Here is a 109,771-nt window from a genome sequence, read left to right as displayed (position 1 = left end):
AGATGCTATTTAACATCCACCCTCCTCTTGTTCCTTGGCATAGCCCCCCGAGGACGCGGCACACACCTGGCACACGGCAGGCATGGGCCATGGGCCTGCTGCCCTGGCACATCCTGTTGCCTTGGCCATCCATGAAAATCCCTAAACCAGAAGCTCAGGCTTCATCTGAGTTCCACGTGGTCAGGTTGGAAACCCCGGATAGGAAGTCTGGTCTCCAGGTGCTGGCCTTGCTGCTCACTTCTGAGTGACCACAGCCTCTCTGTCTTTGGGCCTCAGTTTCCCTATCTGAGAAGTTCCTGTCCTGCCCTGGTCACAGAAACATCTTTCGGATGGCTGGCTGAAACCTAGTTGTGGGTGTGGGTGGTCCCTGCAGCCTGGGCAGGGATGGTGGCCTGGCAGCTGTGAGACCCCAGAGCTCCCGGGGCACTCAGGGCTGAGGAGGTTCTGGGGCCGAGGGGGGTACTTCTTCTGTGGGCAATCGTTTTTGTTCAGACAGCGCCAGGCACAAGGCATATGGTGGAGACTTGGGGATATTTCTCAGGCCTGAACTTAGCCACCAAAGCCTGTTAGAATGAATCTTCAGGAAACATTCAGGAATCCTTTCTGTGTCATTCCCCAACAAGAGAGTCCTGTGGCTCAGTTCTTGCTTCTTCTCCAGCTGAGGGACTTAACCATTCCTACCTCCCCAGCTCCAAGGAAGAAGCACTGAAGCACTCTGAACTTCCCACGCCTGTCCACCATGGCCTCTCTGCTCCCCTCAGCTGCTGCCCCAGCCGGGGCACCTCTCTTCGCCCTGGCCCTCTGCCTGTGACCTCCACTTCAAACAACCCTAACTTCAGGCCTCCAAAGCCTTCCCTGCTTCCCCTGTCTGGGTTAGGGCTGCCCCAGCCTCCTGTATGTCCGAGTCACAGAACTGATCACAGTGGCACAGCCATGCTGCTTGGTGTCTCTCTCCTCCAGGCCCTGGGGACTTGAGAGAGCTGGGGAATGGCTTCTCCAAGGCTGGGCCTGGCACACAGAAGGGGTCCACACAGGCTTGCTGAGTGGATGGAAGACCCCAGGGCAGCTCAAGGTTGGCAGGCTGTGGCATAGGCACTGGTCACAGCAGCAGCCTGTGGATGGCTGGCTGAAACCCAGTGATGGCTGGGTGGCTTCCCACTGGCTCCGCAGCCACCCGAGGACTGCCACATGCAGTCATTTCTAGGGCTGGGGCCGCTCTGTGGGGCAGCTGCTCTCACAGTGTGTTCCACCCTCTGTGCCACAGGCATGCTTGCTCGGGGGCCATCCTTCTAAGGCTCCAGGCATGGAGTCAGGTGGGACTTATGCCAGCCAATCCCTCCTGGGCACATTCCCCCACATAGACGGCCTTTCCCTCATGTCCCCAAGGGCCACAGGGCTCAATCCTTCCATCTCAGTGTGGGCTAACTTTGCCCTTTCCAGGGGTCATCAGTCACAGGTAACAGGAGGCAAGGTGTCAAGGACTTTCATGTTTAAGTTCCTGAGCAGAAAGCTGCCTGCCCTGCCCGCTGGTAGCCTATAATGACCAAACTCCTGGTGCGGTGGCTCACGCCAGTAATTCCAGCACTTTGGGAAGGTGAGGTGGAGAGATCACGAGGTCAGGAGATTGAGACCATCCTGGCCAACATGGTGAAACCCTGTTTCTACTAAAAATACAAAAATTAGCTGGGCATGGTGGCATGCACCTGTAGTCAAAGCTACTTGGGAGGCTGAGGCAGGAGAATCGCTTGAACCTGGGAGGCGGAGGTTACAGTGAGCCGAGATCATGCCACTGCGCTCCAGCCTGGTGACAGAGTGAGACTTGGTCTTAAAAAAGATAAAAAAAGACCAAACCCTCAAGGGATGATCTGCGATGGAAAAGGTCAGCCTGGGGTGGGGGTAGAGGTGATGGGAGAAAAGCAGGCCCAGTTGGAAGGGATGGAGACTCCAGGCAGGCAGCCCATGTGGTGACAGCCCCGTCTGGCAGGCTGCCCCCTTGGCCCCTTGGAACGGACTTACAATAGGGTCAGTGTCCTGGAAGGGGCAGGCAGAGGTGACCAGAAAGATTTAAGTGCAGACAATTGGCAAAGGGCAGGCTCAGGACAGACCTCCAAGCCTGGGGTTAGGGACCCCAGAGGAGAGACTAGAAAAGAGGCTTGGGGGATGATAGATGGGGGAGGAACCATGAACCAGTTACTTCACTTCTCAGGCTCAATTTTTCTCATCTGTAAAATGGGGATAAGAGTAGCTTCCGGCTGGGGGTGGTAGCTCATGCCTATAATCCTAGCACTTTGGGAAGCCCAGGGGGTTGGATCACTTGAGGCCAGGAGTTCAAAAACTAGCCTGGCCAACATAGCAAAACCCCGTCTCTACAAAAAATAAAGAGTAGCTTCTTCATAGAATTGTTCTGAGAATAGAATGAGTTAATATAAATACAATGCCTGGCTGGGCGTGGTGACACACCTGTAATCCCAGTACTTTGGGAGGCCGAGGCGGGCAGATCACTTGAGGTCAGGAGTTCAAGATCAGCCTGGCCAACATGAAATCCTGTCTCTAGGAAAAGTACAAAAATTAGCCAGCCATGGTGATGCGCGCCTGTAATCCCAGCTACTCGGGAGGCTGAGGCAGGAGAATCGCTTGAACCCAGAAGGTGGAGGTTGCAGTGAGCCGAGATCGAGCCACTGCACCCCAGCCTGGGTGACAGAGCAAAACTCTGTCTCAGAAAAACAAACAGACAAACAAACAAAAACAACGCCTGACGCATATGTGCTGTGCCGATTACTATTAATGACTGTGTGTGTTTTTGCACCTGTTACTATGATGCAAACAACGGTCATGTATTGAGCAGTGAGGATGTGCTGGGTGCTTGTCATGCAGTACCTCATTTCCTTTTTTTTTGAGATGGAGTCTCGCTCTGTCACCCAGGCTGGAGTGCAGTGGCGCAATCTCAGCTCACTGCAACCTCCACCTCCAGGGTTCAAGCAATTCTCCTGCCTCAGCCTCCTGAGTAGCTGGGACTACAGGCACCTGCCACCACGCCCAGCTAATTTTTGTATTTTTAGTGGAGACGAGGCTTCACCATGCTGGCCAGGCTGGTCTCCATCTCTTGACCTCATGATCTGCCTGCCTTGGCCTCCCAAAGTGCTGGGATTACAGGCGTGAGCCACCGCGCCCGGCCCTCAATACCTCATTTAATCTCATTACGCTCTAGAAATAAATAAATACTCGTATTCCGGTTTGCAGAGAAGGCCTAGAAGGATCAGGTCAGTGGCCCTGGGTCACACAGCTAGGCAGGGGCAGAGGGATGGGGACTTGGAAATGGGTGTCTGACCCCGGAGCGCACAGTAGGACCTCTACCCAGGGGCTCCTTTCTCTGTAGGGCAGTGGGATCTTGGCCTGGTGAGGCTGGTGAGCAGGGAGCCTGCTGTGAGGGAGCCCCCAGATAGCCACCATCGGGGCTGGATGTGTCTGTGAGGGTGGTTGGGAGGAGGGGCCCCACCCCCAGGCCCTGGGATAGGGGCCCTGCCTGAATCCTCCTTCTACCATCTCATTTCCAACAGGGACTCTTTTAAGAGCAATGGCCAGCTTGCTAGCGGACTTCAAAGATAGTATTTGATGAGTTTTAGCAGCTTCAGCAAAACTCTAATTTGAATTTCAGGCACTGGTGTGTGATTTCCTCGGTGACAGCTCCGAGGGATGCTTGGGCTCGGCTGTCATCCAGTGGGGCTTCTTGCTGGCTGCTGTGGTGCCTGCCTTCCCATCAAGGAGAGGCGGGAGGAGGCCGGGACGAGCGCGCCTGCCTTCCCAGGGAGGAGAGGCGGGAGGCCGAGAGGAGCCAGAGGAGTGGGGCACCACTGACACTGACGCTGGGGAGAAGAGGCACAAACAAGTGACAGGGAGAGAGGGGTGTGGAAGGAGGGAGCACGGGAGCAGACGCAGAGGGACAGAGAGAGAGGGAGAGGGAGAGACAGAGAAAGGAGGAGAGAAGCAGGTGAGAGAGAGAGGGAGATAGATTGGGGAGAGAGAAGAGATGAGGAGTGGGAAGAGAGAGAAGGAGAGAGAGGGAGAGAGACTGACCAGTCAAGCTAGACTGAGGGAGAGGGCAAGAGACCCAGACAGACAGAGGGAGCTGCAAAGAGCCAGAGGGCAGAGGCAGGGACTCAGGGAAGGCTGTGGGGAGCACGAGAAGGACCAGGAGGGGAGGGAGGCAGAGAGGCAGCTGAAGACAGCAGAAGCACCTACTCAGTGCCAGCCCCATGGGCACAGGGCCTGGGGTCCTAGCAGGAACCAGACAGGCAAGATCCAATGGGCCATGAGGGGGCCTGGGCTGAGGGCAACCAGTGGGAGAAGAAAGATCTGCCTTCCAGCCCCCGCCCCCTGCACAGGCCCCTCCTACTTCAGCTGTTGCAGAGTCTTCCCGCCACCCAGAGTCCCACGCCCTGACCCCAGCATCAGGCAGTTTGCAGGCAGGAGCTCTAATGCCCAAAACCAAGGCTGTATGTGGGAAGGGAGTTTATTTCCCACGTAGCCCTCCCGCGCCGCTCTGCACACACACAAACACACACACATGCACACACACACACAGAGCTGGGAAAGAGGGAGGAAAGGGAGCAACTGAATGAACGAGGGATCTAGGAACAAGAAAAAGAGTCACTTCTTTTTCTGAGCCTCAATTTCCTCCTTGGTAAAAATCAGGATCTGAATATTGAACATATTTTTTATTTTCTCTTCTCCTCCTCCTCCTCCTCCCCCAAAATTGGATTTTTTTTTTTTTTTGAAACAGGGTCTTGCTCTGTTGCCCAGGCTGGAGTACAGTGGTGAATTCACAGCTCACTGTAGCCTCGAACTCCTGGGCCCAAGTGATCCTACCAACTCAGCCTCCTGAGTGGCTAGGACCACAAGCGTGAAGCACCGTGCTCAGCCTCAAATGTTACACATTTCACAGGACTCTTGGGAGGGTAAAATGAGATGACTCATGCAATGACTTAGCCCAGCACCTGGCTCAAGGGATTACGAGCTTAAGGGACACCCCCCAAAAATGGAGCTCCAGTTCTGAGGTCTATTTTCCCCATGCTGTTGCCTTTCCTGGGGGAAGAGGAAGGCAGTGCCCTTCTCCCCTTCTGTCGCCTCCTCCCACGCTGGGCAGGGTGAGAAGCCTTCTGGAGGATGTGAGCACCTTCAAGGCCAAGTGGGACCCCTCACCCTCAGAGCCCAGCTCTTGGTGTCACAGGCTCTGTAACTGCCATCCAGGCTGGCCCTCAGTCAGGTGGGTAGGGACTGGGAGAATAATGGCAGCCACAGCCCCAGGGCCAGAACAAGACAGGAATTCTACAACAGCATTCTCCAGTATGGTAGCCATCAGCCACATGTGGCCACTAAATGCTTGAAATGTAGGTCGTCTAGATAAAACATATGATTGAAATTAATTTTACCTGCTTCCTTTTAGCCTTTTAATATGGCTATTAGATGATTTAAAATGACACACCTCACTCACCATCTATTTCTAGTGGATGGCACTGTCCGTATTCTGGAATGTGTGAGCTAGAAGAGTCCTTCCAGGCCAGAGACTCTGAGCCTTCCCTGCACAGGCCGGGAGACCAAGGCCCAGGAGGGAGAGGGAAAGGAGTGCTCAGAAGGCGCGAGTCTGTCTCGGGGACAGAGCCGGGAAGAACATGGATGGTCTCCTCTGGAGTTAACCGGGCTTACAAGTTCATTAGGACGAGATGAGAAGGCATAATTTCTGAGAGTTCAAACAACTGCCAAGTGGATTAGGAGCTTGAAAAGCCTCCTGCCAGGGCCGTCAGAGGAGCCTGACCTCGGGCCCGAGGCCTCACCAAGGATGGGGCCAGAGAATTAATGATGCCGCAGCTGCTGAAGAGTGTGTTCATTTTGAAAGCTGCAAAGGGTGAAAAAAAGGCGAAGCTGAACTGTGGACGATTATGAAGTCTGCAGAGCTCTTACATGGCTTAATAGGAGGCAGAGGAAAGTGCTGAAAATATGACCTGCTCCACGCCTAAGCCCCGGGGGACCCAGCGGAAAGCTGTGTGAAGAATGAAGCCACCGACTTGAGCAGAAGCTGGCTGGGCAACTTCGGGACAGTCTGTGAGACTCGCCGGGTGCAGCACCGTCATTGTGGCCCAGAGTCTAAGGGTGTGAGCTTTGGAATCAGATGAACCTGAGCACCAGGCTCTGCCTCTTCTCAGTGACCCCGGGCCAGGCACTTAACTTCCCTGGGGCTCCATGTCCTTGTCCAAAAAATGTGCAGAACTCCCGGCTCGTGAGTGGCTAGGGCGGCCGAGAGGATGCCGGACTGTGCTTAGCCAGCGCCAGGCACATGCCCAGTGCTCATTTGTGTGGCAGACACGTACTAGGCACTGCACCAGCCTAGGCACTGGGAACCCAACCGTGAACAAAACGGGCCAGGTTCCTGCCCCTGTGGAGCTCTCAGAGACAGACCGATGAGTAAAGAAATCTGTAAAATTTTCTTTTTTTCTTGGTTTTTTTTTTTTTCTTTTTCTTTTTTTGAGATGGAGTCTTGCTCCGTTCCCTAGACTGGGGTGCAGTGCTGTGATCTTGGCTCAATGCAACTTCCGATTCTTGGGTTCAAGTGATTCTCTTGTCTCAGCCTCCCAGGTAGCTGGGATTATAGGCACATGCCATCATATCCAGCTAATTTTTGGATTTTTAGTAGAGATGGGGTTTCACCATGTTGGCCAGGCTGGTCTCGAACTCCTGGCTTAAAGTGATCTGCCTGCCTCAGCCTCCCAAAGTGCTGGGATTACAGGCATGAGCCACCGCACCTGGCCTATAAAACTTTTGATCCTGCTAAGTGTTCTGTAAAAATCTAAGACGGTGAGCGTATGGGAGTGGCATGGGACTGTTCGGGCGGTGTGGACAGTGGGCTCTGTCCAGAGTGTTGGAGAAGGTCACATTTGAGAACCCCAGTGTCAGTGAAGGTCTCTAAAGGCCACGGATCTCAGATTCATTCCGCCCCGTGAGTGCTCTGATGTCTGAGCATCCCAGCTCCACCTTCTGATACCTGTATGACCTGGGGCAAGTAACTCTCCAAGACTCCATCTCTTCACCTGTTGAATGGAAACAGCACTTGCCTTGGCTGGTCTGGACTCCCTGTGAGGGCAGCCGGGAGGGGAGTCCACACCCAGATGCCACCTCCAACCTGGCCTGTGCTGCTAAGGCAGACACAGATGACCGCAGTAGAGCCTAAGTTCAAGGATCAGGAAAAGGATGGGGTACAAGAGAAGCACACAGGAGGACTTCCTGGAGGAGGTGATATGGGAGACATGGCTCAAAGTGTCAGCAGGTGTTGGCCAAGAAGAGGCCAGAAAAGGGCCCCTCTGGCCCAGGGGCAGCACACACAGAGGTTCAGTGAGGGAAGGGCCGCGCTTCCTTCTTGCCCCTGAAATGGGCCCAGGCAGAGCTGGTGGGAGGATGGAGGTTACTCAGTCTGCTGACCTGAGAGTGAAGTCTGAGGCGGGGGAGAGCAAGTGATGAGGCTGGAGAGGTCGGATCTCGGAGGGCGCCCTCTGGCTAAGCCACCAGGGTTTCATCTCAGGTGCTGTGGGGGTGGGGGCAGGCCACGGTGTGGCCAGATCTGTGTCCTAAACAGATCCTGCTGACAGCTGAAGGCCTGCGAAGACAGCTCTAGGGCCCCGTGGGCCTTCCCTTTCCTGGCACAGGGTCTCTAGGGCCCCCAGCTGCCACTGAGCCCATCTCAGCACATGTTCTGCTCGTAAACGGCCCCCCGGAAGAGTGAGGCATCGTGGCTCTGGGGTGGACAGCTCAGGGCCACCCACAAGACTTCTGAGCAGGGGCCTGTAGGGCCAGCGTCCACTTTCCCTGAACCACCCCGCCTCTCCCTGCTCACCCTATCTGTGCCATTGGGATATGATCCTGGCTCCCTCTTACGACAGGTATGACCTTGGGCAAGTGACTGACTTCTTCATGCCTCAGTCTCCTCACCTGCAAAATGGGGCAGAAGCCCCTCATCGCAGGTGTGTGTGTGATCTCACAGATCTCCAGGCTGTGGCTGATGGAGTCTGTGGGCCTTTCCTGCCAGACCCCCCTGTGAAGTGGGTGGGGGAAGGGATTTCAGAGGTAGGGAGTCGAGATGGAGGGAGCCGGCCTCTCCTGGGATGCCCCTGAAACAGGACTCTGTTTCTTTTTCTTTTCTTTTCTTTTTTTTTTTTTTTTTTGAGACAAAGTTTCATTCTGTTGCCCAGGCTGGAGTGCAGTGGTGTGATCTTGGCTCACTACAACCCCCACCTCCCGGGTTTAAGCGATTCTCCTGCCTCAACCTCCCAAGTAGCTGGGACTACAGGTGTGCACCACCATGACTGGCTAATTTTTGTATTTTTAGTAGAGATGGGGTTTCAACATATTGGTTAGGCTGGTCTCAAACTCCTGACCTCATGATCTGCCCACCTCCGCCTCCCAAAGTGCTGAGATTACAGGCATGAGCCACTGCATCTGGCCCAAGGGATCCATTCTTTTGGCACCTGGTCTAGAATTCTTTCCATTCTATCAGGTTGCCATTAAGATAAATCTCTCAGGTTGAGGGACAAGGCTGTAATGGGGGGACTCCAGGCATCTTCCAGGCACTGGTGAGAAGGTATTCTGAGCTGAACTTCTAGGCCTCCCTTCAACCCCTCTGTGCCCATCCTGCCCAAGGGCATCAGTCTACGGAGGCATCTGTGGACCAGGTCTAGACGGGAGCCAGCGTCAGTGGGCTGCCTTTCCCCGAGCTATCTAAATTCACCCGTTGCAACCTTGCTTGGCCCAGTCTTGGGAGCCTCCCTGATGTGAAGCCCCTCCCCTGCTGCACTACCCCCCTACCCTGGCCCTGGCATGGCTCTTGCCATCGGGTATAATGACTGTTTTATTGCCTGTCACTCACTAGATTGTGAGCTTCTTAACAGCAGTGTCTCTGAGTTTGGTCACCTCTGTCCCTAGTACCAGGACTGTGGCCAAATGAGTGTGGCTCCCAGCCCTGACCCTCCCCTCCTTCCCTTCACCTGGCCCCAGGGATCCTTTTAGGACATTTTCTCCCCTAAACATTTTTATTTAGTTTTTGAGACAGAGTCTCACTCTCTTGCCCAGGCTGGAATGCAGTGGCACCGGTCTCTGCTCACTGCAACCTATACCTCCTGGGTTCAAGCAATTCTCCTGCCTCAGCCTCTCAAGCAGCTGAGATTACAGGCATATGACACCACGCCCAGCTAATATTTGTATTTCTAGTAGAGATGGGGTTTCACCATGTTTCCCAGGCTGGTCTCAAACTCCTGACCTCATAATCCACCTGCCTTGGCCTTCCAAAGTGCTGGGATTACAGGCGTGAACCATTGTGCCCCGTGTCCCTGCAGCATTTTATTTAATACTACAGACATACAACATACCTATGTGTGTACCTACTTTATAAATCAAAAGGGCAAGATTCTTCTTCCCCCAGTTGCCAGCCCCCTTGACCGCAGTCACTTACTGGTGAGTCCCATGCACCGAAAAGCTCACTTGCTAGGTTGACTCAGTTGCTTCCACACAGTTCATCACCTCTCGGTGGAGCATGAAGACAGCAAAACTGCTGTCAGGGCACGTTTGCTGGTCAGGTGGGTGTTCTGGGACCAGGAAGCCAGACCCATCCCTCAGCTCTGCCCAGGCTGTGGGTGCCCAGCCCACAGGAAGGCGGGATGGGCAAGTTGAGCTTATGGGAGGGCCAAGTTGGTGGGGCACTTACGGACTGTCTGGTCCAGAGATGTTTTACCAATGGAGAGACTGGGGCCAAGGGAGGAATGAGGGGCAGAAGCCGGAGGAGGGTAGAGAATTTGTAACCAGACTGTGCACCTGTGGAGAGAAGAGGCCACGCCTTACTCATTCCAGTATCCTGGAACTGTGCCAGACACAGGTGAGACGTGCAGGGCTCGCTGGATAAATGGATGGACGGATGGATGAAGACTGTGACACGTGCCCCGTGAGCTCTGCCTGTCTTCCCTGCTTCTTGAGGTTGCCCCCAGCACAGCACCTGGCAATTTCATGCTTCCACTTTCAGACCAAAAATCTTGGGAATCATCCTCAAACCTCTTTTTTCCCAAATCCCACATCTAGTCCATCAGCAAACCCGGTGGCCCCACTGATCACTCCTCACCGCCACCCTTGTCCACACACCATTTTCCTTGCTTGCTAACAAACGAGCCACTCAGAAATATTTTCTGGCTGTGGATTCATTTTCATTTTTATGAAACTCTGCTGCAATGATATTGCAATGGCCCCTTAAGTTAGCTCCCAGCACCGCCCCCCCCCTACTCCTCACCTTATATTTATTCTCTGCACAGCAGCTGCAGCACCTCTGCTCAAAATACTTCACTGGCCATAGCCTTAGAATGACCTAGAAGGGGCTGGGTGCAATGGCTCATGCCTGTATTCCAGCACTTTGGGAGGCCAAGGTGGGTGGATCACGAGGGCAGGAGTTCGAGACCAGCCTGACCAACATGGTGAAACCCCATCACTACTAAAAATACAAAAATTAGCTGGGCATGGTGGTGTGTGCCTGTAATCACAGCTACTCAGGAGGCTGAGGCAGGGGAACCACTTGAACCTGGGAGGTGGAGGTTGCAGTGGGATGAGATTGCACCACTGTCCTCCAGCCTGGGTGACAGAGCGAGACTCCATCTCAAAGAAAGAAAAAAAAAAGACCTAGAAGTTCCTGCATAATCTGGGCCTTGCCCATGTTCTCACTTTGTCTCTTGCACCCTCCCCCATGCCCACTGCACTGCAGCCACCCTGGCCCCCCAGGAATCCTCAAGCAGGCTGTGCACGTTCCTGCCTCCAGGCCTTTGCACTGGCTGTCCCTCTCCCAGGAACATCCTCCCCTAAGACATTCACTCAGAGCCAGCAGGTCTTTGCTCAAGTCATTTAATCATCGAGGCCTTTCCTGGCCACCCTAGAATTGCAACATTGCCTGGTACTTTCTGTCTGCCCCCAATTTAATTTTTCTCCCTGGGGCTCCCCATTATCTAGCAGACCATATACTTATTCACTGTTTCCTCCACAAAACTGTGAGCTCCGTGAGAGCAGGGACTGCAGTCTGTTCTGTTCACTGTGGGGTCTCCACGTCTACAACACTGTCTAGCCACCATAAGGGAATGAATGAATTCTAGGAGTTTAGGAGCCGGGTGAGGCAGGGGACTCTGCCTGTCTCAGGGAGTCTCAGGCATGGCGGTAGCATTCTTTGCCTCTTCATTTGCTCTTTTTGCTGAGTCACTAGTTACAGGGCCTGTGGAGGGTTAAGACATGAACACAGGCTGGTTGCAGTGGCACAGGCCAGGAGCCGTGGCTCACATCTGTAATCCCAGCACTTTGGGAGACCAAGGTGGGAGGATCACTTGAGCTCAGGAGTTCGAGACCAGCCTGGGCAACATAGTGTGATCCCGTCTCTACAAAAAATAATTAAAAAAAAATTAATCGAGAGTGGTGGCTCCACCTCTGGTCCTAGCTACACGAGAAGCTATGGCGTGAGCGTCACTCGAGTCTGGGAGATCGGGGCTGCAGTGAGCCAGAATGGTGCCATTGCACTCCAGCTTGGGCGACAGACAGAGACCCTGTTTCAAAAAAAATAAAAAAAAGACATGAACACAGACAAATACTGTATGATTCTACTTCTGAGATATACCTAGACCAAATTCCTAGAGACAGGGAGTAGAATGGTGACTGTTGTGGTAGGGTGGCGGTTGGGGTGGTGCAGGGAGAGGAGAACAGGAAATGACTGATAACAGATACGAGGCTTCTTTTGGGGAAAAAGAGAATGTCTGATGGAGACAGAGCTTCTGTATGAAATGATGAGAAAGTTCTGGAGGCAAGTGGTAATGGCGCTTGCACCAATGAGAATGGACTTAATGCTACCAAACTTGACACTTAAAAATGGTTAAAAAAGTAGATTTTATGTTACGTATATTATCAAAAAAAGTAATGAAAGGACATGACACACATGACCACATGCTCCATACTGTGGGTTGTACAAAGTACAGGAGGAGTCCGGGGAAGACGCTCCTGGCTGGGGAACATCATAGAGGGCACTTTCTGCAGTGGGAGACATTTGGGCTGGGCTTGAAGGATGGGAGAAAGCTGGGTGGGAAAGGCTGGCAGAGGGTGAGGGTTGGTGGATGGGGAGGTGGATGGCCCCAGAGTGTGTGTGCTTGGCTTGGGGTTTTCAGTTCCATGTGGGGAAACTCGAAGCTCTGTGACCCCTGCCCCCTGGCAGTCTAGGTCTGAGCCCTGAGGAATGTCTGTGAGAAAGGTTCTGACCAGAAGATGGGGGATGACCCTTGGTATCCAGGGGATCCTGTCCCCAGGGCTTCCAAGTGGACAGATGAGGAAGCCCTCCCCAAACCTGGGATTCTGTTCTTGATCAGCCAGCCCACTAGGCTAACCTGAGAGACTTGGACCCCAGCAACCCCAGACCTCAAGCCCTGTTTCTCCCAGTTGGCGCCAAGGTCACAGCCTTCCCGAGGTCAGCAGTGGGCTCCCAGCAGACTCACTTCTCTCTGTTGTTTCATGGACAGCAGAGGCCAGAGCATGAGGTGCAGCCTCCTCCTGCAACAGCTGCCCCAGGAAGCTAATAATGGCTACTGAGCCCACTCTGGCTGGCATCACACAAGGGCATTCATGGGTATTACATTCTACCCCTGTAAGGCAACCAAGTATTACCCTCCCCATTCTACAGATGAGGAAAATAAGACTCAGAGAGTTTAAGTAACATGCTCAACAGTCCTGGGCAGCAACAGTGTTGACACTTGGCTATCTGACTCCATATCCCTGACTGTCAGCCTGGGGGCTATCCTGGACTCTAGACTTGCTTCAGACCAGGGCTGGCAGGGATGGCTGAGCCACTGTCCTCATGCCCTGTTCCTCTCCTGAGCTACGCCCTCCTCTCAGCTCTGGGAAACCTCCCTCTTCCCAGATTAAGTGCTTGCATTACCTGTCCCTACCAGATCATCCCAGCTGTGCCAGTGGCTGGCACAGCCCCCAATGCCCACACCCACTAAGGTAAGGCGGCAATGCTGCTCTGCAGTGAAAGCTGCCACTGGAGGCTCTTTGGTGCTGTTCTCAGCACCGGTGCCACCATCTTGGCCCAAACAGGACATGTTTCTCCTCCCAGCTGAGGACAGAGACTTCTTCCAACATCTCTTCCTTCTTCCTTGAGATGGGGCAATGGGGTATTGCTGGGTCTTATGCACACAGCACAAACGTGTATCAAGGCCTTCACTGAGCATGTGCCCCAGGGCAGCTCCCTGCTGGGCTCTTCGTGTGCCAGATCTTGCTCAGCGCTCCCACTCCTTGGGAATGCCATCCTTATAGATGAGGAGCCCAAGGCTCAGAGGTAAGTCGCACACAGTGAAAGTGGCAGTTGGAGGCAGGCTCTTGGAGGTTATGGAATCCACTTGCAGGGGTGGGGCTGAAAAGACTCCACCAAAGTCACACACCTCATGAGTAACAACGAACTGAGTCTTCCCATGATGTGTATCGTAACTGTGCTGGCGCTAACACATTGTCTTAGTTCCAAGATGAAATGAAAATCATATTTAAGCTTATGGTATGCTTTGAAAAAATGTTTACTTGAGGCAAGTGCTTTCTATAATAGTTGTGAGAAAGCTGCAAATACTCAGGTGAGGCTGCCCCCCAGGAGTGGTGGGCCTGGCCCTCTGCCCACTCTCTGGGAGCAGTGACTGCACCCAGACAGCACGCTCCGGACAATGCTGTCTTCTCAAAGACGGGGCCAGGGAAGTGTGCAGTGGGGAGTGGGAGAGCTTCCTGGCTGCCTCTGAGGCGCTAATTTCGCTTTAGCTCTGGTTTGGAGCTGCTAAGAAACAGTAGCAAAAATAGAGTATTTTGTGTTTATGCCAATGTGACCCTTCCAGCAAAAGCTGGTGACGTTGGACAAGTTTCTCCATCTCTTTGAGCCTCTGTTGACTCCGTGAAATGGGATCAGAGTAGCGTCATTGTAGATTCAGTATCAGGCTGAGTCCTGATGGAGGTAGAGTCCCTGGCACCCAGCCTGGGGGTGACAGGTGTCAACATAACAGCATCAACACTGACAAGGATGAGGATGCAGGAGGGCACAGTGGTGACGTGGCTGTCTGAGCACACGGGCAGGGAGCAAGGGGCAGCCTTCATGAGTGAAACGCAGCACTCCAAACTCTGCAGCCAATGCCCACCACTTGTGCACCTCTCCCTCCCGACACTGGGCCCCGGTGGAAATGCCATAGGCTTTGCAATCTCACAGACCTGGACTTGGGTCTGGGCTCAGCCAGTCCCTGTGTGATCCTCAACCCCTGAGCCTTCATCTAGTTCTATATCATCAATAACGGCAGCCACAAAGCTACCTATGACTATTTAAATTACAATTATGGCTCCTCAGTTGCACTAGCCACATGTCAATGCTCAACAGTCACACATGACCAGTGGCTCCCACACTGGACAGTGCAGAATAGACCACTGTCACCATCACGGAGAGTCCTACTGGACAGTGCTGAGCTGGTGACTATGGGTGTGGCGCCTGCACTGGAAAGGAGGTACACAGGCTCTGGCCCAGGGCAGAGGTCAGCAAACAGCAGCTCTCCCCCAGCCCTGCCGCTAGGATTTGGGCTGTGCCCGGGTCTCCTCAGAGGCACTTCTTGCCAAGTGGATGTAATGCTGGGTCCAGCTGTTCTCACTGCAGTTCTGCCACTGACTCACCACGTGACAGAACAAAGAACTATCCTGAAACCTCAGTTTCCTCATTCACAGAATAATCACCCATGGCCCTCCAGCCTCAGAGCACTGCAGCCAGAATCAAGCACGCACAGGACTGAAAATGCCGGGAAATGCAGGGAAGTGGGACAGGCAGCACAGCAAGGTGGAGAAAAGCCTACATTTGGCGTCAAAAACCTGGACTCCACTTCCGCTCCTCACTAGCAGAGCAACCTTGCGCCTAAGGCTGAGGTCTTGTGCTGTCTGAATCCCTTTACTGTAAAAGCAGGTAACAATAAAGATACCTACTCTAAACTTTCATGTGACTGTAAGGATCAAAAGAAATAATGTATATGAAAGTATCTAAAAATAGCAGACTGTGATTCCAGAAGAAGGCATTGCGGGACTACCATTATCCATGCAAAAAGGAGGGCGGGCCAGGTGGGTCACGCATTTGCCGCCGCCTCTCTCTCTGCGCTCCACCTGCCCCGCAGCCCTGCGCCTACCAGGTGAGGCCTCTGCTTCTCCAAGTCAACTGATGGCTACTTGGGACAGAAATGGGAACATGATGTGGGTAAGACAACCCACTCTGCAGCCAAAAAAAAGAATGGGATCATGTCGTTTGCAGGGACATGGATGGAGCTGGAGGCCATTATCCTTAGCATAGTAACACAGGAACAGAAAACCAAATAAATACCACATGTTCTCACTTGTTCGTGGAAGCTAAATGAGGAGGGTACGTGGACACATGGGGGAACAACACACACTGGGGCCTTTCAGAGAGAGAGGACCAGGAAGAGTAACTCGTATGTACTAGGCTTCATAACTGGGCGATGAAATAATCTGTACAGCCAACTCCTGTGACATGAGTTTACCTATGTAAGAAACCTACACGTGTATCCCTGAACTTAATAACAAAAAAGCCTGTTCTGCTGATACCAAACAAGACTCCGATTCCATTGAGGCCACATGTCCCAAGCCACTGGGGAGTGTGAGATCCAGGAAACCCATTGCATTGATGATGCACCCCTGGCCTGGAGGGGATTGTTTCAGGCCGGCTCCACAGTGCGGGCAGCAGGAGGAGTGCGGGCCTGGGGCGTCCGCGGAGCCTGGCCCTACTCCCAATTCTGCTGCTCACCTGCTTATACAAGATGTGTCTCCCGAGTGCCACGACCCCTGGCTGTCTGCATCTCAAGGAAGACCCCCAAGTGAGCTGTCAAGTGTCGAATGAGGACTGGGGAAACTGAAGAGCATGGAGGTCCAAAAGAGTGACAGGATCCAGGCCACTGATCCCACGCAAGGCAAAGGACAGGACCCTTTGCTCCTGGACACATTCTGGCTGATATAAGCAGAGTTTTAGGCCTGCCTGGCTGTCTCAGGCAGATGGACAGGGGGTTGGGAAAGGAGAGAGAGCAGGTGGGGAGTCCTCAGAGCTAGGCCAGCAGTGCAGGTGTGACAGCAAGGCTGCTTAAAGCATGGGAAGTGGGGATAAGCCATATATTCTGGCTGATTAGGTATTAAATGAGAAATGCTTACAAACAGCAAGGTATTTAAGAGCAGACTCTGAAGTCAGACAGCTGGGTTCAGATCCCAGCTACGCTGCCCTCTACATAGCAGCTTTCCCTCTCTGGTGATGGTTTCCTCGTCTGTAATACAGGGATAATAACAGCACCTACATCATGGAGTTGGTGCTAGAATTCTAAGAAATAAGAATTGCTGGGCCAGGCGTGGTGGCTCAGGCCTGCAATCCCAGCACTTTGGGAGGCTGAGGTGAGTGGATCACCTTAAGTCAGGAGTTCAAGACAGGCCTGGCCACCACGGTGAAACACTGTTTCTACTAAAAATACAAAAATTAGCTTACCACAGGTGTGGTAGTGCACATCTGTAATCCCAGCTACTCAGGAGGCTGAGGCAGAAGAATGGCTTGAACCCAGGAAGTGGAGGTTGCAGTGAGCTAAGATTGTGTCACTACACTCAAGGCTGAGCAACAGAGACTCTTGTCTCAAAAAAAAAAAAAAGAATTACAAAGAGCTCTTCATCCAGTAACTAATGTGTGGTAAGCATGTAATAACACCAATCATTGATTAGGAGACTATTTCTTTTTCTTTCTTTTTTTTTTTTTGAGATGGTATCTCATTCTGTCTTGCCCAGGCTGGAGTACAATGGCACAACCTTGGCTCACTGCAGCCTCCACCTCCCGGGTTCAAGCGATTCTCCCGTCTCAGCCTCTCTAATAGCTGGGACTACAGCCATGCGCCACCACGTCCCACGAATTTTACATTTTTAGCAGAGACAGGGTTGGCCAGGCTGGTTTTGTCCTGACCTCAGATGATCCACCCACCTCAGCCTCCCAAAGTGCTGGAATTACAGGTGTGAGCCACCGTGCCTGGCCAATTTCTAAAAAGTATTAATCCTCCCCTTCCTTCCCCTACCCATAAAACAGACCAACCAAAAACCCCACAGAATCTGTAGGTGCCAGGACCTTTAGGTCTTGAGTCTGGACTGGCTTGCGTGTTTTCAGTACCTGTTTCTCATATACAATCCCTACCTGGCTGATGAGGTTGTAAGTCCTGTAGGATTAAGCCAGGCACCATTTTAGCCTGCAAACAGGACCTTATGGACTCCCAGAACTTCAGGTCTAACCCACCTGTGCAGTCAGACACCTGATGTGCCAGGCTAACTGCTGGATACACATGTGTGCCTGTATGCGTGTAAGAGAGAGAGACAAGGATAATGCACAGTCCTTGCCCTTGAAGGGGTCGCAGTTTAGCGAGGGAGGATCTTAAGTCAGCCTGTGACAATCTAATAATCCCATGCTCCCAAACCCACATGCACTCACTTGACATCTCGCTCACCCCCACACACTCGTACGTGCACGCACAGCTCTCGTCTCCTCAGCTCCAGCCCTGTCTTTCTAGAAATGCTGGCTTGGTGTGGACCCCGCATGGAGCACAGAGGTTTCAACCTTAAACAAAATGAAAGGCTGTTTGGTCCTGCGCCAGCCCACGGGCCCCCTTCCCCACCCCCTGACCATTTTTATCAGACCCTCCTGATGGTAGGGCTGTGAAATCCCCCCTGGAGGGGACCGTGGGTCCCTGGACTGACCTTGTCCTGATGTGTTTGATCAGCTGTTTCTGGCCTGCGCTGGGGGATGCAGGGCTAGAAGAACCGGCAGGAGTGGTATTTGATCAGAGCAGCTGGGAGTGGTGGGGCCGGCTGGCTGCTTGTAGCCTTCTGCTAATCTCTTCTCAGAGGACAAAGAGAAGAGGATGTTCTAAGGGGTAACTTGGGGTACAGCCTCACTGACAGGAGTAAGATGTGGAAGTGGGGTTCTCCCTGAGCTGAGAAATGAGGGCAAGCAAGAGGGGTACTGCTTGGTTCTGGCAGAGCCTCTGTGTGCTCAACACAGCACCCCTGACCCTCAGAGAAACCAAGGCAGTCAATAGGATGTGGTCCCTGTCCTCAAGCTTATGAGAATCTCAAATGAGATGAAGCTGTGTGAGGATTAAGGCACAAACTACACAACTGCACACCTAAGGTTTCAACTGTGTAATAGATGGATCTGGGAAATCACAGAATGCAGATTTAGGGAGCGACAGGGAAAGCTGGGGAAGTTCTTTCTCTACAATGGAGCTCAGGATTCTAGCAGCACACACAACCCCGCCAAGTGCTGGCTCTCTCTGCCTCACAAGGTTGCAGACATGAGGTGGATGGAGAGTAGACAGAATAATAGTGTATTCCACGACTGGCTAGAAACAGCTCATACAGAACATGTGGCGCAGAGTCGCAGAATAGGAAGCAGCTCCTCTACCCCTCAAAAGAGCAAGCCCAAGGTCAGCGTCCCCGTCTCCAGCAGTCGGTAACATCTGCCAAGCACCCGCTGAGTGCTGCCCGGTCTGAGTATGCCAAGGAGATAGAAATGTCTCCGTGGGCATGGGACCTAGACCTCCCCTGGGTGAAAGGCCAAAAGATGGCACAGATGCATGAAAAGCCAAGAACACGAACGTGGTTTTTACACCCACGTTCTTATGACCTCTTCACCTCTGAACGAAGAGTAAAGACCCTGGTCTGGGATGCATCTGCACGGTGCCACAAGCCCCTTTTCCTTTTTTTCACTCCAAACACATCCTGAGCATAAGCCCATGGACAGCAGAATAAAGTGAACACTAGAGGCAGAGACGCTGAAAGTCACTGTGGATTTTTCCATTTCCTTTGCTCTCACTGGATGTGTCCCCACCCAACACTCCCAGGTCTCTGCTTTACTCAGATGTGACCCCTCTGCTGTGTTACCAAAAAGCTGAGCCCCAGTTCCAACTTGGGGAGATCCTGCTTCCCTCTTATCACTGTTCACTCTGGCCTGGGACGGGCTCTCTGGGTTTATTTTAGTGCAGCCCCCGAATGCCTTCTCTTACCCTGGCTTTGGAGACCCCTGCACTGGGCTCCAGGCCCTGTATCGAGGATACATTAGGTACCTCCCTTCCAGCTCTCCTCTGCCTCTCTTCCTCCAGGCCTTCTAAAATATTATAAACACAAACAGCCATTATCAGTCTATACTCACCAGGTATTTTACAAATGTTAACTTTCTCCTCAAAGTCACTGTCAGGGAAAACTCCTCCAAGGTCATCTGTCTAGTAAGACGTGGAGCTGGGAAGCTCCCAAGCCCATGTCCTTCCCACTGTGCTGCTGAGCTCCTTCCAGCCGGCAACCCTGGCCCAGGGATCACCGAGGGAACCCCTCGGTCATGTCCTACCTCTGCGTAATCCCACCTGACCTGCAGCAGCATTTCACCACTGCATACCTTCAACTTCATGGCTGGGGGCCAAGTGTATGTCACAATTACCCACTGCAGCTGACTGGAGCACTCTCGGGACTACTGCCCAAAATACGACGCGGGCAGCTCCAGCCTTGCTCTTAGCACTTAGTCAGGGGAGCGTTCCTTCCTAAAGATACTTGTGGGCTCTGAACAAGGATGTCTGTGCTTCCCCAGGACTGTCCCAGGAGGAGTGAGCACAGACCCCCACCCCACCCCACTCCTGGCTCTCCGCAGCGTCAGGGCTGCGGGATCTGATGCACCTCCCCTGGTCTTCAACACTGGATGCTTCCTGCAGAAATCATGTGCATCCCAGCCGGGTCTCCTGCTCTTGTTTCCTTGTTGGCTGCCAGCAATGTGACATCTTCAGCCGTTTACCAAGAAAGGTTGAGTTTATTTTACAGCTATCTGCTCAGCACTTTGTACTCTGGGGGGGGGGGGAGTTGAGATTCAAGAGATAAATGAAAAGTGGTGGGTGTTATAAGGATCGCCTAAGGATTCAGAGAGGAAGAAGAGAGACTACCCAAAGACACAGGAATGAACATTCTCTTTAGTGCCGGAGAAGGCAGGGAATAACTGACTTGTATGCCAAAAACTTTTATTAATAAAAGCTAAAATTTTCTACAGTAAATACACTAAATCCAGACTTTTAATTCATACTACAATTCTGTAGGGCAAGCACAATCGTTTCCCACATTTTATAATAAAGTTAAGAGCCAGGAGGAGGGAGCTCAGAGAGAAGCAGCATCTCACACAGTGTTGTACAGTTAGACAGCGGGACGGTGCGACGTACCAGGCCGGACACCAAAGCCTGTGCTCTGAAACCTTGCCCCACACTGGCTCCCTGGGAAGGAGGTTTAGGAAATGAGGCTTCACGTGAAGGGAGAGCTTTCTTCCTCCCAGGCCATGTTAATAGGGCCTGAAGGTAAACAAATGGCCCCTAGGACACCAAACCTATTGAGTCTGTCCCCGTCTGACACTGGCCCAGAAGCAAAGAGAAAGCAGGTCTGTAACATCACAGTCCATTTGAGATGCATGTGGCCTAATTTTTTCCAAAGTACATATTTTATTTATAGAGATTAGTGCAAGTTGAACATGAATATGGTTTGTAATCCAATTTACACAGCATCACATAGGGGCTGGCTGTGCTGACCATGGGTGGAAGCAGGGCTGACTGGCTTTGGTAAAGGAAATGACAAACGTTCCCCCAATTTGGAAGCAATCTTAATTAACCAGGGAGTGATTTTTTTCCTTCAACAGTGTAGTCCCCAAAGTACAGACAGCTTCTTTCTTCCTTATAGGCCGAGTCGTAGGAGTAACAAGTTTCTAAATTTTGGCTGTGCTTCTGAGCTTTTGGTCTAAATCCCACCAGCCCCAAAGTTTCCGTGACAAGACAAGGATCAACTTGCCTCTGACACTCCCTTCAGCCCCAGATGGTTCTCTCACTCCCATGTTCTTCCTACCTCCTGAGGATCGCTGGGATACAAGCAGGACAGGGCTGGGGTGTGAACTCGCCCTCGGGGAGGACTCATTACAGCATCCCTGTGTTTTCTCCATCACCGTCCAACTGTCTAGGCCCAATTTAATACCAGGCTGCTTGCCTCTCCGGAACTGCCTGCCCACTCATGTATGGTTAGCAATTCCCTCCCTCCCTCGGTCCATGTGTGGCGTCCAGGCAGGTGAGGTTTGAAGGCACACCCCCCCACCCCATTAGCCTGTCTTCAGCTGGTGGTAACCATGTCCCCAGCCCTCGGGTGAGAGAGGAACTCTCAGGGCCCTCTCTCACCATTCTCTTTACTTTCTGGGAGTCCCTGCAAATAAAGAGCAGGGACCTGTCTCCCCATTCACTGTCTGTCTGACTGGATTTCATTTCATCCCCCAGCCCCGATTATCAGAGCTCTCGCCTGAGGGATGAAGCTGACATGCTTCCCGTGGTCGGTGGGAAGTCAGAAAGCTTCCTCAGCGGAGACCTGGATCGTCAGGGAAACCTGGTATTCACACTGCAGAGCCTGCTGCTCACTGTGCTCCGTTTCCCAAACACAAAGCTCCTGAGACAGAAGAGACACACTACATAAAGTAAATGAGTAAAGATCCCTGTCCCTGCCCCTCTGGTTCCAGGATCTGCTCATGCGTGTGGACAGTAGGGGGTCTCATCTTCCTGCAGGAATCCCTACTCTTGAATCACCTATTTGCTGTCTCACTTACCTGTGATGGGCAAGTCCTGTTCCATAACGGACCCCAGTATTCCACAGAATCACACTCTGGCCTGGAATCTGACTGCCTTTCCCTCCTTACCAGCCGGGCCATCAGCTCTGGGAGCAGAGGTCTGGGGACCCACCAAGCAAATCCATGTGTTCCAAGAAGCCCAGAGACTCCCTCATACCACCCCGAAGGCCCCAGAGTTCAGCCCAGAGGCCACAAGAGCAGCACCCCATAGGGATGAGGCAAATATAACACCGGAACCCCATGGAAGCAAGTGATGTGGACTCAGGAGCCCACACAAACACTGTCCTCTGCAACAGCAACCCAGGTCTCCAGGGTAGAAGCAGGAAAAAAGGGTAAAATGGCCAAGCAGAGTTGGAAAGTTTTCCTACAATTAGATCCACGCCTGGGCTTCTCTAGAGAGCAAGACTACACAATCAATCAGCCAGCGCAGAGCCCGCTCAGAGCAGACAATAAACTCGGGAGGGGCCTTCCCCTCTTCTTGACGAGAACCAGCACTGGGTTTGTGCCTTCTGCCAAGTGTGCCATGGCCCAGAGGGCGTCCGATGGGCCCTGGCAGCCGGTCCGACTTCTCTGTTCACTCTCAGCACAGTAAGCTGCAAATCTGGTGATTCCGAAGAAAACAAATGTCTTGTCACAATCTGGGTCCCCAGCAGAAACCTGGCCAGGTGCAGTGGCTCATGTCTATAATCCCAGCATTCTGGGAGGCCCAGGAGGGAGAATTGCTTGAGCTCAGGAGTTTGAAACCAACCTGGGCAACATGGCGAGACTCTATCTCTACCAAAAAAAAAAAAAAAAGATACAAAAATTAGCCAGCGGTGGTGGTCACGCCTGTGGTCCCAGCTACTCGGGAAGCTGTGGCAGGAGGATCGCTTAAGCCCACAGAGGTGGCACTAAGCCAAGATCATGCCACTGTATTCCATTCTGGGAGACAGAGCAAGACCCTGTCTCCCCAACAAAAAGAACCCTGAGAAAGGGTTTCTCAGTGCTGGAAAGGACCTGACACTTGAATTCAAAACTTACAGCCCTCTTTATGCTGAAGTCTTTTTTTTTTTTTTTTAAATCACTTTTCCCTATAAGCCCTCAGCAATTATTTCTTGTTTTCTTGTGGAAGAAATTTTAGTGACATTCACCGCAGCTCCTAAGCCCCATCCCATAGCTTGTGAGGGGTTACATTCTCATCCACTGGGCTTGGCACTGATGCCCTGTAAGCATGTGCCACTCTACTACCATCTTTCAGTGGGTTTTCTCTGGTGCCAAGGAGAGATCCAGTGCGATTTTGCCACTTGCAGAACAAGAGCTCTCCTGATCTGACAGTTCCCAGGTCTGAAAAGACTTAAGCCAGGGACAGCCTTGGTAGAAGCAATGAGCCCTTCGCGAGATGAAGTCTTAAAGGTTTGAGCACCATCTTCTGGTCAGTTTTTGGCTTCTGAGGCCAACTCGCCTTCGAAACTTCATTTATTTCAGAATGGCAGAGCCCTAATTGACAAGATCAAGTGATCTGCACATCAAAATGTGGACAGGACCAGAGACAGGTGTAGTTGGCTGGGGTGAGCTGTCCCAGGCTGGCTGGAGCTGGTGCTCACCGTGGAAACCATCGGGCCTGCCTGCATAAAGCCGGCAGATGCCAGCCAGTGAGAGTGCTGGTCAGTAAGGCTCTGCCTTCTGCGCTTCAAGCATCGTGAGACCTGACCACATGGGAGCAACACAAGCTTCCATGGTGACCAAACACTGAGCCCTGCCTCTGTACATGGCAGTGAGAGATGTGCCTGGTAGGAAGCGGTGGCCCAATCTCTGCCAGTGTGGGATCCAAACCGGCACTCCCCTCCATAGGGGGTCAAGCCACACAAGGTGGCAGAGAGCCCTGACTGGTGTGTAAACACCACACCAGCGAACTCCAACCTTTTGGCATGGAAGAAAAAGAAGATAAATGCTAGTCATTCTCTCCAAACGGCAGGAACCTGCATCTATCTAATTGCACTTCATAATGGATTCCACAAACCATTAATTATCAGATTATATTTTAGGAACGGAAGATAAAAAAAGCTTTGTGAAATTGAGACTGCAAAGGATCACTGACCTGCAGTAAGTGTGGCGGCCTGGGTGAGGTCAGGCAGCAGGCCACTCCCAAGGCCGGGAGCGGGTAGGAGCAGAGCCATGGGCAGTCGCGACTGCTCCTCCACACGCAGACAGGACTGCCTGCCTGACGCTGGTCATGGTCTGCATCACATGACCCAGAAGGAGCGAGGCTGCCAGGTCAGGCAGAGGTTTCAGCCATTGATTAAAGGAAGGGGATCAGGATGACAAGGAAGAGCTGTGGGAACCAGCCTTCAGGAAAGAAATACCAAGAATATCCTGGAGAGGCAGAGACTGTCTAGCGGCCGGATGCCTCACATTAAACACTCCAGCAGAAACTCCACAGCTTTGTTTTGGGAAGGACTGATAACTGACAAGGGGTTAGCAGGCATGGAAATGAGGACTACCTGTCCTACAGCCATCAGGAGGGTGCTGGGTGTGGCCACTGGGGCCGGAGGACCCCAGCAGAGGGTAGGATGACAGGACTGAGGAAGGGGTCAAGTGTGCTCACGGCTGAGGTCCCTGAACAGCCCGTTGGTGCCCCTCTCACTTTAAACGGCCAGAGACACTGGCAAAACGTGCAACCCTGTGTGGGCCGAGTCCCATATCTAACCGCCATTCTGCTCACTGATAGCTGCTGGCACATCACACCTCCTGGGGTACCTGATCACCAGCTCCCATCCCACTGGTCTTTCAGATTCTGCTTCAGAAAGAAGCCACATGTCACTCGGGGATGGACAGTGTCACAGAGGCTGCAGCAGCAGGCCTGTGGGGAAGGAGGCCTGTCTGCTACAGAGGGTGGTGCTGTTGGTGTTGAGGGCTCAGAGGCTGTTGATTCTATGGAAACAATGAAGCTTCTGTCTGTTTTCCAGGTGAGACCTGTTGGTTGGTGCTAAGATGCTCACCACTCATGACCACCAGGGATGGAGGGCAAAAAAGGGCAAACCGTGGGGCCTCCTCTCTGCTGCCAATGCAGGAAGGCTCTGCGGATGATCAGCCGCTCATTTGGCCTCACCACAGATCAGCGTCACGGTGCCATCCAGCAAATCCTCCACAGTCACCGCCACGAGCTCAGAGCTGGCCTGAGATGCCTGAGAATCTGGCAACGTCACAAACACCTGCGAGCCAGCAAGCTGGGTCTCCTCCAAAGTGATCACCTGCTCTGTCGGGGCCACCGGCTCTGGGGCTTGGATCACCTGAAAGGGAAAGACCATGAGGCTGCTCTGGGCAGTGTTCGCAGTGGGCTCCCTGATTTACATGGTTTTCATCTCGTGCTGTAATGATGATGTTTAGGTTTTCACCTGAGGAGAACAATTACGTGTGCCTAATGGGAAGAGGCAAGTCTAACCCACCGGCGATGCAAAAGAGAAGGCCGCAAACAATTTAAATAACTGTGCACTAAATTGCTATAATTTCGCTCAGTACACCAGCTCGGGGTGCCCAAACCCTATGATTACACACCAGTGAATACCGGCTCTGTTTCTCGCACTGGGTTTTCCTGTCTTGGGATGACACTGCAGAGGCGAGTGCCATGTGAGAGGAATGCTACTGAAGTCAGCTGGTCTCATGCCTGAAACATGGAAGTGGGACTGATGCACCACAGGCCAGGGCAGCCTCTCTGGAGCTCTCTAAGGCTGACAGCCTTCCCAGGAGGCCACACAGTGACAGAGCTTAGGAGGAAGAAGAGTGGATGAACTGTGACTCCACTCGTTCATTCAGCTCACCAGCCTGGCAGGGCAAGTGCCCCCTTCTCTCCTCCTCAGGCCACATACATCCCTTCTGAATCCATGTCATCTGTTGGAGATGGCCTTTCCAGCTCAGGGAGAACTAGGCTGTGGTTAGGCATACCCAGTTCCTACCTAAGTCTCCAAGTTGGTGTTTCTGACCCGTAGACCCCAGAAGAGCTAGTCTTTGATGTTTTTAAAGCAGAGGCTACAGCCACCTTGCTCTTGAGAATGAGCCGAGAGCAGGCACAAGTGAGGAAGCCAAGCTCAGCTACTTCTCTGGGCCACAGGAGAGAAGAGATCAACTGTGGTGTTCAATCAGCAATGGTCTAGGATAGTAGGTTTCAGACTGTTTCTCTTGCCAGGAGCGGTGGCTCACGCCTGTAATCCCAGCACTTTGGGAGGCCGAGGCGGGCAGATCACCTGAGGTCGGAAGTTCAAGACCAGCCTGACCAGCATGGAGAAATCCCGTCTCTACTAAAAATACAAAATTAGCTGGGCATGGTGGCACATGCCTGTAATCCCAGCTACTAGGGAGGCTGAGGCAGGAGAACTGCCTGAACCCTGGAGGCAGAGGTTGTGATGAGCCAAGATTGTGCCATTGCACTCCAGACTGGGCAACAAGAGCAAAACTCCGTCTCAAAAAAAAAAACAAAAAACAAAAAACAAAAAACTGCTTTTCTTTCCTTTTCTTTTAGAAATGGACCCTCCACCCCCACCTTTTCCCCAGAGGACATATTTCCAAGAACCATAATACATAAAAAAGATAAAGCAGAAACCTCTTGGTTGATATGACAGCAGAGTGTTGGCAGTAGTCCTGTCTACCTGACTTCCCCCCTGTTCCCCAGAGGCCTAGAAGAACTTGGTTTGTAAATAAATGACTGATCTATGGAACTGTGCAGCGAGACAGTCTAACAGACCAAACAACAGTTTATGGTTCTCCCACCCACCCACAAATTACTGATGATGGATGGACGATGGACCTGAGTTTATTTTCCTTTTCTGCCCACCCTCTCTGGAGAAGATGGGAAGAAGAGTAAGAGAGGATCAGGGAAGCAAAGAGCCCTGAAACATCAAGAAGAGGTGGGATTTTTTACCCAGGTAACGGTGAGAGGTCCAGGTGTGTGCAAATGTGTACTGTGTCCAGCCTGGGGAGCACTCCAAGTGCTTCAACTGCCCACAAAGAAGAGAAAGAGCTCTTCTTTCTCCAAGGCTTCCCGCAACTCTGACCACACCCCGCCGTGTTTCTCAGAAGGCAGGGGAAGTATGCACTGGGAGGAGGAACCAAGCTGTTCCTCTTATGGAAATTCTTGTTCCAGGCTCCCTCTACCTAAGGGCCACTTCGCATGTGGCCACCAGAAGACTAGAATTTTCTGTTCTGTTTTGTAAGAGGTCCAGAGAGAATCTCTACAAGATCCCCAAAGAGTATCGCTGGGTGCCACCTCTGGAGAAGCCTTAGGAAGCCCGTGTTAGCATTCTGTGTAGCTGACAGCCCTGGAATCACCTGCACCATCTGTGAGACTGCTGCCTGGGTTTCGGTGCTCATCACCTTTGGGTGCTCAGATTCCAGGTGACTGTCGAGCTGGGGCTGGGAGGTGAAGAGTTCCCCACAGAGCTCACAGGGGAAGGTGCTCTCTGACTGCTTGAAGTGCTCTGTGGTGACATGATGCTGCAGTGCTCCAGGAAAACGGAAAGTAGCTGCACAGTACAAGCACCGGAATGGCTGGGACCCTGGAGGAGAGGGAGACAGAAGGGGCGGGCTGTGGGTAAAATGACAGAAGTGAGGGCAGGAAGACAAGAGAGGAAGGAGCAATGAGGATCGAGGCTGAGGCAGATCCAGGTTTTGTGGGACCCTAAGGTTGTTCAATTTGGGGTGCCTTAAGGAAAATAATACAAAATGAAAGAGACAGAACTAGGTACAGAGTCCTGGAAGGGTCCCATGCAAGTGCGGGGCCCTGAGACGACAGTTTCATTAGTATTAGATTCAGGCTAAATCGGTCTCTGCAGAAGCACGTTATTCATTCAGCTACAGATAATGATGCTGACGATACTGTATTTCATCAATTCTGAGAAACACATTTTAACATCTCTGAAATAGGATCGATGGCACCCTAGGACTGCTGTGGGGGCAGTCAGGTGCAATTGTCAACACACACAAGAACATCAAAAGCGGCAGCATCAAGACTTGCAGGATGAGTGTCCACAGCTCAGAAGAAACTCTCTAAGACAGGAATGGTGCAGGTTTTTAACGCGTGGACACCAAATGGTTTAGAAGGGAGGAGGTCAGTGATGAAAGGTTAGCTGTATTCCCAAAAGTAGACTAGTTTCACATAAGGCTCTAGAGACCAGAACCAAAGGCCTTGAATCTTCTACTCTGTTCCATTGTCAATGTTCTTGATGGCAGAGTAAACACTGGATGGAAAACGTGCTTGCTGACAATCAGGACTGAACGTCACTCTGAGACACTGGATTTTTCCCTTAATCAATTAATTTTTTTGTTTTCCATGTCACTTACAGTAGAGTGACATGATAAAAATCTGTCAAATTAAGTCCAAAATAGCACTTAGAATAATGTACAAATTCTAAGTGATAAGAAAGCACACTTTAACTGGCAGTAGTTTTTCTTTCTTAATAGTTCATTAAAAATGGTACATCTTGGCCAGCGCGGTGGCTCACGCCTGTAATCCCAGCACTTTGGGAGGCCAAGGTGAGTGGATCACCTGAGGTCGGGAGTTCGAGACCAGCCTGACCAACACGGAGAAATCCCATCTCTACTAAAAATACATTAGCCAGGTGTGGTGGTGCATGCTTGTAATCCCAGCTACTCAGGAGGCTGAGGCAGGAGAACTGCTTGAACCTGGGAGGTGGAGGTTGTAGTGAGCCAAGATCAACGTCACTGCACTCTAGCCTGGGCAACAAGAGCGCAACTCCATCTCAAAAAGAAAGGGTACATCTTATTTAGTTGGACGTGGGGGCAGGTGCCTGTAATCTCAGCTACTTGGGAGGCTGAGGCAGGGAGAATTGCTTGAACCCAGGAGACGGAGGTTGCAGTGAGCCGAGATTGCACCACTGCACTCCAGGCTGGATGACAGAGTAATACTCTGTCTCAAAAAAAAAAAAAAAAAAAAGTAAAAAATAAAACTAGCACATCTTATAACAAATTGTATTTATTTTTAACTGGCACTTTAGATTGGATGACACATAGTGGTAACAATGACAATCACAGTTACTGCTTAAGGAATGCCAAGGACTTCAGTTTTCACACTACTCCATGAGGCAGGCGCTACCACTGTTCCCATTTTACAGATGAAGAAACGGAGGCACAAGTTTGTTAAGCGATTTAGCCTGGGTTGCAAAGCTGCTGGTGGTGGAGAGGAGACTCAGGCCCTGACCATCTAGCCTAGAAGCATGCAGGCAGCGGTACTGACCTGAATGCTGGCACTTGACGTGCACCTGCAGCAAGGCTGGCGTGGGGAAGAGCTCCTTACACTGGTCACATTCATGGAACTTCATGTCTGTGAAGTGCAGAAGGAAAGAAGTGGTGGGAAAGAACAGATGGTTGGCTCTCCGAGGCTGAAGAGTAACAGGGCTGGGGTTGGGGCAATGGCCAATACTTAGCAAGCATCTACCCCGTGCCAGGAATCTTATAACCTGTGGTATATTTGCACAATCTAGTGTTAAAGAGCATGAGATCTGGATCCAGACTGCCTGGATGCCTAGAGGATTATTGTGAGAATGAAATGAGAAAATATAAACGAGGTGCTTAGCATGATGTCTTGCACATAGGAAACACTCTGTAACTGACAGCTACTATGATTATCACCATATTTACCTGCAAAGTAGGTTTTCATAACTGCCATTTTGGAGAGAAGGAAACAGGCTCAGAAAGGAGAAGTCACTTGCCAAGGTCATGCAGCTGATAAGTGCTGGAATCAGGATTTCCACTCAGGCCTGCCTACCACAAGGCTGACACCTTTCTCAGGTGCCGTGATAAGTTCTCACTCACTCAGGGGTGGTGGGAGCTTATACTGCTCTACGCTTCCAGGTTTGAGAACCACTGCCACTCAAGCTGCTGCTACTGATGGACTAGAGTGGCAGCCTTCAGGTGTGCTGGGGCAGAACAAAGGTAATTACCACTGCACACCACACTAGCCTATTAGAAGTCGGGGTTTCTAGTGAAACCCAGGAGGCTGCACTATCAAGCCCCTTCTACTCTCACCGGCAGTATCCAAACTTCACCTGCATGCTCTGCTTTGATGTGCTTCTTGTGCTCTATGGTGTTGGGGAAGGTTTTGTCACAGGAGCTGCACTGGAGTGATGAGAACTTGGAAGATCGGTGGTTCTGAGCAGCAAACACGTCAGGGTGGTGGGTCCGATTGTGGTACCACAAGCCAGACAATTGCTGCAAGGAATTTGGCAAGTGTTAGGTCTTAGAAAGTTCCAGCAAGCTGCAGAGCTCAAGAGCCTCTCATGAGAGGGAGAAATACATTTTTGGGTAAGCTTATGTTTCTAGTATCACACACTCTTACCTATCACACAGGGTGCTGATGTGAGGAGAGGCTGGTGTTTCTGAGAACAAGGCAACTACGTATTCATTGAGAGGCCACTACAGGGCAGGGCTCCAGGGAGTCCTTCATACACTCATTCCTTACAACAAGCCTATGAGGGAGGCATTAGGGTCTTCCTAGTGAGTGGAAGCGGAGGCACAGAGGGTCTGAATGACGAATCATAGCATCAGTAGATAGCAGGACCAGGATTCAGGCCCGGGCCTTCCAACTCTAACACCTGTGTGCTTCACCACCAAGTGGCACCTCACAGCTTTGCAGGGAGCTGAGGTGCAGCAGGGTAAGCTGCTGGAGAAGTGCATGCAGCCCTGGCCCCCATTTTCCCTACAATTCCATGCCATCCTAGAGCTCAAGCCCAGGTCTCCATTCTGGAATGCTAATGTTACAACATGAGCCTTGGCACAAAGTTAGCTCTCAGTTTTTGCTGAGCTAAAATGAACAGTTATGCTTCTTTGTCTGTTCCCAAATCTTATAGATACCAAAAGGACCATTCTTTTCTCTATAGTTTGAAAGCTTCTGATAGATATAGTTTCTTTTTAGTTCTATGTGGGGCTTCAATTTAATTATATACAAAATCCTAAGGTAAAAAGGCTGAGCCCTTCCCTGGGAGTTAAACACTAACTGTGCCAAACAAGGTAATTCCAGGTAGTGTTCCACTCCCCATTGCCACTCACGCCCACTGACACGTGGGAGCAGTGGGTTCCATGGAAGGTGAGCGTCCAAGGGGGAAAGCAGCCTATTCAGGACAAGTCTGCTGTCTAAGAGAAGCAGCATATGAAATCTCTGCTCCAATAATGAGCTCCCCCACTGCAGTACTCTGACCAGATCTCCTTAGAGAATCTGAACCATAAGCTACATCCTTCATGAGAATCAGCCAATTGTCACATCCTGGATACAAGATACGATCTGCAAGCCACCAAGCCAGGAATCGGGAAGATCAAATGGAGAGTGGGCCAGGGATTAGGGAAGAGCTCCCAGTGGCACTGGAGGTCACCTGGTAGGCCTTGTTGCAGATCCCGCAGCTGAAGGGCTTCCCTCCAACGTGGGTCACCATGTGGCGCTCCAGCATGGAAGGGGCGCTAAAGATCTTCCCACATGTGGGGCAGGGGTGGTACTCTTTGGAGTGCACCTCATGGATGTGCTTCCGGTGATCCTGAAGAGTGGGGAAACTCATCCGGCACTTCTTGCAGTCATATGGATCTTCTATGTCTGGTTTCACGGGACATCCATGAGAGGACGAAGTGGAGAGGAAAAGAAAACACCAGAGGCAGCCATGAGTGAACACTGGTTGCTGTGCACAGCAACAGATGTGAAGACTCTGTTTAGATAACAGGCAGGGCCATAGACTCCAGGGATCAGAAATCAGTGTGGCAGTCACCTGCTACCCCTTCCTTCATCCCAGGAGGTGGTATTCCTCCGGGGTTTCGAGACTCACCACTTCTGCAGCAGCGTCTACTTCACCTCCATTCCTCATTTTACATCTTACAAGTTAAATTACACTTTACCACCTTCCAGGGAGTTTCACCCTGGCTCGTCCTGTTTGCAGTGGGCATTCTGGAGTTTTCTAATTCTCTGTAGAGACTCCCAGCACACTCCCCAGAGCATCACTGATTCCTCTGTCATCAACAGCACAAGTGGAGGGATGTTTCCTTTCTCCCAACTTCAGATTCAACAATAAAAACATTAGCATAATCAAGCAGGTTCTAAGTGCTTTATGTAAATTCACTCAATTCTTCCAGTAACTCTGAGTAGGTTCTATTATCATCCCTATTTTACAGATGAAGAAAATCAAGGTTTAGAGTGGTGAGGCGGTATTTTGCCCATAGGCACAATTAAGAAACAGCTGAACTGAGAAACAATCCCATCTCTCACTCTCAAATCCATGCTCCGAGAGCTACATGCTTCACTGGATATGCCAACTCTTCAGTGAGACCCCCAAAACAAAAACTAGAAGTGATGAAGAATACGTTTGCCATCCTATGGCAGAAAACTTTGGTCTTTTTCTTAAAGCAACAGAAATCAAAATGTTTTAATAAAATCCTTTGCTCACAAGCCAATCTTTTATGTGCATTGATTCAGATTAATTCAGGAATTCTGACATGCAGCAGCACTCGGTATCACTAACTAGTTTCCCTGTGGACATGAGCTCTTGAAGTCTCAGTTTTACACCGTCTTCTACAACACTTCGATGCAGCTTTCCATAAGCAACGGTGTGGTTCTATGAAACAGGCAAGAAATGGGAGCGAGAAGGACCTGGATGTGAGGCCAGCCATGGATGATACAGTTTAGGGTATGACAAAGGATTCTGAGTCCTCGCCCTTCCGAAAGTTAATGATGCCTTCCCCTTTCCTGATGCCCATATAATGTCACTGGGAAAGGAAGACTAAAGCAGAATGTCATTAAAGAGGTCAAGAGGACATCAAAATTGTGGCACCAGATCCAAGCAAAATCTCTCATCTGGAAGCCTACTGTAACTGGATTTTTGGACAGCCTTGTAAACTCCTTGGAGGGCAAAGGGCCACACTTTATATTGCCCCTGCATCACCCAGTGTCTAGCCACATGCTGGGCACATAGGATCTCTGGCAAAGTCCTTGCTTGCTGGCTGACGACAGACTTGGATGTGTTTACATAAAGCGCACTTGTGAGACACTGTATCTGCCAACAGCTAGAAACTGGTGTGTGGGAAGAGTGCTGGGGAGGGAAAAAGAGTATGTGAGATGCATGGCATGCAAAAAAGACAAGCTTTGATGGTGACAAATGGCATCTGAGAGGGTTGTTCTTGTCACAAATAATAATAATATCTGGCATTACTGAGCATTTTCTATGTGTCAGGCGTGGCGTGTCATGCTTTACATGTGATCTCATTTAATTCTAATTATAGTCCAAGGTGGTGGCATTATTATTTTCTCTAGTTTACAGAAGGGGCATAAGAGGCTTAGAATGGTAAATAAATTTGCTTAAGGCCTCAATGAAAGGAAGTGTCAGGGTCAAGATTCAAGTCCGAGCCTGTGTGATTCCAGACTCCAAGCTCTTAACTCCCCTGCTGTGCTGTGCTGTGCTGATTACACTCCTGCTGCAACAACAGAGGCTGAAGAAAATGTGATGTGGCCAGCCAAATGCCACACTGGTGATTTCCCAATGGTGTGATGAGGAATCACAGAACTTCTTTGTCCTTCCTTCCTGTGTGTGTGTGTGTGTCCGCCCATGCACCCATGCATGCTAAATAAAAGTGTGTCTTTGTCTGTGTCAGTTCTTGTAGAAGGGGAGAAAGACAGGGCAGACCCCACTAACTGTGTGAAATACAATGGCATTCGGAGGAGAACGCTGGGCAGGAGGTTTTTAAGGGAACATGGCCAAGGACCACTTATGATGGTAGACATGAACTCAGAAAGTGTCTGGACTGTTCCTATGGGAAAGGGCAGATGGAAGATGGAAAAATGGAAATATTCCAGTGCTCTATGAGCCAATCAGTTATAGAGGTTTTCTCCTTCAAACAGAATTTGCCTCCCTTGGACAAATGGTGCCAGGTAGGCTAAAAAGGAAGACGGGGAAACAGCCTGGCCAGAGAGAAATAATTGTCATGTGAGATACCTTAAAATGAGATTCTTCCTGAAACAGGAATGAGGGATTCTGGGTTATGCAGGGGAACTGGTAAGGGGAAGGCACCGAATGGAGCTTGGGGCTGATGAATTGACCCCTCTACTGCAATTATGACACACTGAGGGCTTGAGATCCACAATCTCAGTACATACTGTGAAAGGTATGCAGATGGATGGAGAGTCCATTGGCTTGCCGGAAGCCCTTGCCACAGTCCCTGCAGACATAGGGCTTGTCCCCAGTGTGGGTCCTCACATGGCGGGACAGCTCAATGGACTGGGCAAACACAGCATCACAGTACTGGCACGCATACATTTTCCCTGCAAATACATACGAGCTTATTAGAGTCAGCACTAAACATTTATGGCATTGCTACAAACAAAATCTAGTTCTACAGCACGTATCAGGGAAATATCATCTGGTAGATGACATTAAAACATCAGGCAGTCTGCAATACACTGGGTGAGATCTGAGCCGCCTCGTCACATGGCACCTCACAAACACAGCCGATCACACAGAAGGTGTGACTGTAGTTGGACAAAGGAATAAGGACAGAGTTCTCACTGCACAAGACAACCCATCTGTTCATCCGCCACCACAAGTATGGAACCAGATACATCCCTGTGCCCAGAAATACGTGCGTTTGGATCCCTTTGCAACATATACAGTGGATTTGCAACTGCACACAAAGGTGAGCAACGTGCATTCAGAGAAGAATGAAAGCCTCCTTCCAGTCGCTTGCTCTAAAGTTATTATGTATCCCTTGGTTTCTCTATTTTCATATGCACACAATGAGGATATAATGACCAGACTGCCAAAGATTATTAGGAAATGTGGAGAACTGGCATTTGCAGAAAATGCTAGACTAATTGAACCACCAAGCTCCCTTATAGGCCAAGAGAGAAAGCAGGGTAATCAGTGAGGCGAGGCTCCAGAACCCCAGATCCCAGGGTCTACCACAACTAGAGCAAGCAACCTCATTTTCAGTGTTTATGTATTGGGCAGCAAAATAAGATTTTGTTATTTAAATGGAGAGGTGAAATTATTGAGGAGTCTGAGGCTTCGTCCTTGACGTTCTCAATCCTCAGTTTCTAGATGATCTTGTCTCAGTTCCTTATACACCATCTGTACTGGACGGCTCCTGTAGTAAGCTCCAGCTCCCAGCTTTCCCCATAACTCCATATGTCCACCTCCCCACTGCTCTGCTCACCACCTGAGGTCTAGTAGGTATCTACAATGTATCATACCCAAATCAGAGCTCCCAATGCTCTAACCCCACCACCCACACATGCTCTGACTCCCCCATCTCAGTAAATGGCAGCATCATTCACTCAGTTGCTCATGGCAAAGCCCCAAAGCCTTTAGTTCCTTTCTTTCCCTCATCCCACATCCAATCCACCATGAGTCCTGTCACCTCCATTTCCAAAGATATATCCTAAAACGTGAACGTTCTTTACACCCCCACTAACACAACTCTAGTTGAAAACAATATCACCTCTGTGCTACATGGCTCTAACAGCCTTCCGTTTCCCTCTTGCCCTACGGTAGCTTATTATCTGGAGTGGCCAGAATTAACTTTTGAACATATAAGTTAGATCCTACCATTCTCTGCTCAAGACCCTCCCATGGCTTCATGTGGTAGGCAGGATGGCATCCCCTGAAGATGTCCATTTCCTAATTCCTGAAACCTGTGTATATGTTACCATACATGGCGAAAGGACTTTGTGAATGTGACCGAATTAAGGATCTTGTGATGGGGGGTTGTCCTGGATTATCCAGATGGGCCCAATGTAATCACAAGGGTCCTCATAAGAGGGAGGAAGAGGCTGGGCATGGTGGCTCATGCCTGTAATCCCAGCACTTTGGGAGGCTGAGGTGGGTGGATCATGAGGTCATGAGTTCAAGACCAGCCTGGCTAAGATGGTGAAACCCTGTCTTTACCAAAAATACAAAAATTAGCCAGGTGTGGTGGCAGGAGCCTGTAATCCCAGCTACTCAGTTCTCTGAGGCAGAGAACTGCTTGAACCCGGGAGGCGGAGGTTGCAGTGAGCCAAGATTGCACCACTGCAGCACTCCAGCCTGGGCAACAGAGTGAGACTCCATCTCAAACAAAAAAGGGAGGAACAAGAGTCAGAAAAGGAGGCATGGCAATGGAAGCAGAGGTTGGGTTGATGTGGCCAAGAGCTAGGGAATGTGGGCAACCTCTAGGGGCTGGAAAGGCAAAGAATGGGATCTCCCCTAAAGCTGCCAGAAGGAAGGAGTCTGCCGAAAGCTTGAATTTAGCCTCAGGAGACCCATTTTGGATCGCTAACCTCATATATTTGGGTTGTTTTAGGCCACTATGTGTGGTAATTTGTTACAGCAGCAGGATAAACTAACACACTTCACATAAAAAACAGAAGTCCTCGCCTTGGCTTCTAAGACCCTCCAACGTCCAGCCTTTGCTAGCATCTCTGGCCTTATCTCCTAACGCTCTTCCTCGTTGACTCTGCTTTAGTCCCTTCCAGTTTTCTGCAGTCTCTCATGCAGGTAAAGCTTGTTTTTACTGGGGAGGGGGCCTCTGCACTTGGGATGCTCTCCTTCTAGGTCTTCCAGTGGCTCCATCTCTCACTTTGTTTAGGTTTCTCTGCAAATGTTATCTCACAGAGGCCTTCTCTGATGATACAAAAAGTGCCCCCCCAAGCTCTGTCCCCTCACTGTGTACCCTGCTTTATGCTTCTTCATAGCAATGTGCTATCTAAATTTATACTACTTTTATATTTGTTTACTGTCAGTTTTACCTAGTGGAAGATGTAAGCCCCATGAGAGGGTACGTATATTTACAATACCTCACGCCTGAAACCGTGCTTATGGAATTGATTCGCTCAGCAAATACTAACTGAGGGCCTCCTATTGCCAAGTACTAGCCTGAGTCCCACGGATGCAGCAGTGGGAAAAGAAAGACTAACAGCTTGACCCTCACAACGCTGCATTCTAACAGGGAACACTAAGTATAAATGAAGCAACTTACTAAAGTAGATACTGCATCATATAAGAAGCACTATGGGAGAAAAATACTGCATGGAAGCCAGGGGTCGGGTATTGAGACCTTACAGAGGGTGATCAGGAAGGAACTCAGAGAGAAGGTAAGTGTAAGGACTCAAAGGAGGTGAGGAAGTGAAGCATGAGGTGTCTGAAGGGAAGCATCCCCAGCAAAGGGAAGGGTAAGAATAAAGGTCCTGGGGCAGGTGCCTGCAGGCCTGAGGTGTGGCCAGAAAGCTAAAATGGGCAGGCCTAAGAGATGAAGTCAGAGAGGACCCAGGAAACTTAATCACAGAAGGAGGGTCTGGGAGGCTATCTTAAGGACACTGGATCTCACAACTGAGTTTGGAGCAGAGAAGTGACCTATATGGTTTAATTTTTTTTAAGTATCAAGAGGAATGGTGATAGCAAGACCAGCTTTGAGGCTACTGTGACAGTCCAGGTCAAACAATGGTTACATTCTAATTTATACAGAAATACTCTAAACAATCCATAGACTCCTCCATGAAGCCTTCCCTTACAATGCATCTCCTCCTCCCCTCCTTCTCCGTCCTTCCTCATCATGCTGGTGTTACTCTGCATCATACGGCTGACAAGCTGCAGTGTAATGGGCACTGGACTCCCCTTCCCCCTTCAGGCCATAAGCTATGGAACACAGAAATCCCAGCTCAGCCCTTTGGCATCTCCTACTGCCTGATCCACAGTAGGTACTCAGTCAGAGTCTTTCTCATGCTTGAACTCAACCTCAAAGCTCAAAGAATTTTATGTAAATTCTTGTAACTTTTAATGGCAAAAACCACAATGACTTTTGCATGTTGTATTTGCAACCTAATACAGTCATAGGAGGTCAGCCAGCCTCTTTCAAAAACTCTCCCAGTAAGCAGTTTACATGTCTGTGCAGAGCTATTCCCAGCTGTCTCTCTGCCTAGAGATTGTGCATTGTTTTAAACATTTTTTTATTTTTAACTTTTGTAGGTACGTAGTAGGTGTATATACTTATGAGGTACATGAGATGTTTCGATACAGGCATGCAATAAAAAATAATCACATCATAGAGAATGAGAGATCCATTCCCTCCAGCATTTATCCTCTGTGTTATAAACAATCTAAATTACACTGTTTATTTATTTTAAAATGTACAATGAAGTTATTATTGACTATAGTCTCCCTGTTGTGCTATCAAATGGTTTGTTTGTAATTTGAGATATATAGCACACTTAATCCAAATGGGGTGTAGGCAGCTCACAGTGGAAGTCTGCAGGAGAAATGAAGAACTGCGCCCCACCTTACCTTCCGAGTGCTTCTTCTTGGTGTGATAGGCCAAGGCAGAGGCCTGGGTGAAGGTCATGAGGCAGTGCTTGCACATGAACGGTCGGTCTCCGGTGTGAAGGCGAAGGTGGTTCTTCAGGGTGGAATTAGCTGCGAACTTTGCCCCACACTCTTCACAGGAGAAAGGCTTCTCATCAAAGTGCTCTGTCAGCTTGTGGTACTGCATGCCTAGGGAAGCCACGCATACCGGGGCCAGAAGGGATGCTACTAATCAGTGTATGAATCTAGCACAGGATGCCAACAGCACTGTCTCAGGCCAGGCCTCCAGTGGAAGCACAGCACCAAGCCCAGGGTGCCAGGCCACGCTAGTGCCCACTGCACACATCCATGCTGCTCTTTTGCCCACCAACTGGCATCCCCAAAGTCATCTGGCCTCACTCCTGGATGGATCTGGTAGAAAGTGAGGCTGGGCTTATCTTCCCCATTCCCCCTCTCTCTCTTAAAGAATATCCAGCTACCCAGAACTAGGGGAACTCAACTCGCCTTCATGAGGTTTATCCAGATTCTTAGGATAAGGGAAAACCATTCTGACTATACATCCCATAATTTCCATGACTCGTTTGTTACCAAGAAACAGGTGGCACATGGAAACACAAGCCAGGTATTAAGTAGCAAGCTATTACTGTAAACAAAAGAGCTATAAGCTGTTGTGTGCTCGCTTTATTACAGCACTGCGCTAGTGTTTAGCTCTGTTACCTTAAGCCTTCATAACAAACCAACAAAGTAAGTGGTATCAGGGTGCTGCTTTAATAGATTTGGGGAAATCAAAGCTCAGGGGGCTGATTCCAAAGCCCATGCTCTTCTCAAAATATTACCCTGCCTCTGTAGGAACCTGCTCTATTATATAAGCCCACCCACCACCCTCACAACTAGGGGCAAGGCCTGGAATCCAAACAATAAAACCCACAATTATCATCCTGTTACTTTGCCTTCTTGAATGTACCTGAGGCATGGGCAAATTCCCTCCCACAGAGGTCACATGTCACTGGAAGCCTCTTTTTCTTCTTCTTGGGGATGTCGGCCTCTCCGCCTGCACCATGGGCCTCCAGCTGATGTTTCTCCAGCTCCTTCTTAGAATCCTTGGTCTCACTGCACTCCTTACACTGCACCTGTTTGCTCTTGGCCACCCGGCAGCGCTTCATGTGCACCTTCAGGCGGCAATAGAAATGGAAGCTTTTGTCACAGGCCTTACAGACAAAGCTCTTCTTGGCGGGGTCTGGGGAGGCAGAAGGCTCTTTCTCTTGCTGTCCTGGCAAGGAAGCAGTCTCTTCTTGATCGTTCTGTTCCCCAGGCCGGCTGTCTTCTTTGGCTGGCTTGGCTGCCTTTTCATCTTCTTTGTGGCTGGCTTCAAGGTGAAATTTATTACTCACCTTCCATGTTTCCTCCTCTCCATCTTCCTTAGTAAGGACACCTGCATAAGAGAGACATCTCGTGGCTCTGGGAACTGTTTCTCTTTTCTTTTACAACTTTTCTAACACACTTCTTAAAGGAGACTGGAGACTACTTGAGATCCTCAAAAACACTCTGAAGTCATATCATTGTCCTCTTTACTTTCCAATAAACACAAAGAACATTTTCCTCTATGTCTCACAATTTTTTTAGGTATTGAGAACATATAAAATGAGTATGTCACTTAAGGTTGTGATAAACTCTTACATGAACTTCTGCCTCTTTCTTCAGGAAACAACCTGGGGTCCTGTAGGAACCCCCTTCCTGCCCAGCCCATTCCTTACCAGTGTCTGCTAACTCCTGCATGACAGGCTGCAGGCCTGGGAAAGATTTGTGGACACTGCACAGGAGGTGGCATATTTCAATGGCCGAGACTGATCTTTCCACGGCTCTGCTCAGCGCTGCTCTCAGGGAAGCTTCAGGGCTGGCTGTCTCAGAAGAAATGCTCAGAATCTAAATGAATACCAGGAGACAAAGGTGTGGGGTTAATCTCAGCAGATTTTCTCCATGGTTTTCAACTTAAAAAAAAAAAAAAAGCTAATTCCAGGAAGGCATTGCTCCATTTATAAGCGGTTTATATACTGCCTTGTGATAAACGTAGTGGATGGCTCTGTTTGCCAAAGAACAAGAAAACTAACAAAACAAAAAAGAGAAGCATGGATCCAGATAAATGTGCAAATACAAAGAAGATACATGCAGGGAAGCATAAAGCATCTTCTATAAGAAACAGCATCTCAGAAACTGGTAGTCTCCTGAAGACCTTTTCTGGATCTTAATATTAAAAACTTGAAAAGCTATAGGATTTGGTTGTTGGTGTGTCTGTCTTGAAAATCGGGATACATTTTCATAATATGTAATTGTCTCAATGTCTGGAAGTAATTCTGCATGATCAGTGGCTTCGTATTTTTAGACACTTAGATGTACCCGTTTAAACGTCATTTTCTTCCACAAAGAAACTCAGCATTTTAAAGAAGGTTCAAATAGAAGCTTTAAAAAGGCCAAGAATATTATTTCAAAGCCATCGTCCTCTTTCAGAATGTTAGAGCTATCAGCAGAAAGAGTTGGTACACTGAGAAAATAAAGCTAAACCATCTACAGATGGCCAAAAGGAATTTTCATTTTGGAAGATATTTTATTTCTGCTCTTTTCAAGTCTATCTAAATAAACCTGATGTCCCTGGAGGCAGGCATGAGACTAATTAGTGAGGCTAAAACTGATCAACTGCAGAAGCCCCATCTCTGAAGTTGTGGTGTGCTGGAGAGTCTAGCAGATGAATCTTTCCTCTGAAGCCCCACAGAAATGTGTGCCATCTTCTTCCCATCTGAGTCAGACCAACATGTGGCTGTCACCTGTATAGAGACAGTTAGAAGCCAGCCCTTCTGCACACCTTCCACACCTACCTGAATCAAAAGGGTACTACACTTGACTCTGTAGTTTAATTTCATGTTCCTTTCTTGTTCTTCCCCACTCAAGATGCTCATGATCCTGGGCTAGACACCCATGAATTCCCCTAGTCCCCACCTAGTAGTCCTGAGATGCTGGCCACATTGTGTGAAGCCTTACAGAAAATGAGCTGGCACTATTTGCTACCCCATATGGGCAAAAGCTTTGTTCTATCTATGTTTATCTTGGCTCTTTCTAGAAGCCAGAATAGAACATGTAATAAGACCAGTTTTACTTTCCTTTATCTGAGAGAAGCTGCTTCTTAGAACAGGTAAGAGAACAGCATCATGACTTCAGGGGATACTAGGTTTAGACAAATGGAATAAATTGGTTTGAGTCATAGAAACCTGGGTTCGAATCCTTACATCATCTCCTCCCTACTGGAGCATTTTAGACAAGTAACTTAACCTCTTGGGGCCTGAGAACCCTTGTCTATAAAATGTGATAACATCACCTGCCATGTAGAGCTAGAAGGATTAAAAGAGCAAATGTGTTAGTAAGCACTAGCTTACCATGAGGTACAGATATTGGTTCCAGCCAGGCATGGTGGCTAATGCCTGTAAACCCAGCACTTTGGGGAGGCTGAGACAGGTGGATCGCTTAAGGCCAGAAGTTCGAGACCAGTCTGGCCAACATGGTGAAACCCCATCACTACTAAAAATACAAAAAATTAGCTGGGCATGGGGATGTGTGCCTGTAATCCCAGCTGCTTGGGAGGCTGGGGCAGGAGGCGGAGGTTGCAGTGAGCCAAGATCACGCCACTGCACTGAAGCCTCGGTAGCAAAGCAAGACTCTGTCTCAAAAAAAAAGAAGAAAAAAAACCCCAATGAGATATTGGTTCCTCCCTTAGGAAGGAAGATAGTCCCAGGCAACAACTGTAAAACTCTCTGGCATTCTGCTTTTTATTCCCACCACACCTCTTTCAGAGTCTCTGCCAGGTGCTCCTCCTCTGAGGTACAGAACTTGCCATCAATCTTCTGTTGGATGGCCTCTGAGATCAACTGGTTATGCCTCAGGATTGTTTCCAAAGTGGTGCGTTCTGGGGTGGTCACTGAAACAACCGGGGTCAGAAACTCATTAGTCAAACAATGAGTACCATTTTTCCTTCACCCTTCCTCCACTCAACTCTTCACAATGAAAACACATTTCCCTTATCTCCTATCTGAGGTTGGCAGTGGGGAAAATGGCAAACAGCACTGTAATCAGAGTATAATAATGAAGTAAGTGTAAGATAATTACCACATCTATTGTTTAAAAGGTTTACAAACTCGTGTCCTTGAACTAAACTGCGGTGGTCACTTCTAATGGTAGGGATGGGGGTGACTACTCTAAGACAGCTCTTCCTACTTTCTAGGAAGACTGACAGTAATCTCTAGTGGGGAAAACTCCTCCCAGAGGTCAGGTAACTTACCTGCCCGGAAGAAAGCACCAGCACCAGGCTCCCTTCCTATTTCCTCCATGAGCAGGTCCAGTGAACAGGGCTTTGTCTCCTGAACCACTAGCAGCAGCTGCCAAACAGCTGTGGCAGAGAGAGTCTGCTTTTCCAGAACCGCTGATATCAGGGAACTGAAACCACCTGAACCAGAGTCGCGTTTCACAAGCTTCTCCATGACCTTCAAGATGGAGCACAAACACGCACGTAAGAGACTCTCTAGCCACTGGCCCCGCTGCAGAGCTGCAAGTCTAGGTATTGGGTTATAGTGAACATATGTTGGGGAAGGAGTTTTTCAACATCCTTCACCTCTCTCAATCTGAGAGGTTTCTTACACATGACAAAGACAAAGTTCTTCATTTTTCCTTTTGAATGCCTTTCCTTATTACCACAGAAATCAGAACTCCACCTTAGAAACTGAGTTATCTTCTGTTTCTCCTCTACTTAGCAATTCTCAAAATGGCTACATATGTATATTTACAGAAAATATAAATATGTGTATGTGTGTGTGTGTGTGTATTCATATTTTTTCTTTCTCATTTTACCCTCCCCTTCCTCTGTTTCTCTCCCTCTCTTACCTCTCTTTCTCCAGGGGCTAAACTTGTCATGTGTGAGATCATCTTTAATAATATCTGGTTGTCTGTGAAAATCTCAGAGAGGTTTTCATGATAGCGTCTCAATAGCTCAGTTCCATAATCATCAGGACTTGGCTGGACTGTAAAGATATTAGGAAAACAACGATGTTTGCTTCAACAAAACCTCCTACAGAAGACTCCAGGATGTTACAAATGAGAGAGGAAGAGTGATCAGCACAAGACCTCAGTGTCCTCTGCAGAGCCCTGGCTTGGGGCCTCATACACATATGTTCAGAGCTCCTCTGCCTACGCTTCATCGCTTGGTGCTTCAGGGTCACAAAACCATTAACACTTTGAAAGAACAGTGCCTGATGGTAGGAGCCAGCAATTGCCCACCAGGGGGGTAATTAGAAGGCTGTACTTATAAGAGACTCAGATGTGCAGATTCAAGCGGGGGTGTCTGTGAAGCCTGAGGTAGAGGATCCGTGTGGCGATCCCAAAGACAAGCACGAATTAAGCCTCTGCATGTGAAGCTGACCTGTGGTTTTTCTATTTAGGTGCCCTTCGTGCCAATTTGTTAGGTTCTCTCTTTCAAGAGGTCATATTTACTTGAAAGTTAAGAAAAATCAAAACTATCAGGCATTTCTCTTAGCTTTGCAGATATTTAAAAATGTACTCCCCTCTTTATCCCAGTAACTCCACCTCTGGAAATGCAACCTTAAGAAATTATCTGAAGGTCTTTGTCTATGTACAAATTGTCAATGCACAATCTATGCTGATAATGACAGTGAAAATAACAACAACTAATACTTACTGAGTGCCCATGTGTCTGGCGCTGTGCGAAATGTTTTACAGGAATTATACTAGCCACGAAAACAAATGTGATAGGTACCACTCTTACCCCATTTCACACAGAAAATGAGGCTCAGAAAGGTTAAGTCACTTGCTCAGGGTATTACAGCTACAGAATGCACTCAGGTTGCAGCCCCAGGGAGTCCTGACACTGATGCCTGCAGTCCTAACCATTACGCTCCATCTGCTCCAAAATTAGGGCATGAATAATACCCCATATACATCCTTATGAGGGAAAACTATACAGACTTCAAAAACTAGGATTGTGGGGAGATTTTCTGAACTGTAGAAAAGAAAGCTGCTGTAATGTTACACGGGGGAACCATACAATTATACAATATGATAGTATCTCAATATTATAAAAATGATAGACCAAATATGGTAAGGTGTTAATATTGGCATACTTGAGTGGCAGGATTTTAAATGGTTTCTTCTTTATTGTACAAGTACATACTATCTTTATAGGCTACGAACAAATATCCTTTTTCCGAAAACCGTCTGAGGCCTAAATGCTCTGGGATAGGAAAGAGTTGGTTTGAGTTGGAATGTCTTTCTAAGGAATGATATGGACGCATTTCCCCAAGCTGAACAGACACAACAATGAGTTCTGTGGACTGCTGGAAGCAAACAGCACTCTGGTGGAAAAGGGGCAATCGGGATTTGAGGCTTTGCCGCTCCTATTTGTGAATACAGTTGACGGGATGCTGCGCCTCATGAGCACATTTGCTCCTCTGGCTTTCACAGATGATCCTGGACAGCCCTGGGAAAGCCACACGTTAATAAATCCTGAGCCATAGGAACACCATAACGGAGCTTACCCGAGAAGAGTCACTCTCCGATTTCAGACCTTAACTCCAGAGAGATCGAGAATTATCGATTGATGACAGCTAGTTTCTACTCTGCAGAGACACTTCTTAACATTATCTTATCTCCCCAGCATGGAGCCAAACGGGTGTTTCAAAAGAGTGGTTTCAGTCCAGAAAGTTGATGATTAAGTAATACCTGTGGTGCTTGGCAAAGTGGCTAATTTCTCCAACTTCTCTAGCAGAAGGCCCAGGTTTGGGAAAGTCATCTTCACAGCCTGGAGGAGTTTTACCAAACTCTCAGCAGTCAGGGTCTTCTCTTCAGTCATTCTGTGCAACAAATTTTCTATTGTCTCCTTGGGTGTTCTGTCCTCACAGCAATTCAGAATCACCTGCCATGGCAAGCAATTACCAGATACCAGTTACTGGCAATTCAGCACTGATCTGATACACTACTGGAAAACCTAGCGAGACAGCATCACAAGGTGCCCCATCTCCCAAGTCCTCCTCTGTTGATCTCCAGCATTTTTTTTTTTCATAGTTTCTTCCTTATTCTGTTACAACAGAAATCTAAAATATTCTCCAAACAAGTAACTGTGAAAATCTTTCTTTCTCAATTGCAGGTCTGTGTATCTGCTCTGCCTCCAACGGCTTGCATTTTGTGAAAATATTCTTAAACTAGGCCTGTATGATGCAGCAAGTAGCCTATCTCTAACCCGGTTCTTTAGTTGTGGCTTGTTTGGACACTAAGATTGAGAAACACAGATTGGCAATTAATATAGTTTCACGTTTTTTGATCTTTTAGTAAAGTTCATAATATTAGGATAGGTTATAATTTCAGAGCAACTAGATTGTTTTACTTTATTTGTGTAGTGATCTTAATCCTCAGATAATTTGTACATTAGGTCTGTGGACTCCAAAATAATAGATTGAAAGTGCCTTTCTGGATTATTTTCTTGTGAATTCTTTAATATCCATTCCTCTCATTCTCAACAGCTACATACATCAGCTCCAGTTATAATTTAGCAATTCCACTCCTTTGTCCTTCCTTGGTATGTTAGAGGATTTTGAGTCAAAAGGGCATAGAACTTTAGCAAAAGGATGAAAATAAAACACGTGACAGATATTTTACTGATATTTTTCTATTACAATAGAACCATTTCTTAATGGACTATGGCATAATATGCATAACTTAGCTCTTATGGAACTGATAAAGCAGGGGATTATTTCAACACATGTAATCTACAGATTCACAGGAACTGAATTTTGAGCTTTCCTTTGGGAAAATGCCAGTTCCTAGTCATGGTAGTATGCCAGAGGCTGCCATTATCAAATTAATTTCCATTTTAAAATAATGAATTTAGCTTTAAAACCAAATTGGTTTTTATATATGAACAGAATATATATATATAATAAATCAAGTTGTCATATTCTTTGTCAGTACAGAACACAGTCATTCTCTTTAAGGTCTAATATACAGTAGATATCTACTAAATAAATCCTAAGTTAAAAATTAAGAGCTTGTATCTAAACACCATACTGATTTCAGAGCTAAATCTTGGTTCCTAAGCAATAATCTGATACATAAAGAGGCAGCCAGATACCAGTAAGTATAGGCTTTAAGGCCAGACAGACCCAGTTCAAATTGCAATTCTACTATTTATTGCCTGTGTGACCTTGGGCAAGTTATTTAATTCTTCAAGCCTTATTTTCCTCACTTGCAAAAGAAGATAACAATACCAACTCTTGCACAGTTGTTCGGAGGATTCTGTAAAACGAGGGTGCTGTTTGTATAGCCTTGCCTAACTCCTAGAACATATGTGATCTTTAAGAAATGACAGTGTTATTGATACCATTAGGGAGAAATACTCATAGGGGTTAAGAGAATGTGCTTTGATTAGAAGTCTGGTTCCTAGTACTGGCCCCAAACAGCTGTGTCTTTGGGTGAGCTGTTCCACCTCCCTATGCTCTGTTTCTTCATCTTTAAAATACGGGTAATATCCAAGACGTCATAAAGTTGCTGTGAGGGCGAAACTCAGTAACGTTTAAAAAGTCCTCAGCATGTTGCCTGGCACACAGTAAACAATGAATAAATGACAGCTACAGTAATCACCCCTTTTTTCTGTTTCTAGTCCTGATGTAAAGATGTTCCTAGTTACTGCCTCTTACAAAACCCAACATACGTATAAAGGCCATGGCATCCATTGTTAGCATACTTTCTTAACAGAAAAAAAGTTCAAAAAGGCCTGGTACACACATTCCACATGATGTCAAAATACTGTGGCTATTCAATCAACATTCACTTCTCCACTCCCGCTTTACTAGACTGCTTCAGCTTTCAGGAGAAGGAATTGGTTAATGAAGCTCTGGTGGAACCCCAGTCTTAAGAAGTGTTTTTGTGATTTATAACTAATTTAAGCTTTTCTGCTTCAGCTTTCTCTGTCAAGTAAACTGAAAGTGACAGTAGAAAATGACAGTGTGGTCTATCTTGCTGCAGAGAATGAGGCTGAGTTTGGATTCTATCTATAAATGCTGTTTTACCAAGATAATGAAACAGTTCAAAGGACACATTCAATCTAGCTAATAAGGAAAAGGTTTGAATGAGTAATTGAATGAAATACTAAAGAGGGAATCAGGAACTTCTAGAGCTATAAGCAGCTTACTTAAATTGAGTGCCAGAAATTACACTTAATTTGAAGACTAAGGGGAAAAAACAGAATTTTAATCTTTGTATATTTTCTTTCTTGAAGAAGTTCAAAGGACTTAAAAATTTAAAAACAATTAATTCACAAAATAAAATTTTGAGATTAAAGGTTGTTCCCATTTCGTGTGTGTGCGTGCACACATGTGCAATATAAGATCATTGAAAAAATAAAACCAAGAATCCAGTCCTCACTGGATTCAGTGCTTAGCCATTATGCCAGTGGTTTCTAAACGTTTTCTCCCCTGAACACTTAAGTCACTTCCCACAGTTTTAGGAATTGATGCCACAAAAGTACTCTATCCCTATTCCTTCCTTCCAGATATAAAAATATTTTTAGCACAGAGTTGAAATCAATAACACCAACAAACATAGTTATCTAGTTGCCTCGAGAAGTCATGCCAGCAGTTTTATGAGGATTTTAGTAGTTAGCTGGTGGGAGAGTAAATTGGTGCAACCTTCCTGAAGGGCAATTTGGCACCATGTATCAAACACTTGAAAATTTTTATACTCTTGATTCCAAAATCCCAGTTCTTAGAAATTCTTGGAAATTATACTAAGGGAATAATTTGAGAGGTATGCAAAGATTTGGGTGCAAGACTGTTCCTCACAACATCACTTATAATAGCCAAAAAAATGGACACAAATGCTCAATAATAAAAAAATTAATTATGGTATGTCCATTAGACAGGATACAAAATCTACATTATAGGTATAGACATGTATTAACACATTAGGTAAAAAGCCAACTTAGAAAACCATATGTTCTGAATAACCCCATCCTGGGATGACTCAAATGAGAAAGAAGGGGAACACAGGCTTCAACATGTTAGCAGTGTCATCTCTGAAATTAGAATTTTTTTATTTTTGATTGTTTTCCCAATTTTCTACATACTCCAAATGTAGAGTACAACACATTTCTATAAAGGGGAAAGTGCCATAATAATTACAAATTGCCTCAACATTTTAACTCTTGATACAGTTGTTTACAGTAAAAATTGATTGAGTCAAAGCAGGAATAGCATCCATCCATCCATCCATCAAACTATTCATGCACCCACACATTCATCGATCTATCCACCCACCCACCCACATATTCATCCATACATCCATTTCCCATATGGCTCCGCGTGCAATGCCCTCAGTAAGCTGCTGCGAGGGATGCAATGGGATATGAAACAAGCACCTCAGCTTCAAGGTGCTTACTATGCAGTATGTATTAAAATACTGCAAAGTATAAAGTGAATGTGCCACAAAAGAATTTTTGAATTCAGAAGGAGGGAGGAGACACTTGACACAGTTACCCTTTTTTCAGTGCCAGTCAGGAATTCCTCCTTGGCTGTTTCGAGGAACTCCATAATAGGTTTCAGCTGTGTTACACACTGTATCAGGTCCTCTTTGTGTTCTAGTAACAGAACAGACAAGGTCTTTCCCTCCTCTGTGCTCCCTGGGGGAGAAAGAGTTAGAGACACACAAGAGAAGCTAGTCAATTTGAAGAAAATGACAGCATGGTTTGTCAAGAGAGATCTAACAGAATAGTAAAGTGATTTTCAGCTTATTCTGAGCACCTGAATACAGAATCTCTTTTACAGAGGAAAATACTTTATTATTCTGTTTAAACTCTATGAAAGGAAAAATGTTTCATTTATCTGTCGAAACACAAAGCTGCAGAGCCAGCCAGAGGTTAACTTCTGGTTGGCAAGGCCACTGCTTTCTACCTAACCCAAATGAGAGAAACCTCAGCCTTTAAGTGCTGTCAGCGAACCAGTCCACCCTGGGCACTCAAGTCATTGATTTGGATGTGTGGCTTTTTGAAGGACAGGAGAACATTGATGATATTCTCCAACTTCAAGGTGTCAGACTAGTTAACTGTGGGATAGAAATGGAGATTCAAATTTAGTTGGTATATATTTAACATGCAGCTTCTGGAATTAGATATGAAACTTATGTGAAAACCACTTAATAATTAAGCCACCAAAGAAATGTATCATTGGAACGAACTTTATAGCACCATCCCAAAATAAAATCCCGCCATTCCAATGGATAGGATCTTCTCCTACCTTTTGGCTGCACTGTATCTACATCTTCTGGCTTCCTGTCTAATAGTGCTGTTTTTACTGCAGGATTAGAATCTTGGTACAGCCTCAACAGGGACACGACCGTCTGAACATCCAGGCTCTCCTCTCTTACTTTACCCAGGATTCTCTGGAATGCTGAATGTTCTCCTCCACCCTCCAGACATTTCACTATAGTCTATGGAACAAAAGGACCCAGAAAGATAGATTAGCAAACCGCAAGAACCACCTGCTCCTTGCATTTGGCAAACAAAGCCCTCAACAGTTTGATTCCTGCCTGCTTCTCCTGCAGCTCCTCACCCACTTCCCCGGTGGCAGTTCCAACAAGCCCTGGGGTCCCACGGTCCTACCCTGATCTTCTGGAGGACTCCAATTCCACGACTCCATGCACTAACCTTGCTCAGGGGCTACCTCTGCTGGGAGGCCTTTCCTGGCCATGGACCCTACCTCCTCTTCACTGCTTTTAATTTGACATTTGTCACACCATAATTATTTTTTTTTTCCTCCTACTAGACTTCTTAAAGACAGGGATTATGTTTTCTAGGGCTCTGTATGCCTAGCAAATAGCATAGCCTGGACACAGTAGGGGCTCAGTGAACTTTTAACAAACTTAATGTACTTCTTATCTAATTATACCTTTCTGAATCTTATGGCATTTTAAGCATTTCATTGGCAAGGATGTCTGAATTTAAATTTAATGAACTGTCATTTTATTATTTGAGAATGCAATTAAAATCTCACAATTTAGGAAAAAAGAATACCTTAATCATTTACATTATAAATGACAGACTATTTAAAAAGACATGGGCCTTATTAATTTTAGATATAGTCTGTAACAATTAAGGCTAACAATGTGTTGGCTTGTAGTTGCCAGCTGTAAGAACATATGACTCACATATTAATTACCCCATGTGAATGACTGCTTTCAGCCTGAAGGGGCTTCGCAGTTTCTTCCCCTAACCAACGTTTATATAATGAGCGTTGCCTCTGGCTTTGTGCCACTTGACCTTTCGGTGGCATTTGGCAGTGTTTCTGTATCACAATTCTCTTCTGATTTCAGCAGCACTGAAGCATTTGGGATAAGAACTTGCCTTCCTGACCACTCCTGTTCAGTCTTTCCCACTAGTTCTTCTTCTAAATCTATAACCATTAACAGCACCTAAGACTGGTCTCAATCCTTTATTTTTTTCTCCTTTTATTCACTCCCTTTTGAAAAGCTCTCACGTATCTGGCTTTAACTGTCACCTTTATGCAAACTACTCTGAAAAGCAGCTCTAATCCTGCACCTTTCAATCCAGAGCTGCCACACACTTTCTGCTGTACACACCTTATCCTCCAGAGGTCTCAGGGGTGCATACAAAACCAAACTCATCATCTTGACTCTTCTAGACCCTTCTAAGACATCAACAACCCCAGTGGTAAAATAAACAAAATTAGCATTCCTTTCTTTCGTCTGACAGAACATCTTTCATGCAAGTGCGAGGAAGGTCAATTGGAAGGTAGGATTGATATTTCTATTTTAGCAATAATGAATTTACTTGAAAAAAATCTGGTAACCAAAACTGAGTTTCATGGCTTTATGCTACAATCTACCTTTGACGTTTTTAGTGTCAAGATTATAAAATAGAAAAAATTTCTAAGAAGGGTCTTTAGAGAGCAAAAGGTTAGTTTTCTACACATCTACACGTCTCCTCACCACACTGAAGGAGCTCATGAATACTGTATCAACACAGCAAAATTTAGCTAGACAGCGGTTATTACAAATTCTGGTAGTAATTATATGTTTAAGATTTTTATTTAGAGAGATTTTCTCCTTCTCCTCTCCTCCCAAATAGGAGCTATAAATGAGTTAGACCTTGCGTGTCTTGGCTTTGCTTTAGCTTGCTTCCTAATCACAGAATGCCTGTGTAAAGAAAGCTAAATTAAACTTTAAAGTTTCCTGTGTTTTTTGGTCATCTCCAAAAGTAGACATGGACAGAACACAGTTTAATAATCCATATCAGCATACCATTAGTGTAAGTAACTTCTGAGAACGTAAGGTAACTCCTCTTCTACTGAAAAAATAATAAGTAAGAAATGAAGACATCAGTTGAATGCTTAATCCCCTTAGGCTAAACTAAATCAACTTTTCACACTTTTGTTAGCTGGCTTGAAATCTCTTTAAAATGCCTTTTCACTGACAGCAGTAGGGATCCCAAAGCAGCCTCTAAAATGGATCCCAGTGATACCTGACTCTGGATATTCATGCCCTTGGATTGAACCTCATGCTTTGCTTCTGAGAGAGAATACGGTAAAAGTTACAGGATGCTACTTTTGAGGTCAGGCTGGTATGACTTCCATCTTGCCTGTGTGTTCTCTCTGCCCTTGCTCTGGGAGTTGCAAGCTGCCATGTTGTGAGCTGCCCTACGGAGAGGCCCATGTGGCAAAGAACTGATGTCTCCAGCCAACAGTCAGGGAGTAAGCTTGGAAGTGGATCTTCTGAAGCCTGCCAACAGCCATGAGAGTGGGATTAGAAAAAGCTACTCCCCCGGCTGAGCCTTGAGATGCGGCCCTGGCTGACACCTTGACTGCAGCCTGTGAGCTGCTGAGCCAGAAGACTCAGCTAAGCTGTACCTGGATTCCTGACCTACAGGAACTGTGGTAATAAATGTTTGCTGTTTGAAACTGCTAAGTCTGGAGTGATTTGTGATACAGCAATGGATAACGAATACAGAGCCACTCGCTGCTAACTGCCTCAGTAAATATGCTTCTTCCTATTTTCCCTTTCCTTCCTGCCTGCCTTTTGTGCATCTCAATTGATACAGCATATAGCTCTCTCATTCTAGCCTAGGCCAGGCCTTTTTTTCCACCTGAAACTCTCCGAATATCCCCAATCCACATCTCTCAGTATCCAATTTGTCCGGCATTATCATTTGAGCCAGTGGGGAAGAGAAGTTTTCATCAGTGGTGGCATTTGATATGCTTCTCATTATCCTCTCTGCTGTCTCCCTCTCTGCAGAACTACTCATCAGTGAAATTAAAACATTTGTTCACTTCATTGCTCAACAGTGATGCTAGGGTGACCATCTGGGAAGAGAACCACGGGAGGGCTGACGAAGGGCCAGGAGAGGGTGGTTAGCTGCCTGCACGGCCCTGCTCTCTCTGCTTTTTCTTTCAGAACCTACTGGGAATCTACACCAATGACAGCACTATAACAGTTACTCCATCAGGCCCCTAAAGCTGCCTAGGGATCCACAATGGAATAAGCAAGCCCTTAGCTGCAACAGTTTCTCTGCCTAAACAGAAGGGTGTCACATATAAGGATAACCAGGGATTCACCAATTACTATCATGTAACACAACTCCAAAAGCTGAACCAAAGCAGAGTTCTGTTGAAAGAGCTAAGTTCTTTAACCATACATTTGGAACTAACTCTTGACTCTCAGGGTTAAAGGTACTTCAACAAATTCATGTTAATGCATGGTCATAGAAGTAATCAAGTACTCTACCTATGAGTGAAATATAGGTAAATATATTTCAAGAGGAGACCATTTCTTTTCCCTCTATAGATGAAAAACCATTTAATCTTTCCCTTAACTCAAGCCTTTTAACTGAGTTTACCTATTTACCCCAATTGTTTGCCTACTACCTTCAGATCTGCTTGAGTGACACTATATTCCTGTTCACTTGGGCCTCCCTTGACTGCTGAGGGCCGGGTGATGGCAATAATGATAGAGACTACAATCGCTCAGCATCATCCCGGACACCGTCGCATCTACCTTCCCCCTCACGCCAGGCCTGGGCAGCGTTACCACTACTACTTTAGATGAGCTTCAGGGAGGTTAAGTAACTTGCCTAAGGTCACAGGTCTAGTAAGTAGAGTAGCTGGATGAAACACTGTTCATTCCATAGGCCTGGCATCCCTTTCACCTAGCTCTACCTCCCAGATTTAAGTATAATCAAATCTATTTACACTGGATTCTATTAGACTTAGCGGAGTCAATAACACTTTTGAACACTGGGTAGTATGTAGACAATCTGTATCAATTTTCTTGGTTTCAATGAATATAAAGATTGGTGCACAGTAGATGCTCAATAAATGTTTAACTGAATGAAATTCCCTTGCCATAAAACCATTAGCTCTTCTATCTATGGCTACGTATCTTAGGCTTAATAATTAACAGAAAGAAGACTTGGAAAAACAACTTATTTCACCTTTCATAGGCCCGTAAAATGAATCTCCTTAATTCCCTCTCAAGAGGGCAACACAACCTTGTCAGTGAACAGAGCCCTCAAAACACAGACGTGCACTACTTGACAAACCTCCAAAGTAGCGACACAGCTGAAAACATCAGATTCACATAGGAGAAGAGACTCGTTTGCCTTTGAAATAAAGTTGAAGGAGAAAAAAATGCTACTAGGTCTTCAGCTTTGGGAGTCTTTGTAGATTGTTAGGTGAAGAGTGGATCAAAAGTCGCAGAAATCCAATAGTAGACAGTCATCTCCTTATTTTAGTCGCAGACCCACTTTGCTGTCTTCACAATTAATTAAAAGCAGAGACACAGCTAGGAATAAAGAAGGAAGACAATTCCAGCCTTCATCTTTCTCCTGTGCTGGATGCTTCATGCCACTGAACATCAGACTCCAAGTTCTTCAGCTTTTGGACTCCTGGAGTTACACCAGTGGTTTGCCAAGGGTGCTCTGGCCTTTAGCAAAAGACTGAAGGCTGAACTGTCAGCTTCCCTACTTTTGAGGTTTTGGGACTCGGACTGACCCACCACTGGCTTTCTTGCTCCTCAGTGTGCAAACGACCTATCATAGGACTTTACCTTGTGACTGTGTGCCACTTACCACGCCTCTGACCACTTTCTGTTGAACTGCACCCTAAGTTAGAGCAGCTGCTGCCATTTCTGTCACCATGAGGGCAAGCCTTTCTGAGAGTGGAGGTCACAAAGAGGAAGCATTGCTGAGAGATGGGGAGAAAGAACCCAGGTCCTGATGATGGCGTTGCCATACCTGTAGCCAGCCATGGCCAGAGCTCTCTCTCTTTCAGACTATGAAGTCACAGAAGCCAACAAGTTCACTTTTTGCATAAGCCAGTTTGGACCAGTATATTGCACACAGAAGGCACTCAAAGGAATCCCAGAAGCCCAGCAATGGAAAGAGCCTCACAATTCAGCTGGCTTGGTGTTCCTTGTGGTACGTGAATGTGTTTATAATGTCCTCACTGACATTCCCACGTCTACCCCAACTTAGTTGTTTTAGTATCAACATGGTGCCTCCCAGGCAATGTGGTGTCCTGGATGAGAACCAGATCTCTGATGCCTCCATGCTTCTGAGCACTGCCTGGTCTACAGGGACCCTGGGTGGTGTCTAAATCCCCAGTGAAATTCTCTGAGCCTCACAGTCCCAATGGGGCTTGTCTGTCACTGAGTTGCAAGCCATGCTCAGTCCCTGGGGATGCTGAGTGCCATCAGTAGACATGTGATGCCGGCTAAATAAAAACAATTTTCAGCCTCCGGAAAGTATCCCAGGCACTCACAAAGTCATCCACTGTGTCTCACTGTAGCAAGTCTTGTTAGCTCCATGCTGTTCTCCATCTATAGCGCCTCTGCTGCCTGCAGGTCAGGAGGCAGACGCATGTCAGGAAACACAGAGGAGAGAATTGGAAAATGTCAGTGCCAGCAGGGGCTCCAGGGAGCATCCTGTCCAATCCCTACCTTGCCTTTATCTGTTTGTTTTTACCCATGTGAAAACCTGCACAGAGAGGCAAAACAACTTGCCTGAAGCCACACAAAAAATAAGTGGCAGTGTCAAAACTTGTTAGTGCTAATGTCCGGAAGAGTTAAATAAATGTTTCCTAAAATGTTAAAAAAAAAAAAAAAAAAAGGCCAGGCACGGTGGCTCACATCTGTAATCCCAGCACTTTGGGAGGCCAAGGCGGGTGGATTGCCTAAGGTCAGGAGTTCGAGACCAACCTGACCAATATGGTGAAACCCTGCCTCTACTAGAAATATAAAAATAAGCCAGGTGTGGTAGTGTATGCCTGTAATCCCAGCTACTCGGGAGGCTGAGGCAGGAGAATTGCTTGAACTCGGGAGGTGGAGGTTGCAGTGAGCTGAGATTGCACTACTGCACTCCAGCCTGGGCGACAAAACAAGATTCTGTCTCAAAAACAAAAACAAAAAAACCCTAGCATAAAAACTGAAAAAAAGTTTGAGTCTAGCTCTAAATAAAAGTTTTACTCAGCGCAGCCAGAGGTCAGAAGTGACCTCTTGGGTCACCACCTGCTTTTCTAATGGATAAAGGATATTACACTGATATAAAGATAGACAGAAGACATGTTCCCATCCTAGCACCCAAGAGATTTCTCCTTAATAAGTTTTGGCTTTGGTTTCCCACAATTCAAGTAGCCCAGCTTTCTCTAATGTTGCTGCAATCACTGCTCAGGGAATGGCTTTGCCACCTTTCATCATTGATTTCAGGAAATAAAATAATCAGGACATTGGTTCATGGTGCCCTCCTTAAACTCAATCCTGCCCACTTGCACACTCCACAGCTGTGTTTCAGAAAAGGAGTGACACATCCAGTAGACTATTTTTAATGTTAAGCTGTTCCCAAGTTATGATGATTAACTAAACAACAACCAATCACAGGACACCACTCAAAGCTCTTGGGGAGCTAAAAATGTATAAACAGAAAAACAAAATACCCCAAACAAACTTCAAAATTGTACAGAAATGTAAAACAATGTTGTTCCAAGTGAACAGCTCTTAAATGGACTCACTGCTGGAGCCTGATGGTGAAATCTGTAACTTGGTGACTTCTGCGCATACCTCCTCCAAAATAATCACTCATGTGGCAGGATTTCTCTGCTGTCAAGATACTCTCTAAGGACAGGGATCAAGTCTTATTGAAGTTTCTTTGCCTAGCAGCTCAGTCTGGCACATATCAGTTGGTCAGTAAACATCGGCTAAATCAAAGGGTAAGCAAATGAGGAAAACGGGTATTCAGTGGCCTCTCATGCCACTGAAAGGTGGCAGCACAGACATTATGACACCTACCATCACACACTAAGAGTTCTGTCAGCCATTCACTTCTCTAGCTACGCTTTTCAAAATGTAGTCTGCAGATTCCAAAACAGCAACCCATAGGGAGCCTGTTAAAGATGTAGATTCCCAAGTTCCACCACAACCTAAGAATCAGACACTGTGGAAACGAGTTCTGGAGGTAAACATTTTAACAAGCACCTCAGATGATTTTTCCATACATAGCTAGAGACTGATTGCTTCATAGCAATCAGACACCACCCCTGCGGTACAGGAAGCTACTTCCTCTACTGACTGTTCTAGAAACTGATTGCTTCAGACTAGACACTGCCCTTGCAGTTTAGGAAGCTACTTCCACGTGGATGGTGGTACCTATCTGAAAGCATGCCTTACAAATTAAGCTTAAGTAACAGCAAACCATCTCATGTGTCAGAGAAAATGGCCGCGGCACCAGGTTATTATAAGGCATTCAGTGAAAAGGGGGTTTCAAGGTCTCTTAGGTGTAAAAATACTGAGTTAATGTATAAACAAACAATAGCAGTTGTTACCTACTGAGCTCCTACTGAGTGCCTGGCATTTTACATGAGTTTTATATAAAGAATCTTAATTCACAATGACTCCATGATATAGGTGATAGCATCCCCATTTTACAAATGAGGACACTGAGGCTTATAAAGATGAAGCTGCCTAAGTTCACAATGCTAGTAAATGGTAGCGCTGGATAAATGAATTGTATAGCAACACAATGGGGCACGATTCAGCAATAAGAAGGAATGAATGCACAACAGCATGGGCATACTTCCCTGTAGAGTTCACAGAAAAAGGAAAAAGGAAAAAAAAAACATGGATGAATCTCAAGATACTTACGCTGAATGAAAGCCAGACAAAAAATACATAACCATATGACTTCATTTATATAATACTCTAGAAAATACAAACTTATGTACAGTGACAGAAAGCAGACCAGAGGTTACCCAGGCCATGGGTAAGTGGAAGTGGCAGGAGGGAAGGAGAGAAAGGGAGTACACAGGGACACAAAGAAACTTTTGGGGGTAATGGAGATGTTTACCATCTTGACTGTGGTGATGGTTTCAGGGCTAATACCAAAACTGATCACACTGTACACCATAATATGTACAGATTACTGCATGTCATTCATAGCTCAATAAGGCTGTCTGAAAGAAAGTATGAGTGAGTGAGAGAGAGAGAGAAAGAGAGAGAGAGAGAAGCGGAAGCCCAAGTACAAAGCAGCATCTCCCCAACTCCCGATTTAACCTTATGTTCTTAAAGTATCTTTTCCCTTTTCTCCTTTCTGAAGTTCAAAGATTTATTATGGACTGTAACAGAATCAGTTTTAAAAACAGCTATCAAGTGATTTGCAGAGCTCCTGCTCTGACCTCTAAAACTGAGGAAGAAGTAACATAAGCCTATAATGATCACCAACAGTAAATCAGTGTTCTTTTAAAGTACTATTAATGATATTGCCATCAAAAGATTAGAACAATAAATGGAAAAAAAGAAAGACATGTTGGACAGATCTGTGTACAACAGACGGATTTCTTGATCACCTGTTATATGCCACATACTTTTAGGTACCAATGTTAAAAAAAAGCGTAAGACACAGTTGGAATAAGTATGGAGGTTGCTATAATGCCACCATTAAAGGTGACATTAATAACTTGAGTATTGCTGACCTAAGGAATAATGTTACTCCTCTGTAGCCAAAGTTAAGTGGAAAGGAAGCCTCAAGAGAAAATGAAGAGGTGTGTCTAGAAGCTATCGAGGTAACAAGCTAATGACAAAAATGATAGATTGAACAGTTACGAGAATGTGCAAACGCAAAAATAAAAAACCATAATGTCCTTCAGCATAATCAGTACAAAGAGTACCAAGGATTTATGACTTGAAACCTCCCAAAGAGAGTCATCAGGGTTAGCCCAGCCTTGTAAATAGCCTGTCTCCCAAGAAAACAATGTATAACCAACTGTCAATTAACACAGCTAAAATAAATACTAGACCTTGAATTTGTTTTTTAAAAAAAGTAACTTGCTATGAATCAGGAAAACATTTAATTATTAGAAGGCATGTATTACTTGGATTAATACAAAATTGCCTACAGCATCATGGGAGGACCTACTACCCCCTACCAATAAGAGGAGCAAGCCTGCTGGGGCAGTGCCCTCTCACTCTGCCAGCAGCCTCTAAGTATGGGAACGTACGGCTGGGAGGAAGAGGAAATAAATAGAGTTCTAAATTGGTTGTGGAGTCAAATTCTGCAGGGTTAGGTGTGAAGAATCAGGTATTGAGGGATCAAACACGTGGGAACACATCTCAACTGAGTTACTTAAAAAAAGAGGTCAGCTAAGAAAGCATGATGGCCATCTGGCAGTTTTCTGTCAGGCAATTCCTAAACACTTACACATATATGCATCACTTTTACCCTGTTGGGAGGCAGTATAACTCAGTGTGGAAGAGAACAGCTCTAAAGTCAGAATGCTGAGGTTTGAATTCTGGCTCAGGGTCATATGAGCTCTGTGACCTTTGCCAAATTACACCACCTCTTTGAGACCATTTTCTCATCCATAAAACAGGACTTAACAATAATACCCACACTGATGATGTTTGTGAAAATTAAAGGTGATAACACGTACGCCAAGCTTAATACAGGAAGTCGTGAATAAATGTTTACCATTACTGTTTTTATGTCTGAAAATGCCCACTATTACTCCTAAATATTGGATGCATTTTATCAATAATTTGTAAGTTTATACAGAGTCCTTTTTCATTCATGTTTTGAGTATCTGTTGTTTTGTTTACATTTTAATTAAGTCTCAGGTTTGGAGTTGTGCATGGCTACCTTCTTAATTTTATCTGTGATTACTCTGGAGGAAATGGTATGATCAGTTAAGTATCCTGGATCAAAGCTGGTTAGAAGCTGGGATTCTCCTGGTGATCAAAATGTAACTTCGTTTTGAAAGTATCTTGACTACTACTTTTGCAAGACTGTCCTTTAGGAAATAAATGTCAAAAAAAATTAAAAGTTTCAAAACACTGAAACCCTTGGCTATTTCTGCCCCATATGGAAAGTTAGTAAGGTCTCCTGAGAACACTAAACTAGCCAAAAAGTATAAAACTCAGAGGTACCTACCTCCTTCTGTGGACCTTTAATTTCTGAACATACTTCTAGTTTTTTTAAAACATCTTGGGTAACCATGAGTGCATCTGAGAAGATACCTTCATTTTCTAGAAGAAAATTCAGCTGGTAGTGTTGCCTTTCACATGCTAAATGTAGAACAAAATAAAACAAATCAGAAATTCATTGCTTGAAGTAAATTTTCACAAATTTAAGCTGTCTGAGCACCTTCAGGTCACATACTGCAATTCTCTCTAGCACATTAGTTAGGAATGACAGACATCTCTCACAGCTTTCTCCTTTGTGCTGTCCTCAGTCTGGTTAAAATAACAGATAATCAGTTGGAGGCTGGGCACAGTGGCTCACACCTGTAATCCCAGCCCTTTGGGAGCCGAGGCAGATGGATCATGAGGTCAGGAGTTTAAGACCAGCCTAGCCAATATGGTGAAACCCCATCTCTACTAAAAATACAAAAAATTTGTCGGGTATGGTGGTGCACGCCTGTAATCTCAGCTGCTTGGGAGGCTGAGGCAGGAGAATAGCTTGAACCCAGGAGGCAGAGGTTGCAGTGAGCTGAGATCAAACCACTGCACTCCAGCCTGGGTGACAGAGCGTGACTCCATCGAGAGAAAACAACAACAAAAACCCAGATAATTATAGAAATGGCACATCACTATTCCAATACTGCTTTTCTGCTCTGCAGTTCATCTTTGGACTTTCAATGTTCAAAAACACAGACATTTTTAAAGGAAGAATTTCCCAGCACAATACTGCACTGAATTCTGGTTTTCTACCTAACAGTGATCTTTGATAAATTTATCAGTGAAACAAAACTGATAAAGATCACTGAATCTGGTAACTGAAAACAGAAGGATGGATTATAAAGCAGTGAATGTCACCTGGTTCTGTGTTTGTCTCCTTTGCCTCACTAGAGGTTTGCACAGCCGAGGAGGGGGAACAAACTTCAGCTGTATTAGGAGTCTCCACTGGGGTTTCTGCATTCCTCTGGCTCTCCTGGGCTGTGGGAGAATTCACACTCATCTCTTGTGAAACTGCATGGACTGCTTCCTCAGTCTCAGCTTTCACAGAGCCCCCTGGAGTGGCAGAAACCTCTGGGGAAGAATTAGGCTCTCCAGCACCTTCAGATGAAAGAGTTTCCACTTGAGGCTTCTCTGGTTCCTTCTTGAACATCTCTGAGGATGGCGTGGAGACATCCCTTACCACCTGACCCTGAACAGAGCAGTTTACAAGGCTGGTCAGAAGGTTTTTGCAGCTAACAGCCACATCGAACATCTGCAGACTGTCTGCTAAGGAGATGATTTTGGAGAAGTTGTGCTTGCCCACAGGTAGTTTGCCCGTGTACATCATTTCTAACAAGAGGGCAAACTCCTCAGGGCTCACCACAGATGCATCGATGGAGATGGTATCCGTGTTATCCAGCAGGGTTTTGAACAGGAGGCTGGCAGCAGCCAGGACAAGTTTGTGAGCCCTGAAGTAAATGGTACCAATGGAGATGGTGCAGTCACAGAACTGCTGCTCCTTGCACAGAGTGTAGAGCTGCTGCAGCAGCTGCCGGCTGTAGTTGGGGAGCTCCATCGTGCCAACTCTGCCCCAAGAACTCCTCTTCCTCTCTTCTCCTACAGTCTGCTTTGGGAGGACAGGCCCTAGAGAAACCCACAAAATATCAGGTTAAAACTTCACAAGCACATAGGAAAGGCCTTGAATGAAATGCTAAATGAACAGAAAGGCATTTTGCTCATTCATTCAACTAATGTTGCTTAATGGGAAGAGACAGTATGCCAGGTATACTACATCAATAACGATCATTATCACTATGTGTTTAAATATCTGAAAGGGACTGTGCATAATGCTTCGTATGGACGATCTCATTTGAGCCTCACAATGACTCAGGGGAAAAGATATTATTCCCTCCCCATTTTACAGATGAGACTGGAGCTTTAAAGGACTAAGAGAATTCCCCTAAGGAAAAACAGCCATCTCATTGACTTCAAAGCTGTACCATTCCTGCTGTATACCATTCCTGCTCCCAAGGAGCTCTCAGCCACCTAGGAGATAAACACGTAGACGGAGACTTATAATACAGTGTCCTTGGCCTTTTCAGTCTAGCCCTAACAATGGACAGAGATCATCATTTTCTTCCTCTGAAAATGCATTTGTCACCTGGTTCTCTTACTCACTCACTAGCCACTCCTTCCCAGACTCCTTGGGTGGCTCCTCTGCACCACTGCAGCCTCTAAAGCTTGGAGTGCTCCAGAACCCAGTCAGCCCACTTCTTACCTTCCCTCTCTTCTGATTCCATAGCTTAGAAATATCGTCTAAATGCTGACAGCTTTCAGATTTACATCTCTGGCTCAGCCTTTTCCTCTGAACTCTTGATGTAGACCTCCAACTACCTACTCAACATCTCCAGTTGGAAGCCTGCTTCCTGAAATGTAACATAACCAAAACTCTCCCGCCACCTTCCCCACTTCGCAGCAATTCTGTCCTAGTTCTTCTTCCAGTTCTTCTAGACTAAAACCAAGTCAACCTGGACTTTTGTTTTTTTCTCATACTGTATATCCAATCCTTTATAAATCCTGTTGGCTCTACCTTCAAAGTATATTCAAAATCCAATCACCAATTTCCTTCACTGGCTCCACTTTGGTCAGTCTAAGCTGCCCTCATCTCTTACCTGGATTACTGCAGCAACCTCCTCATTAGTCTGCATACCTCCATCCTGCCCTACTGCTACAGAGCAATCTACTTAACGCATGGCCAGATCTTGCTGCTGCTTTGCACAAAAAGCCTTAAATGGCTTCCAGTCTTAAAGTTCTTACAATGGCATAGCAAGCCTTTCATCATGATCTGGCTGCCATAGGCTCCTAAGCTCATCTTCTACCACTCTTCCCCTCACCCATTCTGCTCTGAGCACTCCACCTTCCTTGCTGACCTTGGAATACACTAAGCATGCTCTGCATTCTCTGCCTCAGGGCAGAGCATGCTGAGTATATCTGTGCCCAGCTGGCTGGCTCATTTCTTCTACCAGCTCTCTGCTCAGAGGCCATGTTAGCAGTAAGGCCTTCCCTGACCATGTTCTTTCAACACAACCTCCCCTCCAACCTCAGAACATCCTGCTCCTTAGTCGGCTTTGTTTTTCTTCATAGCACATATCACCTACTGACATGCTATATTTTCATGTTATTATCTATCTTCGTCCACTAGAATGTAAGCTCCATCAGGGTAGGAATTTAATTTTCTCAGCTGCCGTATCCCAGTGCTTAAAATTCTGCTTAACACAAATACTGTTGAATTAGTTGGTGGAATGAATAACTAACTAAAAGGAAACATAATGATGGATTTGTACAAAGAAACACAGTTTGGGGGGTAGGGGAGTCCAGGAGTTAGACTCAACCTTTGAGGGAAGAACAGCTGACCTGTGTCTTAAAAAGATATGGAGGCACAGATGAGGTAAAAAAGAATGGGAGAAAGAGGCAGTCCTGGCAGGCACGCCTGCATGAGGCACGCAGATAAGAAAGCATAGGATTAGGAGCTGAGATTATTACTGGAACCTAAGGCAGGGAATCGGAGTGTGAAGAGACGAATCTGGAGAGGCAGGCAGGGGTGTTGGCCACGGAGGGATATATAGGCCTTGCTTATGAACTTGGATTTTATCCTAAAAGCAATGAGCAGCCATTGAGGGGTTTGAAGGGCTTTAAGCAGCAAAGTCATGTGGTCAGATATGCATATTAAATGTATCACCTAAGTCACATGTGTACAGAATGTGAGGGGATAATGCTGGAGACTGCTCTGCTGTTGCAGGAGATCAGGAGAAAATCAATGAGGGCTTCAAGCAGGAGAACTGGTAATAGGAGAGAGCCAAAAAGCACTGAGAAAGCACAGCTGTCATGATTTAGGGACTGGAGGGATGTGAAGAAAGGAGGGAAACAATTCCCAGGTTCCTGGCTTAGTGAGTGGGTGGATGATAAGATGATCCAGATAATACAAGAACAGACAGTTTAGGGGAAGAGACATCCAGTTCAGTTTTGGGTTTGAGGAGCTTATCTTTGAGGATCTTTGAGGAAATTATATAATCTCACTTACATAAAGAAAAAAGTACACTAAGAAAAGGGCAGAAAGGCATTCAAAAAAAAAAACCAGTCACTGCCTTTGTTAGAGGATTATGGATTATTCTCTTTCCATCTCACCTTTTCTACATTTGCTGACACTGAAATTGACAGGTAAAAATAGAAATAAAAATATTTCAGAGTTCCAGTTTCCATTCTGGCATGTCAGGAGCTTAGAAGTCACCACGTCCTAAAAGTAAACATAGCTGAACAAACTGAGAAATCAACAACTCTTCTTTAATTCATCAGAGAAGAAAGGTCACAGGGCAAATCACTGTCCCTAAAATGAGAGACAAACAGGCAGACACAGAGAATCACAACTTAATGATCAAAAACACAGGCCAGGTGCAGGGGCTCACGCCTATAATCTAAGCACTTTGGGAGGCCAAGGTGGGTGGATCACTTGAGGTTTGAGACCAGCCCGGTCAACATGGCAAAACCTTGTCTCTACTAAGAATACACAGATTAGCTGGGCATGGTGGCAGGTGCCTGGAATCCCAGAATCCCAACTACTCAGGAGGCTGAGGCAGGAGAATCACTTGAACCTGAGAGGCGGAGGCTGCAGTGAGCCCAGATCACACCAATGCACTCCAGCCTGAGTTACGGAGGGAGATTTTGTCTCAACAAAACAAAAACAATATATGAGCAAAAGCCTCTGTAGGGACAAATGCCAGGTTAAGAAAACCTGAACTGTAATTAATGAATTGCTGGAGGATCAGTGTGTACAACTCTGAGAGTTAAAAATTCTGGGGGCACTCAGTCATAAGGCCCCCCAACACTTCTGTGAGCTTTACCTCCTAGAGCTCCATCAAGTTCTCACAATGAATACTGAAGAGAAATCCCCTCTTGCTTCTAACAGTGGGAGAGGGAAAAGGAGCCATTTTGAAATCTGCCAAAGCACTCTCTTTTCAACAAGGTTGGCCTTCAAGAAAACTATTTTACAAGAGCCTAACTAGCTACAGTTTTATCAGAGCCTAACCTACCTGGAGAAAAACAAATACCCAATTCCAGCTCCCTCCAGCCATTCTGTACCATCTAAGGAGCAAAAAAGCCTGAGAGTTCTTGGGAAGTTCACAGCCAGGGGCCCAAGCTCACCAAAAGATTGAGACCTAATCCCAGGACTACAGAAAGCTCCTCCTCCCCTACACCCTACTACATCACTAAAGGCCTAGCTATAGCAGTTCCTTTCTCGCAGTACATCATGTCCACCTTTCAACAAAAAATTACAAGGCATACTAAAAGGCAAATAAACAAACAAAACCAGAAAACAGTTTGGAGAGACAGAGAAAACTTCAACACCAGACTCAGATATAGCAGGAATGTCCCAATTAGCACACCAGGAATTTTTTTAGACTATGATTAAATAGCCAGGGGCTTTAATGGAAAAAGTACAAAACATGTAAGAATAGTTGGATAATGTAAGCAGAGAAATGGAAATTCTAAGAAAGAATCAAAAAGAAATGCTAAAGATAAAAAACACCATAACAGGAATGAAGACTGCCTTTGATGAGATCATTAGCAGACTGGACACGACTGAGCAAAGAATCTCTTAGCTTGAAGATGTAACAACAGAAACTTCCAAAACTAAAAAGCAAAGGAAAAAAAGATTAAAAAAACAGAACAGAATATTTAACAGTGGGAAGACTAGAAAAGGAATAACTAATGCAAAATGGGAACACCAGAAGGGGAAGAGAGAAGGGCAGCAATATTTGATGCAATAATGCGTGAGAATTTCCCCAAATTAATGACAGACACATCACAGACCCAGGAAGCGCAGAGGACGTTAAGCCTAGGCATATAGTTTTCAAATGTCAGAAAATCAAACATGGCCATGGTAACAAAAAAAAAATAGACAATACAATTTATTAATATCAGCATCACTGTACACCCAATGAACATTAAAAATATAAGTCCACAAATACAACCTAAATAAAATGATCCAATTCCTTGAACAATGCAATCTGTCAAAACTCACACATGCAGCAATAGACTATCTGAATAGGTCTATATTAAAGACGGCGAATCAATAATAACCTCCCCAAAGTGGAGGCAACAGGCCGACATGTATTCACTACTGAGTTCTACCAAACATTTAAGGGAAGAAATTATACCAATTGTCTACAAACTCTTCCAGAAGATAGAAACAGAGGAAATATTTCACAACTCATTATTTGAGGCCAACATTAACCTACTACCAAACCACACAGAGACATTACAAGAAAAGAAAACCACAGACCAGTATCTCTCATGAAGATAAATGCAAAAATCCTCAACAAAATATTAGCAACTTGACTCTAACAATGCCTAAAGAGAATTATACATCATGGCCAAATGGGATTTCTCACAGGTATGCAAGGCTGGTTCAACATTCAAAATCAATTAATGTAATCTGTCGCATCAACAGGCTAAAGAAGAAAAGTCACATGAACAAGTCAATAGAAAGATGCAGAAAAAGCACCTGGCAGAAATCCAAGGCCCATTCATGATAAAAACTCCAGCAAACTAGAAATAGAGGGAAACTTCCTCAACTTCATAAAGAACGTCTATAAAAAACATACAGCTAACATTATTCATAATGGTAAGAAACTCAAAGTCTTCCCACTGGGATTATAAGCAGGGCTGGGATGTCTCACCCCACCATTGATCTTAAACCTAGCTAATGCAACAAGACAAGAAAAGGAAACAAAAGGTATACTGATGGGGAAGAAAGTTAAAACTTTGCAGACTGCAAGACTGTCTTTACAGCAAATTAGAAATGACACAAAACCTCCTGGAACTAATAAGAGATTATAGCAAAGTTGTAAGACATAAGGCTAATATACAAAAGTCAACTGTTTTCCTATATACCAGCAATAAGGTAGAATTTGAAATTAAAAACACTTTACCATTTATACTAACACCCCAAAAAGTGAAATACTTAGGTATAAATCTAACAAAATATGTACAAGATCTATATGAAGAAAATAACAAAACTCTGATGAAAGCTATCAAAGAACTAAAAAAAATGGAGAGATATCCCATGTTCTTAGATAGAAAGATTCAATATTTTCAGAGACTTAGATCTTCCTTCACGACCCAGAATAGCCACTTAGTATTGACTAAAGTTGGAGAACTGCTACTGACTTCAACATTTACTATTTTAAAGCTATAATAATCAAGACAATGTGATATTGGTGAAAAAAGACAGATCAGAGGAACAGAATAGAAAGCCCAGAAACAGACCCACATAAATATAGTCAATTCATCTTTGACAAAGGAGCAAAGGCACTAAAATGAAGCAAAGAGTATCTTTTCAACAAACGATGCTGGAACCAACTGGACATTCACTACAAGAAAATGAATCTAGACATAGACCTTACACCCTTCACAAAAATTAACTTAAAATACATCAGAGAACTATATGTAAAATGCAAAACTATAAACTCTTAGAGGTTAACATAGGAGAAAACTTAGTTGACTTTGGGTATGGCAGTCTTTTTAGATACAACACCAAAGGTACAATCTATGACAGAAATAATTGGTAAGCTGGACTTCATGAAAAATGAAAAACTTTTGCTCCGTGAAAGAAAATGTTAAGAGAATGAAAAGACAAGCCACAGACTGGGAGTAAATATTTGCAAAAGACACATCTGATAAAGGACTATTATCCAAAATACACAAAGAACTCTTAAAACTCAACAATAAGAAAACAAACAACCCAATTAAAAAATAGCAAAGGACCTGAACAGACATCTCATCAAAGAGGATATGCAGATGGAAAATAAGCATATAAAAAAGATGTTGCACATGATATGTCTTTAGAGAATTGCAAATTAAAACAAGAATACTATCACACAACTATCAGAATGACCAAAATCCAAAACACTGGCAATATCAAATGCTGACAAGGATGTAGAGAAACAGGAACTTTCATTCATTGCTGGTGGGAATGCAAAATAGTACATTCTACATATTAACAATTTCCTAAATATATTCTTGCCACATGATCCAGCGATCACATTCCTTGGGATTTACCCAAAGGAGTTGAAGACTTATGGCCACACAAAAGCCTGCACATAATGCTTATAAAGCAGTTTTATTTATTATTGCCAAAATTTGGAAGCAACCAAGAAGTAGATCTAATAAATAAACTGTGGTACATCCGGATAGTGGACTATTATTCAGTGCCAAAAAGATATGAGATATAAAGCCATTAAAAGACAGGGAGGAAACTTAAATGCATATTACTAAGTAAAATAAGTCAATCTGAAAATGCTCCATACTTTATAATTCCAAATGTAAGACGTTCTAGAAAAGGTAAACATATAGATGGTAAAAAAGACCAGTGATCGCCAGGGGTTAGAGAGGAAGGGATGAATAAGCAAAGCACAGAGGATTTCTAGTGCAGTGAAATTATTCTTCATGAATCTACAATGGTGAATATAACTCATTATACATTTGTCAAAACCCACAGAATGCACAACACCAACAGTGAACCCTAATGTAAACTATGGACTCCGGGTAAGAATGATGTGTCGATACAGGTTCATCAGTGATGAGAAATGTTCACAAGGTCAGGAAATCAAGACCATCCTGGCCAAATGGGTGAAACCATGTCTCTACTAAAAATACAAAAAAATTAGCTGGGCATGGTGACCCACGCCTTTAAGTCCCAGCTACTCGGGAGGCTAAGGCAAGAGCATTGCTTGAACCCTGGAGGTGGAGACTGCAGCAAGCCAAGATCGCACCACTGCACTGCAGCCTGGGTGACAGTGCGAGACCGTCTCAATAAAAAAAAAAAGAAAGAAAGAAAGAAATGTACCACTGTGGTGTGAAAAATGGGTGCTGGGAGAGTTTGTGCATGAGTGGGGAATGGGAGTGGGGAGGGATCTACAAACTCCCGTAATTTCTGCTTAATTGTGCATGTGCCTTAAACTGCTCTAAAAAATAGTTGATTAATTAAAATAAAAAGTTCTGAAATATATACAAATTTTTCCATTCTAACTACCCCAAGCCCTGTCTATATACCATGTATCTTATATTGTTGGGTATTCATGAATTCATATGATTTTTTTCGGCTTGTTCAAAGAGAATCTTCGAGAATATGTACCCCTACTTTTTGAATACAGTCTGTTTTAATCTGTATTATAAAAATGCACATATATTTTTAAACAAATGAGGAAACAGTCGTAGGAGGTAACTGACTTTCTATAATAGCAGTAGCTCGAACAGGGGACTGGAATTTGTATCTCTTGGTGCTTTATGGAAAGGGGGAAAAATTCCAAAAGAAAAAAATTTTTTAAATTTCAAATTAATTTATTTTAATATTTGAGAAAAAATCTGAACAAGAATTCAAGTTGCAAATAATAAAAGGCCATAAACGGGTACTGATGAGGTTTTTCTAAGAAACAAATCATATCAATGTAATGTGATTTTTTTTTTTTTTTTGGTAAGACAAGACATAAATCTTATGGATTACGGTAAACCAAAAGACTTACCTGGACATACATTAGATCTTTTTAAACACCTCTTTTTTTTTTTTTTTAATTGCATTTTAGGTTTTGGGGTACATGTGAAGAACATGCAAGATAGTTGCATAGGTACACACATGGCAGTGTGATTTGCTGCCTTCCTCCCCTTCAGCTATATCTGGCATTTCTCCCCATGCTATCTCTCCCCAACTCCCCACCCCCTACTGTCCCTCCCCTATTCCCCCCAACAGATCCCAGTGTGTAGTGCTCCCTTCCCTGTGTCCCTGTGTTCTCATTGTTCAACACCTGCCTATGTGAGAACATGCGGTATTTCATTTTCTGTTCTTGTGTCAGTTTGCTGAGAATGATGTTCTCCAGGTTCATCCATGTCCCTATAAAGGACACGAACTCATAGTTTTTGATTGCTGCATAATATTCCATGGTGTGTATGTGCCACATTTTCCCTGTCCAGTCTATCATCGATGGGCATTTGGGTTGATTTTGTCTTTGCTATTGTAAACAGTGCTGCAATGAACATTCATGTGCATGTGTCCTTATAGTAGAACGATTTATAATCCTTTGGATATATACCCAGTAATGGGATTGCTGGGTCAAATGGAATTTCTATTTCTAGGTCCTTGAGGAATCGCCATACTGTCTTCCACAATGGTTGAACTAATTTACACTCCCACCAGCAGTATTAAAGTGTTCCTATTTCTCCACATCCTCTCCAGCATCTGTTGTCTCCAGATTTTTTAATGATCACCAGTGATGATGAGCATTGTTTCATATGTTTGTTGGCCTCATGTATGTCTTCTTTTGTAAAGTGTCTGTTCATATCCTTTGACCACTTTTGAACGGGCTTGTTTTTTTCTTATAAATCTGTTTTAGTTCTTTGTAAATTCTGGATATCAGCCCTTTGTCAGATGGGTAAACTGCAAACATTTTTTCCCATTCTGTTGGTTGCCGATTCACTCTAATGACTGTTTCTTTTGCCATGCAGAAGCTGTGGAGTTTGATTAGGTCCCATTTATCTATTTTGGCTTTTGTTGCCAATGCTTTTGGTGTTTTTGTCATGAAGTCCTTGCCTACCCCTATGTGCTGAATGGTTTTGCCTAGATTTTCTTCTAGGGTTTTTATGGTGTTAGGTCTTATGTTTAAGTCTTTAAACCACCTGGAGTTAATTTTAGTGTAAGGTGTCAGGAAGGGGTCCAGTTTTTGCTTTCTGCACATGGCTAGCCAGTTTTCCCAACACCATTTATTAAACAGGGAATCCTTTCCCCATTGCTTATTTTTGTCAGGTTTATCAAAGATTGTATGGTTGTAGATATGTTGTGTTGCCTCCAATGCCTCTGTTTTGTTCCATTGGTCTATATCTCTGTTTTGTTACCAGTACCATGCTGTTTTGATTACTGTAGCCTTGTAGTATAGTTTGAAGTCTGGTAGTGTGATGCCTCCCACTGTGTTCTTTTTACTTAGAATTGACTTGGCTATGCGGGCTCTCTTTTGGTTCCATATGAAGTTTAAGGTGTTTTTTTCCAGTTCTGTGAAGGTCATTGGTAGCTTGATGGGGATAGCGTTGAATCTGTAAATTACTTTGGGCAGTATGGCCATTTTCACAATATTAATTCTTCCTAACCATGAACATGGAATGTTTCTCCACCTGTTTGTGTCCTCTCTTATTTTGTTGAGCAGTGGTTTGTAGTTCTCCTTGAAGAGGTCCTTTACATTCCTTGTGAGTTGTATTCCTAGGTATTTTATTCTCTTTGTAGCAATTGTGAATGGCAGTTCATTCTTGATTTGGCTCTCTTTAAGTCTGTTATTGGTGTATAGGAATGCTTGTGATTTTTGCACAGTGATTTTGTATCCTGAGACTTTGCTGAAGTTGCTTATCAGTTTCAGGAGATTTTGGGCTGAGACGATGGGGTCTTCTAGATATACTATCATGTTGTCTGCAAATAGAGATAATTTGGCTTCCTCCTTTCCTATTTGAATACCCTTTATTTCTTTTTCTTGCCTAATTTCTCTGGCTAACACTTCTTTCTTATTAGCAAGAAACAAGTGTCTGGGATTATATTTTCAGGATACACTCAAACTTAAAAGGTTGCTTTTAAATTTCTGGGGAGGGTACCCACAACAGATTAAAGAAGAAGAAGATCCACCCAAGATTCAGAGGGAGATATTTAGAGCATCGTGTGGTCAGAGCTATTTAATATTTTTGTGAACAACTGAATTAGAAGAGAGAAAGGAAAACTTCAGCAGAATGAGCAAATGTGCAAAGTTAAAAAGAAAATTGAACCCAATTATCTGGCTTACCAATATATAGATACTAAAAAGATGGTTACGAGCTTGAGCAATAAAAGGGAAATGGAAACAGTTAAGGCCTAAAACATCCAAGGGTGGTCCATGTCTACATAATGAATCTAAGCTGGCAATGTCAGAAATTGAAAATTTACTGAGATTAATGCAGTAATAATTTTAAAACAGACGTTTGGCAAAATGGCACACTGAGCTGAAGTAAATGGATGTTTTTCTCCCACTACAAACACACCGAAATGCTGGATAAAACATAACAAAAATGCTTTTAAAATACATAGGCTTGACAAAAAATTAAAGAAAAGAAATCCCTAGGTACCTGAAATGAAAGAAACATCAAAATCAAAGCTAGAACAGTAAGTGGGAATTGAGACCATGGTGGCCCACAGGGGTTTCAAACTCCTGTACAGGCCCTAAGCTGGGAGGAGGAAGCATTAATGCTCACGTGGAGACTGAAAATGTAGTTTCAGGCAGGTAGAAGATGGGGAGTTAGCACTGAGACCCTTGCATAAAGCCCAGAGCCTCAAACATCTATCCTTCCTCGATATGCAGTCTGAAAAATTTCTGCTCACTGGCTCAGAGAAACAGCAATAAAAGTTACTATCTAGACCTTCAGCAGGAGAAAAGGTAAAATGCATGCTTATGCCATACAGAGGTATAGCATCCAAACTTACACTCTGTATCATATAGGAATCTCAAGTCAAGAAATTAACATAAAAACTGGTCTCTAGCATGCAGCAGAAAAAATACAGGGACTCACACAGAGAAAAACATAGAAAAGAAGTTCTAAATTACCAACCATATGAGGAAGACTTGGACGTGAAAAGTAAATCTATAAAAGCTAACAGTAGAAAATGTCAGAGAGGACCTTTGAAACAGGTAGGCAAAGCCGGGCGTGGTGGCTCACACCTGTAATCCCAGCACTTTGGGAGGCTAAGGTGGGCAGATCACCTGACGTCAGGAGTTCGAGACCAGCCTGACCAACATGCAGAAACTCCAACTCTACTAAAAATATAAAATCAGCCAGGCGTGGTGGCACATGCCTGTGATCCCAGCTACTCAGCAGGCTAAGGCAGGAGAATCGCTTGAACCCAGGAAGCAGAAGTTGTGGTGAGCCGATATCATGCACTCCAGCCTGGGTAACAGAGCAAGACTCTGTCTCAAAAAAAAAAAAAAAAAAAAAAGAAACAGGTAGGCAAAGACTTCTAAAACAATTTATTCTCTTAAAAACGAGAGTAAATTTGACTATACAGGTATTAAAGATTTCTGTCAAAGGATACTAGAGACAGACAAATGACAGAAATGGCAGATATCTGCAAAGTTTAAAGGCAAAGAGGAATTGATATCTAGAGTATATAAGAAATTCCTGGCTGGGTGCAGTGGCTCATGCCTGTAATCCCAGCACTTTGGGAGGCCGAGGCGGGTGGATCACCTGAGCTCGGGAGTTTGAGACCAGCCTGGCCAACATGGTGAAGCCCCGTCTCCGCTAAAAATACATTAGCCAAATGTGGTGGTGTGCATCTGTAATCCGAGCTACTGAGGAGGCTGAGGCAGGAGAATCACTTGAATCTGGGAGGCAGAAGTTACAGTGAGCTGACGCCTTAGCAAGACTCCATCTCAAAAAAGAAAAAAGAAATTCCTACAAATCTTAGGGGAAAAAAATTGAACTACAAGACAAAAAAAAAAAAAAAAACAGGCAAATTGGCTAACAAGTAGTAATGGTAGTTGTTATAATAGGAATAGCAGCTAACATTTATATGCTGTCTCTTACAATCAGAGGTGCTTTATATGCTTTACATACATTAACACATTCTATTCTATGAATACCTGATAAGGTAGATACTGTTACTGTAGTCTTACTCATAGGGAGACTAAGGCCCAGAGAGGATGAATAATTTCTCCAAGGCCTCACAATAACATGCAGTAGAACCTGGATCTGAATCAAATCGATATAGCTGTTCCAGAAAGGCAGTCTGGTAATATTTGGTGAGATATGTTGTGCATATATGCCTTGCGACCCAGGTCATTCTCCTGCGTACGTATCCTAGAAAAATTCTCAGATAGGTCTGTAGGAAGTGTGGTCAGGAAGATTACTGGAACATGGTTTGTGGTAGAAGGGAAATGAGAGGCAGTTTAGATGTCTACCACTAAAAGATTGTCTAAGTAAATGTGCAGGATATATAATATGGAATACAGTGCACTAGTCAAGAGAAACAACTTGCTATTCAGACAGAAACATGAATAGATCTTAAATACCCAGGATTGAATGAAAAAATAAGAAACAGGACGAGATCTAGAGCATAATGCCATGTATGTAAGTTACAAACACATAAATCAAAATAATATATGAGATATGGTTACACGTGCAGTCAAAGACATTTTATGAAATAGAGTGGGTAGCTACAGAGGGAGAGGGGAATGGGAATAGGATTTGGAAATGAGGTAGCAAAACAAAACAAGAGAGGCCCTGTTTAGACAGATAAATGCTAGAGGGCCACAGAAGAGGTTCCCTGAACCTTCCTAAAAAGGCAAAAAATAAAAAGTCACATGACGAAATGAACCATGTAACTTCACTGTGAAGAAAAGTCATTAGATGCAGAAAAGAAGAGAAACAACATCTCAAATAACTGAAAACTAAAAATTAAAGATTACTATGAAAATGTTATAAATTAATTGTGCTTCATTTTAATAAACAGACAAAATGAAAGGAAGTCATAATGAAAGAACAAAATAGTATGAAAAAAAGAATAGGCTGATGTGTAAAAGAACCAAAAGAACTTATAGGACTACAAAATTAAGTCACTGAAATCCATCAATAGATGAATGGATGAATTGATTAGACATAGCTAAAGAAAAAATGTGTGATTAGGAAGAAAAGTCTGAGAAGATTGCTTAGAAGATTGTAGTTAAAAAGATAGAAAATATGAAAAAGAGGTTAAGGGACACGGAATACAAATAAGAGAGCCAAATGTGCATCTAATAGGTGTTCCAGCTGGAGACAATGGAGAACATGTGGGAGAAGTAATTTGAAGACATGTGTGGGTTCCAGAATTAAAGAAAGATGAGTTTTAAGAACAAAAGCTTCAAAATACCAACACAGAAAAAGAAATTTAAGCAAATCACGAGAAACACATCACTCACAAAAGAATGACAACTAGACTGATACAGACTTCTCATTAATAACAATAAATGTAAAAAGAAAATGGAGCAACAGTTTTCAAATATTAAGGAAAATGCCAATCAACCAAGTATCTGTATGATAAACTATCAGGTCAGGCTGATTTTTTAAATAAACATAAAAGACTCAGAGACTGTCACTGAAAGAGTTACTACAGGAAGAAAACTGAACCAGAAAGAAGAGATAAGTGTGTAAGAAAAAAATAGCAAGCAGCAAGCAAAAGAATTATTAAACATCATATCCACTATATCCAATAAAATCACATCCATTAAAATCAGAAAGACTGATAACCATATGTTGGTGAGAATGCTGAGTGACCAGAACTCTCATATACTGTTGGTGGAAGTATAAAATGGTACACCTACCTGAAGAACTGATTGACAATTTCTTATAATGAAGACTGAACTATTATACATGCAAAAACGTAGATAAATCTTAAAAAATATGTTATGTCAAAAAGCAAGAAACAAAAGAGTACACACTGTATGATCCAATTTATAGAAAGTAGAAATACAGGCAAAACTAACCTACCATAAAAAAATCAGACAGTGGTTCTAGAGGTAATGTGAGCAGGAAAAAAATCAAATGTAAAGAGATAGCAAGGAACTTTCTGGGAGAATGGGAATATTCTACATCTTATTTTGGGTTGCAGTTACAAGAGTAGGTATTTGTCAAAACTCTTCAACTAGAACACTTAAGATTGTTGTAATGTATGTTAATTATATCTCAATTTAAAAATTATTTAATATGTTAATATATCTAAAATGCACCAGCTTTTAAAAATGAGTATGGAAAGGGGACAGTAAAAACAAAATAGAAAATGATAATCACAGTAGCTGCCACACATTGAGGGCTTACTATGTGCCAGGCTCTGTGTACATTCACTCATTTAATCCTTTCAACAACCATTTGAAGTGGGTACTCATCACCTCCACTTTATAGGCAAGAAAATTAAGGCACAGAGAGGTTACATAACTTACCCAGGGCCACACACCTAGTATGTGGCAGAGTGGAGTTCAAAATCAGGCAGTCTGGCACGGAGTTCTGTACTGTTAAACACGGTAATCCACTGTCTCTCTGAAATTAAAACTCCGTAACACAAAAGGGGAGGGAGACTAAAGTCAGGGTGTTCTAAGAGTCAAGGATGACAAAGTAACACCTATAGCCTTTGTTAAGTAAACTATGTATATTCATGTGCAAGGAAATAAGGGAATAGAAGCTGAGTATTTACAAACAAGAGGTATAAAAGATAATAAAGAAAATGTGATTAATCCAGTAGTAGGTGGGAAAGGGGAAGAGTAAGAAAAGTATGGTAAACAGAAAACAAATTAAGATGGCCAGGCGCTGTGGTTCATACCTCTAATCCCAGCATTTTGAGAGGCCGAGGTGGGAGGATCACTTGAGATCAGGAGTTTTAAACCAGCCTGGCCAACATGAAACCCCATCTCTACTAAAAATACTAAAATTAGCTGGGCATAGTGGCAGGCACCTGTAATCTCAGCTTGGAAGGCTGAGGCAGGAGAATCACTTGAACCTGGGAGGCAGAGGTGACAGTGCACTCCAGGCTCTGTCGACAGAGCAAGACTCCGTACCCCCGCAAAAAAGAAAAAACAAGATAGTAGAAAAAGTCCAAATATACTAGTCATCACAATAAAGAAACATTAAACTCTCTTGTTAAAAGGCAGAGATCCTCTGATTATATTTCTTAAAAGCCAGCTCTATGTTGCTTATTAGTGTGTGGTTGTGTTTATACTTAAAACAGTGCCCAGCATATAGTAAGCAATGCCTAGCATATAGTAAGCACTGCGTTAGCTCTTATTATTGGTACTGAGAGAGGCTATGAAATCATCCTCATTAAGTATTTATTTGTAAATAAATAATTAAACTAGAATCTTTACATACCACGTTCAGGAACACAAGTCTGTTATTAAATAAATATATATAATCATGAGGAATACACTAGTGATTTGGGGGCTACTGAAATACACTATAGAGGCTAAACTATATTTTGCTCATCTCACAAAGGAAACATAAAAGTCTCTAATCTATATTTTACTTGTTTCTGCCTAACTTTCTTTGCAAGGAAGTAAATGGAGGAGATAGAATATAGCACTAGCTGTCACGTGGTGAAGTGTGCTTTCCAGAGGTAAGAAGCCATAGCAAAACACTGTTATGTTGGAATCTCTAAGTCCTGTAGACTCACATGTAGAAGAAACCTAAATTATGTTATTAAGTACTTACTCGGGAAAACTGTCGAAGGTCCCACGGGAAGAACGTTTAAGCAACAGAAGAGTACCAGAAAGATGAATGTTCCTCAAAGGAACAATATTAAAGCCTCAAGAAAAGACTATACTGATAGAGAATAAAGATACTTAGAAAGAGGAAATTTAATTGGCTGAACCAAGTGCTGCATAATGACCCAAAACACAAATGGGAATTCAACACAAAGTAGAAACTAGGCCAGCTTTCTAAAAGGAGCACAAAGAATATTTATTCATTTAAATTTTTATTCTGTCTACTTCTAAAAGCAATTTGAAAGTTTGAGGGCTGGGTGTGGTGGTTCACGCCTGTAATTCCAGCACTTTGGGAGGCTATGGTGGGCGGATCACTTGAGCCCAGGAGTTTAAGACCAGCTTGGGCAACACGGCAAAACCCCATCTGTGAAGAATGCAAAAAGACTAGCCAGGTGTGGTGGCACATGACTGTAGTCCCAGCTACTCAGGAGGCTGAGGAGGGAGGATCACTTGAACCTGGGAAGCAGAGGTGGCAGTGAGCTGAGATTACACTATTGCACTCCAGGCTGACAGAGTAAGACTTTGTCTAAAAAGAAAGAAAGAAGTTTGAGGATCCTCTAAGTCATAAGGAAACAACAGTCAGGCACGGTGGCTCACACCTGTGATCCCAGCACTTTGGGAGGCCGAGACGGGCAGACTACAAGGTCAAGAGATGGAGGCCATCCTGGCCAACATGGTGAAACCCATAAAGATACAAAAAATTAGCTGGGCATGGTGGCATGCAACTGTAATCCCAGCTGCTCAGGAGGCTGAGGCGGGAGAATCACTTGCACCCGGGAGGCAGAGGTTGCAGTGAACCAAGATTGTGCCACTGCACTCCAGCCTGGTGACAGGGTGAGACTCCAAAAAAGGAAGGAAACAACAGTCACACACAGGAGAAAAACCAGAAAAAGTACAAGTGACAACTAAGTCATAGTTTGCACAAAACGTGGAATCCCTTTAATTAATAGGGAGAAAAATCATACTACATATTTACAGTCTCCATATACATTGCTCAAATTAATAAAGTAGATGTTCTGTAATCCACAATTGCTGGCAAGTTCCCTAACAAGACAAAAGCCTTTGCTGCCACTACTAGAGTGTAAGGGGCTCTCTTACGTGCCTCAGGGAACTGGACCTGACATTCTCCAGTTGTTTTACTGATTTTCCCCTAAGTCTTCTGCCAGCAATACATACATGTCCTCATACCAGTCACTGGTAACATACACAAATAATTAACTATTTGTGGGTCAACTGCCCACCATTTACTCAGTACCTTGCTAGGTACTGTGTAGAAACAAAAGGAAAGGTAAATAAATCTTGTCCACAGGGAGTTGGTAATCCAATACTGAATCGAAAACTGGAATGACTGAAAACAGAACTCCTAACTCAATCCACGAGAGACAAGAAGAGGGAAAGGAAGAAAAGGAGAGAAGAGAAAAAGCAGATCGATCCCAGTGAGTAGCAAAGGAAGGTGTAGGACTGGTAATTTCAAGGTTCAATTTCAACAGACAAGGTGAAAAGATAAATTGCAGACTAAGGGAGAAACACAAACCTAGACCTAAAGAGACATACTTGGCACATATACTGGAAATAACATATGCATGCAGGCAACTGGCACCGTACCTGGCTTTGGAAAGGCACCCAGTAAGTATCTGCTATCAGTGTTACAGACCCTGGGCTGACCAGAGTGGGTCTCAAAAACACCCACATAAGAAGATGTGAGGAGTATGAGTCCAGACAATGGGAGAGGAACTCAGTCGCCTGCCTTCTGAAAAAGGCACTCTGAACTAGGAATAGCACAATTAAAGCAGTTTTGCCAGTGACCAGCAGAATGGACTAATAAGGGAAAGCCATTAGCACTAGAAAGGAATAATAGGCTTCCTTTACTTGCCTCCCAATAAACAATTGGAGGTTCATGGAGCAAAAGCTAGATCCACCTTTGCCTGGATTTCTGGATTTCAATATCCAACAGAGAAAAGCCATTCTAATTCTTGGTCAAGATTTTCTATTCTGTCTCCCATAACAATTCTGCACTCTCCTCTGGGCAGACCTACCCTATGTCTGGGCAAACCTACCCCATGGTCTGAGACATCTATTTGGAGGTTCTAGCTTGATGTAATCTTACCTGTTTATTTTTTTTATTATTGCTACTGGTCATCCCTATCTTCTGAATAAAATCTTGACTTCTATTTTGAGGCCTGGGCTCTGCTGGAACCAGAAAGCTGAAAGGGACCTTGGAGAGCCCTATTCATTGCTTTCACCAAACGTAAGTTCATTACTTTATCTATCATGTACTCTTGTCGCGTGACCAAATGACCTTAGTCCAATCTCCTTCCTTTTTAAAAGAGGAAACTAAGGTCCTGAGAGGCTGAGTTTCTCTCTGATCCTAGTCTGTTTTAACCTCATGGCTACTTAGTAGCTCACAAACAACCAGAGTCAGGTGAAATAACAGGCACTCTCAACACAATTAGAGCAAAGATCACACATTCAGAGACAAGAAATGGGGGGTTTGCTACACACAAAAAGATGACTTAAAATGTAAGGTATCCAAGGAATCAGCTAAGTTAAAAGAGAACCCCTAGCAATTATTTCTGAGAATGCAAGCAGGATTGGCGAGGTTAGGAAAGGGTGACTGTAGCTTTTAGTAGGCCCAGATTTCTCAAGTTCAAAAGCAGCTGTCATTTGGTCTCTTCTCTTGTACTTAGGGCCTGAAAGGCAACAATGTGGAGTGTAAGAGATGCAGATTTCTGAATTTTACATTCCTGGGTTCATGACAGGGTCTCTCATATGTACTATAATTGTTTCAGATGTTTTCACTGTCTTCATTATTCCTTCCCAAATGCTAGCATGCTTCGGTTCCAATCCCCAAGATTGGGAGCAATACTCGAATGGCCTGTATGCTTTCCTAAGACACATTCTATTCTGGTCATTGGGAAATCCAGGCAGCCAGAACAGCTCTGAAGAATGCCAGCACTGAAGATTCTAAAGGGTGTGAATCAGGCATAAAATTCACTTGTGTGGATTTGGGAGGCTGTCTAGTGAGCTCTGTTGTAGATATCAAGGAGGGATGATGCTAATACCACTTCGCTTATATACTGGGATTTACAGCTCATAATCCCACTTATCCTAGTTTTACAGATGAGGACTAAGCCTCAGAGATGTTAACTGTCTTGTTAAGGGCCACAGAGCTAATAAATGGCAAAATCCATACTTGAACTCAAGTTTCAATTCCTGAGACATGGTTCTTTCCTCAATAATGCAAAGGCCTCACTAAATGCTAAGACTTAGCTATCACTTTTGCAGATAATTTCTCCTTTCTGAGAGCTTACAAGCCATTAACAGTATAGCTGTCAACTCTTGGTTACTTAAAATAAGCAGTTACAGTCTCATCCTGAGGGAACTGGTCAGTGAGCCAAACATATCCACTGCCCCATCCGTTCGGAAGACCATGTTTTTCTCAATCACCAATTCATACTTCATGGCTGGGTCAGCCCTAATGATAGCCTGTACTCTCTTTTCATATTCTATTAAATTATATTAGGATATTATTTATCAAATAACCACTAATAGCTACTGATATTTAAGTACCTCACTATGTTTCTAGCTCTTTCTCCATATCATCTCTCCTTTAATACTAACAAGCCAGCAAGACAGTTAGACCCAATTTACAGGTAAGTCCCCTGACAGTGAAGTTTAGTAACAGACCCAAGGACATATAGCCACTCAGTAAAGGAACGGAAATTTTCATCCAGTTAGTCTGACCCGAAAGCTCATGCCCTTTACCCACTAGAACAGCTTCTCACACTTTAATGGGTATAAAAATCACCTGCGGATCTTGTCAATGAAAAGACTCTGATTCAGAAGTTCTGGGTGGGGCCTCAGGCTCTTTCTTTTTAATAAGCTCCAGGTGACACACAGATGTTATTGCTCCAAGGAACCATCTCTGAGTAGTAAAGTACTATGTAACACTGCCTAGTCTCAAATCACATCTAATTATTATCAAATATGTTTTAAGCAACACTTCACCTCTAGAAAGTCACGATCACCCTCATGTCCCTCTTTCACACCTGCCCTTGGCTCCAGACAGAAAAAGAAAGTTCAAAGTAGCTCTGGGAATAACTCTATACAATATGGAGGATTCTATCAACTAGGTCTTAGGCAAATAGCTCTGTGGCCTCCTGGTACCAACCCAAACTCTTTTGGAATGCATTCCAGCAGCCTAACTTCTAGGGCCCCAGGCTTTGGCCAGTTGCTGCCAAAGTAACCAGACCTAACAGGATCCTGTGCCAGAACACATTGCTCCTGATCTAGAAAGTGGTCAGCTAGACCTAGTTAAGCCTCGAAGGGCCTAGGATGGTACCACCAGCCAATAAATGCTGAACTGAATGCAGTGAAAAGATCTTGGCTCATGATACGATATATGACCTACTGTGACATTTCCTTTCTAGCCACTATGCCATCTGTTGTCTCTGACAGAATCAAACAACTCTACTTCTCTTCCATAGCCTCCTACCCAGATCCCCTGAAAGCTGTTTTAAACAGCATTTCGAGACTAGTATTCTCTTTTGTGGTATACTCTTTCTCATTTAATTTCCCTAACATCCCAATGAGGCAGATGCCACCATATCCCTGTTTTATAGATGAGGAAACTAATGTCCAGCGAGGTTATATAACCCACAAGACCACACAGCTAACAGGTTTGAGCAGAGCCCAAATGTAGATGTGCCTGGCTCCCTGTTCTTTTTTTTTGAGATGGAGTTTCGCTCTTGTTACCCAGGCTGGAGTGCAATGGCGCGATCTCGGCTCACCGCAACCTCCGCCTCCTGGGTTCAGGCAATTCTCCTGCCTCAGCCTCCTGAGTAGCTGGGATTACAGGCACGCGCCACCATGCCCAGCTAATTTTTTGTATTTTTTTTTTTTTAGTAGAGACGGGGTTTCACCATGTTGACCAGGTTGGTCTCGATCTCTCGACCTCGTGATCCACCCGCCTCAGCCTCCCAAAGTGCTGGGATTACAGGCTTGAGCCACCGCGCCTGGCGTTTTTTTTTTTTTTGATACAGAGTTTTGCTCTTGTTACCCAGGCTGGAGTGCAATGGCGCCATCTTGGCTCACTGCAACCTCCGCCTCCTGGGTTCAGGCAATTCTCCTGCCTCAGCCTCCTGAGTAGCTGGGATTACAGGCACACACCACCGTGCCCAGCTAATTTTTTGTATTTTTAGTAGAGACGGGGTTTCACCATGTTGACCAGGATGGTCTCGATCTCTTGACCTTGTGATCCACCTGCCTCGGCCTCCCAAAGTGCTGGGAATACAGGCTTGAGCCACCGAAACCGGCTGGCTCCCTGTTCTTAACTACTACCTTAGTCTCTCTGGCTGACAGGGTTTCTGGGCTCACTGCCATCATTCCCCAACCCCTCTCACAGACAGAGATGAACTGCTGGATGGCCTGGCAGGAGTGCCTGCCTTTGAGGCTCCTTGTTTTTTTCTGCTGGTCTCTGCTAAAGAATGGCTGGAGATTCCTTATCTGGGAAAGAGTGATATTGCAATAGGCCAGCTGGCTGGCTGCCAAAAGACTTTCCAAGGTGGCTTCAACTTAATTTACCAAAAGGTCTAGTTTGGTTGTCAACCCTGCAGATACAGAAACCCTATCCTGTCAAAGTCTTAAAGTTAACTGGACTTGAGGAGGTTGGATAGCACTATCTAGATACAGAAGAAGCACAGATCAGAAAGGCAATTCATTAATTCACAAGGAGAAGTATACCTATTATTTTCAGTTACCTGTGAAAAAATTCAAATGGCAAGGCCAAATATCATCAGAAAATCTCTTCAGAATCACAGAAGACAGCAAAAGGAATTAGCAGTATGCAACCAACATTTAGTGGCAGCCTGGTGCCTCTGTCTTTACCATTAAAGTGAATGCCCAGCCCCACAACCAAACAGGTGGAGTCTGAGGGCCAAGGTATTTAATACACCGCTCGGGCACTGCCAACTGACATTCCGTCACGTCTCGTCCATCACGGAGTTCCTAGACTCTTCTGTGGCTCTACTCTCTGTTGATAAAGGTGCATTGCTTTGTCTTTGGGATAACCTTTTTGCAGGTATCTAATAGTGATGACCATGCCATGTGCTAATTTTTCAGTCTCTTTCTCTCAGAGTACCCTCCTACTGGCCCTGAACATAGGCTTTTCTTTTGATGCTTGGGACATCTATCTATAGCAGATCAGAACTACTCCTCCCTGAAGAAGCCTCAGCCCAGTGGAGCTCTCAACTCACTTCAGATTTACCCGCCTCCTAGCTTCCTTCTGGGCCATCTGCCATACACTGGCTATAGCAGACTCATTCCCCATTCCCCTTTTCTCTTCCCTCACCCACTCCTTTCTCCCACACACTTCATCTACTTGTTACTACTCTGCCTTCCTTCATGCCACTTAAAACTTTATAAAAAACTTATTGATACGAAACATACATGAACTGATTCCTTATAAGAAAGATAGTAACAGTCAGAATTATGCAACTAGAATTATCCTTACAGACTATGTAATTCAGTCCCATCATTTCACAGATGAAAGAATTGATAAGAATTCAACTGACCCGCCCAAGTCATATATCTATAATAGGTAACAGCAGGGCCAGACCAGAATCCAGGTTTCTGACTTTTTCTTTCTTTTTTGAGACAGTCTCACTCTGTCACCAGGCACCAGGCCGGAGTGCAGTGGCGCAATCTCGGCTCACTGCAACCTCCACCTCCAAGGTTCAAGCAATTCTCCTGCCTCAGCCTCCCGAGTAGCTGGGATTACAGGCGCGCACCACCACACCCAGCTAATTTTTGTATATTTTAGTAAAGACAGAGTTTCACCATGTTGGCCAGGATGGTCTCAATCTCCTGACCTCGTGATCCGCCCGCTTCGGCCTCTCAAAGTGTTGGGATTACAGGCGTGAGCCACCGCGCCTGGCCCAGGTTTTTGACCTTTTAAGCCAGTACTTGAACCAAGATACCAAACTCCTAAGTACACACAACAGGCCTTCAGTGGGGAGGGTGTCCATGCATCTCACATATACTGAAACACTAGACTTGTTATAAAGACTGTTGATCATTTTTTTCTTTGAATATTGATTAAAATTCAACCACTGATAGCTCTTTCAGTGAGAAAATAACTCTGTAAGCCATAAGACCGCCCAAAACACATGCAAACATATGATTGCAAATTTCCAATCTACTGCCATTAGAACTATAAGTGGGGCCAGGTGCAGTGGCTCATAGCTGTAACAGCAGCACTTTGAGAGGCCAAGGCGGGCAGATCACAAGGTCAGGAGTTCAAGACCAGCCTGGCCAACATGGTGAAACCCTGTCTACTAAAAATACAAAAATTAGCTGGGTGTGGTGGCAGGTGCCTGTAATCACAGCTACTTGGGAGGCTAAGGCAGAAGAATCACTTGAACCTGGGAGGTGGAGGTTGCAGTGAGCTGAGATTGCGCCACAGCACTCCGGCCCATGCGACAGTGCAAGACTCCATCTCAAAAACAAACAAACAGCCAGGTGTGGTGGAGTGCACCTGTAGTTCTCGCTATTTAGGAGGCTGAGGTAGGAAGATCGTGAGAGCCCAGGCGGTCAAGGCTATAGTGAGCTATGACTGTGCCATTGTATTCCAGCCTGGGTGATAGAGCGAGACTCTGTCCCTATTAAACAAACCAAAAAACAAGGATTATACGACTCGATAACGAAAAGCCCAGAATGGCAGCCCATGCCTATAATCCCAACATTTTGGGAGGCCAAGGCAGGAGGATTACTTGAGTCTAGGAGTTCAAGATCACCCTAGGCAACAGAGTAAGACCTCATTTCTACAAAAAAATTAAAAAAAATAAAAATAGCCAGGCATGGTGGCTCATAGTCCTAGCTAGTTGGATGGCTGAGGGAGGATCACTTGAGCCCAGGAGTTCGAGACTGCAGTGAGCCATGATTGTGTCACTGCACTCCAGCCTGGGCAGCAGAGTGAGACCCTGCCTCCAAAACAAATAAAATAAGAAAAACATTAACATTTTAAATTTCAAAAAATTTTAAAAAAGAAAAATACAAATAATCACAAAAAATTAAAAGTCAATAAACTGATTTAAAAATTCAGCCTGGTGAATAAAGAAACACAAATTAAAACATGGAATCAGAAAAGTTTTTCAGTGGTACTATCTTGACTGGGAAACTGTTTTAGATCAAGGACTCGGATTTGGCAGACTAACGTAAACACTTACTCAGTGACCCTGGGTATACCACCTTAGTCACTGTGAGCCTTAATGTCTTTATAGTTTTGGTGTGAAGACGAAATGGGAGAATGCATCTGAATTGCTTTAGCAAAGTGACTGTCAACAGTAAATGCTCAGTAAGTATTAGCTACTTGGTTTTTTTTTTTTTAAGATGGGATCTTCCTCTGTCACTCAGGCTGAAGTACAGGCTGCAGTCTTGGCTCACTGCAGCCTTAACCACCTGGGCTGAAGCAATCCTGCCTCAGCCTCCCAGGTAGCTAGGGCTACAGGCATGGGACACTATATCTGACTAATTTTTTGATTCATAGAGACAGGGTCTTCCTATGTTGCCCAGGCTGCACCCAAATTCCTGGGTTCAAAGGATCCTCCTGCCTTGGCCTCCCAAGGTGCTGGGATCATAGGCATAAGCTACTGTGCCCAGCCTGCTATTATTATTGAGCAAAAAAAAAAAAAAAACAGGCCTGACACAGTGGCTTACGTCTGTAATCCCAGCACTTTGGGAGGCCAAGGCGGGAGGATCACTTAAGGCCAGGAGTTCAAGACCAGCCTGGCCAACATGGCGAAACCCCATTTCTACTAAAGATACAAAAATTAGCCAGGTACAGTGGTGCCCACCTGCGTTCCCAGCTACTCAGGAGGCTGAGGTGGGAGAATTGCTTGAACCGGGGAAACAGAGATTGCAGTGAGCCAAGATCATACCACTACACTACAGCCTGGGCGACAGAACCAGACTCTGTCTCAAAAAAACAAGAAAACAAAACTACTTGCATTAATAACACAGGAGAGAGAACAATGAGACAGGCACCCACACAATGCTGATGGAAGTATAAACTCGTAAGACTTTTTAGGAAATGAATCTGGTAAATAATCTGGGAGTAATCTGCTCACCTAAAGCTACAAATATGTCCTTAGAGACATGAGAATGTGCGGGGGCAGCGGGGGGAAATATACGTTACTTGCACTGTTTGAATGTTGTACCAGAATTAGTTTCTATAGCAGCTGCATAATTCCAGATAAAAAGAGAAATCCATGATAGTGACAGGAAAAAAATGTTCATGTTTATGTCCTTTAGACTCACTTCTAAAAATCTATCAGAAATGATTAGAGATGCAAAGAAATATGTATGTATACTATATTCACAGCAATAGTATTAATGGTTTAAAAAACCTGGGGATAAACTTAAATATATGAGGTTTTAAAGTAAATATGACATACAGCCATATTATGGAATTTTATGCAGCCATAAAATTAGGCTTTCTATATGACACTAAAAGAACAAGTAATCTCCCCAATAAATCAATCAATCAAATTTCATCACATTTTTCAACGTGTTGAAAAGGGCATGATCATGAAAGTAAAAAGACAATGCAGAGGATGGGAACAAATATTTTCAAATCACATATCTGATAAAGGTCTAATGTTCAGAATACACATAGTATACCAGAATCTAGTATCCAGAACTCTTACAATTCAACAATAAAAGGATAAATAAGCCAATTTAAAAATTGGCAAAGGATTTGAACAGACATCTCTCCAAAGACAGACAAAATGGCCAATAAGTACATGAACAGATGTTCATCATAAGTCATTACTAAATGCAGATCAGAACTATAGTGAGATGTCACTCCACATAATGCTAAGATGGGTATCATAAAACAAAACAAAAACACAGAAACACAAGTGTTCTGAGGATATGGAGAAATTGGAACCCTCACAGAATTGCTGGTGGGAACATAAAATGGTGCAGCCACTGTGGAAAACAGTCTGGCAGTTTCTCAAAAAGTTAAGCACAGAGACACCATATGACCTAGCAGCTCCACTCCCAGGTGTACATCTGGGAGACATGAAAACATGTATCCACTCAAAAACCTGTACATTAGTGTTCCTTGGAGCATTAAGCCTAACAGCCAAAAAATGCAAACAACCTAAATATCTATCAACTTATGAACACACAAAGCATTGTATATGTAAACAATGGAATATTATTCTTCCATGAAAAGGAAGTACTGGCACATGCTACAACATGTGGATGAATCTTGAAAACATTATGCTAAGTAAAAGCCAGTTTAAGCCAGACATAAAAGGCCACATATTGCTGTATATGATTCCATTCATGTGAAATGTCCAGAGTAAGAAAATCCACAGAGATAGAAAGTGGATTAGTGGTTACCAGACCCTTTGGGGAAGAGTAAATGGGGAGTGACTACTAACAGGTACACGGGGGTTTGCAGAGTGATAAAAAATGTTCTGGAATTGGAAAGTGGTGATAGTTATGACAGTGGCAGCCAATCCAGTCAGGCTGCCATCATCCTGGCTTCAGCAAAGAGGCCTGGCCAGTGCTGCATGCTCCACAGAGCAGGCAGGGGCACCACCCAAGTTGTAGCTGCAGATCTGAGCCTCCCTGTGCTCTTGGAGGGCCAGGAGCAGGCAGGAGCCCCACCCCCCATAGCACAGTTGCAACTGTTCATACTGTGGCTACAGACTCAGGCATCCCTATACTCCTGGGGATCTGGCAAGGCCTCACCCTCACAGGCTCAAAAGTGCCTGCCCCCGCTGCCTGGCTTCTCCCTGCTATCAGCATCCATTCCAATCTTGATCTGGGAGCAAAGTTGGGCAGAGCCTAGGTGCCATGAACAACAGTAGGCAGAGTCCCAGATGGAAGGGGGCAGGTCCCAGTAAGGTCCCTTCTTCAGGCCAGGGAGAGGCCTGAAGACTGGGGGCCTGGCTGCTAGTCCCACTGACCAGAGTGGGGACTGGTGCCTTTTCCAGCTCCCCCTCATGGCCACCCTTGGACCAACTGGCACATACCGCACATCCTCCCCTCTGAGGCCATAAAAGCCCCAGACTTAGCCAAAGCTGAGCAGACATGGAATGACCAGCTGCAGAAAGGAGCTACCCTCTCTACTGAGAACTTCAGAGACCTGCAGAGACTGACAAACAACCTGCCTGCAGAGAGGTGTTACCTTCTCCAGGGCCTCCTCTCTGCTGAGAGCAGCGGACATCCAGTCAACTAGAGAGCAGAAGGGAGCTACCCTCTCCAGGGCCTCCTTTCTACGGAGAGCTGAACATTCGACAGACAACCTGCCTGCCTACAGAGAAAGCTACCCATGGCAGGTCTGTTCTGAGCTGCTCTAACACTAAGTAAATCTCCTCTTTGTCTTCTTCACCCTTCACTTGTCTGCATACCTGTATGCAGGACAAGAAGCTGGGCAAAGGCACCAACAGCAAACAACGGTTTCCAGGAAGAAAATCGATAGCCTAAAGATCCCATAACAGTTATGCAGATGTTTGAATTGTACACTTTAAAATAATGAATTGTATGGTATGTAAATTACATATAAATACTTTTTTAATAGAAAAAAAGGCACTTGAAGGTTTTTAATGACGTAGGAAAATGCCCTCAATATCCTAAAAAGAAAACAACCAACATTCAAATGAACACATGTATAATTCCAATTTGGTTAAAAAAATATGTGTGCATGTATATACACATTTGCATTTAAAAATATAGAAAACACAGAAAAATGCTAAGAGTGCTTATCCTAGGTACTGACATTATAGGAGACTTATTTTCTTCTTCATACGTTATAATATTTTCTATGGTGAACATGCATGAATTTTATAACTAGGAAATTTAAGAATAAAATTCCAGACAGGTGTGGCTGGCTTCAAAGCTAATGTCATTTCCAACATACTATTCATTCATTAAACATTTACTTAGCTCCTACTATGTACCAATCACAAATTCTCTGCCTGAAAGGAATTTACATAAGTCTAGGGTGGGTCTGAACCCAAATCCATGGACTGGATAGGGGAAGAAGTGTCCAGAAGCTCTTTAAATTACTGCACATGCAACGTTGTCCAACTGCACTTTCTGAGGGAGACAGCCCACAGCTTTCATAAGCAATGTAGCCTAGTGGTTAAAGGCTGGAGCTGGAGCCAGACTACCTGAGTGCAAATCGCAAATGTTCAATTACAAAGTGTGATCCTGGGCAAATTACCTAACCTATTAGGAGCTTAGTTTCCTCATCTAAAAAATGGGGATAGTAATAGTACCTTTCTCACTGGGCTGCTGAAGATGAACTGAGTTACATCTAAAGCACTGGCTCTATAGGCGAGGTAGGAAGTGCTCAATAATTAGCTGCTAGCTGCCATATCATTGCCCCACCACCACCTCACAGATTCTCAAGGAGGTAGAGACATGGAGAAGATTAATGACTGCTAGAAAGGTTGTTTTCCAAATCCTAAAACTGGTAGGTAGCATGTGATTCCTGATGTGCCTATAATAACCATTCTTTTCAATTAATTTCTTTTTCCAGATTCTCTCGATTTCTAATGAAACTTCTTTTGAGGTGTTCTACAATATACAGTGAGGCAAAGTATCAAAATGTTCAGCATAACATACTGCTTATGTCCTCTTATCTTCTGACTAATTCATAGAAACTAGCGATTTTCAAGGCTGTTATAACAGAAGCAGGCTTTGAGAGATTTAGCTGCCTTTGCAAGCCATGCTGCTCTGATCCAGTAGTTCATCCAAGATAACACTTTACAGACCAAACTGCAAAATCTTCTGAGCGACACATGCATCTAATGAGTGACTAGGGATTGTGACCGCATTACACTTAAGACCAACTTTTCCATCCTGCAGTCGAGTCTCAACAAGCAATTACCACTCCAATGCTTTCAAATCCAACCTCTTAGGTATCAAAAAGACCCTTGGCTTTGTCACTGGTACTGAGAGGCGTTTTGTTCTGACCTGAAAACATGGATGATATCTAAGTTATCATCAACTTGATTATCATGATATACTTTTCTTCATCGGGGATAAATCTGGGCCACACATTAACACAGTACCAAGTTCCAGATTCACATATACCCACCTAATGTAAAAATTAAGGGGCTAAAGAATATCACACCGAGCACTGTGATGCCAGCGGCTATGGGCTCCACAGGAAAGGTCTGGAGCGCAGGCTCTAGAGACAGCCAAGAGCACGAATCCCAGCTCTGCCCTTCTTACCAGCTGAATTTTAGTCAAGTTGCTTAACTCTGTGGGCCTCAGTTTTCTCATATGTAAATGGGGATAATATTAGTGCTCATCTCATGAGGTAGTTGTACAAATAAGCTATTATATGTAAATGGATCAATACACATAAATACACTGTAACATTGTTAACAGTCACTAAATGTTAGGTGTTATTACCTTTGGAGAAGGAAGCATAAAAATACACCTATCAAAGTATTTGTTTTTTATCATTCTGCTTCATCACTTTTAAGTTACATATGTATCTTTATATGTCAAATGTTACATAATTTTTTTAAAAGAAAAGAATTCACAGACAACTACACTGCTCCTTTCAGACAGCTGGTCTGGAATGAGATGCAGCCAGGAAACAGAGAAAGTGGGGAGAGTCAGACTTCTAACAAGCATGCTATAATCAGAGATTTCATACAAAACCTTAAACTCATTAAAAATTAAAAGACACAAAGGACTTCGAAATCACCTGGCCCAATTCCCACATTTCATAGATGAGGAAACCACAGCCTTGAAATGTAAAGTGTTTTCAGATCTTCCAGTTCATTAATGACAGAAATGAGACTCTTCCTGTCACCTACGGCTTATATATATATTCTTAGTGGAATGCAAAGATGATGGCATTCTGGAAAAGGGAAAAAAAATGAGTTTGGGAGGTTAAGAATAATAGCTAACATTTATCAAGCATTTATTATCTCTCAGACATTGTGTCAAGCACTTTACATTGGTGGCCTTACATAATTTTTGCAAAACCAGTGAGATAGTTACTATTATTAACCCCGCTTTCAACTGAGGAAGCGGAGGCCTAGAGAGATTAAAGGACTTGCTCCAAATCACAAAGCCAGTGAGTGGTAGAGTCAGTCAATGAACTCATGCCGTCCAACTCCTGAGCCGAAACTATGACCACTAAGTGATACTGCCCAAACTTTGGGAGCCCATGTGGCCCCAGTGTGGCTCCAAGGCTGTGTCCCAGCCCTATCAGTGAACAAGATGTGCTTGTCAATCCAGCAGATTGTCACTGAGTTCAGCTGAATACACTTAACTGAGGTTTGGCACTACATGGAGAAGAAATTCAGCATAATCCCTGCTCTCAAGGAGCTTATTGCACAGCTGGGAAGAAGAGACCACTTTCAGCTTAAATCCTTCTTTTCTCACACTTTTGTAGTTAAGCACCAAGGCACTGAAGAGACTACAGACCCCCAACTTCCAGCAATACTATTACACTACTCAGATCACTCAGCCTTCAGTACCCCTCTGTGTACATTTCACAGATCACCTCCTTTCTCATCTCCTAGTGTTATAAGCTTTTCCTTTTGTCTTTGAAGAAGTGGGGATTATTTTCATCTATATCCCTCAATCACCAGGGAGTATGACAAGAGGGCTAACTTAAGGAGTTAACAAAAAATGCAGAAGAGGATAACTTCACTATTGCTGTTAATGTTGGGAAAGAGCCTATGGGATTCCATAGTATTTGCTCAAAACTGTTCAAAGGAAAATATGGAAAATTTCATCTTCAACATTCTACTGCCCATGGGAACAAAAAAAAAAAAACCAGAACTCTAGGGGCCAATTATTCTGCTGTCTTGGACTTTGACCTTAGCAAGTCTCCCTCTGGTTTTAACCTGACTAGAACTGAGGAGAACTGACAGCAGAGTACCAGCTCAGTGAGCAGCTTGTGTCTAGAATGGTCAAATTTAATGACTGCTAGGCCTTCAAACAAACATTCAAAAGTAACAGTACTACGTCAAACCTATAGGCTAAACGAATAAGAGCAAGTTTCACTGTTATTTAATTTAAATGTATTGGTTCCTACTATGTTCATGACATCATATTAGGAGGTAAGTATTCAAAACATTGGCAAGCCTTTGAAAATTAACCAATATCAGATTGTACTAATACAACTAGAGAAATAGAAGACAGAGTGAGCAAAGCACATAGGAGAATCAGTAAAGAGGGAAAGATGGGAGGGCTTACTGTCTGCAACCAGTAGAGAGGGAAGCATCTGGGTGCAAATTCGTAGTTGGGAAGACTGCTATTACAGCCTTCTATAATATTATGCTAGTTTGAAGAGTGGCTCTTGACCATCTCCTTTGCTTCTGCTCTTCCCTGACCAGCTACTGCCTAAAATTTGAAAAACAATTTTAGTAAGGAGCTATAAAGAGTTGGGTTCTAAATCTGACCGTAGTTTTGTAACCTTGAGTGACTTAACCTTTCAAAACCTGTTTTCTCAGGTGTAAAATGAAGTTGACATGTATATGGGAGGTCAGAATGCTACTCTCGCTTTTATATTTGAAAACTTTCTTAATTTTTAGAAATGGGTAATAGTACCTATTGCCTAGCTGCTGCGAGGTTTACATGAAACAATAATGTAAAATACCTAGCAGACTGCTTGGCACTTCGTATGTGTTCAATAAATGGTAACTATTATTAACAACATGATGTGTAAAACGTAATATAATGTTAAGACATGAATTACTGTATTTTAATGTTATGAAAATTTAAAAGTTCACCAGAACTTTTAAAAAAAGTTTTGGAGTGGGCTGGGCATGATGGCTCACACCTATAATCACAGCACTTGGGAGGCCGAGGTGGGCGGATCACCTGAGGTCGGGAGTTTGAGACCAGCCTGACCAACATGGAGAAACCCTGTCTCTACTAAAAATACAAAAAAAAATTAGCCGGGTGTGGTGGTGCATGCCTGTAATCCCAGCTACTGGGGAGGGGGAGGCAGGAGAATCACTTGTACCCGGGAGGCGGAGGTTGTGGTGAGCTGAGATCGCGCCACTGTACTACAGCCTGGGCAACAAGAATTAAACTCCAAAAAAAAAAGTTTTGGAATGGAGGAAAGAGGAGAACCAAATACTATGAACCAGTGAATCAGTGACATCAGACTTAGAAACACAACAAGGATGACCTTTCCAAATAGAGTCTGACAAGCCTCTCACTCTTTCGCCCACTTTCCTTCTCCTTTCACTGCTTTATTCGTCCATTCAGCAAATATGTTCTGACTGAACTGTACACAGGACACAGTGCTAAGAGGTGGGAGAGAGAAAGAGATGAAGGTGGACAAAAGAAGGGGATTTGGGGAACAATATAACAGGATGACCTTTAAGGGGGTAGGTATCTAGGAACCATCTGAAGTCATGTGCAAAATGTTTTGAATGTGTGAATGTATAAAACTTCTCTAGGGCCTTCTGGAGGGATTCTAAACAGAATTATTTATTTATTTTTTAAGTGTTAAGAATAAAGGTCTAGCCAGGCGCAACTCATGCCTGTAATCCCAGCACTTTAGGAGGCTGAGGTGGGTGGATCACCTGAGATCAGGAGTTCATCAAGACCAGCCTGACCAATATGGAGAAACTCCACCTCTACTAAAAACACAAAATTAGCCAGGCATCATGGTGGCGCATGCCTATAATCCCAGCTACTTGGGAGGCTGAGGCAGGAGAATCCCTTGAACTCTGGAGGCAAAGGTTGTGGCGAGCTGAGATTGTGCCATTGTACTCCAGCCTGAACTATGAGAGCAAAACTTCATCTCAAAAAAAAAAAAAAAAAGGATAAAGGTCCAATAAACTGAAAAAGCAGCATATAGATTTTATATAAGGAAAACCATTAACACTCCTGAAAAATCATCAAAGTAGCTTTGAGCAAATGAAAAGACAGACCATGATCTTGGATAGAAGAGCCAATATCATAAAGATGTTAGCTCTCCCTAAGCTAATTTATAAAATTTAACACAGTCCTAATAAAAATACCATCAAGTCATCTCCTCTCGAAACCAGACAAATTGATTACTAAGTTCATGTGCCAGAATAAACAAGCAAAAACAGCCAGGAAAACCCTGAAAAAAAATAATATGAAGAAAGATGGCCCTTCCAGATGCTAAATTATAAAGCCTCTAAAATTAAGATGATATTGTAACAGCATATGAACTGGCAATCAAACCAACGGAACAAAACAGAAAATCCAGTAAGAAATCTAAGTGCATACAAAGGCTTAGTATTCAATAAAGACAGCATCTCAAATCAGTGAAGAAACAAGTTTTTAATAAGTACTGTTGAGACAACTGGCCACTGGGATAAAGATTAAATCAGATCCTTCCTCAAACCAAATACTAAGATAAATTTCAACTGGATCAGAGTCTTAACTGTTTTTTAAAAAGTGAAACCATAAGCCATACATGTTCTAGAAGAAAATACAAATGGATTCTCCATAAATTGAGACAAGGCAAATTTCTTAACTATGACTGCAAATCCAAAGCCATACACGACAAGACTGAGAAACATGATTATATAAAGATATAAAACTTGGATAGCAATAAAACAATATATGCAAAGTCAAGCATATGACAACTGGAAAATATATTTGCAATTTGTATCCCTGACATGAAATATCTTTATCTCATAAAAAGAAAAAACAAATTTAAGTTATACTGAAATACTATTTCTTACCTGACAGATTGGCAAAATCCCAAAACAAACAGCATACTTTGTTAGCAACACAGGAGAAACAGAGAAAAAAGGTTTAGGTATGAAACAAAAATTTTGGCCAGGCACAGTGGCTCAGCCTGTTATTCCAGCACTTTGGGAGGCCGAGGCGGGTGGATCACAAGGTCAGGAGTTCAAGACCAGCCTGACCAACATGGTGAAACCCTATCTCTACTAAAATATTACAAAAATTAGCCAGGTGTGGTAATGCTTGCCTGTAATCCCAGCTACTCAGGAGGCTGAGGCAGGAGAATCACTTGAACCCTTGAAGCCGGGAGGTGGAGGTTGTGGTGGGCCGAGATTGTGCCATTGCTCCAGCCCGGGCAACAAGAGCAAAACTCAGTCTCAAAAAAAAGAAAATGAAATAAAAACTTCTTGGTAAAAAGGAATTTAATTTTTAATAGCAATCTTTAAAGTTTAAAACACAAGATGGCTTGGCGCAGTGGCTCACGCCTGTACTCCCAGCACTTTGAGGGGCTGAGGCAGGTGGCTTGCTTGAGGCCAGGAGTTCAAGACCAGCCTGGGAAACATGGCGAAACCCCATCTCTACCATGGAATACAAAAATCAGCCAGTTTCATAACTCAGTCTCAAAATAAATTATTTTTTTTTTGAGTATTTAAGGAAAAGAGCCTGTTTAAGAAGTTGGTGATACAGCTACACAGAATATAATTACATCAAGTGACTGTAAGACAGTATCTGACTATACATCTCAAGTAGCATATATTCTAAGGACAAAAGGAATAATAGAAAAAACCCAAACAGCAGTCAGTAATAGAAACGTCAGTGTAAACAATGGCGTTGCTACTGGCCTGGTTGATACCACCACCACCGGGGAAATCCAGGGAGAGGGAGCAGCCTTGAAGCATTAGAATGTGGCCCAGCCCACCGGCCTCAGAAAGGATGAAGTCCCGTGGCTTACTGAGAGACTTCAACTGGTGCTCAATACAAGGTGATCTGGGGGAGGAGGGCTGCTCAGAGATGAGGCTTGAGAGACAGCACAGCCAGGGCTGGCGGACAGCACTTGCTGGACCATCCTAAGGGCAGGGAATCCATCCAAGAGTTTTAAAGCAAGGGAATCATATATATTCAGAGCTGTGCTTTTTTTTTTTTTTTTTTTTTTTTTTAATGACTGAGTTTCTCTCTTGTTCCCCAGGCTGGGTAAAGTACAATGGCTCAATCTCGGCTTACTGCAATTTCTGCCTCCTGGGTTCAAGCAATTCTCCTGCCTCAGCCTCCCAAGTAGCTGGGACTACAGGCAGGCACCACCTGCCTGGCTAATTTTGCATTTTTAGTAGAGATGGGATTTCTCCATGTTGGTCAGGCTGGTCTTGAACTCTCGACTTCAGGTGATCCACCAGCCTTGGCCACCCAAAGTGCTGGGTTTGCAGGTATGAGCCACTGCACCAGGCCTCAGAGCTGTGCTTTATAAAGACCACTGGTAACAGTGTATCAAATAGATTAGAGAGGAATGAAAAGGCTATTTCATAATCCAGGACAAGAGATTATAGCAGCTTTAACCAAAGGAAGAGAAAGGGTAGAAGAAAACAACAGTCTCGTAACCTAACCAAGTATGTGCCGAAAGAGTAGATCATGGCACCATTCCCAGGTTTCTGCCTTTGGTAACTCTGTGGTAGCATCCACTAAGCCTCAGAACCAGAGACAAGTACCAGGTGGAAGAAAGATGGCAAATTTACTGCTGCCAATGCCCTGGAGACCATCTTCTGGAGCTAATGGGGACAAGGAGCAAAAGGAGTCAAGAAGGAAAACTTAGGAAGACTCAATGGTCAGGCCCCAGTCCTAGAGAGCTGAGAAATAGGATGATGTTAGCAGGTTAGATTACCTCTTGCAGTATTCTGTCAAAATCACAAATAAAATCACACACTGTTCACCTTTGTTTTTACACTAAAAATAACCCCACTATAGCTAACAGTAACAAATACTAACCAACAAATAACCAATATTTGGAGCCTCAAAAGCTCTTATTTACACTTACAATCCTGTTTCTAATTTCCTCATCCTTCCTGGGCCCTTTCCCTCATAAAGCATCCCCTATTGTTTGGTCCTGTTCCAGAACCTGACTCTAGTGCCTGCAGCAGAGGTCACTCATGCAAATCCCTCCAGGGGTCAGACAGACAGAAAATCTCTAATGCTTAAATGGAAGTAACTACTTTTTAAACAGTCTATGAGCCAGACTCCGGCCTACGGGAGTAGTCTATTGAGGTCCCAGTTTTACAGAACATCCTAAAATAAAGATATTTCCTTCTTTTTGTTTCCCTTTGGGTACTAATAAAACCAGAAATTATATCTATGAATTGACTTTTTCAGAGGTCCTAGTATTAGTTAAGTTCTGAGATAGGTTTAGTCTCAATATAGAGGCTCTTTCTTTTCACAGATATGAAGGGAGGGGACTCTTCAGGACAAATGCAGGGAAATATCCTACCTTTCTTTATTCCTCTGCTTCCTCAAATCTATCCACTCCCCTCCTCTTCTTTCCTTAAAATAAATAGATGGATGGATGGATGGATGGATAGAAACAGGGTCTTACTCTGTCACCCAGACTAAAATGCAGTGGTCTGATCATCATGCAACTGCAGCCTCGAACTTCTGGGCTCGCATAAGTGATCCTCCTGCCTCAGCCTCCCAAAGTGCTGGCATTACAGGTGTGAGTCACTGTGCCCAGCCTTCTTTCCCTTTTAACTCAACTTTCCTAAGTTTGAGGAACTGACTTTATCTGCAAGAAGTTGATGCCTAGAAACAAAATAGTGGGCTTCCACTACCTCTTCCTTTCCTCTCTCAGTAGAAACAGTTATGGTATCTGCTAACAGGGTTGCCTAGACAATAGATCCACATCTCACAGGTCTCATGTAAATTAACAATCAACAACCATCTCTAGGGCATTCATGAAGCAGTTCATTGGGCAGATACCTATATTACACATTCAACTATGCTTGACCACTTTAGACAGAAAACAAAGGCTGAAAAGACTTAAACTCTGAGGTTAAGGTGATAGAGCAGTGAAACAGTACCTGGTTTTGGGGAGATTCTCATCACGCCTTCATTTAGGTGGTGTTACATGTGATGTTTCATTGTGGGCTCCGCACCTTTTAAGGGGTCAAGGGCTTTTCTGAGATCAGATTAAAGTAACTGGCTCTCTCCCCAGAAAAAAATGACATTCATACAAATTTACAGGCAACTTCAAAGGATCCATGGGTCTCTTGAAATTCAACCATTTACCCTGAGATTAACAATCTCTGACTTACATGGATCAACCTAATACATTTATGTGAGGAAATGAAATATGTGCCATCATAATTTTGAGGATTTGGAGTCAAATAACATTAGGGAAATGTAAGGAAAGCTGGCTTTCTTTCCTTATCCTTCTCTCTCTTGAGGGCTGCCAGAGTCTCAAAACTGCATGCTCTCTGCAAATGAAATGCTGCACTCTCTGCAAGACTTAAAGAAAGTGACAATCTCATCTCTGAATTTAAATGCCCTTAATATTTAATTCTTTCCTCTATGTGGTTAGTAGCTTGCTTTCTCCACATTATCAAGATGATGGCTTTCGAAGGCAGACTATTGGAGATACAGAAAACCATATATCCCAATTCAATTTCCTTGTGAAAATCAAAGAGCTCACTCTGTTGAAGAGTTGAAAGAGGCTGAGGGGGGGTCACTGCCTTCCCCCAGGGTGCTGGTACAAGCAGTACTTGGGAAGGGTAATGTAAATACTTGGTATGAGGCAACAGGGCATAGCGATTTGTTTTTCAATCTATTTTATTTCAGTTCAAAGCATCACTGCAGACAGATAGTCCAAGAAAACAAGCCACACTTGGGTTATACTCAGTCTTCCTCAATCTCCAAAAGCAGCTGAGTATTGCCAAAGTGTGGCTCGTTTTCCTGGGCTGCCTGTCTGCAATGATGCTTTGAACTGAAATAAAATAGATTGAAAAACAAATTGGTATGCCCCGGCTCTTCTGCAGTTTCATATTATCCTTCAAAGCTAGTGTTAGCACCTGCTCTTTACTGGAACCCAACAGACCCAAATCACAGAGTAAAACTGCAATACTTTAGATGCAAAGGTCCCACCCAAACCTAAAATAGCAATTTAATTCAGGGCTTGTTGTTTAACATTGCATGAACATGTCACTCTCTGTCCAGTTCTTTGCTCTGTTTGCAGGGCTGGATTGTGTCTTCTGATGACATGTGCAATATGGCTACTGGGTAGCGTTTAAAGCAAAACCTGCCCTGCTGTTCTTCTTATAGATCCTTGATTTATTATTTCCTCTAATGTCTTATATTTATGAACCCAAACATCAACTTATTTTTTTTTTTTTTAGATGGAGTGTCGCTCTGTAGCCCAGGCTGGAATACAGTGGTGCAATCTTGGCTCACTGCAACCTCCGCCTCCCGGGCCCCAGGTCAAGCAATTCTCTACTTCAGCCTCCCAAGTAGCTGGGATTACCATGCCACCATGCCCAGCTAATTTTTGTATTTTTCAGTAGAGACGGGGTTTCACCATGTTGGCCAGTCTCATCTTGAACTCCTGACCTCATGATCTGCCCGCCTCAGCCTCCCAAAGTGCTGGGATTACAGGCAGGAGCCACCATGCCCGGCCCAACCTATTTTTACTTATTCAAAAAGTCTGCCATTTACTTCAAAGTATTTAGTACTGTTTTAGGGTATGTGACATTATTTTGAAAACTTTTGGAAGAAACTTGAAATCATTTGCAAACGAATTTTAAAATTACCACCAACTAAAAGAAGTCTAACATTTGCTTAGAATGCCTTAAGAGAATACATACACCTTGGATGGAGGAACACAAGTAGTTTCCAACTTAAAACACTGAAATACTGAAAAGTGTTCTGCATAGACAACTGTACAATTTGGTTTTTAAAAAAATCAGATGCCAGGCTGGGCACGGTGGCTCATGCCTATAATCCCAGCACTTTGGGAGGCTGAGGTGGGTGGATCACAAGGTCAGGAGTTCAAGACCAGCCTGCCCAACATGGTGAAACCCCATCTCTACAAATATACAAAAAAAAAAAAAAAAATTAGCTGGGCGTGGTGGTGCATGCCTGTAATCCCAGCTACTTGGGAGGCTGGGGCAGGAGAATCACTTGAACCCGGAAGTCAGAGGTTGCAGTGAGCTGAGATTGTGCCATTGCACTCCAGCCTGGGCAACAGAGCAAGACTCCATCTCAAAAAAAAAAAAAATAGATGCCATTGGGAAAAGCTCCTCTCCAAGCAGAAACACTAAGAAAAAACAAGATCTGCTCCCCTTTTGCTGGAGATAAAAAGCAGTGGGCTTCCATTGTTCTTGGATCCCCCATTTTTAATTTTGTCTGTAACATATTTCTGGATTTTTGTTATTATTTAGCACTTTATAAAGTTTCCATTTGAAGTTAAATTTGATTAGTTATTCAGCAACATGTGTAACAACAACAAAAAGAGAATACCATGGCTATTAATACAGCTTCTTATTTAACCCGCACAACAACCCTTTGAGGAGATGAGATAACTAATCTGTAACTTGTCCATCGGTGTCCAGTTCTCTCAGTAGTAGCTGGGCTCAGGATCAGGGACTGAGCACAGGAGTGAACCACAGGACCATTACTCCCTTTGAGTTCTCCAACACCTCAAGTTGTTACCCACTTAGTCTCTGAACCTGCTGAAAAGTTCTTCCCAGCTTCATCTCTACCTTTCCCCTTCTTGCTGGACTGGCTCCTTGTCACTCAACCAGTTTCAGCTTAAACTACCCTCCTTAAGAGAGTTTTCCCTGACCACCCAGATAAAAAGTAAGGCTCCTAGGTTAGTGTTTCGTTCGGGACTGTTTTATTTCCTTTAGAGCAGTTGCCACAATTTGGAATAACTTTGTTATTTCTTCACTGTCTTGACATTAAGCTTAGCTTCCACAACAGAGCCCCAGGGCCATCTTGCTCACCCTGGTAATCACAGGACCTAGACAGTGGTGCTTGGTACGTGGAGACACCAAAATATTTGTTCAAGGCCAGACACAGTGGCTCATGCCTGTAATCCCAGCACTTTGGGAGGCCAAAGTGGGCAGATCATTTGAGGTCAGGAGTTCAAAACCAGCCTGGCAAATGTGGTGAAACCCTGTCTCCACAAAAAATACAAACAAAAACAAAAACAAAAAACTAGCTGGGTGTGGTGGCATATGCCTGTAGTCCCAGTTATTCAGGAGGTTGAGGCAGGAGAATCACTTGAACCCAGAAGGCAGAAGTTGCAGTGAGCTGAGATTGTGCCACTGCACTCCAGCCTGGGTGACAGAGAGCGACTCCGTCTCAAAAAAGAAAATAAAATAAAAAATTGTTCAACGAATGACCTGGATTTGTTCACCTAGTATTTACCTGCAAACACCAGGTTTTGGGTACTGGCTAGCAGCTGAGGATACAACAGATAAGGTGTGGTCCCTGCCAGTAAAGACCTCCTAAACTAATAGGAAAGACAAAAAACAGATGGAACAATACAGGGTGGTGGTTGTGATCAGATTAGCTTCAGCTCCCGGCTGAATGCATTAGCTATGTAACCTCCAACATCTCTCCTCTGTGAGTTTGCTTCCTCTATGCTGAAAATGGTAATATTACTACTACTTATGTCATAGTATTGGTGTGAGGATTAAATGATAGTCCATATAAATAAAGCACTTAGCGCAGTACCAGGCACAAAATAATCACTCAAAAAATAGCAACTACTAATTTTATGATAATGCTATTACAACTGTATTTGAAATTATCTTTGTCTACCTATATACCACTTGTCCAAGCCCCATATCCAATTTAAACTCCATGGAAGGGCAGAAATCATGTTTGTCTTGTTCACCACTGTATTTCCAGGGATGTGAAACATCTCTGGTACATGGTAATGGTTCAACAAATACTAAATGATTAGTGAATGCCTGCGTACAGGCACCGAGTGTTCTCAAACCATCTGTTACATCCATGATGAATAGCTAAGTTTGAGGAAAGAAGAAAAGTGTTTACATTAGAAAGGAGGGGCAGAAGTTTGATGATTTACCTAAGCAGAAAAAAATTTCACTTTGAGATTGTAATTAAATCTCCATTAGCCACCCAAAGATCTGGATACAATTCCAGGGAAGAACCAACAATTCCACGTAGAAAACACTTGAAAGAATAAAATCCAAAGCAGTGTGACCTGTGCTATCAGGCAGGGGGCTCCCAGGGAAGGGCTCAATTTGGCAGCCTTATAACCTAGTACACCTATAAATATCTTAGCCACTCAGAACCAACTTCTTCCTCTTTTGTAAATACCATACTTACGTATAAAGTGTTGTCATAAAGTACAACAACGCTCATATGAATACAAAGAAAGCACCTGGCTCATTGTAGTTGCACGGAATCATTGCTATTCAAAGCAGGAGAAACTCTTTGAATAGTCAGTAACACCAGAAGGGGTAATGGAAGCCAGAGTGTTTTGTTAACTAAAGTGCTCTGGGTGCATCGGGCAGTTTTAACTCGTTTCCCACTCCAGGATAAGGGACTAGAGGAATTGCTGGATGACAACACTGATCCAACCTACTTGTGTCTAGGGCAGGGGTCAGTAGACGTTTGCTGTAAGGGACCAGGCAGAAATAGTTTTGGCTTTGTAAGCCAGCCGATCAAAAGCCAAGCAACAGCTGCGCAACTACTCATCTCTGCCCTCTTGGCAGGACAGCCGCCATAGACAAATACATCAACAAAGAACATGACCGTGTTCCAATACAACTTCATTTATGGACTTGATTTCATAGAACCTTTGCAAATTATGTCAACTATTCTTCCCCCGCAAGCATTTGAAAATGTAAACAAAGACCAAGAGGAGGAGAGAGAAGTGGAGGGATGGATTAGCCCGACGCCAGGCGAAGGGACCTGAAGGGAGGGGGAGTGAGACAGTGACAAGAGGCCTCCAGACCGGCCAAGAGGGAGGTGCGGGGCGACAGCAGGCCCAGGCGGTGTCAGGCCCGGCCTGGCGCCCTAAGTGGGTCCCCGCGGCCTCTCCCCTCCGCAGTCTACAGCAGTGGCTGCGCTAGCGGTGCGAGCCGCCCCTGGGGAGGCACGTCCCGGGACAAGGTGAGGCGGCTGTGACTCGGACGAGCCCCGCGGAGTTCGCCGCGCGGAAGGGTCTGTGTACACCCCTCATCTAGGGCGCACCCGGGCCTCCGCGGCAAAAAGGGTCTCCACGCGGAGTCCCAGCCCCGTTTCTATGGTTACCTGTTCAGCACCGATTCAAACTGCTGTTCTTTATTGACAGCGCCATAGAGGACACGAACACTCCTGCCCGAAGGGAACAATAAAGCTTTCGCCATTCAACAGCGGCGGAGACGCCAGAAGGCGGCCATCTTGAGGCCGGCGCGCAATGGTTATCAGCGGGAAAGGGGCGGCCCGACTTGCCCCGCGCGCCGCGGTCACGTGTTGAGGGCGGGGCCTGCGTCACGCGCTCGCTCTCCACCAATGCTAGGATCGCGGGGCCGGCCGGTTGCTATGCTCTTCTCCGACCTCTGACCTTGGCCACTCCCTCCCTCCTCCCCACACTTTCTAAGGAAAGTTTTTTTCTTTTCTTTTTTTTTTTTGTTTGATTCGGAGTTTCGTTCTTGCCGCCCAGGCTGGAGTGCAAAATGGCGCGATCTCGGCTCAGTGCACCCTCCGCCTCCCAGGTTCAGGCTATTCTCCTGCCTCAGCTTCCGGAGTAGCTGGGATTACAGGCATGTGCCACCACGCCCAGCTAACTTTTTTTTTTCCTATTTTTAGTAGAGACGGGGGTGTCACCATGTTGGCCAGGCTGGTCTCGAACTCCTGAGCTCAGATGATCCACCTGCCTCGGCCTCCCAGAGCGCAGAGATTACAGGTGTGAGCCACCGAGCCCAGCCCTAAGGAGAGTTCTACTGGAGCTCCACCATCTCTCACTGAGGCAGCTCTAGGGTTAGGATCTTGTTTCAAAGGATGGCAAAGAAGTAAACACAAAAGGCTTCATTTTTCCAAAACATGTTTATGTGCTAGCAGAGAGGCTATCTGAGCCGCGTCCCTGGCCGCACTTTGTGGGGGAAAGGCTTGACGCCGTTGGGGCGTGGTGGGCTGAAGGCATCCTGGAGGCATCTTGATCCTGCATCTCGCACCTCCCAATTTTGGGATTTAGGGGCTTGGGGGGAAAGTGGGCCTAGCTTTTCTTTTGCTCATATTCCTTCTCAGACATTATGCGTTCCCTGTTGAAGAGTCCCGTTGCCACCCTTCCTTAGACATTTAAATCAGATCCAGCAGTATTAAACTGAGTCACCTCCACTGGCCCACTGAACACAGTCACCCTGTCACTGACATGCAGCCACTTTTTTGTCCCTGCCAGTTACACGCCCAAATCCAGCCATCTTAGTGCAATGTCGAGCTTCCTCTGTGATTACAGCTGTTCTATCCGTATTGTCAATATTCAGTCGTTCAGAGAGCTGTCTCTGGCAGACTGACTCACCCCATCACCGTTTTACATCACACATTCAATCTACTGGGCAGAACTGTCACTTGCATTGTTGCTGTCTCCCGGTCGATCATATTTACTGTCACCATCTGACATGCAGCTACTGTCAATGACCATAAACTTCAAACGGTTCTGTTCAAAACAGCACTCTATTTGCCCAGCTGTTGCCATTTCTGTGGTTTTCACTGTCATTGTAATTCAGCCGCTTTCACTGCCAACACAGTCAAGCCAGTATTTAACAGGCCCCTTCAGGGTACACAGTTGTCCTCGTACCCTTGTGCTCAGTTAGTCACTTTCACTATTATACTCCTGTCACTGTCACATTCAGGGTCAGATTTACTGTAGCTGACATTCAGTCACTTTTGTAATCACTGGAACCATGCCCACGGCTGTTGTGTCTCCTAAGCCCTCCTTTCCACCAGCCTCACATTCTCTTTTAGTGGGAGCCCCCAATGTAGGGTTGCTAGATTTAGCAAACAAACACCTAGAAGGGTGCTTGGCACATAGTAGGTGCTCTAGAAATCTTGATCAAATTAATGGATTTTGGCCTTGCTCGACGGCTCACACCAGTAATCTCAGCACTTTGGGAGGCCGAGATGGCTGGATCACCTGAGGTCAGGAGTCCGAGACCAGCCTGGCCAACACGGTGATTCCCTGTCTCTACTAAAAATACAAAAATTAGCCGGGCGCGGTGACAGGTGCCTGTAATCTCAGTTACTCAGGAGGCTGAGGCAGGAGAATCGCTTGAACCAGGGAGGCGGAAGTTACAGTGAGCTGAGATTGCACCACTACACTCCAGCCTGGGCAACAAGAGCAAGACTCCATCTCAAAAAAAGAAAAAAGAAATATTTATTCAATTAATGGATTTTAAAAAACAGTATCATTGCCAGTGTGCTGTATGCGAATGCAGATATGCAGATGGCTTGAAGCTCAGGAGTCTCAATAGGAATCAGTTTCAGGCACCATCTGTCCCTCCTGTTCTACTTAACAAGACTTTGAATCCTATAGGGACTAAATAGAGCAATAGAAGAATGGCCACCAAGTGTACTCAAGTATTGGGACAGTAGTGACAAAAAAGAGGCTTTCTATAACTTTTTTTAATTTTAAAAAAGGAATTCATGTTTATTGTAAAACATTTAGAAAACACGGAAAGGAATCTTTCCCTCAGGAAAGATTGTTCCAGGCTGGGCGCGGTGGCTCAAGCCTGTAATCCCAGCACTTTGGGAGGCCGAGGTGGGTGGATCACGAGGTCAAGAGATCGAGACCATCCTGGTCAACATGGTGAAACCCTGTCTCTACTAAAAATACAAAAAATTAGCTGGGCATGGTGGCACGTGCCTGTAATCCCAGCTACTCAGGAAGCTGAGGCAGGAGAATTGCCTGAACCCAGGAGGCGGAGGTTGCGGTGAGCCGAGATCACGCCATTGCACTCCAGCCTGGGTAACAAGAGCAAAACTCCACCTCAAAAAAAAAAAAAAGATTGTTCCAGACATCCCCCAACACAGCCCCCACACACAGACACAGAGGATCAATGGCTGCATAATCATTTACTTCGGGTTTTGCATTAATAGAAATTCTTGTGGGCTGACTTGCCTATGGTTCATGAAGAGTGGCATAGGGTCATAAAAAGCAATGGCTCTGGTTTCTGGCTTCCCATGATATCAAAAATAAGAAGACAGTGGCTAGACTTTCTAGACCTTCTAAGGGCCTCATCTCCCCATAGAGCTTCCACAGCTGCGGAGAAATAACCTGTGCTTCCCAATCACCAGAAGGACCCAAACCTTGACTTTGAGGGGGAGAGTTGAGAACTTTTCAACTTTTTTTGACTTTGGAAAAGAATGTTCCCATGCCATGACCGTGTGTAAGATGCCCAGGGTGCCTCTACTAAACTGCCAGCTGTTTCCAGAGTCACTACTAAATGCCAAGAAAACTGAGGTCAATAAAACATGTTCCCTGACACACTAAGGAATAATATACCTGACCAGGCGCGGTGGCTCACACCTGTAATCCTAACACTTTGGGAGGCCAAGGCGGGCGGATCATGAGGTCAGGAGTTCCAGACCAGCCTGACCAACATGGTGAAACCTCGTCTCTACTAAAAATAAATTAGCCAGGCGTGGTGCTGTGGGCCTGTAAGCCCAGCTACTCAGGAGGCTGAGGCAGGAGAATCGCTTGAATCCAGAAGACGGAGGTTGCAGGTGAGCTGAGAGTGTGCCAGGTACTCTAGTCTGGGCGACAAAGTGAGACTCCGTCTCAAAATAAATAAATAACTAAATAAAAAAAATAAAAAAGCAATAACCACCACAACTTCTCCTGCTAATAATAGCAATGATTTATCTCACTCTTTCTGCCAGGTATCATGCCAAGCCCTTCAATTAGATTCTCTCGTTTAATTCCTGTAATAACCCAATGAAGCAGGCAACATTTTTACCCCATTTTATACGGGAGGAAACAGACTCAGAGGGAGTAAATAATTTGCTCAAAGAAACACAGCTACTAAATAGTAGAGTCAGAGTTTAAACCTGGGAGGTCTGACTCCAGACTCTGCACTTATTTTCAACCTGTAGTAATAACTTTTGCGTTTTACAAAATCAATGTGTTTATTATAAAGAATTCAAGGATCACAGAAAAACACAAAGGAAACAGTAAAACAAGAATCACTGTAAATCCTACCACTCAGCAGTAACCTATCATTACAGATGAGCATTTCTCCCAACTTCAGGCATATTTATATGGGTGGATGGGGAGATCATAATGATAATAATGACAGCTTGCATGCAGTAAGCGCTGTGTGCTGGACACTGTTCTAAGCGCTTTCCATGAATTAACCCGTTTGATTTATTCCAAGAGAGATACATAGAGTAATTTTATTAAGATGAACTCATTTGACATATTCGGAGTTCACAACAACAGCCAACCACCTGGTGATGTTTTTCCCCAAAGCTGGTTCTTTCCTCAGTTTTGCTGCCTTCTCTCCACATTCCAATCAAATCCTATGCCCAGAGTCCTCGGGCAGCAAAAGCTGAGTCTTTAAATAGCACCCTCTGCACAGCTGCTGTCCGGTCAAATGTCTCTGCTGTTCCCCAAGGCAGTGCTGTTATTTGTGGAAGTGAAGTTTGCTGGAGGCTCGACATATGCTTTTTATTTGTTCGAGTAGGTGTCTGGGCCTTGGCATTCTGTTTCCTGACTTTCTAAGTGTTAGAATTTCACTACCTTTTCTCCAGTCCAAATGAAGCTTCGTCTTCAGCTCTTGCCCAGTGGATACCAGACAGTCTCAGATGAGGCTGCTGTTGGAATTTGCCGAATGACTCAGAAAGGTCAACAGCCTGCCTGCTAGTCCATCCCGGATGACAAACGCCGAGGAGGAGGGAGACTACCTTGCTCCAACGGGGCTGCCCAGACAACAGTGGCACTTCTGCGGGCCTGACCCAATGAATCCCTTGCCTCGGTTGCCCCCGAGGCGAAAGGCACTCACATTTAGAAGGATGGAATCAACACTTCCACTGAGATGGCTCACAGGCTCGGCATATTTACCTGATCCAAAACCAAAGTGACGATTTCCCAGCCCATTTTTCCCCTCAGGCTTTCTAGCTCCGAGGTGATAGCCCACCTACCGTTCTCTGCCCTCTCGCCCAGCTCAGAAACCTGGGAATTATCACAGACATTTCTCTCTCGAACCCTCAACCACTCACAAGTCTTGATTTCGACTCTCATACACTGTCCACGTCCACAGCCAAAGTCCAAATGACCCTTAACCTCTTAACTACTCTACTACCCGCCTTCTGCAGCCTCTTTTGACATCCTTTACAATGTTCTGTGGACAGCAAGTCAGCGTGATCTTTCATTTCCTTTAGAATCAACTTTACCAAGGTTTAATTTACATTTAAAAATGTACTCATTAAAAGTGGAATTTTGGCAAATATATGCACCTATGTAACCATTACCAACCATATCAAGATATAGAAATTTTTTTTTTTGAGACAAGGTATTGCTCTGTCGCCCAGGCTGGAGTGCAGTGACACTATCCTGGCTCACTGGAGCCTTGACCCCCTGGGCACAAGTCATCCTCCTGCCTCAGCCCCCTGAGTAGCTGGGACTACAGGTGCATGTTACCATGCCCAGCTAATTTTTGTATTTTTAGTAGAGACGGGATTTTACCATGTTGCCCAGGCTGATCTCAAACTCCTGAACTCAAGGGGTCTGCCTGCCCCAGCCTCCCAAAGAACTGGGGTTGCAGGTGTGAGCCACTGTGACCGGCTTCTAACCTATATAATTTCCCTCCTCTCTAAAGAACTTCTTTTCACCTTTCCTGCAAGTCGGGTCTCCTGTCAACAGATTCCCTCAATTTTTGTTTGTCTGAGAAAGTCTTTATTTGTCCTTTACTTTCGAAGGCTAATTCCACAGGGTACAGAATTCTAGTCTGGTGACGTTTTCCTTCAGCACTTCCAATATTTCTCTTCATTTTCTTCTTGCTTGCATGGTTTCTGGAGAACCTTCATGGAGAAGTTAGATGTAATTCTTGTCTTTGCTCCTCTGTAGGTAAGGTTTTATTTTTCTGTGGCTTCTTACAAGATTTCTTCATCTTTAGTTTTTCTAAACTTTGAAAATGATATGGTTACGTAGAGTTTGTGTTCTTTTATACTTATCGTACTTGGTGTTCTCTGAGCTTCTGTGATCTGTGGTTCGATGCCTGACACTGATTTGGGAAATTATCGGTTATTCTTGTTTCAAATATTTATTCTGTTCCTTTCTTTCTTCTCCTGACATTCCCATTACATATGTTGCACCTTTTGCAATAGTCTCACAGTTCTAGGACATTCTGTTTTTTCTCCGTTTTTTTTTTTTTTTTCTCAGTTTTTTTCTGTTTTGGAGGCTTCTACTGATACACCCTTAAGCTCAGAGATTCTCTTCTCAGCCATGTTCGGTCTATTATAAGAAGCATATCAGAGGCATTCTCCATTTGTGTGACCGTGTTTATTATCTCTAGCATTACTTTCTGGTTCTTTCTTAGAATTTCCATATCTTTATTTACATTGTCCATCTGTTCTTGCATGCTGCCTCCTTTATCGATTAGAGCTCTTAGCATGTTAATTCATAGTTGCTTAAAATTCCTGGTCTGATAATTCCAATATCTGTACCCAACATGGCTGGTTCTGATGGTTGCTTTGTCTCTTTAAACCATGTAGTGTTTTTGTTTTTGTTTTTTTGTTGTTTTTTTTTTCCTTTTTTTTTTTTTGAGATGGGTCTTTCACTATTGCCCAGGCTAGAGTGCAGTGGTGTGATCTCAGCTCACTGCAACCTCCACCTCCCAGGTTTGAGTGATTCTCCTGCCTCAGCCTCCTGAGTAGCCAGGTCTACAGGCGTGTGCCACCACACCCAGCTAATTTTTGTATTTTTAGTAGAGATGGGGTTTCACTATGTTGGCCAGGCTGGTCTCAAACTCCTGACCTCAGGTGACCCACCTGCCTCGGCCTCCCAAAGTGCTGGGATTACAGGTGTGAGCCACCGTGACTGGCTGGTATGCCTTGTATTTTTTTCTTTACAGCCAGATATGATGTACTGGGTAGATAAGTTCTTCTGTAAATAGGCCTTTGATGGGGTG

At 44.9% G+C, this 109,771-nt stretch overlaps 1 protein-coding gene across 2 annotated transcripts; it reads right to left on the bottom strand.

The window, feature by feature from the left end:
* Positions 1-20,127: 20,127 nt before the first annotated feature.
* ZBTB40 (zinc finger and BTB domain containing 40) lies at positions 20,128-103,071 on the bottom strand. 2 transcript variants are annotated; one of them, XM_002750405.5, is made up of 18 exons: positions 102,918-103,071; positions 60,469-61,233; positions 59,585-59,718; positions 49,395-49,587; positions 48,639-48,781; positions 44,833-45,025; positions 42,982-43,118; positions 42,383-42,584; positions 41,889-42,022; positions 39,813-39,981; positions 39,023-39,490; positions 38,041-38,247; positions 33,885-34,049; positions 31,126-31,340; positions 29,806-29,968; positions 28,995-29,081; positions 27,071-27,297; positions 20,128-25,038 (listed from the first exon to the last, which is right to left on the bottom strand). In XM_002750405.5, exons 2-18 carry the CDS (start codon positions 61,163-61,165, stop codon positions 24,844-24,846), a joined length of 3,729 nt encoding a protein of 1,242 aa, XP_002750451.3. In that variant the 5' UTR covers positions 61,166-61,233; positions 102,918-103,071; the 3' UTR covers positions 20,128-24,843. The 2 variants fall into 2 exon arrangements, with proteins under 2 accessions (XP_002750451.3, XP_008998845.3); XM_009000597.4 differs by having other exon boundaries at positions 27,116-27,297.
* Positions 103,072-109,771: the final 6,700 nt, after the last annotated feature.

This window comes from Callithrix jacchus, chromosome 7 (assembly GCF_049354715.1).
Source record: "Callithrix jacchus isolate 240 chromosome 7, calJac240_pri, whole genome shotgun sequence".
In the NCBI taxonomy this organism is placed as follows: Eukaryota; Metazoa; Chordata; class Mammalia; order Primates; family Cebidae; genus Callithrix; species Callithrix jacchus.
The sequence above is the reverse complement of the archived record's forward strand: the minus strand, read 5'-3'. Positions and strand labels throughout refer to the sequence as shown.

What these genes read in the sequence shown, in the direction of transcription:
- ZBTB40 (XM_002750405.5), bottom strand. Translation starts at nt 61,165, where the DNA reads ATGGAGCTCCCCAACTACAGCCGGCAGCTGCTGCAGCAGCTCTACACT. An exon ending in GGAGACAAACACAGAACCAG is followed by an intron (nt 59,719 to 60,468) that starts GTGACATTCACT and finishes TTCTACATTTAG; the next exon opens with CATGTGAAAGGCAACACTAC. An exon ending in TAGCCCCTGGAGAAAGAGAG is followed by an intron (nt 42,585 to 42,981) that starts GTAAGAGAGGGA and finishes TCCATCTTGAAG; the next exon opens with GTCATGGAGAAGCTTGTGAA.